We start from the raw sequence: 144,179 nt of genomic DNA, 5'->3' as shown, positions 1-144,179 counted from the left end.
GAAAGAATGTAGCTGGAACCTAATCAATTTTTGTATAAGTTATATAACTGCTGTTGCCCAGAATGTCAGAGGCACTACATAAGAACTCTCTATAAACCATGTGTGAGAAAGTAAATGAAGGCCACAAAGATGCCAGAAACTTTATTGCAGCATCTTTTTTTAATGCGCCACAACCTTACAAAATAAATCAGACATTGAACTAAAAACAATGGGAGATTAAATTGGGTGATGAAGTGTAGTGGGGAAAGGTTTGTATCCACTTTTTCCACATGGAAGGAGCTATTGTGGATTACAAATAAAATTCCACTGTGTGGCTGTTTCATTCTGAGTTTCATCTTTTCATGTTAAAACCACACACACACAATAAATAATGTAGAATTTTGTTTTTAAACTCTCAGTATTCAAATATTTGATTTGCCTGATATGGATCATTCATTTGCCAAACAATAAAAACACATGTCCTGTTATGTGCACCTTAGTTGGTTGATTGGTTGGTTAAATATGGGTGCAGATTTGGATCAACAGGATGGTCTTGCTTTGGATCTTTAATTTTTGATATTGATCCTGTTGATTTTGATCAAGTGCATGCAATCCTTGATTTAGAAACACTGATCCTGCTTTCTTTGAGGTTCCAACTAGGAATGCTGAAATCTGGATCAAAGGCCCAAGTGGACAGATAGACAAACAGCAATATAAAATGTTCAAAGATCAGTTGTCTGGATCAAAGATGAGGAAAAATGGCAATAGAAATACTATAAACAGGGCTGTTAGACATTGTCAGAGGTATACATTCTGAGTGTCCTAATTTTGTATGTGGTGCATTGGGACACTTGTGTGCAGATGAATGAAATGTGCACTGCATCTAGAGGCAAAATTTTCATAGACTATATATATATATATATGTGTGTGTGTGTGTGTGTGTGTGTGTGTGTGTGTGTATATATATATACATAAACACACACTGAACAAAGTTTACATGATGTCATCCATTGGTTCGGGTGTTTATTAAATCATATTTTTGGGGACTTCGCGGTGGTTCTCCTAACAATTTACTTTGGTGTGGAAAAATTATCAGCCGCTTATTTCCTAAACTAAAAGTGCTAACACTGTTAGCATTAAATAAGATGACAAGCATTTCCCTCAGCATGAATATTGCCACAGAGACATCTTTGATGATCTGTTTAGATGTTTCACTGCACAACAAGACATACAGTATTATCCCCGAGCCCGGGTTCATAAAGCAGTCTAATCTTGTTTAGTCTAATAAACTCACTTAGTTGACTAATTCTTTTACATTAGCCATTGGTTACCTGGCTGAAGTTTTTAGCCTGGTACAGAGGAGGCTAATCTTATTTTAGTCAACAAGACTTCAGTGTTTTACCTCACAAAATAGCAACTGTCATGTACAACCAATTAATGGAACACTCAAGGACACCCGTACATCACTCATATTCCTCCAAAAGGAGAGCTTTCTCCGCTTTTGGCCATGGTTGTAGCAGACGACTGTCATGTGATATCTTTGTGATAGTTCTCACGTTAGCCACCGGGCGTCGTTGTTACGCTGAGCAGCGTTGTGTTCATAAAAACACTTGATGGAAGTGTAGAACTGCTAGGCTAAGAGTTAAGAACGTTGTTCTGCAGTTCGTATGTGTCCGTAAATGTTGCTAAAGCCAGTTAACAAAACAAAGGCTGGATAGTTCATGACAATGACCAACCCAGAAATAAACAAAACATGCGCGCATTGGAGGCATTTCTTGACAACGGCACTCATGAGGCCGTTATGCCATGAAAATCGCTGACTAATGTAAGACGGCTAATTTACAACTTTAGCTGTAAATGTGAAACGGTGTTTAGACCGATAATGTTGGGTGACTAACCATAGTCAACTAAGTTTAGTAGACAAAGATTAGACTGCTTTATGAAACCAGCCCAGGTGTTTGTAATACAATACTCCAAATGGCCACAGCAATAACACAACGAGTAGCTGTATCAAGCTGACTCTGAGTTTTGGTCGAAGGTTACGAGAAGCGGAGTCTCTGGGCTTATCCCCTGTCACAAAGCAACCGCACCCACAATTATACAGAACTTTATGGATTAAAACATCTTAAACTAAGAAATTAAAAAAAAATTCACCCTCCGTACAGTTGTCATGGAGGTGGAAACTGTCAATAGAGACCAAAACCTTTTTTGTACCAGACTATAAACATGTTTATTTCTGCTCTACATTTAGACATTTTAAAATGGGTTTCTATGGGAATGTGCTCTGGTTTGGAGCCACCCTCAAGCAGCCAGTCAAGGAAGTGCGCTTCTGGGTTGAGGTCAAAATTTGGGCTTGACTTGAGTGTTGCCACTTGGGAATTTGTTGTTCGTTGTTTGACCCTGACATCAGTGTGTGTGTTTGTGTGAATGGATGAATGTGAGGCATCATTGGAAAGCACTCTGAGTGTCTGATGCTGATGGAAAAGCGCTATATAAATGCAGTCCATATACCATTGTCACAACATTCTCTTCTCCTCAATGAAGGGAGGCAACGTGTGATGTCACCCACGTAACAAAATTACCTCGACAATCCCAATAACAGAAAATCTTCACTACCGCCTCTGGTATCAAGATTTGGTAGACAAGGGGCTAAAACGCATCATTCGGAGGACATCTCCAGGCACCATTCAGGAAATGAATATGCCCGAATGTACAAACTAATTTACTGTGGCTTTAATTAAAGGTTATAGTGGCTTTAGATCAATGATAGTGCCAGAAAACAGGAAGGTTTGTCTTCATTTTTCTGACTGTCTTTGTTGCATGTGCCGCTGTGCTGTGGACTGAAGTAAACATGCAGAAATTAAATTTCCTACATTCAGAACTGGTTCGTCTTCATTCACTGTGTTTCGTTCAGCCAGAGGCAATTCTGAGTCAAAATCTGCTGCGTAGCATTACTGCTTTACTGCAACCTTTGCAGCATTTGCAGATACATCATGCAGCATAAGATGTGTGCCTGTTAGAGTCGGAAAGTGCACATGAACGGAGTGACAGCGCTGACTCAAACCAAGGTGGAGATGATTATCTGGAAGGAGAAGGCTGACAGCTGGCCTCAGATGGTCTGGGTTTTGTCGTTTAAAAAGGACACTGCTGACAGTTTGTGGGTGTGTGTGAAGGTCACATCATTTTGCATTTGAGTCTTACTAAGACCGACTGAAATCACACAACAAGAAAACCTGTCTCAGACAGATCCGTGTACATGCGTGCAACCACAGACACCTCTCTCAAGGCAGGTTTTCAAACTGTGAAACAGAATCAGACTTGCTGTTAAAACAGGATTTTGCGCCTGGAAGGATTTTGGCCAAATCCTGTAAATAGCTACAAATAAGTCCTTCAAATGTATACAACCCCTGGCAAAAATTATGGAATCACCGGCCTCGGAGGATGTTCATTCAGTTGTTTAATTTTGTAGAAAAAAAGCAGATCACAGACATGACACAAAAGTAAAGTCATTTCAAATGGCAACTTTCTGGCTTTAAGAAACACTATAAGAAATCAGGAAAAAAAAATAATTGTGGCAGTCAGTAACGGTTACTTTTTTAGACCAAGGAAAGGGAAAAAAATATGGAATCACTCAATTCTGAGGAAAAAATTATGGAATCATGAAAAACAAAAGAACGCTCCAACACATCACTAGTATTCTGTTGCACCACCTCTGGCTTTTATAACAGCTTGCAGTCTCTGAGGCATGGACTTAATGATTGACAAACAGTACTCTTCATCAGTCTGGCTCCAACTTTCTCTGACTGCTGTTGCCAGATCAGCTTTGCAGGTTGGAGCCTTGTCATGGACCATTTACTTCAACTTCCACCAAAGAGTTTCAGTTGGATTAAGATCTGGACTATTTGCAGGTCATGACATTGACCTATGTGTCTTTTTGCAAGGAATGTTTCACAGTTTTTGCTCTATGGCAAGATGCATTATCATCTTGAAAATTGATTTCATCATCCCCAAACATCCTTTCAATTGATGGGATAAGAAAAGTGTCCAAAATATCAATGTAAACTTGTGCATTTATTGATGATGTAATGACAGCCATCTCCCCAGTGGACATGCAGCCCCATATCATCAATGACTGTGGAAATTTACATGATCTCTTCAGGCAGTCATCTTTATAAATCTCATTGGAACGGCACCAAACAAAAGTTCAAGCATCATCACCTTGCCCAATGCAGATTGAAGATTCATCACTGAATATGACGTTCATCCAGTCATCCACAGTCCATGATTGCTTTTCCTTAGCCCATTGTAACCTTGTTTTCATCTGTTTAGGTGTTAATAATGGCTTTTGTTTAGCTTTTCTGTATGTAAATCCCATTTCCTTTAGGCGGTTTCTTACAGTTCGGTCACAGACGTTGACTCCAGTTTCCTCCCATTCATTCCTCATTTGTTTTGTTGTGCATTTTCAATTTTTGAGACATATTGCTTTAAGTTTTCTGTCTTGACGCTTTGATGTCTTCCATGGTCTACCAGTATGTTTGCCTTTAACAACCTTCCCATGTTGTTTGTATTTGGTCCAGAGTTTGGACACAGCTGACTGTGAACAACCAACATCTTTTGCAACATTGCGTGATGATTTACCCTCTTTTAAGAGTTTGATAATCCTCTCCTTTGTTTCAATTGACATCTCTCATGTTGAAGCCATGATTCATGTCAGTCCACTTGGTGCAACAGCTCTCCAAGGTGTGATCACTCCTTTTTAGATGCAGACTAACGAGCAGATCTGATTTGATGCAGGTGTTAGTTTTGGGGATGAAAATTTACAGGGTGATTCCATAATTTATTCCTCAGAATTGAATGAGTCCATATTTTTTTTCCCTCTGCTTGGTCTAAAAAAGTAACCGTTACTGACTGCCACAATTATTTTTTCCTGATTTCTTATAGTGTTTCTTAAAGTCAGAAAGTTGCCATTTGAAATGACTTTAGTTTTGTGTCATGTCTGTGATCTGCTTTTTTTCTACAAAATTAAACGACTGAATGAACATCCTCCGAGGCCGGTGATTCCATAATTTTTGCTAGGGGTTGTATTCAGAATGATCAAACTAATACATTAAGTGTAGAAGTAGTGACATTATTTCTGAGTGCCTGTCTTTTTTCTTCTAATTTTTACTCGAGGCCAAAATATGGCAATCAGGTATTGCGAAGACTTTGCATCCGTCTGTCTGTGCTCAGCATAAGTCCAATCCTGTTACTGACAGGGTCTTCAAATTCACAAGGAACATTCTTGGGATGCAGACCTTGGAAAAGTTCAAAAGTGAATAACGTTGACCTATATTAAGAGGGCAAAAGGTCACATTTTGTTTACTATTTTTATGCTCATATGGTTGAGGGTATTTCAGCACTGCATTATATATTTTTTCAGTTGGTTCAAATGGGAGTAGAGCATAAGCAGCTGTCTGAGACTGTTTCAGAGCTCTCCGCCTTCACGTTGAAGATGTTTGAGCTTTTCAGAAAGGTTCTCGTAACATCACCCCAGCACTGTGTGTTACTGTACATCTATGGGGGCAGATTGGACGGACTCTAAATGCTGCTTGTGATTTTTGTATTTTAATAATGCTATGCATGGAAGCTTGCTGGTAGTTGTATATTGTTGTATTTGAGCATCTATAGTTCTAATGGTCTATTTTGGTAATGTATGTGTTATGGATTAAGTTCACCTGATCTTCTCTGTGCCCGACATTGTGATTTCTAACTACACCCAAGGTGCACTGTAAAAAGTATATTAAGTAGTGTAAACTTGAAGTCTTAAAAAAGTTCTACTTACTTAAATATTTCAAGTTACATAAACTTGAAATATTTAAGTAAAAGATCATTTAAAACTTTGAGTTTATATTTGTTAATCTATTTAATTAATTTAAGTATTCATGTTTACAGTGTGTCTAAAAGTGTACCACGATTGTCTTACAAATTCAATTTTGATACATTCATGGTCCACTTCATTAGGTATACCTGTTGAAACTGCTCATTACAGAAAATGTTGACTCAGCAAATCACGTGGCAGAAACTCAGTGCATTTATGCATTGACACACGGGCGAGAAGACCTGATTAAGTTCAGGGTATCAGAATGGGGAATAAAAGTGATTTAAGTAACTGAAAGTACCATGGTTGTTGGTGAGTTTAAGGAATTCAGAAACTGTTGGTCTCTTGGAATTTTCACACGCAACCATCTCTGCAGTCTACAGAGAAATTCACAAAAAAGAACAAACATCCAGTGAACAGTGGTTCTCTCTAGGTAAATATAAATAAATAAAATACCTTGTTGATGACAGGGGTCAGAGAAGAGGTGCGCAGAAAAAAGTTATTTTGTTTATTATACACAACCATTTACATATCACATGATATTATACATATCAAATATCACAAATTCTAGATTTCACATGAAATCAAACAATTTTAGTCTGATGCAGTGCCCCACCTCACCGAGGAAGTCAGCCCCAGATCTACGTTCAGCTACTGTCCTGGCAGAGGGATTGGAGGTGCTTCTGAAGCGTAACATAGGATTGTTGCTTTCACTTTTTGATGGCCTGCCCTCTAGTGTGCTGCAGTAGTTGTATGCTGACGAAGGTGTAGTCCTTATGGAGTCTATCCACAGCTAGTCCAGAATGAGGGGTGGTGATGCCGATGAGCTGGCTGAAGTATTCCAGCCCTCGCATGCATTGTTCGTCCTATCTGCTCCCTCCATGATGACCTGATGCACACTCCAGATGGGGATGTCTAAACAAAAAATATTTAAAGCATTTTACTTACTTTAGTCACATACACCCAGTCCAGTAAATCACAGGGATGATGTGCAATCAAAAAACTGGAGATTGTGTGACTTCTTGACCTGAGGGCAGGCCTCATATACAAATGTATGACCCAATAGCATAGGGAGACTGAATAGGACAATGAGTATGTTAATGTGGTTGAACCAACAATATATATATATATATATATATATATATATATATATATATATATATATATATATATATATATATATATATATATAGGTTTATGGGGGAAAAAATTGTCTTACAGGTGTATACTGAAAAAACTAGGTGTGAACTGAAGTGTGGAAGGTGAGAACAACTAGAATATTAACTCATCAAATGTGTAAATTGAGGAGGAAAAACTGTCTTAACACAATATTTGTTATGTTTGTGATCTTAACATGTATCTTTTTTTCTTTTAATGTGAGCTTTTGTCTATTTTTTTTCATTAAGGGTGTGAGTTTTTGCCTTGTGAGCTGTTGTCATGGAATTCAGAGAAGAAAACCAAAACTGGTTTGAGCTAAGAGAAAGGCACCAGTAACTCAAACAGCCACTGGTTACAACCAAAATATGAAGATGTACATCTCTGAATGCATAACAAACAACAACAACAGCAGCAGAAGACCACACAGAGTGCCACTCCTGTCGCCTACAAATAAGAAACTGAGGCTACAGTGGGTACAGCCTCGGCAAAATTGAACAGTGGAAGACTGGACTCAGATGGTACGGTAAGAATGGACCGTCTTGCCTTGTATCAATAATTCAGTGTGGTGGCGGTGGTGTGGTGGAACAACAGTGTGATGCTATCGTGTCAATATGGACTAAAATCTCTGAGGAATTTTCCAGCACCCTTAATGAATCCATGCCTTGAATAATTCAGGCAGTTCTGGAGGGTGGGGGAGGGCAAAATCTGGTAATAGTCATCTGGGGATTGCATATGGACGGGGATTGCATATGGACTGAGGAATTTCCTACAGTGACACAAAAAAGGAAGATCGAAGGAAGGAAAATTAACTCACCGCATGCTTTTTTACATAAATGCCTTTGCTCTACAATATGTGGATAACAGAAGACTGAATAAATAAATGAGCGGACTCATTCATGTCCGGATTGATTTGTCACGCGGGTGGACAAGGCCGGATGGACAGTCGTATAAGTGTCTCTGTGTGGGAAAAGGAGTCAGGGTGCTGGCAGTGAGTCAAAGGGCAACAGAGGCTGTGAAGAGAACTGAGCCTCTTTTGTTTGGACCTGGCTATATGTCCAACTTCTGAAATGGTCTTTAGACATAGACCCGTTTCCTCCTCTGTGATCCCGGACCATTCCAGAGAGGAGGCCTTTGTTCCTGCCTGGCATAAAATCATTCACTTGGAAGCCTTGGCCGTGATAGGTTGCTGTCACACACCATCTCTGGACCAGATAACAGCACCCAGTACCACCAAGTTCTCTCTGCTGTTATTTCTGGACACCCTGACCCAGCTACCCATCTTCAGGGCTCCCAGGATAGAGAGAGAAGAGTGTGTTGGCTTTCTCAAATATGATGACTGTCTCCTTAATAATTTAGTGCAGCCACAGAGAGGCTTGGAACAGCCAAAGACAGAGACGCTTACTGAAACCTGTGGTACCTCCTAGCTGTAGAAACCCACTGACCTTGTGTTTTTCATTGTTTTTTTTATACCAAGTTATTCTTGAAAGAAGAATACAGTCTCACCAGGGAGAAGTGGCTTTCAAAGTTTGTCAGATTCCAGTACACCTACCACAACACATGAAAGTATAGTGAAGCTACCCTCAAGCAGTGTACATCATATTTTTCTGAAAGTAATGCAGAAAAAAACTTCAGGGTATACTTCGACATGTGGAGGAAAGATTTTTTAAGTTGTTGATTAGACTCTGGGCAGCATGTTGGCTTCGGGATAAGGTGAGAAGCTCGTCATCCGTGAGTAGAACCACTGCTCCTTTGTGTTGAGAGATGCCAGCTGAGGTGGTCCAGGCAACTGGTAAGGATGCCCCATAGGCACCTCCCTAGGGAGGTGTTCCAGGCACGTCCAACTGGAATTAGATCCCTGGGAAGACCCAGGACTAGGTGGTCCTTGCCTTCGAGCGCCTTGGGGCAACTGTTTGTTGTGATTTGGCGCTATACAAGAAAAAAGTTGATTGATTGATTGATAGGTGGAGAGATTATATCTCCACACTGGCTTGGGAACGCCTTTGTATCCACCAGTCAGAGGTAGTTAATGTGTCCCGGGAAAGGGATGTTTGGGGTCCCCAGATGAAGCTGTTGCACCCGTGACCCGGATAAGTGGTTGAAGATGAGATGAGATGAGATGAGATGAGATGTTGGATTAGGTTGTTTAGCACTGTAGTAGAGAAGCTTGAATCTTCGACTGGACTGGGTTGCTTGACGTGAGGACGTTTCGCTTCAAATCACCGAAGCTTCCTCAACTAAAATTCTTGCTCTGGTAGTCTGACTTCTGTCTTGACTCTTGTAGAGTGAAACGTCCTCACATCAAGCAACCCAGTCCAGTCCAGTCGAAGATTCAAGCTTCTCTACTATGGAAACCACCTGGACAACTGACAGCCTACACAGAAACGTTGTTTAGCACTGTTGCCTGACAGTGTTTGTGTAGGTTTGTTCACATGCTTCAGCTTCCTCCCACCTCCAAAGACATGCAGATTGGATGAGGTGGAGACTTTAAATTGGCTGTAGGTGTGAATGCATGTGTTTGTCTTTGTGTGTTGGCCCTGTGATAGACTGACGGTCTGCAAACCTGTCCCCAGTCTCTGGACCGACTCTCCCTATGGTTATACTTAAAAAAAAAAAGTAATCACTAAGATCACAGTTTTATATTCTCTTAACATCATGTTAGATTTGTTTTAGATTGATTTAGCTTTATTAGAATCTTTGCATTCTGTAAGTCTTCTGTTCAGATAGCTTTTATGGCTACTGTTGACTTGGTTTTAGATTAACGTTTTAGCTAGAGTTGTATCTTCTTAGCTTTTATTAATCAGTTAATTTTAGATTCATGTTTTAGATACAGTTGTAACTAGTGAGCTTTATATTCCATTCATTTTATGATTCTGTTAGCTTTTCAGGTAGCTAGGTATAATATTGGCTTTATACTCACTTATATTCAGGTACTTTTATATATTCAGTTAGTTTCAAGTATATCCTGGTATATAAAATTAGTTTTTTATTCTTTTAACATTATATTAAGTTTTATTGTTGTTGTGTGTTTTTTTTTTTTTTAAACCAGTTAGATTTATTGGCTTTGCATTCTATTAGTTTAACTATTCAGGTACCTCTTAAAATTAATATCAACTTATTGTCAGAGCTAGTGTTGTTAGCATTATTATTCAGTTACCTTAGTGATTTTGATAGCGTTGTAACCTGTTAGGTTTGTATTCTGCTAGTTTTAGAAACAGTTAGCTTTTCAGGTAGCTGTCACTTTAGCATTATACTCACTTATTTGCCCTATTGAGGTTTCAAGTCTCATAAATCTCGTAAAACATTGGCGAGTTCACCGCACTGTGAGATGTCAGTGAAACTGAGAAATGCATTAAGACGCTCTGATAAGGCTGCACTTTAACCGCTGTACACGGACAACAGCATTAACATCGTAACATAAAAGTCTTTGTATACTGTGCCTAAAACTCTCCTAAACAGATTATCTGGGTTTTTATATGTTGTTATTGTGTTTTTTTTTATGTAAACATGCAAAGAAGCTCAGGTTGTTTCTCCATTATTTCAAAGGAAATCGCTGTGAGCCGCGATCACTTCCTGTTCATGACGTTCTGGGGGGAAAGTGAAGTTTGCTCTTTAATGTCCTGTTTATTGTCCTTTACAGCACTGTTTGTCCAGTTTGTTCCAGAGTAATATATATGTCTGAAATTCGGTTTGCGTTTATGAAGTTCCACGCAGGTTAAACGTAGAAGACACATATTATCTGGAATATTTGTTTTAGCAATTTTCCAGGGGCTCATGCATGCAGTTTCTTGTGATGAAAAGCATAAAAAAAATTAAATTTTGGTAGTATAATGTTCGTTTGCAATTGCTGTATTGTGGATTTTCTATGTTGTTTAGACTGCAGTGACTCTCTGATGCGCAAGGCATTATGGGATATCTCAATAGGGCGAATACACTCAGGTAACTTTATATTCATTTAATTACTGGCTCAGTTAGTTTTCAGTTATATCCTGCGTTATGAAATATTAGGTTTATGTTCAGTTAGCTTCATGTTAGCTTTGGATTCAGTAATCTTTTCAGTTATCTCAATATTAATTTCATGGTGCTGTGATTTGCCTCACAGCAGGACAGTTTGGTTCTGGCACACATCCCTTCTCTGTGGAATTTGCATGTTTATTTCCTCCACTCCAGCCACTGTAAAAAGATTCATTCACTTTGAAACCACATGAGGGTGGAGACTGGTGTGGTATAGGAAAAACATAAATGAATAGGAATAAGAAATCTTATCTGATTACAAGTGTTCATTACACAACAAAATTTATATCAACAGCAAAATCAGCTGATGCCACTATCCCAATTGTCATGTAATTCAATGTCCTCGGCTTAAAAACAAATGCACCATCTGGACGGCTGTAAGAATCATTAGGAGGGGGAACATTGGAGACTTATCAAAGTAACTTCAGTTATGGCATGAATGGTGGAAAAAATAATTCAAATACAATCTGTGCATGGCTGTTGAGAAAAATAGCTGAGCTATTGTAAAATGGTGTGTGTGTGTGTGTGTGTGTGTGTCAGTTACATGTATTTTCTAAGTGCCTCAGTGGTGCAGTTCATTTTACTTTTGTACAGGGAGCATGCATACCCCGGACTAAAATATTAGCCAATCAAATTTAGTGCAATTATGCTCCTAAGGCTCAATCCAGTGTGCAAAGACAAGAACTGAAACAAAGCCAAGAAATGAAGCAGTAAATGAAACAAAGTATTATAGTAGATGGCCATGTTGCTGCAGATGAAGATATACGGTTGGTGTATAAAGTAGTTACAGAATAAATCAGTTCATAGTTTTTTTCTGAATCGTGTACCTGTCAGGGGGAAAGTGTTTCATGATTAACTTGCAGAGAGAATGATTTGGGTTTCATGTGTGGAAGGAGAATGTTGAAGCACTTGTTAAAGTCAATGCTTTTGTAAAATGTGTTATTTACAATGTGTAGAGCTGATAGCTCGGTGGATAAGAAGCTGGCAATGTGAATATGTAGACCATGGGTTCGAATCCTGCTTGTGCTTCTTCCTGTATATTCGTACTGTCAATTGTGTCGGCAGCACGGCCCAAGTAGAAGGTCACCCCTTTGAGTCTGGTCTGCTTCAGGTTTCTTCCTCAAATCATCAGAGGGAGTTTTTTCTTACCACTGTCGCCTGTGTGCTTGCTCTAGGGGTTAGTAAGGTTAGACCTTACTTGTGTGAAGTGCCTTGAGGCAACTTTGTTGTGATTTGGCGCTATATAAATGAAATAAATTAAATTGTGTTTCCTGTCTGTGTCCTTGGACAAGACATTTAATGTGCATCGTCTCAGTCTACCCACTTGTAAAATGTGTGCCAGCCTTGGCTGGGAAGTAAACTGTGATGGTTACTTGTCCAGGGGGAGCCATGAGCTGTGCTGCATGTGCCAAGGTAGCATCATAGGCATAGCCCGTAGTCTAATAATCATTTCTCAGTACTTATTTATGCTTTACGTATGAATAGACGTTCCCATGATGCACTGAGTGTTTCTTTCTCTTTTTGCTCTGTATACACCACTCTGCATTTAATCATTAGTGATTGATCTCTGCTCCCCTCCACAGCATGTCTTTTTCCTGGTTCTCTCCCTCAGCCCCAACCAGTCCCAGCAGAAGACTGCCCCTCCCTGAGCCTGGTTCTGCTGGAGGTTTCTTCCTGTTAAAAGGGAGTTTTTCCTTCCCACTGTCGCCAAGTGCTTGCTCACAGGGGGTCGTTTTGACCGTTGGGGTTTTTACGTAATTATTGTATGGCCTTGCCTTACAATATAAAGCACCTTGGGGCAACTGTTTGTTGTGATTTGGCGCTATATAAATAAAATTGATTGAATTGATTGAATACTACTTATTTAGAATTGTACCTATGGACTGAAAATGTCCTTTTGCTTTATTTTTAAAATTTATGAACTGTTTTGTCTTGAAAGAAATTGTGCAATGACTCATGGAATTGTTTGGGCCCTGAAGGATCCACTTGATTTATCCTTTGTTTGCATGGGTTAAGAAGGCTGCAGATGTTGGCCGCTTCATAAGCAACCTTTGAAATGGGACAGCGAAGTCCTGCCACTTATGATGTAAACAGTGGACAATAACAGCCTTAGAAGTGCGCAACCACTGAATTCTCCCTACATACCTCTGGGCCACCGTAGGGGAGACATAATTATTTGGGCTGGTTCTGCAATCAGTGAAAGGCTGTTGGGAAGCTGACGAACTGTACCAAGAGTGAAGTGGCCGCACAGAAAAGGACGCCCAAAGAGGAGCGACAACTGAGGTCCTTTAGTTTCCTCCAGTAACACATCACATCCAGGACATACACCACAGAGTCAACAGAAGCAAGCATTTGCATCAAGCAGAATCAACTGAGAGTGTGATCACATGTCCTTGTGCTGGTCAAAATTTATTTTACAGAACCTTTTGCATAGTTACATGTGGTCTTCTGTTACATATTTCTATTTGTTATTTTAATGGAAGATGATCTTTGGTCATAGCTAAGGAGGGCCTCTACATCACACAATGTACCTACCGACTCCGACAGTGGCAACGAGGAGTTTCCACCTTCTTCCTCCATGTCAAGCATGTCTCCAGGAGGCAGCCAGGCAGGCAAAGACCAGTCACCTTAAGGAGGTCATGCACAAATAGTTTGAGCCTAGTCAGGACATTGCCAAACAGGTGTGTTGTCTCACCTATTACTGAAAAAAGCTCCTATTAACCAAATTAGATCAATCAGAATTTAATTTATTGCCAAGTACGTAACTACTCACAAACAAGGAGTTTGATCTGGTGTCACTGGTGCATAAACAACAATAAAAGAAAAGGAAAAAAAAAACTTCTGTAAGAAGTAAAGGAGTCAAATCGATAAATGGGCAAAACTATGTTTACTGTCAAATAAATATGGTGGAAAGAAGCTGTTTTTGTGTCTTGAGGTTTTAGTCCTGATGGACCTCAGCCATCTACCAGAGGGGAGAGTAACAAAAAGTTTGTGTCCTGGGTGAGAGGAATCTGCCAATATCTTCCTTGCTCGCCTCAGGGCCCTGGAGGTGTATAGGTCCTGTAGGGATGGCAGATTGCAGTCGATCACCTTCTCTGAGGCATGGATAACACGCTGCAGTCTGCACCTGTCCTTAGCAGTGGCAGCAGCATACCAGACTGTGATGAAGGAGGAGATGATGGACTCAGTGATGGCACTGTAGAAGTGCACATTAGTTTTTGACAGGGTGAACTTCATTAGCTGCCGCAGAAAGTACATCCTCTGTTGTGCTCTCTTGGTGAGAGAGCTGACATTCAGCTCCCACATGACCTATCAGTGTAGGATGCCAACATGCTGCAATACATGTTACAACTGTATCCCTTTGACTGCAGTTGCACAGTCTCACTGGACCCATGGACACCAGGAAAGCTTTTGGCCACAACATGATACAGTGCATGCGAAAGATTACCAACAGCAGGTGGGATGACTTCATCAGACACCCTGCAGCTTCTGCATATGTACTCCAGACCTGTAGAGGAGCAGTCACAGCTACAGATCCAGGGTGCGCCCAGCAGTGGAGCCCGGGTTGGCACAACCAGCAGCAGCAACCTAAGCAACGGCAGCAGTGGCCACTCCCACAAAGGTTGCACAGCCCTCTTGCATCATAATACACATGCCTAGTACATTCTAGTATGTATGTGCTTATCAATATTAACTGTGATGATAGTCCTCCTGCATGTTTCAGTTAACCACACTGAGATGTGATGACATTGGAAACGTGCCAGTGCTGTCCTTCTTTTGAAACTTGCCCAGAAGGAGACAGATGCACCCACACCCCCTTCCACCATTCAGCAGAAGCAGGGCTTCAGTTTGAATTTGGACTGAGAGGGTTATCTGGCTTTTATTCTTTTTCAGTTTTGGACAGTGTTATAAACTGTATTATTCCTTTACAGTCATGTTTTATCTTATTTTCTATTGTGCATGGTAAAAGTACAGTGGTATTTTCAACTGCAAAACAGGAAGTTGGGACAAGCCAAATGACCCTAAACCTTGATGGCTCCAAACATCATATTGAATAGTTGGGCAGATACCAGAGAAATATTTTGTATAGTGCTAGAAGCACCAAATGTGGCATGACTAAACGCTGGATGTGGCTTCAACCCCAATGCACAGATCACATTGGAAGGTGCTAAATACAGTCTTTAATGACTTACGTGGCAAAAAGGTCAAATGTCGACACACAGATGGTCAGTCTAAAACTGGTGACAGTGTACGTAAGGGGGTCGACAAAAGAATAGTCAGGATGGCAGACAAGGTCCAAACACACAAGCAGCAATCAACAGGTAAAATGTCCAACGACAGCAGACTAAATCAAAACACACAGCAAAACAAGGTTTGACAGCAGAAGTCAAACCATAGAAAGCCTGCATGTGATGTCACCCATAGGTTTTCTGTAGAGACCCGGAACACATGTCTTCCATACTTCCTCAGGAGGCTCAGATCTTTCAGTGTCTGCAGAAAGATGTTGCAGATGTTTTATCACTCAGTGGTCTCCAGCGTCATCTTCGACGCTGTAGTGTGCTGAAGGCAGCTACATGAACAAACTCACCATCTCATCAGGACAGCTGGCTCTGTCCTTGGGGTGGAATTGGAGTCTGTGATGGAGGTGTTGGAGAGGAGGATGTTAAGAAAACAGCTCACCATCTGTGACAACACCTCCCACCCCCTGAATGCCACAATGATGTCCTGTCAGAGCACTTTCAGCAAAAGGCTGAGGCCACCGAGGTGCTCCACAGAATGCCATAGGAGGTCTTTCCTAACTGTGGCAATGTACTGACTGTATAACTCCTCCCCCTTCTGCAGGATGAAAACATAACGATCAGCATTTTTCAGTTACTCAGAGCTACAGCAGTGTTCAGAATAATAGCAGTGCTATGTGACTAAAAAGATTAATCCAGGTTTTGAGTATATTTTATATTTTTGAGTATATTGAGAATATTCCCAATTATGAATATTTTTAATTCATAATTGGGAATATTCTTAATTCATAATTGGGATTTGGCTGTTCAAGTGGAACTGTTAAAAAGTGTTTTTCACTGCTCAGCTGCAACACTACAGGCTACCTAGCCTCAAGGTCAATTGCCCACTGTTTACCTCCAGAGGAATTTATTCAGACCTTGGTGAGACTATTCGGCTCCATTCTTATCTCAACCCACAAAGACAATAACTGACTTACACATGGACTGAAGCATGCTCCAGTTTCTCCTTTTACCTCTCTTCCTGCCCCTCCCCCCGCGGCAGGCCCCCCGTTCTTCCCAAGCTGACAGGCGGCGCGACTTGACAGTTGCAGCAGCTACCAACACACTCACATTGCCTCAATTTGGAAAACGGACTGTTTCAAGTTTAGTGCACATAAACAATGTCAAATGTATGTGTTGTCCTAATTCTGATGTGTGCCATTATTATGGTAAACAAGTAATAATTGTAGATTAATTGCTGTTTGTATGTGGAATGTGAGCGCGGAAATCTTGTTGCTGTAATGATAATAAAAGCTATCTATCTATCTATATTTCTTATTGTTACATGGGAAACAAGGTACCAGTAGATTCTCACAAATCCAACAAGACCAATCATTCATGATATGCACACTCTCAAGGCTATGAAATTGGGCTATTAGTAAAAAAAAAAGTAGAAAAGGAGGTGTGAATCAGGTGTCCCCTATTTAAGGATGAAGCCAGCACCTGTTGAACATGCTTTTCTCTTTGAAAGCCTGAGGAAAATGGGACATTCAGGACATTGTTCAGAAGAACATCAGAGTTTGATTAAAAAGTTAATTGGAGAGGGGAAAACTTATACGCAGGTGCAAAAAATTATAGGCTGTTCATCTTCAATGATCTCCAATGCTTTAAAATGGACAAAAAACCAGAGACGCGTGGAAGAAAACGGAAAACAAATGGATAGAAGAATAACCAGAATGGGAAAGGCTCACCCATTGATCAGCTCCAGGATGATCAAAGACAGTCTGGAGTTACCTGTAAGTGCTGTGACAGAAGACGCCTGTGTGAAGCTAATTTATTTGCAAGAATCTCCCGCAAAGTCCCTCTGTTAAATAAAAGACGTGCAGAAGAGGTTACAGTTTTCCAAAGAACACATCAACTGGCCTAAAGAGAAATGGAGGAATATTTTGTGGACTGATGAGAGTAAAATTGTTCTTTTTGGGTCCAAGGGCCGCAGACAGTGTGTGAGAAGACCCCCAAACTCTGAATTCAAGCCACAGTTCACAGTGAAGACAGTGAAGCATGGTGGTGCAAGCATCATGATATGGGCATGTTTCTCCTACTATGGTGTTGGGCCTATATATCGCATACCAGGTATCATGGATCAGTTTGGATATGTCAGAATACTTGAAGAGGTCATGTTGCCTTATGCTGAAGAGGACATGCCCTTGAAATGGGTGTTTCAACAAGACAATGACCCTAAGCACACTAGTAAATGAGCAAAATCAGTTTCCTTCAGGATTAATAAAGTTCTTCTTATTCTTATGTCTGAACTATGTTGTGGGCGGCACCATGTTCACAACAGCTGAATGATGAACTCATTAATGCATAAAGGGGTGGAATGTGGGTGGCTCTGTGCATTACTAAAGAGGCCTGAACACTCCCCTCTGTTGAAGCTCATTTCCATGGAGCGGTCTGGGTCAGTACGTCACAGTATGATACAGTTTGGAAAGGTTAAGCGGGGCTTAGTTTGCATTTCCAGTACCAGCAGTACCCATTGTTTGGTAGGTGAAGCAGGTAGACGTCGACATGCACGTCATTGAGAGTGTTGTTGTGCAGCCCCGCCCTGTCCACATGAAAATAGGTTTTTATGTATATATAAAGTCTACGGTTTAGGTGTGCTTACGTAACTTTTGTATTGTATTGCATTGGCGTTTTGTCCACACGGAGTTGACACCATGTAAATTAACTTTTGTTTTTTGCCTCTGTGGATTATTAATGGGATTTACTGGTCATGAATAAATGGAGCGCTGTGATGCTTTCATCTTTTAAAGTAAGTGATTTTTTTTTGTTGTTGTTCTTGTTGGCAAAGTGCTGGCCTCTGGTTCAGGCTGAGACACACACCTGGAGCAGACAAACACAGAGGTACTGCTTTAAAAATGCTGCATTTATTCAATGATTTCCGCAAGAATTAAAGTATTTCCAGATGTCATCTTCCAAATCAAGGATGTCTTATGTAGATAGCATTTTTTGTCACGCTGTGATGATGAATCTGGTTGAAACAACACAACAGATAAGACTTTATATTTACTCTTTTAATATTTGAAACAGTACAAGTTGGAACTGTATGAATGGTCACATGTGGGCTTCCCTGAAAAGACATATAGGGTCTGTAGATTGTTGTATTCAATGGACAGCAATGGATTTGCCCCTCCTTTTTGCTACCGTTTCATTATTTAGGTAACCCAAGTGAAGGGTGCCAAAAAAGTGGTATGGTACAGGTCCGCTATTTTGGTACCCATCCCTAAATCTGAATGTAGAAACACACAAAATAGTGTTTTGTACTATGCTGTACCAACCCAGACCACTAAGTGGAAATGAGGGCTTAGAGTCCGAGCCACTTGACCTAGGTTCGGGTGTTTATCAGGTCATATTTTTGAGGGCTGTATAGTGGTTCTAATGGTTTACTTTGTTGTGGGCATTAAAAGTTATGAGCCAGGTATACGTATTCTCATTAATTGTGCATTAAGTAGTTCTAATGGGTGAAACTACCAAGAGCTGCTAAAAGTGCTAATGCCATAAGCATGCAACATTAAATCTGACGACAGTTTCAGTCAGAGTGAATACTGCAATGGACGTTTCACCATACACAAAGCCATATTACTCCAGCTGTTTGTAATAAAATACTTCAAAATGATACAGCAACAATGCAACAGAGAGTGGCTCAGTTAGAGACTACGAGAGGAGGAGCCGCTGGCTTCAGTCGGTGTCACTCAAAGTGACCACGCCCCCAAATTTACTGAAATTTATGGCTTAAAATGTCTTAAACGAAGAACTCAGAAAAAAATTCACCACCCGTACAGTGGTCATGGAGGAGGAAATTATCTACAGAGACCAAAACCATTCTTTGTATCACGCTGTAAACATGTTTATTTCTGCTCTAAAGTTGGGCATCTTAGCAAAGAGTTCTATAAGAAAGTGCTGTGTTTTGGAGCCAGCCTCAAGCAGCCAGTCAAAGTACTGCACTTCTGCATCACTTTCATTTCATGCAATGTGAGGTTGCTGTTTGAGTCAAAGACAAGAGAACTCTACATAAATTGTCAGGAAAGAGACAACAAAGCACAAACATTCAAACAAGGGACTAAGAGACAAACAGAGGTTTAAGTACACTGGGAGCTGATTGCAAATGGGAGACAGGTGAGGGCAATGACAGAGATGAGATGCAGCTGGGAAAGAGATGCAGGAAGAAAGCCACAAACACACACAATTGAAACAGGTGTCAAAATAAAACAGGGAGTGGGTCAAAGACACAGAGTTAATCAATACATAAATTCAAAGAAAACAAGTAGCTGAGTGGGCACAGGGAAATCATAAACAACTACACACAGGAAAGAAAAACTTGCAATTAAATAATAAAACCAAACTCAGGATAAACACTGGAGGAGAGGACAAGTTGAATGTGGGCCATGTTGAAAAATGCCTACCATCTTGGATTTTCAAGTGGCCAATCGTGAAATTGCATATAATCCTCTTTAGTGTCTTCAGACCACATCTGGTGTTTGTATCACCATGTGAAATATTTGATTGGGAAATTAGTTTTATCTACCGCACTATAACTGAGAACAGTGGTTGTAACATTCCTGGCTACGGACAGACACTGCATAAAGGGGTGGGTGGGGGTGGGGGGGTTGCATGTGCCAATGCGCATGCCTGGAAGGAGCCCTCTCGCAATGCATCATGGGATAGTCTACAGCCAGTGTTATGGATGTAAACAAAGAGGGATGCTGTACTTTTAAGCCAATTTTGGACCCAGATGTACCTGGAGCTGTTACTAACTCACCATTCAAGGCAGCAACAGTAGCTGAACTAAAAAGATGAAAATAAAGTGCAGAATTGCAAGTTTAAAAGGCAAGAAAAAGGATCTGATAGAGAGTTAAGTTCCAACTAACTTACTTCTACAAGTTCTTACCTTGTGAGAAATGGGGGTAAATTGCACATATTTACAATTTATATAAAAAAAATGTTCATAAAATGCTTAATATTTGGCCTTTTCTGTGGGGAAAAAACTGTTGGAATGGAGATAATCTTGTCTACGCATCTTTGAGATCATTTGGATCAGTAAGTGTGCGCTGCATCGTTTCTGTGCTGAGCCAAGCACACACATTTCTTGGTGGATGGAACTCCGAACCTCAGTGGAAAGACAGAGAGAATGAAAGGAAGAGAGAGAGTTGTTTCTGAATTAAAACGCGGCAGGAGAAAGCTGCTCTATGCAAAGGCAGGGTTCAGGAGGGGGGATTTACTAAGTTACGCATGAAATGGCAGCCGTGATTTTTTCTTCAAGTTTGGACAAAATTACTGTATTGATGGTTTTGATGGAAGTGACTTGACTGAGTGGAAACATTGCTGGGTAAAGTGTAAAGGTGCCTTAACACTTGCATGCATTTTGGCTCCGCACTCTCGCGCACTTTGTCGTGACAATGACACTCGCTGTGTTCCCAGCTGGACGCCGTGCTTTGGGCGCTGGACGCTGCGTATATAAAATAATTTTCTCTCAGAGTTTGCTGTTGAAAACACCAGTAATCGCTTCCAGAATCACAGAGGACTATTTCAGCTGCCGCTTTCTCTCTCTCTCTCTCTTTCTCTCTCTCCCTCTCTCTCTCTTGCACTCATGAGATGGGGGAACGCAGGAACTGTCTAAAAGGTAATTATTTAGAATATTTGTATTGTAATGTCTTGGTAAAACAGTTGCATGTTCATTCCTTCTTATGAGCTGCTGTAAAATTATGTTTATGATAGATTTAACATCTTGTTATAATCGTTCAGATGAGCTGCGCTGTGATGCAGTGTGCTGGCACAATCACTTGCACTTACACACAGTGTTTTTTAATTGTTTTCGCAATGTTCATGTGACGTTCACGTAAATAATGCGTGACAGAGATTTTGAACATTTCAAAATTTTCTTTGAGCACTTTCACAAAGCCGTGCATAGTTTACCACAGTTTACAACGGTTTGCGACAAGTTTACTCTCTGGCACGGCAGAGTATGCAAGTTGTGCAAGTGTCAAGGCGCCTTAAGACCAGATACCTCACGGAGGAGTCTAATTTCCACCCCTTGTTTTTGCTGCCTTATTCTTGCAGTCATTACGCAGCTGGTCTGCTCTGTGTCAGTCTGATCCCGTCAGATCTCAGAAGCTAAGCAGTGCAGGATCTGGTTAGTACTTGGATGGGAGACCTCTTTGGAACACCAGCGACTGTGTGTGTTTCTCCAGGTAACACTGAAGTTGCGTCAGGAAGGACATCCGGCATAAAACTTGTACCAAATACCAGTGCAGATCTGGCTGTATCTGCTGTGGTGACCCCAAACAAAAAAAAATGGGAGCAGCCGAATGGATGACAACAACAACATTCTTGCAGTCATTATCAAAAGTTAATGACCATATATAGGTGAGGATGGGAGCATAAATTGACTGGTAAATTGAGAGCCTCGCCTTCTGGCTCAGCTTCACCACGACAGTCCGGTATAGCACCTGTAAAATATCAGGTGCCACCCCAACCTGTCTCCAACTTACCCCCACTCATGAACAAAACCCCAAGATATTTAATCTCCTCCACCTGGGGCAATAACTCCCCTGACCCAGAAGGGACAATCCACCCTTTTCAGACAGAGGACCATGGCCTCAGATTTGAAGGTGGTGATTTTCATCCCAGTCGCTTCACACTTGGCCTCAAACCTGCTCAATGCACATCAGAAGTCACTGCCTGATGAAGCCAACAGAATCATCTGCAAAAAAACAGATGCAACTTTGATGTCACCAAACTGGACACCCTGTCCCTGACGAAGCCTTGAAATCCTGTTCGTGAATATCAAGAACAGGGTTGGTGACAAGGGGCGCCCCTGGTGGAGTCCAATACCCACTGGTAATAATAATCATAATAATAATAATTAATATTATTATTATGATTATTATTGTTATGTGTTCCTTGGCCAGGGTGGAGGTTAGTCATTAGTGGTTAGTGCACTTGATTTAAATGTGGAAGGTTCCTGGTTCAAACCCCACTAGACCACTAAACTATCACCTCCATTGAGACTTGAGACCAGAAGGTTCTTGGTTCAAATCCCAGCCTGACTGGAAAATCACTAAGGGCCCTTGGGCAAGGTCCTTCATCCCCTAGTTGCTCCCGGTGTGTAGTGAGCGCCTTGTATGGCAGCACCCTGACATCGGGGTGAATGTGAGGCAATATTGTGAAGCGCTTTGAGCGCCTGATGCAGATGGAAAAGCATTATATAAATGTAGTCCATTTATTTACCTGCCACATTTCTCCGTGTAATGTGGAGTTGCACCGGCATCTGGTGTACGATGTGCCAGTTTGCTGTGCAGATCCATCTTGGATTTGCTGTGGCAATCCTGAGTGCAAACAAGGGAGCAGCTGAAGGGACTTACTTTTTTGTGTTCTTTGCTTTGATAATTGTTGAGAAAAGACATTCATAGCCAATGATTCTTCTCACTGATGATGCAAATTCTGTCTATGTGCTTCCTGTCCATGGTGTGAACACAGAGACCTTTGATATTCATAACATGAATCAAGCCTGACCACAATCCATAACTGTCACCCACCCCCACATAATCCCATAACAATGAAGAAGATTTTAATGCAAAAGTAGGAAGTGTGATGGAGATTATCCACACCCAAAGGTGAAGACACTTAGCTGCCATTTACATGCTAATGATATGAGGGGAGGTGATGGGAATGGGGCCGGGGTTGGAGCTTGTGCTGTTTTGTGAGTCACTGATATTTTGGGGTCTCAGCCCAATATGCTGCTGTGCAGTACATGCAGCACATCCCTGTGGTGTTGGTCACCATCTGCTGGTCCTCATCTGGTCAAGCTGGCAGGTCCCTTACACAGTGCTTAATGAGATGTGGATACCCCTCCTCCATCCTCACCTCCTCCTCCTCTTCCTCCACCTTGCTCCATACACTCCAGTCCTCTTTTCAAGCACAAATTAGTCTGTCGTGCTTCCTTCTGCTGAGCTGCTAATGGGATGCACCTAGTAGTAGGTGCGATTATGATTCTCTGAGGTTCTGTATATCTGTTTGATTTCATTTTCAGCATCAGGTTGAACATTTTGGTAGCTGTAAGTTGCTGCTCTCAGACAGATTGTAACATGTTTTGAGCTTTATTGAAATTTTGTGCAATTGTAAACATATTTCAAAGCTGAAAGATCTTTATTTTTCTCCCATGTTCTGAGTGCTGTAGATCAATGCAGTGCCAAGTCGATTGCTTGAGCTCCAAAAAAAAGAAAAAGAATGAAAGAACCAGCTGACAGCTATATTCATAGACCAGCAGTTGCAGTGATTATTGACGAAAGTGTTGCTACGTATTCAATAACTCACTGTAGTTCACCAACTCCTCACGTTAACCTAAGATTAACTTAACTTAACCTTCACTTTAAACCTACCATTGACCTAATGCTAGCCTTAAATTTATAAAGATTTTTTTTTTTTTTTTGCAACAACTGAATACTACCCACCTAATTATACAAAAGAGAGAGAGATGAAGATATATATGTTATTTTGCTCGTAATTAGCTTTGCATGCTAACAATGCTAAAAGTTATCACATTTAATAGAATGCATGGTGTTCATTATTTTGGAAAGTAACAAATGTTTAGAAGTAGGTGCACCGTCCTGTTCTAATGAACAAGGTACTGTATGGACTGAATAAAGGCTATGGTGCGATATTGTTGCTATAATGTACTGAAGGGATTTATCATGATGCCAAACAAATGACAAAGTGTATGCTTATGTTTTGATGGGTGTTTAATTGATTTATTATGATTTTGAAATGATACAATATATGATTTAATTAAGGATTGTAATATGTGCTTATGATGAATTGTACTGACCATGTGTAACTGCTGATGTGTTGTTGACTTCCTATAGGTAAGCCCGGCATTGACCACTTTGAATAAAGACATTATTGATGCCAGCATGATGCTTATGCTATAATATGTTTAAAGATCTTATGTTTTGTTCAACTACACATAATCCTTTGGAAATGCTTTGTATGATTTATCATGTAATTGGAATAATGTTTCATTATTATTAATTGTTTAAATGTGTTATTGCTGTTGAATGAACTCTGATGTGACCTTTTTCTGCAGGATGGGCAGTAGTGGAAATGTTTCCCCAAGTAGGAACATTCACTACAGCCGCATCCGGGCAGATTTGTGACAAACCATCTGCACAAAAAGCAGAAATGGTTGCCTTAGCTGAAGCTCTAAAGCTAGCTAAGGGGGACAGAGTGACTATTTACACTGACTCAGCATTTGCTCATGGTATAGGTCACTATGATCTCTCCAGATGGTACAGAACTGATTTTCTGACCACTAGTGGACAACCAGTCAAACATTATGACATAGTGACACATCTGGCAGAGACACTGATGATGCCTGACCACGTAGCAGTGGTTGGTGAAGGACCAGGATCCTTTTGTTCATCAGGGAAATCATGAAGCTGATGCTGCAGCGAAGGCAGTTGCAGGATATCAGGGGGAGCTGATAATGTCTATGACAGGAGAAGACAGTGAAGTGGGATTGCCTTCTTTGACTAGAGAAGATGTGGTAAAATTGCAGGAAAAAGCAGGTGCATGGGAACACTCACTCTGGAATAGGTTTGCCAACTCTCTGAAAAACAAATAAGGGACACCTCACTGGCAGGGCTGACCGGCCCATGGAAATATAGACTGGAATGGACGTGCGCGCCTCTATCTATTAGCGTCACTCAGGACTGGAAGGCGCCATTACTAAGGGTGGAAATGTGCAGCTCATCAATAATAAACTGACCGCTTTTTTTGCACTAGCGTCACTATTAATGGATTTTAATAAATGTAGGCTTGTTTCAAAGCCCTTTGAAAGCTCTTTCCAATGCACCTATGCATGTGTGGGTGAAAAAAAAAACTTTTATGTAAAATGCAGAAATTTGGGGAAATTACGACAAACTGTGCTGCTTTTCTCGCTTTATTGTCACTATTTGTTAACAGATTTTAATAAAAGTAGGCTTGTTTTAAAGCCCTTTAATTGCTCTTTCTAATGAACCCATACATGTCTAGGTAGAAAAAAATGATTTATGTAAAGTGTGGAAAATTGTGGAAAATATTCCATTCTGTTCATTTACTGTGATTTTTTTTTCCTGTCATCATAATTCTCGATGGATTTTTATAAATGATGCTTGTAAGTTGTATTCATGCTAATTAAAAGGTCTAACAAACCCATACATGTCTGGATAAACAATCCTTATGTATTAAAATATAAATCTGAAGTATGCCTTGCCATTGTGCTCATTTATCTTGCTGCTTTTTCCACTGTAATATTACTGCTAGACTTTTAATGACAACAACATATATATGATTTTTACTAACATTTTATTACAAGTAGATATAAAGCCATTCAGAATTTATGACTTTTGACCCTCAGTCAGGGTAAAAAGTACCTCCTCCATCCCCTCCAACCACACTGTTCAAATTTAAATGTCTCCTGTGACCACCATGTACATATCATATTAAACAACAGCTGCAAGTATATATATATATATACACATAAATATATTTAAACATTTTTGTTTCCGCATGTGAACGCAGCTTAATGAAAAGAACTTATGACGTTGAGTTATAGTCTCAGTATATTGACATTAAATTGAGGCATAACGACTTTAAAATAGACATTTGTTTTACATAATTACATTAAGGCTCTTGTACAGTTCATTTTAGTATTGGAGAATTTGTTTTTGTGGTTTGTGCAGTTGATGGTGAAGCACTGGCTGCCTTTTTTTCTCCTAATATCGCTTCTGTTTAACAAGATCAAGGTCTCTCTCCACCCTCAGTAATGACGGCCGTGCAGCACGCCGCTAGTCACGTGACGTCCATTCCAGTCTGTATTTCCATGGACCGGCCAACTGACGATTGCCTTCACCCTTCCCCGCGTGCGTGTGCAACAATTTTTAACCATTTGACTATTGACTTGACCCTGAATTTAAGTAGATGCACACATGCATTTGTTATGATATGAACATGCGGAAAACAAATTATTATTTAGCAATTTATTTTTAGTGCAAAATAAATTTTCACTCACAATTTCAATATGAGCATCCTGTACTGCTTCAAAATATAAAAAAAATTCTTTAAAAATAAATCTTTCTCTGTCGTGTTATTGCTTAAGTTAAAAGTGTATAAATTAACAAAAAAAAAAAAAAAAAATCATCCAAAACAATGTAACAGTGAAAGTCTGAAAAAGTAAACAATACTTACAATACTTATAGCTGTTGTCAGGCACCTTTTCCACCCAGCCATTTTCCTTTTCCCATTTGCCCATGTACTTTTGCTTTCTTTTTTGTTTTGTTTTTTCGAGGTGTAACGACATTACAGACATTGCTGTTCGTAGGCGTGTCTGCGGTGCCAGTGTCGGTATCAGCAATGCTACTTTGTTATGGTCGTCCGACGACCGTCGTCGGCTCATGATTCTCGTCCGGGATCTTCTTGCAAGCAGATGTCCGTCAACCAATGAGATAAGAGTGATTCTGTATCGTCAACTCGTGTCTGTCGGCTCATTGGTGAAGAGCAGGAGAGAGGCTGGGATCATATTTACCGTAAGTTTCCATATAAAACGCCAGTCAATTCCATTGACATTTTACAGACTTTTTGATTCTCACAGAAATACGGGACAAACTGCGTCCCGTTTCAGGTCAATACGGAACGCACACTTTTATTTCCAAATAAGGGACGATTCCATTTTTCAAGGGACGATTGGCAACCCTACTCTGGAAGGACTATGGTGCCATAAAAAAGGAAGGTTTGTGGAGAGCAGTAGATGGGAGAGTAGTGCTACCGGCTGGTTTAGCACACCTTGTCATCTCAGGAGCACATGGACCTTCTCATCTGTTTAAAAGACAGACAGAGAAAATGATCAGTGAACATTGGTGGCACCCAAAGCTGAAAGCAATGATTGCAGAACACATTGAAACATGTGATACATGTCTGAAATTCAACCCAAGATCAGCTATGACTCCAACAATGGGATCATATCCAGTTCCCACAGCCCCATTTCAGGAAATTGTGATTAACTTTACTGATATGGGTCCAAACAACAGAGCTCAAGGGTACAGATACTTATTGGTAGTTGTGGATGCATTCACTAAGTGGGTTGAAGCAATTCCAGCAAAAAAAAGGAAGATGCAGCAACTATCTGCAAATTTTTGATCAATCAGTTCGTCCCAAGGCATGGGTTCCCAAAAATGAAGACTTGGCCAAAGTGGAACAAAGTTTGGGGATTAAACACAGATTTGGCTCAGTCTATCATCCACAGTCCCAAGGGCTGGTGGAAAGAGCAAACAGGACATTAAAAGAGAAGTTGGCCTAAATTTGCGCTGATTCTAATCTAAACTGGGTTCAGGCACTGCCAATAGCTTTAATGGCTATTAGAGCCTCAGTGAATAGCTCTACGGGGTTTACACCCTATGAGTTGTGCACTGGTCGTGCATTTCAGAATCCTGCTGCTATCGGCATAAGGGGGACGCCTCTTGATGTCAGTGAAATACAACATTCTACCTATTATTCATTGCTAACTGCATTGGTAGCATCGCTCTCCTTGCAGGTCCAGCAACGAGAAGGGGACCCTCCATTGGGACCAGTGGGGAGCAAAGTCAAACCAGGACAGTGGGTTTGGCTAAAGGTGGTGAAGCGTAAGTGGACAGAGCCCAGGTGGACAGGTCCATTTCAAGTAGTAAAGGCTAACTCGCATTCTGTACAGGTGGCAACTAAGGAAGATACTTGGTATCACCTGTCACAGTGTGCGCCAGCTCAGACTCCTGGAAGACATCTACAACAAGTCAGGCGTGACTTAAAGGAGTTAAATTTTGACAAGGAGGAGTTGCAGGAAGCTTCTCAATCAAGTGGGGGCAGTTGATAGAATTGTGACAATACCTCTTGATAGGGAACAACTAGAGCGAGATTTGGAGGATAGTCTTAGTGTCGGTCAATATAGTGGTGAGATTCATCTACTGATAGGATGAAAACTTTGGGCCTACTGCTTATAGTCACCTGTTGGGTAGGGGCAGATAAGATGCTGCAACAACAATGGTTAAAAAATAACGCATGGTACCAATTTACCAAATATACCGCTAAAGGCATGGATTTGGAAAACTGCGTATTATGCATGCCTTCTACATCCTCATTTGAATACGAAGGAATTCTGGATGAAGATAGGATAGCGGAGTGCATCACTTCTTTTCGCAAAACAGGTTCTAATGACACCAACAAGTCTCAGGGCATGGCGGAACGAGGGTTTCATATGATGTCTTTCACTCAATTCAAATTGAGAAGACACAGACTTGGGAGATCAATTTTTTGTGTGTGCATTCCATTGTCCCTTACTAGTGGCCTACAGTCATCATGCACAAGATCCCTTTTTTCAACTATGCTCTGAAAAAGTTCAGAATAAGCCTAAGGCACCAAAATTAATCAGAATAAGGAAAGATATACCAGTCACTTGTTATAAACACAGGGGGCATGCTAAGATTGCGGTGGGCCAATTCCAAGGTAATTGCTCAGTCACTTTGGATCTAATTGCCCTAACGGAGTGTACTAAGGAGACAGGGGAAAAAGAGGTCGTGCATTTTTATTCTGTGAATTATACTACGGTTCTGAGTGTTTATGATTGGAATTGTACTTCAAGGCTTTGTCTGATGGAATGGATAACTCAGATGTCCAGACCAACCCCTTATTCGTATTGGATCTGTGGGGGTGATACTCTCCTAATCATGCTGCCTAGGCATTGGACAGGCACCTGTGCTCATGTAATGTTAGTACGAAAGGCAGTAATAATTCATGACCCTCGAGTTTGGGAAGAAGGACCTAGTGTGTCCTACCACAGGTCCAAACGAGCAGTAGTCCCTAATGAACACCCTGGAGTATTTATAGACAGCATTGGAGTCCCCCAGGGCATCCCGTCACAATATTTGGCCCGTAATCCAATAGCGGCAGGATTTGAATCAATGTTCCCATTAGTGGCCATTAACAAGAATGTGGCCTGGATTAATTATATATATTACAATCAACAACGTTTTGTGAATTACACCATGGATGCCCTGGAGGGACTAGCTGAGCAACTGGCTGCAACATCCCTATCAGCTTGGCAGACCCGCATGGCGGTAGATATGTTGCTGGCAGAAAAAGGGGGTGTCTGTGCTATGTTTGGAGGTACCTGTTGCACTTTCATACCTAACAACACTGCCCTGGACGGATCAGTAACTAAAGCAATTAAAGGTCTCAAATCACTCAGTCATGAGTTAAAAGCTAATGCAGGAGTTGACATGTCAAAATGGGATTGGCTGAGATCAATTTTTGGGAATTGGACAGGGGTAATTATGTCTATTGTTACTACATTGGGATTAATTCTTTTGTTTATGGCAATTTGTGGGTGTTGTGTTTTACCATGCCTTTGTACCCTGATAACCAAATTCATTGACAAAGCAGTGTCAGGTCAATTGGTTCTAATGACTGATCAACAGGCCCTTCTGAAGGATGAGATTGATGTTGTGGTTGAAGTAGAAGCACTCTGAGGTACAAATGGTATGGACCACAGTTTAACTGTGGTCCAAAGGGGGAATTGACGATACGAGGTCTGTCCAAAAAGTATGGGACTTTTTTATTTTTTGCAAAAACCATATGGATTTGAATCACGTGTGATTGCATCAGCCAAACTTGAACCTTCGTGCGCATGCGTGAGTTTTTTCACGCCTGTCGGTTGCGTCATTCGCCTGTGAGCAGGCTTTGTGTGAGCAGTGGTCCACCCCTCTCGTCGGATTTTTATTGCGAATAAATGTCTGAACGATTTGGAGCTTTGCTGCATCAAATTTTTCCAGAAACTGTGAGAGACCTCCAGCTGGACACCATTCAGAAAATTTAGATGGCTTTCAGTGACGATTTTATGGGGATTACACAGATTAAGGAGTGCTCCAGCCGGTTTAAAGACCGCCCACAGCTGCTGAGAGCGCGCCGCGCTCTGAGCGCCGATCGACAGGCTCAAACCCCGCTGAAACAACCAGATCATTTCCAACGTGAAGGCTTTGTTGATCCGGGACGTCGTCTGACTTTCACAAAAAAGGCAGAAGGCGTGGACATCAGCACTTTTTCAGCACATTCTACTGTTACAGGAGTTTTTTTCATGGAAAGAGAAGCGGAGGATTGCACCACCGTGCCGCTCATGGCACGGGACAAAACCACCTCCGTGTTGGTCTCACAGGACGGCTTTCAGGTGGCTTTCAGACAGCTTCTGGTTGCTTTTCAGTCGTGTGAGTATCCGAGAAATTGTGCATGAGCTGGACATGCCCCAACATGTCCTGTGAGGCTTCATCATGGCGTTGCTTTGCGCCATGCGGCTCCGCCGCGACACGCGGAATTCCTCCGCTCCTCTTTCCATGAAAAAACTCCTGTAACAGTGGAATGTGCCGTTCATTTCTAAACTGGACACTGTCTTGATCCGGTATGTCGTCTGACTAGCACAGGAATTGCGGAAGATGTGGACATCAGCACTTTTTCGGCACATTGAGACAGACATGCGGAGGAATTCCGCGCGTCGTGGCGGAGCTGCATGGTGCAAAGCAACGCCGTGATGAAGCCTCACAGGACATGTTGGGGCATGTCCAGCTCATGCACAATTTCTCGGATACTCACACGACTGAAAAGCAACTGGAAGCTGTCTGAAAGCCCTGCTGTGACAAGTGACAAAGTGACAAAGTTTTTTTAATTCGGCACACAAAATATTCAAATAGAAAAAAATGAACAATTCCACAAACAAACACAGACAAAACTTGTGAGTCCGAAAGGGTGTGGGCTGAAGCAAAGCTTATTAGCGCCCACCCCTGCTAGTACAAGTCCAACAATTCTAATCAGTCATATTTACATAAATATAAATTCACTACTACATGTCGACACACAGACATACACATCAATATACTATTCACTTATAATTATATTTATATAGTACCAGATCATAAGAAAGTCGAATCAAGGCACTTTACGCCAGTAAGGACTAACCTTACCAACCCCCAGAGCAAGCACTAGGCAACTGTGGTGAGGAAAAACTCCCTATAGGGAAGAAACCTCAAGCAGACCAGGCTCTTGGGGGTGACCCTCTGCTTGGGCTGTGCCACATATACCTATATACATACGTATATACTTTACAAACATAAATATATACATACATATACACAGTCACTTATATACATATACATATACACCTACCCATATCTATATATCTACATACGCATATACATACCCACACATTCAAATATACAATAAGTCCCACTTATAAATTGAACATTCCATATAAATCAAATTATATTTGCTTCTTTATGATACTTAGACATAATGTTCTTTTTGAGTAGTTTCTTAAATCTCACTAAGGTACTACTCATTCTAACCTCTGTTGAACATTTGTTCCATTTCCTCACCCCAACCACAGACACACAAAAACCCTTTACATTTGTTCTTACTGGTGGTTTCATAAAAATTGCACAACCTCTTAAACTATATCTGGATTATATATATCTGGACATGTCTCGGTAAGGCTTGGTTTTTCGCTCGAAATAAAGTTTGAATTGTAATGTAATTGACCAAATCAATGAATTTTAATAAATTTAAAGACACAAACAGAGAATGAGTTGGTTCACGATATTGTTTATTGCAGATGATTCGTATGGCTCGTTTTTGCAAAAGGAATATTGGATTGGTATTTGATTTGTAAGTGTTTCCCCATGACTCAACACAATATGTCATATATGGTACCATCAGAGAATGATATAAAGTAAGTAACCCTTCTTGCGGCAGTAGGTCTTTGGCTTTATACAAAATGGCTATAGTTTTTTGACAATTTTGATTTCACATAATTTATATGTGGTTTCCAGCTAAGTTTATTATCAATTATAACACCTAAAAATTTATTCTCTGTTTTACTAACTCAATTTCCTTATTGTTTATAGTTACATTTTTACATTTGGGTGCCTGTTTATTTCCAAATATAATACATTTAGTTTTCCCAAGGTTGAGTGACAACTTATTAGCGTCAAATCAAACCTTAAATTTTTCCAGTTCTTTCTCCACTATGTCCAGAAGCTGTTCAAGATTTTCACCGCTACAGAACACAGTTGTATCATCCGCAAAAAGGACACATCTCAGTGAACTCGACACCCATCTTATATCATTTATATAGATTATAAACAACAAAGGACCCAGCACTGAGCCTTGCGGCACCCCACATGTGACATCCCTGAGTTCAGAATTTGTATTATTGAATTGAACATACTGAAATCTGCCTTGTAAATAACTAGCTATCCATTCATATGCCAGACCTCTGATTCCATATTTCTGCAGTTTACTTAATAGTATTCCATGGTTAATTGTGTCAAACGCTTTCTGTAAATAAAAAAAAAACACCTATTGTGTATTGTTTATTATCAATTGCAGTTGCTATACTTTCCACAAAGTCCATCAAAGCATGTGATGTAGTTCGAGACCTTCTGAATCCATATTGTTCTTCACAAATGATGTTATGCTTCAGTAAATAATCATTTAATCTTTTAGCAAATATTTTTTCCAAAATTTTGGAAAATTGTGGCAGGAGTGATATAGGTCTATAATTAGAAAATGTGTGTTTGTCACCAGTTTTAAACAGAGGAATTACTTTGGCTATTTTCATTTGAGAAGGAAATTTACCAGTACTTAGTGACATATTGCAAATATAATTGAACGGTTTTACTATACAATCAATAACTTTTTTTAATAAAGCCATATCCAAATTATTAAAATCAGTCGATTTCTTACTTTTTGAACCATGAACCAGATCAAGTATTTCCCTTTCATGAGTACCACCAATGAACATTGAAACAGATTTGTTAAACGTTGAATTATTTACCCAGAAGTTATTAGTTGATGAGTCAATCTTACTGGCAAGATTTTTACCCACATTAACTAAGTATTCATTAAAGTGTTCAGCAATAGACTCGTCGTTATCAATCGTGATGTAGTTGTTACTCTGAAAAAATGAAGGATAATCTCTAGTTACTCTATTCTTTTTTACTATTTCATTTAATATGTTCCATGTGTTTTGATGTTATTTCTATTTTTGACAAGTAACTCATTATAATGTTTTTTTTACTGAGTCTCATGATATTGATTAACTTATTCTTATATGTTTTATACTTACTTTCAGCTTCCTTAGTTCGTAGTTTTATGAATTGTTTATATAGTACGTTTTTCTTTTTACATGCCCTCTGAAGCCCCTTAGTTATCCATGGTTTGTTGCTATATTGATTTCTATATATTTTGTCAACAAATGGACAGTGTTTATTATACAAACTGGAAAAAATGGAAATGAAAGCATCATATGACCTGTCAACATCATCAACAAAAACATCCAACCAATTCTGACTTGATAAATCCTCCCTTAAATTATCAATTGTTTCAGGTGTTACTTTTCTACTCATGAATTTGATATTGCTTCGATACTTACAACAACCCTCCAATGCAAAGACTGAGAAAACTGGCAAGTGATCACTGATATCACTGACCAGTAGTCCCCCACTAAGATTACCGGATATGTTAGTTAAAATATTGTCAATGAGAGTTGTTGAGTCCATAGTTATTCTGCTAGGATGAATGATGGTTGGAAACAGTCCTAAACAGTACAAGGTGTTTATAAATGAGGTCATTTGTGGATGATTGTGAGGGTTTAAAAAATCTATATTGAAATCTCCACAGACAAATAAATGCTTATTTCTGTTGATTTTGTTGTACATTCCTAAGATAATGTCTTCAAAGGTGTCAATATTTGTCCCAGGAGCTCTGTAAATGCAACTAACAACTATGTTTTTGGAGTTTATAGATGTCATTTCTATGGTAACACATTCCATGATGTTGTCCACTGTAAATGACATGTTGTTAATGAGTTTACACTTATAATCTGACCTTACAAACAATGCAACACCTCCGCCCCTTCTCGTCTGCCTATTAACCAGGAACAATTCATAACCATCAAGATATACCAGATCTTTATTATCCTCATTTAACCATGTTTCTGAAATTGCAATAACTGAAAAACGTTTTTTGGATGTTTTCAAACAATCATTAATAGTGGACAGATTACGAGAAAGACTTCTGCTGTTGAAATGTATAATTGAAAAATTTTCATCATTGATTTTATAATTTTTGAATTGTTCTTCTGTAAAATATTTGCTGTGAGACCAACATGGAGGTGGTTTTGTCCCGCGCCATGAGCGGCACGGTGTCGCAATCCTCCGCTTCTCTTTCCATGAAAAAAAACTCCTGTAACAGTAGAATGTGTAGAAAAAGTGCTGATGTCCATGCCTTCTGCCTTTTTCAGACGACGTCCCGGATCAACAAAGCCTTCACGCTGGAAATGATCTGGTTGTTTCAGCGGGGTTTCAGCCTGTCGATCGGCGCTCGGAGCGTGCCACACTCTCAGACGCTGTGGGCGGTCTTTAAACCGGCTGGAGCACTCCTTAATCTGTGTAATCCCCATAAAATCGTCGCTGAAAGCCATCTAAATTTTCCGAATGGTGTCCACCTGGAGGTCTGTCACAGTTTCTGGAAAACATTGATGCAGCAAAGCTCCAAATCGTTCAGATATTTATTCGCAATAAAAATCCAACGAGACGGGTGGACCACTGCTCACACAAAGCGTGCTCACAGGCGAATGACGCAACCGACAGGCGTGAAAAAACTCATGCATGCGCACAAAGGTTCAAGCTTGGCTGATGCAATCACACGTAATTCAAATCCATATGGTTTTTGCAAAAAATAAAAAGGTCAGATACTTTTTGGACAGACCTCGTATATATGTTATTTTGCTCGTAATTAGCTTTGCATGCTAACAATGCTAAAAGTTATCACATTTAATATAATGCTTTGTGTTCATTATTTTGGAAAGTAACAAATGTTTAGAAGTAGGTGCACCGTCCTGTTCTAATGAACAAGGTACTGTATGGACTGAATAAAGGCTATGGTGTGATATTATTGCTATAATGTGCTGAAGGGATTTATCATGATGCCAAACAAATGACAAAGTGTATGCTTATGTTTTGATGGGTGTTGAATTGATTTATGATGATTTTGAAATGATACAATATATGGTTTAATTAAGGATTGTAATATGTGCTTATGATGAATTGTACTGACCATGTGTAACTGCTGATGTGTTGTTGACTTCCTATAGGTAAGCCCGGCATTGACCACTTTGAATAAAGACATTATTGATGCCAGCATGATGCTTATGCTATAATATGTTTAAAGATCTTATGTTTTGTTCACACATAATCCTTTAGAAATGCTTTGTATGATTTATCATGTAATTGGAATAATGTTTCATTATTATTAATTGTTTAAATGCGTTATTGCTGTTGAATGAACTCTGATGTGACCTTTTTCTGCTGACTCCCTGTGGAAATGTTTGATTCTCCTGACATATAGGAACTGAACCCTTCGTCTGTGCTGATATTAGAACTGTGGTTTCTCGCTGTCTGTACAATGGCACACTAAAATTGAAGACACCTCCATATATAGACTGTTGAACAGGTTTAAACTGGTTTTAGGATCAGATGTCCAGCCAGACATCTGACTCAGCAATCCGTTTGCCCCAGACATTCCCCCATGCCACTTCTCGAAGACCTTTCCCCCGCCAACTTCCCGAAGACCTCTCATGACCTCCTGGTCTCCCCCGGTTAACCAATCAGAAGACAATAACACCCCGACTGAACTGAATTGAACCAACCCTATAAAGACTGTGTGTTTCCAGCATTCGAGGTTCTTTGCTGAACACACAACCTGTTGGTATCGTTGTTGCGTAATAAAGTGTGTTGCATTGAACCCATCCTGCACTTGGTGAATGATAACCATCCTCTGATCTGTTCTGCTGTATTCTTCAATAAACCTTTTAAGGTCTGTATAATTGTAAATTGAATTCTGAGTTTTTTGTGTCTCTCACGATTCATGAACACGCAAGGAACACTTCCAGGTCCTTTTGGACGTGGGGAAGGGTGGTATCCTTAACAGAGAACAGCCTAAAATTATTAATATTAGTAGTAATAGTAATAGTTTTAGTATCATCATTATTATTATTGTTAACTTGTTTGGATGCTGTGTCTTCTGAAAAGACAGTTTACTTCCAAATCTTTTCACATAATGATGGAATCAAAAAGTACGTGCCTTGGGGGCCCTTCGTGAGTATGATCTTATGCAACAGTTCTAATGCAACATTTTCCCCCAAACTGAGGTTTTTATGGATGACAAGAAGCAGCCATTTAGATTCATGCAGAAAGCTTTTGTCCCATATCTTTCAGTCATGTCTGCTAGAAGCAGTCAGGGACTAGCACTGGCCTATTTCTGTCTCTCTATTCTGGGCATCCCTTTACAATGTATTAAAACGGCAAGAACAATGCATTTTTGATGGGTATTATTACAAAAAATCTCACGCATCTGTCAAACATGAAGGAAAGACGATGTTGACTACAATCACCACTCAACTACTTCAGAGTTTTATCATGTTTTTATATCTGTAGCTGTTCTGGAATACCAGTGAGTTTTGGATGTTTTAACTGATTGGACATGAGTGAAATTCTGCCGTGGGCATGTGTGTTGACAGTAATAGTGATTGTGCACTATTGTCCGAAGCTCCTTTTGATGAGTTCCACAAGCCATTTTAGCTCCTCTGACCTCTAGAGTGAGTAGGGGCCTCATGTGCAAATGTTGCGTACGCACAAAAATGTTGCATATGTGCTTTTTTCACATTATCATTATGCAGTATTGTGTGTAGAATTCTGAGGGGAAAAAATAATTGTATCCATTTTGGAATAGAACAGTCTTTATTGTCAAGGGGTACAACGAAATTGGGGGTGCTCCCGCAGAGCTACTGACAGCTGTAACAGGTAACATAAAACAAATGTGGAAAAAGTGAAGTACTGTGAATACTTTCCAGATGCACTGCATACGATTACTTGATTTAGCTGCAACCTTTCTGTTATTCCACATTCTGGCAATCTTATGTTATTCTGACTGGTTAGTATTCCCAAAGCAGATGATCACCTCACTGAGTCTGGTCTGCTTGAGGTTTCTTCCTGTATTCAGAACACATTGGGCCTCATTTATCAACATTGCGTAAAAACAGGTGCAGATCTGAGCGCATAATTGGTCTTACAACAAGACACACGTGTGATTTATGAAACATTCATATCTGACCAATCCCAACGTACGAATGATCGGCTCTTGATAAATGCGGCGGCTGAATTTAATCGTCATTAGCATGTTACACCCTTAAATATTCATGGTTCGGAAGCCTCGCCCACTGAGCTCAACATGGAGAGAAGAAGCACTGGGAAGAAGAAAAACTTTTCGGAGATGGAAATCGGCATCCTAACATCAGAGGTGGAGAAAAACAAACTTGTACTTTTTGGCAGTCTGAAAAGTGGAGTCAAAGGCGCTCATAAAAATGCCGTGTGGAAGAGTGTAACGGAGGCGGTCAACAGCGTTGCCACAGAGGAACAGACTCTGGCTGAGGTTTGAAGAATTCTTTGACTTAACCTATGCCTAATGATTTTGAATCAATCTTTTATGCACCCACAGTTAAAAGCTTATGCCTGCTAATTGATTAAGAATTGTTTGCATTGAGGTCAAGAAAAAGTGGTCCGATTTAAAGCTGGCCACCAAAAACATGTTGCAGCACTTAAGCACAGCATTAGGCATTTTAATGTGCAATGATTAGTTGTCATGTTTAGGCTATTTAGCATATGTATTTATTTTACAAAGGAAGCAGTATCATTAAAAACGTGGGCTTTTTTAAATTAATTGTGTTTAATCCATTTTAAGAATCCGTTTTAATCTGTTCTGAATATGTGGCTGCTTATGCTTGGATGACAGCTGAGGTTTGTTTCATAATTATTTTCAGACTCAGACAGATTTTGTAGTGCTACGCCGCAAATCCACAGACTCAGATTTGCGTACATGAGCTCAGACCACACGTGAGCTCTGTCGTGAGATTCGTCTTAGCCTTCCCTCACGTCCAAATTGATAAATACAGAAGGTTGCATAAAAATGGTTGAACACACGTTTTCTGCCGTACGTTCATTTGATAAATGAGGCCCATTGAGACTGTTTTTACTTACTATGGTCACAAATGTGCTTACACATGGGGTGGGTAAGATTCCATTCATCCATCCATTTTCTATACCCTCTTACTCCAGTTAAGGGTCACGGGGTGCTGGAGCCTATCCCAGGAGTCATAGGGCATGAGGCAGGGTACATCCTGGATAAGACGCCAGTCTATCACAGGGCCACATGTAGACTAACAGACACATTCACAACCACACACACAGCTTCAGTCCATTTAAAGTTTCCAGTTGTCTTTGGATGTGGGAGGAAGCCAGAGCAACTGGAGGGAACCCACACAAACACAGGGAGAACATGCAAACTCTACACAGAAAGGCCACAGATGGGAATCAATCCCACAACCTTCTTGCACTGAGGCAACAGTGCTAACCACTAATACAACCCCTGGCAAAAATTATGGAATCACCGGCCTCGGAGGATGTTCATTCAGTTGTTTAATTTTGTAGAAAAAAAGCAGATCACAGACATGACACAAAACTAAAGTCATTTCAAATGGCAACTTTCTGGCTTTAAGAAACACTATAAGAAATCAAGAAAAAAAGATTGTGGCAGTCAGTAACGGTTACTTTTTTAGACCAAGCAGAGGAAAAAAATATGGAATCACTCAATTCTGAGGAAAAAATTATGGAATCACCCTGTAAATTTTCATCCCCAAAACTAACACCTGCATCATATCAGATCTGCTCATTAGTCTGCATCTAAAAAGGAGTGAACACACCTTGGAGAGCTGTTGCACCAAGTGGACTGACATGAATCATGGCTCCAACACGAGAGATGTCAATTGAAACAAAGGAGAGGATTATCAAACTCTTAAAAGAGAGTAAATCATCACGCAATGTTGCAAAAGATGTTGGTTGTTCACAGTCAGCTGTGTCTAAACTCTGGACCAAATACAAACAACATGGGAAGGTTGTTAAAGGCAAACATACTGGTAGACCAAGGACGACATCAAAGCGTCAAGACAGAAAACTTAAAGCAATATGTCTCAAAAATCGAAAAATGTACAACAAAACTAATGAGGAATGAATGGGAGGAAACTGGAGTCAACCTCTGTGACCGAACTGTAAGAAACCGCCTAAAGGAAATGGGATTTACATACAGAAAAGCTAAACGAAAGGCATCATTAACACCTAAACAGAAAAAAACAAGGTTACAATGGGCTAAGGAAAAGCAATTGTGGACTGTGGATGACTGGATGAAAGTCATATTCAGTGATGAATCTCGAATCTGCATTGGGCAAGGTGATGATGCTGGAACTTTTGTTTGGTGCCTTTCCAATGAGATTTATAAAGATGACTGCCTGAAGAGAACATGTAAATTTCCACAGTCATTGATGATATGGGGCTGCATGTCAGGTAAAGGCACTGGGGAGATGGCTGTCATTACATCATCAATAAATGCACAAGTTTATGTTGATATTTTGGACAATTGAAAGGATGTTTGGGGATGATGAAATCATTTTTCAAGATGATAATGCATCTTGCCATAGAGCAAAAACTGCAAAAACATTCCTTGCAAAAGACACATAGGGTCAATGTCATGGCATAGGGTCAATGTCAATGAGCAGATCTGATTTGATGCAGGTGTTAATTTGGGGGATGAAAATTTACAGGGTGATTCCATAATTTTTTCCTCAGAATTGAGTGATTCCATATTTTTTTCCTCTGCTTGGTCTAAAAAAGTAACCGTTACTGACTGCCACAATCTTTTTTTCTTGATTTCTTATAGTGTTTCTTAAAGCCAGAAAGTTGCCATTTGAAATGACTTTAGTTTTGTGTCATGTCTGTGATCTGTTTTTTTTTTCTACAAAATTAAACAACTGAATGAACATCCTCTGAGGCCGGTGATTCCATACTTTTTGCCAGGGGTTGTATATTATATGAATTGAATTTTGAAGAAAACATTTATGCATGAGTCACATCCAAACAATTATTTAAATTAAATGAGGAGGAGGCAAATGGTACACTCATAAAACACCTTCCCCATTCAATCAACTGTGACCGGATAGAAAGATGTCAGGTGACAATAGATGCGTAAAGATGTCAAGTGACAACTGTTAGATAATATCTGTGCTAATTCTTTATTTTATGTTAGCTATCAACTATTTGTGTTATTTGTTTGGAAGTTCTGAGAAATATAAGTTAAGTTTTACTTTATCATGTGCCCAAGTCTCAGACATAGGGAGATCTCCCCCTGTTGGTGAGAGCCAGTAACATTAGAAATGTGAGACTAAACCGCACCCACTGTTAACACCCACATTGTTGTACAAGTTACTTCATGTGCCTTTCACAAGATGGACGCTGTCTGTGAAGGTCCCAGGCCTGGTTTCTAACGTAACCTTTAACCCCTTAACGCCCGAATTTATATAGCTGTATATAAAAAAATGTTTTGTGTGTGTTTTTGCCTTTAAGTAGATGGTAAATAATGTTGAGATTATTAATTTCACTTTTGCACAAAAACTAGATAGTAATATTGGGTATTCTGGTAATGACTTTATAATGTTATAATAATAATGATTTTGAAATTTGCGACAACAGGCATACAGGTCAATTTGGTAAGTTGCATATTTGAGTCAGAGATTGTAGCATATATGCGACGATGGGCGTTAAGGGGTTAATGAACTCAAAATGAGGAATACAATGGTTTGGTTTTTGGTAAGGGGCAGAATTTTACATAAAAGAACCAGTTAGAAATAACACAACGGATGCGTAAAAAGATACACATTGTCCCGATTCACATTCATCATCACAACGAGCATGAGTAAACACAGACAATGGATCCATATTTACAATACAGCTGCTAATACTGTCACTAAATGCTGAACTTACCATCCATTATGGAAATTTTGGCATTTCTGATCCATCATTGTACAGAGGGCAAAATTATCATAAAAATATGATAATTATCATACATCTGGCGATGGTGGTGATGCCACATATTCAGGATTCCTGACATTCAAAATAATGTCTTCTGTTGTGCAGCGTCAGAAAAACCAGGTACCAAACACAATCTTGTTAAACAATCACATCATCCCACTTGTAACGGTGGAATGGTATTTTTAGTGTTTCAAAATCAAAAGAAAAATCAGATTAAAATTATGGAAGAGAAGGATTTAAGAAAAGCAAAAGCTGAACTCATGACAGTGTCCATATTGACTCCTGTTGTGCATAACTTCACACAGACAAATTGTTTTTGACTGCAATCACAGAAGCAGTCGCGAAAAGTGTTTTTTTTTTTGTTTTTTTTTTGTTTTGTTTTTTTGGTTCCCAGTGGAAAAGGGAAGACAAGGCGAATGTGAGACGTCGTGTCGGTAAGTGTTAGCCTACACAGCTAACCAGAGTAGCTGCGTTCTCTCGCCTGCAAAACCGCTTCGACATGTTTGAGCTCCTGGTCATAAACAAACCACAACACTTGTCCACTTTCCCACCACATCGTCACTTTTTCTTTGCATTTTCACTTTGTTTGCGTATAATTTGCCTAAAAACTCAGCGAAAATGCCATGTTTTTACCTGGAAGTAGAGAAATTATGTCATATTTTACCCCTTAAGCGCCCGCCCTCAAACGAAACCGCACTGCTCAATTAGAACACATTTTATGAAACTAAACAGCCTTGTTTCATCGTGGCTGTGTCCAGAGTTTGCTGACATGTTAGATATATTTGTGTCTTTATACATTATTTGATTATTTTGTTTTCTTTGCTATTTGTTTTGGTATTACGTATTTACTTTACTTAACTGGTTGTATTCTTAGTTTGGTATATTTTTAGTCTGTTATTTGCCAAAACATGCATGTTGAATTGGGCAGAACCGGTTTTACCACTTAGAACAACAGATTCAAGGTACAATCTAAATTATAATATGTCCCGTTATTGCGCAGGTTATGAACAGGGGCTGGACCTCCCTCTAATGCCCACGGGGACCAATAAGGGAAGGATTTTGCAAAATAAGGTCCGCCTTTGTCACACCCATGTTGTGTTTTATAAAAACTGTTTTAGTCCTTTGTTCGAGGTTCTGAACAGATGGATCTCCTGTGAGAGAGAAGTTCTTCATAATCCAGGCCTGTTTTTTCACTGTGACTTTGAATAAATTAAAATTGAAAAATAGTTTGATTTTGTACTTTGTAAGGGACAGTATTACAATAAGAACCGGGTGAAATTAACAAACGTATTTTTGGCAGTATAGAAAATTTGTACGATAGTTTGTGTGTTGGTTGGATTTGGACTGAGCTCATGAGGTAGAAGCACTGCTTCAACATGGTCACTGAACTATTTCAACATCAAGTTCAAGGTGGAACAATGTAGTTTCCTTATCTTGGAGGTGCAGAGATCAAACATATCTGTTTGAAGTCCTTTTCTTTTTTCTTTCTTTCTTTAAGGCAAAGGTAATAAGTGGAACTGTTTGGGTGTCATCACTCTGCATTTGGATGCTGCAAATTACTGAGGATTCAGTTCAACTGTCTCCACATATAAGACTGTGTCACCCAAATAATTTATGCAACTAGAAGCACTCAGAGAGTGCAAACCTCCGCCATGGCCATGGGGTCACTGATGCCATAACATCTACACGCCGTGGAACCATTGAACCTAAAAAAGTCTAACAATGATGTTTGCTCAGTAGTAAAAAAAGTTTCATCTGCTGTGGCTGGATAGCATGTATCCTTAGCGCTTGGCATTTTATTGCAACTTGCACCTTTCCCAGAAGCTACTGTCATCTGAGCACTGATATTGATATTGCATGTGCTTATAGACAAAAACAAATAAGAGACCAAATTCAATTTATTATTCAACTAAACTGCAAATATATGAATTTTTTAACATTTATGAAACACTTCTCTAAACAAGGCCATAGGGTCACTGACCCTAAAGAGATTCCCTCCTTGGCACAGTGATCTATTCAACAATTCAGTGTTACAACCAGAACTATGATACATACACTTTTCTTTCCTTTATATTTGACATCCTTGACCATGAAAACATACCGCTAGAACTTGGAATCACTTTTATGTCTTTATTAGTTCAAAAGTTATTGTATAAAAACGATTTTTCGGTAATGGCGGTTTTCGTCTGGATCTAGTGTAACGGAGGCCAGCAGGTGTCGCTGTGCAGATGTAGTAAGTAAACCTCATTCCCAACAGCTCAAAAGGATTCTCTGGTCACAAGGCCAGAGCCCTGGGTTTTAGCCTTCTGGTTAGAGAGTCCGACTCCCATGCCAGAGCTCGTGAGTTCGCGTCCCGAGGGGAGCGAATGGGCGGAGTCATAACAACACAACGCAGAGTGCAGCCGCTACACTAGCTCCATAACATTTGAAGCTACATCAAATCTGATGACACCTTACTGAATCAGTACAGATTCAGCTACAATTTGGTATTAGCTGTGCATCTCTAGCTTCATTTGTCACCTACACTGACACATTTTCTATTTTTCCTATATTTTTGCATATTCTGGATCACCAGATCTGGAATCTCCGGAATTCAGCACTTCCTGTTTGAGTGTGAGCTTGCCACTGAGTTCCCGTGAGATTCCATGGGATCTCGTCTGTCAATCCAGGATGTGTTTGACATTTGAACATTTCCTGTTTTACTGTGGATTTGAAAACTGGCACTTCCTGTTTAGGACACCCTGTACCATGAGTGAGCTTCCCGCCGCTGCCTGACGCTTCGCTCATATAATATTACCAAGCTGTTATGTGTTAGCTGGGAACACACTCGGGTGTAGTTCAGACTGTATAGTGTGTGTGAGCTCATCCAAAATCAACAATTGTCAGGTTTTTTTAGATGATGAAAAAACTGCACTTTTGGACACCACACTTGTGTCGTATTCATGGTGCGATTTTTTTTAATCTTCCAACATACTGCCACTTAATTAAGACTAGGGCTGGGCAAGTTAATGCCTTATTATCGCATTAATTAATTAACGCTGACAATTTTGTATCGCACGTTAATGCAGTTGTTTCTTATTGTAAGAGTCTGTTGCTTACAGGCTTTTGTTTTGCAAGTCTGATGCCGACTGCTGCTGCAGACATGGAGAAGGGCATGGAACTTTTACATGGCCATTTTCATTTTAAAGTGCTTCCTGGCGGCGTAGTCGACAGAACAAAAGTTATTTGCAGCCACTGCAAAGCTGCATTTTCTCATCAGCGGAGTACGTCGCATCTTAAATATCACCTAAATGCAGCACACACACAGCTGATACCAGCAAATCATTCAATGAAACACACTGCGGTGCGTTAGATACAGAGTGTGGGAGAACTATTGATAAACAAAGGCAAGAGAAGCTTGCAAATGCGACAGCAAAATGGATTGCTACAGACTGCAGGCCGATTAGTGTTGTGGAGGACATTGGTCTGAGAGACATTCTGAGAATCGCAACAAATGACGGCACTTACAAGATTCCCTCACGGCGCACCATAAAGGCGAGGACTGCAAAAGCCACAACTTTACAGCATGCATCTGTTGTTGCTCTCACTGGGGACTACTGGACATCACTGAGTAACCATAATTTATTTTTATTTAACTGCAACTGCATAAACAAAATGCTGTTGTTAAGTGTTTACTTTTGTTCATATGGTAGAACATTTAAAATAAAATTGTGCTATACACTACTTTTGAATTCATTTTTGGATTTTGCGTATAACAATGCGATTAATTGCGATTAATCATGGAAATCATGCAATTAAAATTTTTAATCTTTGCCCAGCTCTAATTAATGTTGTGAAAGTGCAGTGACACGGACCCACAACAGGGGGCGCAAATGAACGGTCAATAGATGAGCCAAAAAGTAACAATTTAATGTTGTGAAGGTGCACAACGAATATACAGACAATCTCAGAATATGATTACAGTCAATCCACAAAGGTGACGTGTGGGCAGGCTTGAGGATAGAAGACGTCTGTCCTGAGAAGAGCCGGAACCACACGATTTCCGCCGCCACCGAACCTGGTGAATACTGGAGCCGCCAAGTCACGAATTCCCAGGTGATCACCGTCCCCAACTGTCGGATCTGGTACTGCTGGCGAAGAACAAAGACAGTCAAGTGTGGGTGTGTGTACACCCCGTAACAACAACGGTGGGAATGCCACCTCCACCTCTAACACAATATTCTGCAGAGTACCGCAGTGATTCCTCAGGGGAAAAGAGTGCCGTCCAGCACTCACTCAGCTTCCACAGACAGAGGGACCGGTACTCCTGCAAACACTCACAATATACAGATTATATTGTAAAACACAAACGGCTGAGTCTATTACCTCCAAAGAAGTACGATATCTCGGCGATGAGGTGGAGATGACGTCTGGGTTTTATGGAGTGCGATGATGAAGAATGAGTGACAGCTGTCAGGAATTAATGAGTGACAGCTGTCACTCCCGGCTGTGTCCGTGGCGGCAGCGCCCTTTCGTGCCTGAAACCCGCACTTCAGGCAGGGCGCCCTCTGGTGGTGGGCCAGCAGTACCTCCTCTTCTGGCGGCCCACACAACAGGACCCCCCCCTCAACGGGCGCCTCCTGGCGCCCGACCAGGCTTGTCCGGGTGTCGACGGTAGAAATCGGCCAGGAGGGCCGGATCCAGGATGAAGCTCCTCTTCACCCAGGAGCGTTCTTCGGGTCCATACCCCTCCCAGTCCACCAAATACTGGAACCCCCGGCCCATTCGACGGACGTCCAGGAGCCAGCACACTGTCCAAGCCGACTCCCCGCCGGACCGGGAGCACAGAGGGGTAAGGTGTGGTGAGGCTTGATTCTGGACACATGAAAGACCGGGTGGATCCGCAGTGAAGCCGGGAGACGGAGCTTCACTGCGGCAGGACTGAGGATTTTGAGGATCAATCAATCAATCAATCAACTTTTTTCTTATATAGCGCCAAATCACAACAAACAGTTGCCCCAAGGCGCTCCATATTGTAAGGCAAGGCCATACAATAATTATAAAAAACCCCAACGGTCAAAACGACCCCCTATGAGCAAGCACTTGGCAACAGTGGGAAGGAAAAACTCCCTTTTAACAGGAAGAAACCTCCAGCAGAACCAGGCTCAGGGAGGGGCAGTCTTCTGCTGAGACTGGTTGGGGCTGAGGGAAAAAAACAGGAAAAAGACATGCCGTGAAGGGGGGCAGAGATCGATCACTAATGATTAAATGCAGAGTGATGCATACGGAGCAAAAAGAGAAAGAAACAGTGCATCATGGGAACCCCCCCACAATCTACGTCTAAAGCAGCATAACCAAGGGATGGTCCAGGGTCACCCGATCCAGCCCTAACTATAAGCCTTAGCGAAAAGGAAAGTTTTAAGCCTAATCTTAAAAGTAGAGAGGGTATCTGTCTCCCTGATCTGAATTGGGAGCTGGTTCCACAGGAGAGGAGCCTGAAAGCTGAAGGCTCTGCCTCCCATTCTACTCTTACAAACCCTAGGAACTACAAGTAAGCCCGCAGTCTGAGAGCGAAGCGCTCTAATGGGGTAATATGGTACTATGAGGTCCCTAAGATAAGATGGGACCTGATTATTCAAAACCTTATAAGTAAGAAGAAGAATTTTAAATTCTATTCTAGAATTAACAGGAAGCCAATGAAGAGAGGCCAACACGGGTGAGATATGCTCTCTCCTGCTAGTCCCCGTCAGTACTCTAGCTGCAGCATTCTGAACCAACTGAAGGCTTTTTAGGGAACTTTTAGGACAACCTGATAATAATGAATTACAATAGTCCAGCCTAGAGGAAATAAATGCATGAATTAGTTTTTCAGCATCACTCTGAGACAAGACCTTTCTGATTTTAGAGATATTGCGTAAATGCAAAAAGGCAGTCCTACATATTTGTTTAATATGCGCTTTGAATGACATATCCTGATCAAAAATGACTCCAAGATTTCTCACAGTATTACTAGAGATCAGGGAAATGCCATCCAGAGTAACGATCTGGTTAGACACCATGCTTCTAAGATTTGTGGGGCCAAGTACAATAACTTCAGTTTTATCTGAGTTTAAAAGCAGGAAATTAGAGGTCATCCATGTCTTTATGTCTGTAAGACAATCCTGCAGTTTAGCTAATTGGTGTGTATCCCTCTGGCTTCATGGATAGATAAAGCTGGGTATCATCTGCGTAACAATGAAAATTTAAGCAATACCGTCTAATAATACTGCCTAAGGGAAGCATGTATAAAGTGAATAAAATTGGTCCTAGCACAGAACCTTGTGGAACTCCATAATTAACTTTAGTCCGTGAAGAAGATTCCCCATTTACATGAACAAACTGTAATCTATTAGACAAATATGATTCAAACCACCGCAGCGCAGTGCCTTTAATACCTATGACATGCTCTAATCTCTGTAATAAAATTTATGGTCAACAGTATCAAAAGCAGCACTGAGGTCCAACAGAACAAGCACAGAGATAAGTCCACTGTCCGAAGCCATAAGAAGATCATTTGTAACCTTCACTAATGCTGTTTCTGTACTATGATGAATTCTAAAACCTGACTGAAACTCTTCAAATAGACCATTCCTCTGCAGGTGATCAGTTAGCTGTTTTACAACTACCCTCTCAAGAATCTTTGAGAGAAAAGGAAGGTTGGAAATTGGCCTATAATTAGCTAAGATAGCTGGGTCAAGTGATGGCTTTTTAAGTAATGGTTTAATTACTGCCACCTTAAAGGCCTGTGGTACATAACCAACTAACAAAGATAGATTGATCATATTTAAGATTGAAGCATTAAATAATGGTAGGACTTCCTTGAGCAGCCTGGCAGGAATGGGGTCCAATAAACATGCCAATGGTTTGGACGAAGCAACCAATGACAATAACTCAGACAGAACAACCAGAGAGAAAGAGTCTAACCAAATACCAGCATCACTGAAAGCAGCCAAAGATAACGATACATCTTTGGGATGGTTATGAGTAATTTTTTCTCTAATAGTCAAAATTTTATTAGCAAAGAAAGTCATGAAGTCATTACTAGTTAAAGTTAATGGAATACTCAGCTCAATAGAGCTCTGACTCTTTGTCAGCTTAGCTACAGTGCTGAAAAGAAACCTGAGGTTATTCTTATTTTCTTCAATTAGTGATGAGTAGAAAGATGTCCTAGCTTTACGGAGGGCTTTTTTATAGAGCAACAAACTCTTTTTCCAGGCTAAGTGAAGATCTTCTAAATTAGTGAGACGCCATTTCCTCTCCAACTTACGGGTTATCTGCTTTAAGCTACGAGTTTGTGAGTTATACCACGGAGTCAGACACTTCTGATTTAAAGCTCTCTTTTTCAGAGGAGCTACAGCATCCAAAGTTGTCTTCAAAGAGGATGTAAAACTATTGACGAGATACTCTATCTCCCTTACAGAGTTTAGGTAGCTACTCTGCTCTGTGTTGGTATATGACATTAGAGAACATAATGAAGGAATCATATCCTTAAACCTAGTTACAGCGCTTTCTGAAAGACTTCTAGTGTAATGAAACTTATTCCCCACTGCAGGGTAGTCCATCAGGGTAAATGTAAATGTTATTAAAAAATGATCAGACAGAAGGGAGTTTTCAGGGAATACTGTTAAGTCTTCTATTTCCATACCATAAGTCAGAACAAGATCTAAGATATGATTAAAGTGGTGGGTGGACTCATTTACTTTTGAGCAAAGCCGATAGAGTCTAATAATAGATTAAATGCAGTGTTGAGGCTGTCATTCTCAGCATCTGTGTGGATATTAAAATCGCCCACTATAATTATCTTATCTGAGCTAAGCACTAAGTCAGACAAAAGGTCTGAAAATTCACAGAGAAACTCACAGTAACGACCAGGTGGACGATAGATAATAACAAATAAAACTGGTTTTTGGGACTTCCAATTTGGATGGACAAGACTAAGAGACAAGCTTTCAAATGAATTAAAGCTCTGTCTAGGTTTTTGATTAATTAATAAGCTGGAATGGAAGATTGCTGCTAATCCTCCGCCACGGCCCGTGCTACGAGCATTCTGACAGTTAGTGTGACTCGGGGGTGTTGACTCATTTAAACTAACATATTCATCCTGCTGTAACCAGGTTTCTGTTAGGCAGAATAAATCAATACGTTGATCAATTATTATATCATTTACCAACAGGGACTTAGAAGAGAGAGACCTAATGTTTAATAGACCACATTTAACTGTTTTAGTCTGTGGTGCAGTTGAAGGTGCTATATTATTTTTTCTTTTTGAATTTTTATGCTTAAATAGATTTTTGCTGGTTATTGGTGGTCTGGGAGGTAGGCACCGTCTCTACGGGGATGGGGCAACGAGGGGATGGCAGGGGGAGAGAAGCTGCAGAGAGGTGTATAAGACCACAGCTCTGCCTCCTGGTCCCAACGCTGGACAGTCACAGTTTGGAGGATCCAAGAAAATTGGCCAGATTTCTAGAAATGAGAGCTGCTCCATCTAAAGTGGGATGGATGCCGTCTCTCCTAACAAGACCAGGTTTTCCCCAGAAGCTTTGCCAATTATCAATGAAGCCCACCTCATTTTTTGGACACCACTCAGACAGCCAGCAATTCAAGGAGAACATGCGGCTAAACATGTCACTCCCGGTCTGATTGGGGAGGGGCCCAGAGAAAACAACAGAGTCCGACATTGTTTTTGCAAAGTTACACACCGATTTAATGTTAATTTTAGTAACCTCCGATTGGCGTAACCGAGTGTCATTACTGCCGACGTGAATTACAATCTTACCAAATTTACGCTTAGCCTTAGCCAGCAATTTCAAATGTCCTTCGATGTCGCCTGCTCTGGCCCCCGGAAGACAATTGACAATGGTTGCTGGTGTCGCTAACTTCACATTTCTCAAAACAGAGTCGCCAATAACTAGAGTTTGATCCTCGGCGAGTGTATCGTCGAGTGGGGAAAAATGGTTAGAGATGTGAACGGGTTGACGGTGTACACGGGGCTTCTGTTTAGGGCTACGCTTCCTCCTCACAGTCACCCAGTCAGCCTGCTTTCCCGACTGCCCGGGATCTGCCAGGGGGGAACTAGCGGCGGCTAAGCTACCTTGGTCCGCACCGACTACAGGGGCCTGGCTAGCTGTAGAATTTTCCACGGTGCGGAGCCGAGTCTCCAATTCGCCCAGCCTGGCCTCCAAAGCTACGAATAAGCTGCACTTATTACAAGTACCGTTACTGCTAAAGGAGGCCGAGGAATAACTAAACATTTCACACCCAGAGCAGAAAAGTGCGGGTGAGACAGGAGAAGCCGCCATGCTAAATCGGCTTAGAGCTAGTAGCTACGCAACCTAGCGGATTCCTAAAAACACACGAAGTGAATAATGTGTAAATAATTTAAAGGTGATTCAGCAGAAGGAGTGCCCCAATCAAGGCACCAAACAGGCCATGAAGCAGCACAGGCAACGCACGACAACAGCGAACGCACGACAACGGTGCTAAAATAAAATAAAAATCAACTAAACACGCTGTGGAGCAGCACAGATAACGCACGGCAACAGTGCTAAAAGAGAAAAAAATAAAATAAAATAAAAAAAATAAAAATGAAAGCGTTAGCAAGCTAGTTAGCTTGCCAACGCTGATGAAAGTTAGCTGATAAAAGTGCTCCGTCGCGATGTTTCGACCGTTAGAGGTCTTCCTTAGGCGTTGGAGCACAGTAAAAAAGTTTAAAAAAAAAGTAAAAAGGTAAAAAAGTCTTGAAAAAGACTGTTAATTCAAGTCCAAAGCAGCAGGTAGCAGTCTCTGTGTAAACAGTCCCAACAGAGAGCCAAAATTCTGATGCCAACACGTCAAGCACAGGATGCTTCAACAGGATGAAATGATTTTTTTCCTTCAACTTAGGGGAGTCCACTTGGAGGGGGATGTCCTTTGTGGACAGCCACACCTCCTGCCCGGGCTGGTAAGCAGGGGCCGGGGATCGCCGGTGGTCCGCATGGGTCTTCGCCCTCGTCCGGGCCTTCAACAAGGCAGAACGGGCGGAGCGCCACACCCGACGGCACTTCCGCAGGTGGGCCTGGACCGAGGGCACACCGACCTCTCCCTCCACCACGGGAAATAATGGGGGCTGATACCCCAAACACACCTCAAACGGGGAGAGACCGGTGGCAGAGGACACCTGGCTGTTATGTGCATACTCGATCCAGGCCAGATGTTTACTCCAGGCCGTCGGGTGTGCGGACGTTACACAACGCAGGGCTTGCTCCAATTCCTGATTGGCCCGTTCTGCCTGTCCATTGGTCTGCGGGTGATACCCGGACGAGAGGCTCACAGTGGCCCCCAGTTCCCAGCAGAAGCTCCTCCAGACGTGTGAGGAGAACTGGGGACCACGATCAGAGACGATGTCGATGGGTATCCCATGCAGACGGACGACGTGGTGGACCAGGAGGTCTGCTGTCTCCTGGGCTGTTGGGAGCTTCGGGAGGGCCACGAAGTGGGCTGCCTTGGAGAATCGGTCCACTATCGTGAAGATGGTGGTGTTGCCCTGGGACGGCGGGAGGCCCAAGATAAATCCAGGCCGATGTGGGACCAGGGGCGATGAGGCACAGGTAGCGGCTGGAGAAGTCCTTGGGACCTTTTATGGTCTGCCTTGCCCCTGGCACAGGTGGTGCAGGCCTGGATGTACTCCCGGACATCGGCCTCCATAGACGCCCACCAGAAGGGCTGCCGGACAACTGCCACGGTCCTTCGCACCCCTGGATGACAGGAGAGCTTGGAACCGTGACAGAAGTCCAAGACTGCAGCTCCGGCCTCTGGTGGGACGTACAAACGGTTCTTTGGACCTGTTCCTGGGTCCGGGCTCCGTGCCAGGGCCTCCCGGACGATCTTCTCCACGTCCCAGGTGAGGGTGGCCACGATAGTGGACTCAGGCAGGATGGGCTCCGGTGGATCTGACAGTGCAGTTTTGACCTCCTCTTCGTGTACCCGGGACAAGGCATCCGACCTCTGGTTCTTGGTCCCGGGGCGATAGGTGATCCGGAAGTCAAAACGCCCGAAGAACAGTGACCAGCGGGCTTGCCTGGGGTTCAGCCGCTTGGCGGTCTTGATATACTCCAGGTTCCGATGGTCAGTGAAAACCATGAACGGCACAGACGCTCCCTCCAACAGGTGTCTCCACTCCTTAAGAGCCTCTTTCACCGCAAGGAGTTCTCGATTGCCGACGTCATAGTTCCGTTCAGCCGGGGTCAACCTGCATGAAAAGTAGGCACACGGGTGAAGAACCTTATCAGTCTCTCCGCTCTGGGATAGTACGGCTCCTATCCCTGAGTCAGAGGTGTCCACTTCAACCACGAACTAGCGGCTAGGGTTGGGCTGCACCAAAACTGGTGCAGTAGAGAACCGTCGTTTCAACTCCTGAACGCGGCTTCGCACCGATCCGACCAGGTGAAGGGGACTTTTGGAGAGGTCAGGGCTGTCAGGGGGCAACTACCTGACTGTAGCCCTTAATGAACCTCCTGTAGAAATTAGCGAAGCCGAGGAACTGTTGCAGCTTCCTACGGCTTGTTGGTTGGGACCAATCTCTCACCGCCACAACCTTGGCCGGATCAGGGGCGACGGAGTTAGAGGAGATGATAAACCCCAGGAAGGACAAAGACGTGCAGTGAAACTCGCACTTCTCGCCCTTCACAAACAGTCGGTTCTCTAACAACCACTGCAGGACCTGACGTACATGCTGGACATGGGTCTCAGGATCCGGAGAAAAGATGAGAATATTGTCCAGATATACGAAGACGAATCGGTGCAGGAAGTCCCGCAAGACGTCGTTAACCAAGGCTTGGAACGTCGCGGGGGCATTGGTGAGGCCGAACGGCATGACCAGGTACTCAAAGTGACCTAACGGGGTGTTAAATGCCGTCTTCCATTCGTCTCCCTTCCGGATCCGAACCAGGTGATACGCATTTCTAAGATCCAGCTTAGTAAAGATTTTGGCTCCATGCAGGGGGGTGAACACGGAATCCAACAATGGCAACGGGTATCGGTTGCGAACCGTAATCTCATTCAGCCCCCTGTAATCAATGCATGGACGGAGTCCGCCATCTTTCTTGCCCACAAAAAAGAAACCTGCCCCCATCGGGGAGGTGGAGTTCCGGATCAGCCCGGCAGCTAATGAGTCCCGGATGTAGGTCTCCATTGATTCGCGCTCAGGTCGTGAGAGGTTGTACAGCCTGCTGGATGGGAACTCAGCGCCTGGAACCAAATCAATGGCACAATCGTACGGACGGTGTGGGGGAAGGGTGAGTGCCAGATCCTTGCTGAAGACGTCAGCAAGATCGTGGTACTCAACCAGCATTGCCGTCAGATTGGGAGGGACTTTGACCTCCTCCTTAGCCTGTAAACTGGGAGGAACCGAGGATCCTAAACACACCCGATGGCAGGTTTCGCTCCACTGAACCACCACCCCAGACGGCCAATCAATCCGGGGATTGTGCTTCAACATCCATGGGAAGCCCAAAATCACGCGGGAGGTAGAACGAGTTACAAAAAACTCAATCTCCTCCCGATGGTTTCCAGACACCACCAGAGTTACTGGTTGTGTCTTGTGTGTGATTAAAGGGAGGAGGGTGCCATCTAGTGCCAGCACCTGCAATGGCGAAGGAAGCGCCACCAGAGGGAGCCCTACCTCCCTTGCCCATCTGCTGTCTAGCAAATTCCCTTCTGACCCCGTGTCCACCAGTGCTGGGGCTTGAAAGGTTAAATCCCCGCTCAGGATTGTAACTGGGAGTCGTGTGGCAATCTGTGTGTGTCCCACGTGAATGTTTTGACCCCCCCTTAGCCCAGTCTCTGAGGGCGGTTGTTGTTGTGGCCGTTTGGGGCAGTTTTTCTGTGTGTGCTCCTTTGAGCTGCAGAGAAAACACTCCCCGCGGACCAGCCTCCTCATTTTGGCCCTGTGCGTTTCCCTAACAATGTCAGCAGGGGGAGCTGTTGCCCCACGGAGCGCTGCGGCTGTGGAGCGTGGGAAGGGCGGCCCCTTTTCGAACCCGGAAGGGAGAGGGACGGTGCGTATCCGGCCACGTCCTTCGCCTCGCTCCCGACGGCGTTCCTCCAACCGATTGTCTAACCGTATAACGAGATCGATAAGCCCATCTAAATCCCGCGGTTCCTCCTTAGCAACCAGATGCTCCTTCAGGACCGATGACAGTCCGTTTATGAAGGTGGCGCGGAGCGCAACGTTATTCCAGCCAGACCTCGCAGCCACGATGTGGAAGTCGACTGCATATTCGGCTGCGCACCGGCGCCCCTGTCGCATTGACAGCAGCATTGTTGAAGCGGTCTCTCCTCTGTTAGGGTGATCAAACACTGTTCTGAACTCCCCCACAAACCCAGTGTATGCTGATAACAACTGTGAGTTCTGTTCCCAGACCGCCGCAGCCCAGGCGCGTGCCTTACCCCGAAGCAGAGCAATCACATAAGCTATTTTACTAGCATCTGACGCGTACATGATGGGACGTTGTGCGAAGACGAGCGAACACTGCATGAGAAAGTCCGCGCACGTCTCCACACAACCTCCGTATGGCTCAGGAGGGCTTATGTATGCTTCAGGGGATGGTGGGAGGGGTTGTTGAACCACCACTGGAACGTTCATATCCTGCACAGGGTCGGCAGGAGGAGGAGCTGCAGCAGCGCCCTGAGCGCTCGCCGCCACCTGCGCGGAGAGCGCCTCCACCCTGCGGTTCAGGAGGATGTTTTGCTCGGTCATTTGATCCAACCGAGCCGTAAAGGCGGTGAGAATGTGCTGCAGCTCACCAATCACGCCTCCTGCAGACGCCTGCGCTCCCTGCTCTCCCATTGGTCGTTCAACAGCCGGGTGACGCCCCTCGGAGTCCATGACGCTGGCCGAGATATCCTGTTGTGAAAGTGTAGTGACACAAACCCACAACAGGGGGCGCAAATGAACGGTCAATAGATGAGCCAAAAAGTAACAATTTAATGTTGTGAAGGTGCACAACGAATATACAGACAATCTCAGAATATGATTACAGTCAATCCACAAAGGTGACGTGTGGGCAGGCTCGAGGATAGAAGACGTCTGTCCTGAGAAGAGCCGGAACCACACGATTTCCGCCGCCACCGAACCTGGTGAATACTGGAGCCGCCAAGTCCCGAATTCCCAGGTGATCACCGTCCCCGACTGTCGGATCTGGTACTGCTGGCGAAGAACAAAGACAGTCAAGTGTGGGTGTGTGTACACCCCGTAACAACAACGGTGGGAATGCCACCTCCACCTCTAACACAATATTCTGCAGAGTACCGCAGTGATTCCTCAGGGGAAAAGAGTGCCGTCCAGCACTCAATCAGCTTCCACAGACAGAGGGACTGGTACTCCTGCAAACACTCACAATATACAGATTATATTGTAAAACACAAACGGCTGAGTCTATTACCTCCAAAGAAGTACGATATCTCGGCGATGAGGTGGAGATGACGTCTGGGTTTTATGGAGTGCGATGATGAAGAATGAGTGACAGCTGTCAGGAATTAATGAGTGACAGCTGTCACTCCCGGCTGTGTCCATGGCGGCAGCGCCCTCTCGTGCCTGAAGCCCGCACTTCAGGCAGGGCGCCCTCTGGTGGTGGGCCAGCAGTACCTCCTCTTCTGGCGGCCCACACAACAATTAAGACACATCTGTGAGACAAATAAGATAAGATAAGAAAAGCCTTTATTCATCCCTCAATGGGGGAAATTTCAGTGTCACATCGCAGCATAGAACAGTAGGAGTAGACAGAAGGGCATGCAATAAAACAAACAAGTATCTCTTAAAAAACAAGAACTAAAAAAGCACTGAGTGCCAGGTAACGCTAAGGCTACCATTGTTCAGTTCAATGCTGCACTGCCGGGATGTTATACACTGTCGGGATGTAAAAGTGATCAAATAAGTGACTTCAGCATGAAATGTACGGTAAGTTACTCTGATATTTACACTATTGTCAGGTTAAAATATAGTAGGTAAAGTGACTTGAGTTTGCACCATGAGTTAAATTATTGCACCTAATAAATACGGCAGGTAATGACATGATTATTGTCCTGGTTGCTATGGTTACCACAGTGCTAGCATTGTTCATTGTACAGTCTGACAGCAGCCGGGAGAAACGATCTGCGGAATCTCTGTGAATGTGTTGGGATGCATCGTGAAAAACACCGTCTGGATGTGTTGCACAATATGTTGTCACAGGCGAGTTCACCCCTTTATATTGTTTTCCTATAGGAATCACGACTTGACAAGCAAGAATGGAAATTGCTTGTTCTTGGCAGAGGGGGGAATCATCAAGTCACTCTCAAGTCATGTATCAGCAAGTCCCAAGTCAAGTCTCAAGTCATAATGACCACCAATTGTTTGCAAGCTGACTTGAGACTTGACTTGGGACTTGCAGATTGATGACTTGAGAATGACTTGACAATGACTTCGTCCCACCTCTGGTTCTTGGTGAAAGAATGAAAAAAAAAAACCCTCCAAATTGGTCATGGCCGCCACCTTTAGCAAGCCATCTGATTTTCCTGGGGCTTTGTAAGCCTCAGTATATATCACAGTATAATTGCAGTGAGTGAATGAGTTCAGGCCCTCCAGGATTTTAACACAATAACTCATAAACAGTAACTGCTATTGTCTTGTAACTTGCCAAATTAAAAGGGCATATAATGAGGATAAATAACAAACCACTTTAATTCTTGGCAACAAAGCCAACTTAACTGTACAACACTGTGAGTCATTGTTCCTCAGCAAAGCTGCTCACATTCTTTTCACAAGAAGTGGCGAACAAGCTGAATCAGTGAGCAGCTATAAGCAACCGAAAGAGAATCCAGATCAAAGCACTTGCAGGAGAAAGTCACGCTCTGCATTTAAAAAAGACAGAGGGCTTTCAAATCTATTCTTGGGATGAAGGATGACAGTGATGGAGAGAAGTAATGCATATTTTACAGGCAGGGAGTGCTGACAAGCACTCCAGGTGACACTCTGGCGTTTATCTCAAACCCATCACCTGTGGCACTGGACCAAGGCAAACCCGTTTTTATCAGCTGCTGAGTGCTGAGCTCCCCTGTAAAGTGCATGTTGCCTGCATCGGGCCACTGGCAGGCACATTATCCTGCCAAGTTGACATAAATGGCTCTTCTGAGAATGAGCCCTCCTGCAGATGCTTGGCTCTGCATACCTCAGATTTGAGACAGTCTATATGGAGAAGATAAATGCCCATAATATAGTGCTGGTTTGCTGTAGGGAGCTGATAAGGAGTGTGGTGGAAATATCCACAATTACATAGCAGTATGAGAGATGGATTTGTCAAAAATCATCTCAAACCTGAGAACACGGACTCAGAGGTGAGCACTTTCTGTTCTGATCACATCGGTTTATGACACTTTGTGAAGATGAACCAGGTCGTTTTATCTTCTCAGTGATATTTTATTCAGAGTCTTATAATAACTTTCCTCTAATGCAATTATAAGTGGTTAAACAAAACCGTTCTTGAGAAAGCTAATGGCATTGACACATTGAATAGAAGGTACTGACGTCGTCTTTCTGCAGGTCGTGATTTGTTCTTTGCAAGGTCTTCTTCTGAAAAAGCCCTTGAACAAGGACACTTTAGATATTGAATGTTTCTGAATGAGGGCTTGTACGGATTATTAAATAGATCCATATCTTCAGCCCATCTGTCAGCAGTTTCTGCTAATTGGCATTTTGTCAAACACTTGATTTGTCTTATCTACTGCTATTTTATAGACACTTTAGATTTTTGATAAATGTATACAGTACTTGCAAATCAACATCTTTTTGACATCATTGTCACCGCAATATGTACACATTGTGAATATGAAGTGTTCTTCAAGCTTTCTTGGGTTATGGCTGAAATGGTTTATGCAATTAATCCCCGGGTTAGGACCAGTGTTGCCACAGTAACTTTGAAAAGTTACTTTATTAATTACTTTAAACAGTTACATTTTACAGTTACTTTATACAGTTACTTCATTAGCAGCTGCAGACAACACTGCAAAAACTGTCCCTCTCAAAATAAGCCCAATAATCACAAATATAGCCAAATTGTTTTGTATTAAGCAAAAAAATCTACCAAAGGGATAAGAAAAATTTACTTGGTTAGAATTCTCATAACTAGCAAAGTGTCTAGGCACTGAATAATCAAAATGTGCCTTAAAACTAGACAGAATTCTTATTTTAAGATTAGCTTCTGTCTTAAAATAAGAAAGACAATCTTGTTTCTTTGCTTGGATGATTTGAAATCCATTGTCTTTCCTTGTTAGTGGTTAAATACAGCTTAATATTAGCTGGAAAAACTTAACAAAAAGTGAGGTACATTTTCCCAAAATAAGACATTTTTTTTCTTATGTAAAAAATGCTTGACCAGATTATTTTTCTGTTTAGACAAAAATTAAGCCAAATTTTCTTTAAACAAGCCTTTTTCTCTTTTTTTACTTTTTTAGATATCAGTTTTTGCAGTAAACTTGGCAGCTACTGAATATAACTAATAAAGTAACTATTAATCTAACTTGGTTATTTTTAAGACTGAGTACTCAGCAAAGTAGTTACTGATTACTCAATCTTAAGAGTAACCAAGTTACCTTATTAGTTACATTACTTATTAGTTACAAGTTGTCGGCACTTCCTAATAAAGTAACTGCATAAATCTGCTAATGAAGTAACTGTATAAAGTACCTAAAAATTAACTAATAAAGTAACTTCTCAAAGTAACTGTGGCAACACTGGTTAGGATATTTGCATATATGCATTTGTGTCGCTACAATATACACAAATGTAAAGTGTATTGCATAAATTATACTCAAGTCTTTACTGATAGAAAAAACTTCATTAATACACAAAACAAGATCAAATCTGGCCTAGAGTTTCCCATGTGCCTTCTAACAAACTGCACCTGAAATTTCAGGACTTTTAAAGAAAATGTTTCATTAGTAATGCAACACAAAAAATACTGGACGCTCCACCGTTTCTTCAGTCACAACCATAGATGCCTGTAACTCATTCAGGGTTGTCTTGGGCATCTTGGTGGTTTCCCTCACTACTCTGCTTGCACAGTCCCTGGGTTTTTGAGAACTGCCTACTACAAACAGATTTACCATGCAGTACCATACTGTTTGAGTTTGAATTTCTTAATGAATGGTAGGAAGGAAGACCAAGAGATATTCAGTGACATGTTCATTTGTCCACTTATCTAATGAAAACTGACTGTAAAAAGTGATATTTTTATGAATAATAATACTCATATTTAGTTTGTTCCAATTACTTTTGGGTGCTGAAATTGGAGGGACTATGTGTAGAAACAGTCGAAATTGACAAATGTAACTATTTAGGAACACCTTACTTTGTTAAATCTTTTGAAGTAAAGCTAAAAGTCTAACACGGTAAGCACATTTTTTCTTACTTCAGTGTGTTAGTGTTCACACGCAAAATGACAGAAATGGTCAGTGTCCACATAGGTATGGACCCAACTATAGGTGTTTTCTGTCAAAGTCTTAACTGGCCTCCCTGCTCTTTCCAATCAGTTGTATCTTGCTGTAAACCTACTGTATTTACAGTTATGAAGTAAGTAATGTTTATTTGCACCTTTCAAGATAAAATCACAAAGTGCTTTACAGCAAAATAAATAAAATAGAAAGACAGAAATTAAAACAGCAGTAATATAAAACAAGGTAAAAGCAAATCTGTACAAGTGAGTCTTGAGCTTTTCTTTAAAAAGGCATCTTTTAACAGATGTACCTCCTCCAGAGTGTTATTGACTTGGCTAGAGATTGTGATGGCGATTTTCTTCACTAAGGCAAGAATTCTGCCAATTTGTTATTTACTTGAATTCCATGGTGTTCTGGGCCTTTGGGTGTTGCTTAGCTCACTGCTGCATTCCTTCTTTTTAAGAAGGTACCAAATTGTTGGATTGGCCACTCCTTACGTTTCTGTTATCTGTCTGAGAGGTTTATTTTCTTTGTTACCCCCCAATTATGACCTTTGTAACTTGGAGCTCATATTGAGGGTTGCAAGGAACAGCTTCCAAATACAAATTCAGAACCTGGAATGAACTCCAGACCTTTTCTTTGCTTATTTTGTCATGGAATAATGTGGGAACCGACCATATGTGGCCATGAACCTGCTTGTCAGTCAACTGTTCAGTTACTTACAGCTTCTGAAAAGCAAGGGATTGCACTATTACTGTTAAACCCTTCAATTATACCGATAGTCTACACTGCAACCACATTTTAATTGCTTCATTTCAGCTCCACTGTCGTCGTGTACAGAGACAAAATTACAAAACCTGTGTGAATGCCCAACAAAGGTACGTGTCTGACTGTATACTCCCCAAGGGGTACCAATTGTGCAAGCATTAAGTTTTTAGAGTGTATTGTTAATGTGTTAATGTCTTAATGACTGATGAGGTTTACATGAGAAAAATTAATCCAAACTCATTAATATGCAGTATAAAATCTCAGCAGTGCAGCTGCTCTCTAGGAAGTACCTTAAATCTCTAGATATTCACAAACAATAAAAACAGCTTCTTCCTAATATGAAAATATGCGCCTCAAACGATCTGAAATTCTAATCTAAATCCCCATAAAGTATGTACATATACACACATACAGTCTTTAGAGGACTGCCTGGTGTCAGTGAAAAATTTCTTATTTTTAAACTTGGACAAGACAGATGATGGTTCTTGATCCAGTGAGATATCGGCATCAATTTGACCAGTTAACACTTAACCTAGACTTGTGTCTCATACATCACACTGACAAAGTGAGGAACCTTGGGGTAATTTTTGATCCCACGTTCTCCGTTGACCTCCACATTACAGATATTACGAGGACTGCTTTCTTCTACCTGCAAAATATAGTGAAGATTCGTCCCATCCTGTCTATGGCTGATGCTGAGACCCTGACTTGTGCGTTTGTTTCCTCTACATTAGACTGCAATGCTCTATTTTCTGGTTTACTGCAGTCCAACATTGCAGGGGTGGTGGTCAAGTGGTTGGTGCACTTGGTTTCAGTGCGGAAGGTTTCCGGTTCAAATCCCACCCCTGCCACATTTCTCCATGTAATGGGGAGTTGCGCCAGGAAGGGCATCCGGCATAAAACCTGTGCCAATTCAACATGCAGATCCACCTTGCATTTGCTGTGGTGACCCCGAGTGAAAACAAGGGAGCAGCCGAAGGGACTTACTTACTTATTTACTGCAGTCCAACATTAGGGGTCTCCAATTGGTTCAAAACGCTGCTGCCAGACTTGTGACAAGAAGTAGAAAGTTTGACCACATTACACTCATTCTGGCATCTCTTCACTGGCTTCCTGTCTCTAGCAGGTCAGATTTTAAGGTTCTGCTATTAACCTATAAAATTATTCACGGACTAGCGCCTCCCTACTTAGCTGACCTAATTACGTCCTACGTACCGGCCTGCGTTTTACGTTTTCAGGGTGCAGGATTACTTTGTGTCCCTAGAGTGAGTAAGAAGTCTGTGGGTCACAGAGCTTTCTCTTATCATGCACCTGTTTTGTGGAATGATCTCCCTGCATCAATAAAACAGTCAGATTCTGAAGAGACTTTCAAGTCCAGACTTACAACGCATCTATTCTCCCTCTCATATGGCTAGCATACTGGCATGGTATGGTACTATGCTTCCTATCCCTTTAAAGTAATTTTATTTTCAATGGAACAGGTCTCAGCTTCAACTTGACTAAATCTGGGTCTGTTAGAGAAGCTTAGGGCTAGCAGCTGGCGACCATCTTTGTAATTTCTTTGTTTTCCTGTCAGTTTACTGCTGATGAATTATACCTTTTAGGTTTTCTGGCCGACTGATTCTGCTATTTTTCGCTCTGTCTGAGATTCAAACGATGTCACATGGGACAGGCCCACTGACGGCGTGAAGAATGCTGGATGACCCCTGCCTGTGGTGCTGACGCCTGCGTGGACTTCTCATCTTCTTCATATTATTATGTTGTTTGTTTTGCTGTTTTCTGTTTCTTCAGCTTTGTAAAACTTGGCAAAGCCTTGTAATTGTTACAATGGCCCAAGCAGAGGGTCACCCCTTTGAATTTGGTCTGCTTGAGGTTTCTTCCTCAATATCATCAGAGGGAGTTTTTCCTTACTACTGTCGCCTGTGTGCTTGCTCTAGGGGTTGGTAAGGTTGGACCTTACTTGTGTGAAGCACCTTGAAGGAGCTTTTGTTGTGATTTAGCGCTATATACAAAATAAATTAAACTACATGTGGCATAAATAAATAGATGAAAATACTGTGACATAAGGTCCCACATAGTATGTGCAGTATATAAGGGCAGGATAAATATTTGAACTACACACGGGTTTGTGTGCTCGTGCAGACACACAAACCCCATCTCAGGTTTTTACACGGACTTGCATCATCGTTTCTCTTTGAAGTTCCTCTCCGTGCACTGTTTTCTCTGCACTTCCACTCAACCACACTTTGTACACACACATGGTTGCACCGTCCTGCTCATCACAAAGCAGAACTGAGAACATACATTTATATGTACTAATTAGCATTTCATTCTCCTCTTCATTTTTCTCTGCCACACTAGCAGAGTACAAATAAAAAATCGATCGTCACAATGCGAATCAAGGGAAAAGCACAGAGAAATCAATCTGTATTTGAAGTCAAGGTGAGAAAGCCACTTGCGGCCTCTCATAAATTCAGACACTAGACAAAGTGTGACAGACTGTCTAGGACAGAAACCCAGAGGACACAGTAGGTCTCTCCCTCCATCAGATTGTATCACACCCCCTGCACAGGATTATGCGGATCAATAAACAAGTGTGGAGGTCAGGAGCTGAGGACATGACTCCTCAGTTCTAATTCTCATCAGGGCTTCAAATCAGAACTTTGTTGGCATTTTTTCACCCCCAAGCTGGATTGCTGGGAGCAGAATTTGTAAATTAATGTTCCAGGTTATGGATTCCCCATTAAAATGATCCTTCCTGAAACAGTTAGAATCAAATAAAAAACCACAATCATTCCCAAACTTAAGTAGTGCATTGCCCGTGGGGATCCACAGGCTCTAGATTAGGCAGTGTTTATAAAATAGGTAAATTTTTTCAAGTGTGGTAATAAATTATGCAAAGTTCCTACAGTGATTTTAACTGAAAGTGCAGCAAAGTAAAATGAGAAAATTTTGGGAATAATTGTATTAATTATTTGGCACATTTCCACTCAACAAAAATATAAACGCAACACTTTTGGTTTTGCTCCCATTTTGTATGAGATGAACTCAAAGATCTAAAACTTTTTCCACATACACAATATCACCATTTCCCTCAAATATTGTTCACAAACCAGTCTAAATCTGTGATGGTGAGCACTTCTCCTTTGCTGAGATAATCCATCCCACCTCACAGGTGTGCCGCATCAAGATACTGATTAGACACCATGATTAGTGCACAGGTGTGCCTTAGACTGTCCACAATAAAAGGCCACTCTGAAAGGTGCAGTTTTATCACACAGCACAATGCCACAGATGTCGCAAGATTTGAGGGAGCGTGCAATTGGCATGCTGACAGCAGGAATGTCAACCAGAGCTGTTGCTCGTGTATTGAATGTTCATTTCTCTACAATAAGCCGTCTCCAAAGTCGTTTCAGAGAATTTGGCAGTACATCCAACCAGCCTCACAACCGCAGACCACGTGTAACCACACCAGCCCAGGACCTCCACATCCAGCATGTTCACCTCCAAGATCGTCTAAGACCAGCCACTCGGACAGCTGCTGAAACAATCGGTTTGCATAACCAAAGAATTTCTGCACAAACTGTCAGAAACTGTCTCAGGGAAGCTCATCTGCATGCTCGTCGTCCTCATCGGGGTCTCAACCTGACTCCAGTTCGTCGTCGTAACCGACTTGAGTGGGCAAATGCTCACATTCGCTGGCGTTTGGCACGTTGGAGAGGTGTTCTCTTCACGGATGATGCGAAGGAGATGTGTTGCACTGCATGAGGCATATGGTGGTCACACCAGATACTGACTGGTATCCCCGCCCAATAAAACAAACTGCACCTTTCAGAGTGGCCTTTTATTGTGGGCAGTCTAAGGCACACCTGTGCACTAATCATGGTGTCTAATCAGCATCTTGATATGGCACACCTGTGAGGTGGGATGGATTATCTCAGCAAAGGAGAAGTGCTCACTATCACAGATTTCGACTGGTTTGTGAACAATATTTGAGGGAAATGGTGATATTGTGTATGTGGAAAAAGTTTTAGATCTTTGAGTTCATCTCATACAAAATGGGAGCAAAACCAAAAGTGTTGCATTTATATTTTTGTTGAGTATAGTTGATGCCGTGTTTTACAGCTGGCAAAGTTGAGATTTTTCATTTGTTCAGAGCTTGTCTGGCTACCAGGGATTGATTAAAGTTGATATCAACGTCCATTGGTCACTGTTGTTACCTAATATCCCTAATTTCTCCAAAAATATTAGCATTATGAACTTTCCGTTTTCACAGCGTTCATCTTTGTCCCAAAATACATAAGCATACGAAACGGAAAATGTCAGCTTTCCTCAGTTTCCCCGTGATCGAAGTTACACAAACGTACACAGAGGCCACTTGGCTTTTCATATACAGATGGTGTCATGGTTCTCTCCTGGTCATGTTTTTATTCTTGTTGTAGTGCATTAGTTTTTTTCCCCTAGATGGTACACTCAGAGCTGTTCCACACGTGCCACTTTTCTCCTCTCATCACGACCGCACACCTGCAGTGTATGAATGGCTGATGAGCAGTTGGCTATTTAAACTCAGACTTTCAGTTTACCTGTTGCCAGATACTTGAGGAGTTTCTTGCAGATCCTTCCAGAGACATCCTGTTCCTTACAGTTGATCCTCCTGGTGTTCCAGTCCCGCCTGGAGCTCTCCACATCTCCTGACCTTGACCTCGTCTTCAGCTGCTCCCACACACCTAGACATTGAAGCTTCCTGCAGCTTAAGTCAAGGTAACCTGGCCAGCTCTCTAATTCCCTTAATAGAGCAAACTGTCTTTCCTGGTGTTCCAGACACTATCTTGTGCGGCTCCCACGCTGCCCTGGTTCCTGGTTATCTGCTCAGCAACGTCACTTTGAAACTCTCCGGCTCTCCCCTCAGAGTGCGCGGCTCTGCTCCACTCCAGTTATGTTCCTTCATGTTATGGGATTCCGTTCTCACTCATTCCTCCCTGTGACTGCGCATGTTAACGAACTGTTCCAAGAACTCTTCCTAATGCTGCATTTACGCATAACGATGACAAGTCACGAATGCCACGAAGTATACATTCTTGGCCACTGATTACGAATGTGATTTGAGGCAAAGGCCGAAATATCAGGAACCATTACGCACGGTCAAGAATAATGTTATGCGCTATTGCGCGTAACAGCACATCGTTACATTTTGTCACGTTGTGAATGAGGTGACACCCACACACACACACCCATATTCATCCTACCATCAGCTGTCAGATCGCTCCAGTTTGCTCCTCAAAATCTAGATTAATCCACAGCAGAAGAACTTTGTGATTGCATGCTTAGTTGGGCTCTGTGCCATGGAGCGGCGCAGAGAGGAGGAAGAGACGGAGAAAGCCAGATGTGTGGCTTCACGCGGCTCTCGTCTCACTTGTTTTCCCAAACATCAGGCACAGTAGCAGCAGCAGGTGGAACACATAATTAACTGGTTATCACTGCGATGTGTACCACGTCTCTCGCCCTTTGACTGCTGGGATTAGCAGATGTACAAAATGAATGAGTGAATAAACTGGTTACCATTATTTCAAATAACTATTGCTGTTCTGCAACATTAAAAAATGTAAAAAAAAAAATTGTTTAATTTTGTTCCTCCAGCGATACATCATTATCACTAGAAACAGTATACGTATAGTGGTTTTCCCTTATGTTTCCTAATTCAGTTCAAAGCGTTGATTCTCATGCCTTAAATCCCTACATTGCTAAAATTGAGACATTTGCCCCCACCTTTAGAAAAAAAAGAAAAAAAAAGACCCTCTTCAGTTCTAACTTTTCCCTGTAAGCTGCTCACTTTCCTTGCACACTGATGTAGTGGTTTCCCTGTCAATGTGGTGCATAAGAGTGCAGGTTACAAACAGTGCAGGACTAAGTGAAGTAACATTCCTTGAGAAATTTTCAGTGGTGAAGTGTAACCACAGCTAAAATAACAACTCAGTTTGATCTCTCGTTTTATCTGTTGTCTTCAATCTCTGGTGAGGATTAGTCATTTGTCAGGTGGAGGAGGTTTAAAAGGATTTTAAACAAGAATGTTATACTGCCACTTGCTTTCATTTTGCACAAAATGTCCACACACACACTGCAAAGGAACAATGAAGAAGGCGGGGGTAACAAAAAATCACTTTAAATGATTTATTTATAACAAAATAATATAACAATTACAGGAACATAGGATATTGTGAACTGCAGTAATTGTTTTCAATGTCATTTGTAGGAGTGTCCCTGAATTAAAAAAAGAAACAACAATAACAACAAAAAAAATTGACAGATGCAGGATTTGTCAGCTCTTTAAAACACTAATTTTCCAAATTTGTTAAAGTGGATTTCTGACAAGAGGGACTTCTGTAAATTGATATAGTCATGCAAAAAAAAATTTTTTTTTTATTGTGTGTTGTTGTAGCATTAAATATTTGTGAAATGGTTTTTGTTATTTTATTAGCTCAGTTCTACGAGTATATATAATGTAAAAATTAAAAAATATTATATGCAGCACATCTTAAGAGAAATATTAACGGACTGTTCCACCACTTGAGTGCTTTTTTAATATCATCATGTTCATTACAACATCACAAGTTGTGTTAAAGGGGTCATATCTTAATATTTTAAATCAAGTAATATAGGCCACCAAGTTTCATAAGCACAATTCGGACAGGATTACTTTTATAAGGGGGGTGGAGTATGCAATTTTACCACAGCATGTCTGTAATTTTGAATAATATTTCAGATTTGGTTGATTTGATAAGAAAGTCTGGTATAAATGACTGAGATGAGAGTGGCCACTCAATCAACAGGCCTGGTGCAGAGGTGTCACTCCTCAAAAGACCGAAAAAAAAAAGAAAAAAAAAGAAGATGATCCATCTCTACAGTGATTTTCTATCACTAGTTTCTGTCAGGTTATCTGTCGACTTCACCGGCTTGACTTTTTGTGGATGTTTGAGCTTTTCATAGAGCTGCAAACTTCGTGCAGTGGCACAAGCTCAGTGTGCTAAAGCAGGTGATCCAAGTACCCCTCATACAAGGACAAAACAAGCATTTCTCATCTCACAGACTTTGTGGTTTTCCATCATGTTTGCTGTGCGCTCTGTCCACATGCCAAGCAAAGCAGGATCTAAAGACAGACAGTAAGGGAGCACACAGAGGTGAGGCGCTGACATGAACATGATCGCATGGCTCCATAGCTGTTATGTGTGAACAGACTGATACAGAAATCCAGTCCAAAGCATGGATGTTAAATGTTTTCTCCTGGCATGGTGATTGTCTTCCAAATGCTTCTTTAAGCACCGACACACTTGAGATAAATGGCGTAAAAATGCTTTTTCCGAGGCCATTGTTGACATTTCTAATTGCACAGGATTAATATAACCTGTGGTAATTTCTGTGGATCTTTTACAGAAGGTATATTTACGGAGACATGAACAACCTCTCAGTAAAAGTGACTCAAAAAGCACATTGGGACTGGATAAAAATCAGTGATGATCTCTAGTAATTAAACCATTACTTAAAAAGCCATCACTTGACCCAGCTATCTTAGCTAATTATAGGTCAATCTCCAACCTTCCTTTTCTCTCAAAAATTCTTGAAAGGGTAGTTGTAAAACAGCTAACTGATCATCTGCAGAGGAATGGTCTATTTGAAGAGTTTCAGTCAGGTTTTAGAATTCATCATAGTACAGAAACAGCATTAGTGAAGGTTACAAATGATCTTCTTATGGCATCAGACAGTGGACTCATCTCTGTGCTTGTTCTGTTAGACCTCAGTGCTGCTTTTGATACTGTTAACCATAAAATTTTATTACAGAGATTAGAGCATGCCATAGGTATTAAAGGCACTGCGCTGCGGTGGTTTGAATCATATTTATCTAATAGATTACAATTTGTTCATGTAAATGGGGAATCTTCTTCACAGACTAAGGTTAATTATGGAGTTCCACAAGGTTCTGTGCTAGGACCAATTTTATTCACTTTATACATGCTTCCCTTAGGCAGTATTATTAGACAGCATTGCTTAAATTTTCATTGTTACCCAGATGATACCCAGCTTTATCTATCCATGAAGCCAGAGGACACACACCAATTAGCTAAACTGCAGGAATGTCTTACAGACATAAAGACATGGATGACCTCTAATTTCCTGCTTTTAAACTCAGATAAAACTGAAGTTATTGTACTTGGCCCCACAAATCTTAGAAACATGGTGTCTAACCAGATCCTTACTCTGGATGGCATTACCCTGACCTCTAGTAATACTGTGAGAAATCTTGGAGTCATTTTTGATCAGGATATGTCATTCAATGCGCATATTAAACAAATATGTAGGACTGCTTTTTTGCATTTGTGCAATATCTCTAAAATTAGAAAGGTCTTGTCTCAGAGTGATGCTGAAAAACTAATTCATGCATTTATTTCCTCTAGGCTGGACTATTGTAATTCATTATTATCAGGTTGTCCTAAAAGTTCCCTGAAAAGCCTTCAGTTAATTCAAAATGCTGCAGCTAGAGTACTGACAGGGACTAGAAGGAGAGAGCATATCTCACCCATGTTGGCCTCTCTTCATTGGCTTCCTGTTAATTCTAGAATAGAATTTAAAATTCTTCTTCTTACTTATAAGGTTTTGAATAATCAGGTCCCATCTTATCTTAGGGACCTCATAGTACCATATCACCCCAATAGAGCACTTCGGCTTACTTGTAGTTCCTAGGGTTTGTAAGAGTAGAATGGGAGGCAGAGCCTTCAGCTTTCAGGCTCCTCTCCTGTGGAACCAGCTCCCAATTCGGATCAGGGAGACAGACACCCTCTCTACTTTTAAGATTAGGCTTAAAACTTTCCTTTTTGCTAAAGCTTATAGTTAGGGCCGGATCAGGTGACCCTGAACCATCCCTTAGTTATGCTGCTATAGACTTAGACTGCTGGGGGGTTCCCATGATGCACTGAGTGTTTCTTTCTCTTTTTGCTCTGTATGCACCACTCTGCATTTAATCATTAGTGATTGATCTCTGCTCCCCTCCACAGCATGTCTTTTTCCTGGTTCTCTCCCTCAGCCCCAACCAGTCCCAGCAGAAGACTGCCCCTCCCTGAGCCTGGTTCTGCTGGAGGTTTCTTCCTGTTAAAAGGGAGTTTTTCCTTCCCACTGTCGCCAAGTGCTTGCTCACAGGGGGTCATTTTGAACGTTGGGGTTTTTCCGTAATTATTGTATGGCCTTGCCTTACAATATAAAGCGCCTTGGGGCAACTGTTTGTTGTGATTTGGCGCTATATAAATAAAATTGATTTGATTTAGTAATTACTTTACCCCACTTCCCCGCATAAAATTAATTCTATCTGAAAAAGACTTCAAATTTAATTTTCATATTTTGCACAATACAACCCCTTTAAAAGTGACATTTTAGAGCCCATAGCATAAAATAATGCTGACGTGCATCTGTGGAGGTTCTCACTTGTTAAGGCCAGTACTTCTGCACTGCTGCACATCCACTGTTCACCTTTGCATTTCAATGACTACGTTTACATGCAGCCAATAGCCCTTTCATAACCCTTTCATAACCGGAATATTAGCAATAACCCGGTTGCGCACGGCCATGTAAACACCCGAAAAACCCCGAATATGCTCATATTCCGGTTTTTAAAAACCCGAATAAGACCCCTGGGTTACTCATTTTGTAACCCGAATATCAGGTCATATAAATGCGCATCGGGATATCCCCATAGAAAGGAACATTATTCTGTGTTCTGCGCATGTCCTATCCGCAAGGAATCTTGGTCTTTTGAGTACAGCAACTACTTGTATGCAGCGCGCGCAACCCACCGGAAACCACAGAAGCACAGGTAAACAGCGCATTGTTTTCTGCGTCCTTATCAGGTGGGCTGGTCGCAGCACCAGCAACGGCATCACCGCGATTGCCCCCTGGGCTTTTCATGTGTGTTGAAATTCTTTTGCATTTCTCAATATTTGTAAGCACCAATGTTGTCCATCTGCTCTGTTATTCTGTTGCGGTTAAAGTCTGTCATGTAACCGCAGAAGTAAACTCAACCAATCAGCTTCTTAAAAGCATGAAATAGGGACAACTATGGGTGAAATTACAGGGTGTACTGAAGGGTAAAAATAAAAATTTGGGGACTTCAAAACATTTATGTATCCTTCTTACCTTGAAATATTGGAATATATTCCCCATATTCATTTAGAAGAGTCTTGTAATATGATTTCAGACACCACAAAAGTGGACCATACTAATTCTTAACAATAGCTGAACATCTAGTCTGCCTGCCTCACTCCCATCATTGCAGTGGCTCATTTAATAGGGCAGCTCAGTCTCGTATAAACCCTGCATGATATCGTGGGATTTGACCACTTATGGGGACAATCTCTCTTCTTGTGCAATATATACAAAGCATAACTTCACAAGGAAAAATGGTATACTGTTTTCTTTTCAGCCGCAATCACCGAAGCAGTAAAAAGTGGGTTTTTTTCAGTTCCCATTGGCGAAGGGAAGACGGGACGAATGGGAGACATCGTGTCTGTAAGTTTTAGCTTACACAGCTAAACAGAGTAGCTGCTTTCTCTCACCTGCAAAACTGCCTCGACACGTTTGAGCTCCGTGTCATAAGCAAACCACAACACATGTCCACTTTCCCACCGCATTGTCACTTTTTCTTTGCATTTTCACTATGTTTGTGTGTAATTTCCCCCAAAACTCAGAGAAAATGCCATTTTTTTTGTCCCCCGGGAGTAGAGAAATTACATCATATGTGTCATATTTTACCCCTTTAGCGCCCACCCTCAAACAAGACTGCACTGCCCAATTATGCATTCTATATCTCTTGGAAGTTGAAGTTACAGGGGCGTTCCAGTTGAAGCTTCCTACCTATAACTGGGGAATTACGATCTTCAACAACTGGAACAGCACCATAAGTCTAAGGATACTGCAGCAGGCTAATGTAAGTAGCTACAGTGGGGTAAAAAAAAGTATTTATTCAGTCCCTTATTGTGCAAGTTCTCCTACTTAGAAAGATGAGCGAGGTCTGTAATTTTCATCATAGGTACACTTCAAGCGTCTACGGATGAATGCTAAGGTTAGCTACACTTTCTAATATTTGCCTTATGTTACAGTTGAACTATCAACCAGCTGAAGCTAACACTTACACATTAGCTAACTAATATTAGGTAAGGACTCCCACCACCTACGTTTTTTAATTACCCATAATTCTTTTCTCTGCTGAAGTGCAGCAATGCAGAAGTACACATGCCTCTCGCTTTTTTCCACCTTCCCATATTACCTGTATCATCAGAAGACATGTCAACCTTAAGCCAACAAAACCAATTAATAAAAACGCTTTGTTAGTATATAACTTTAGATATAAATGTTCAACAGAATACAGAATACACTGGGTGCTTCACTGCTCACACTCACTCTGTGTTCATTTCATGCTAATAAAGGCCAACGTAGGCCTCGTTTTTCTCATTGAGAACAAAGAAAGTGGTTGGTGCTCAGCTTAAATGTCTGATAAATGGTTTAGGAGGAAGAACATCCTTGGTCCTCACTGGTAGATACAGCATAAGAATGTGCTTCTGTATAATATTTGATTGTCAAACTGACCCACTGCTCTTGGTGGTGTCAGTAAAGTGCAGACAATTGTGGGCCGGTAATAATGTTTTAAATGCAGGTGTGAGTAATTAACAGGGTAAAAGGCTGATGTGCTTTAGGTAGACAGCTTGGACTTTTTACACTGAAGTGCTGGAGTTTCTAATATATGTAGGTGGAGTCTAACTACAGGAGAAGAAAGTGGGTCTTTTCGCCCACTCTAATGTTGTGTTAGAATAAATCTGACTGTCAGGTTGATGACTGGAAAACACTAAGAATGGCCTAACTGCTCATTACCATCAACAAAGCGGCTGACGTCACCTCTGATCATCCATAATTTAGCTCCAGTCCGATCCAACTGCAGAGGAAGGACACAGAAATCTCTATCTGAGCTGCATGTGGATTAATTGAGTATACGATATTTGTTAGTCATAAAAACCATGTTACAGGGGCGTGGTTGCTCAGTCATATGCTTGATGCCTTTGTGTTTTCTCTTTGTCCTTTGTAGTTTGGAGAAATTCATTCCATGCAGGGGATGTGGGCACTGAAGAGGCTGTGTGTGGGTGAAGACCAGCAGCAGCCGCCGACTGACTGCCTGCAGGAAAATAGGCTCCGAGTCAAACAAGCAAAGCCCCGCTGCAGCGTTACACAGGCTGGTTATCTTCTATTTGTTCATCTAAAATAAATCATAGTGAGTATTTTTTTTTCAGTAACAGGATTCTGCCCTGTAAAATCACTTCCTCACAAGCCGCTGCCTGTGTGAGAGTTACACAGTTGTTTCAATCTTTTCAATGATCTCTATCATAGATTTAGAGGGAGAGAGCAGAGAACAGTCGTCTTGATCCCAGAGGCTTATAGGACTGGAGTTTCCATCTGTGCTCAACCCGTCATCCTCCTCCTCTTCAGTCTCCTCCTCGCAGGACTCCACATAATGCAGACCCAGTGCATTTATTCCAGAGTCCTCAGAGCTTGAGGGAGACGAGCAGTGGTCCATTTTGGTTCCCTTGACTTTATCAATAGGACAGGGGTGTTTGTGCTCAGCATACACAGGCTGGGTGGGCTGTGCAGGTGCATGTTGGGTCGACTGCGCTGCTTTAACCGGTTGCCGAGGCTGCTGAGGATTCTGGGTGATTTGAGGTGCATGCGGCGTGGGGGTTGGGGTTGGGGGATGAGGCGGTTCAGGTACGGGAGGAGGTGGGCGCTGGACGTAGCACATCTTTCCGTTGATACGTTTGACGATGTAGTCATCTACAAACAGGTCTGCGATGACGCAGTACTTGGGCGACTCCAGGGGAGGAGGGGACTGGAAGCAGGGGGCGAGCTTGAGGAAACGTTCAGCCAAAGACATAGACAGGTCAATGGTGTTACTGTACTCTGCCCCAGCAGGTGGCACGGCTGTGCTGGGCAGCTGGCACACATTGGTCATGGGTTGATACACATACTTGCCTGAAGGAGACAAAAATAAAAGCATAAATTTTAAAAACACATTTCAGTTGGTACAAATTGGTATTGCTTAACAAGTAGCAGCCAGTAAAGAATGCTGTGCTAACTGCAGTGCGCCGTGAGGTGACTCGCTGCTGCACAAATTGGGAAGGAATTTGTACATAGCATATTTTTAATTATATAACACATAAAAAATCCTTGTCATTTATGTCACGTGATATTGATCATTCGTCCCATTTGCCATTTTGTACCATTGCGCGCTCACACTAGCAGCAATGGCGCTTAGCTTAAAAACAAACAGTGGCCAAACACAGTGCCCAGACTCGCTGGGTAACACACGGGAAGGCTGGATGCACTAAGGGGCTTGAAAGGGAGTTGGGGGTCCTGAGAAAGTAGTGCTTGCTAGAGGCAGAGCCCCACAGGCTCACAATCATTTCCACATAAATTCAGCATTATATCATAATAACAGACGGGGGATCGATCAGCGGTCCACAGCAGCACACCTGAGTCTGATATATATATATATATATATATATATATATATATATATATATATATATATATATATATATATATATATATATATGTGTGTGTGTGTGTGTGTGTGTTCATTTTTGGCAAGAAGCCCTCTTGTGAATGCGTAAAAAGACTGCTTCCAAATGTTCGCCTTTGTCTGCAGCCCGCTGGCTCCAAATGTGAGCTGTGCCGTGCAGCTCAGATGTATGTTTAACTGGGTTCCCTGGAGAGAGACAAACTACAGAAGATGACAAGTCTACGCATCACTTCCTCTCATTCTGTCCTTGTCTTTTGTTTTGCAGGCTGGGGGACCCAATCCATCAAAAGCTTTTCTCAGGCTGGAAAACTTCAAACACCTTAGAAGTAAGAAAGAAGCTTAGTTTTGCAATTCTGAATGGACAAAGTGAGATTTCAGTGTTCTAAAGAGATACATAATAAATGTGGGGGGATTTTTTTTTTTCTATACATAAATCACCTACGCGATCATTTTACAAGTTAATTTCTGATTTTCATGAGTTCTAACAAAAATTTAGATGCCCATTTCGTTATTAGACTGAGGGTCCACAAACGCCAAGCAATTAACAGTCAATGTCTGATGCTTGACGTTCACATACTTTGTACGCACTATTACGAGAAAGAAGCCAAAGCCAGTGGTGATAAAAAGGGAGGAAAGTAACCGTTTTCTGTTTAATGAGAGGAACTCAATAGTCCATAGACAAAATAAGGCAAGAGTTCAGGCAGACGAGGTAGCTGCAGAAAAAAGACGGCAAGAACTGAAGAAGATGGTGCACTGAGGAGGTGAGGGGGGTGGGGGCGGGTCTCACTTGATGCTGTCATCATCGTTTTCTATCAATTCAAATCACTGAATAATTTTCTGACAAATTTGATAGACAGATAGATAAAAAGTCCTCCACAGACGAGCACCTCCGTATCTTGCTGACATACTCAAACCTTATGCCCATGCTCTGCATTCTTGGGATGCAGGACTACTGTGTGTTTGAAAGGTTAAGAAAACGTCAGCAGGTCACAAAGCATTTTCTTATTGTGCACCTGTTTTATGGAATAGTCCATCTGTTGAGATAAAACAGTCTGATTGTGTGAAGTCATTCAAATCCAGATTAAAGTCCCATCTGTTCTGTATAGTTTATGACTAATATAGAGTTGATTGTATTAAATAATTTTAACTCTCCACCTATTATTTATGTTCTTACTGGTGGAGATGGACTCAGACTCACCACATCCAAATTCTGTGGAATGTTAGTGAAACATATGACTATGTTGTCAGTGATTACATTAGCTTCCTGCCTGTAATTTTGCTGTTGTAATATAGTGTTGTTGTACATTGTACATTCCAGCTGACTGATTTCTTCCTTGTTCTCTGACTGAGGGAACGTCTGATGAAGAGTCTATAGGTGACCACCATCGAATGATTTCACTGCAGACTGGCAAAGCCCAGGAGGACATGGTGGGCACTGGCAGACTACAATGTTGGGACTTGGAATCACAAATGGCATCAGAAGGACAATTGTGTTCCACTACATGGGCTCATGTTCTTTACTGTTTGACTGATGGACACGTATTTAATACGACCACTGGACTTTATAGGTTTATGCTTAAAGCTGCATCTTCTCTGACCTGCATATTTGACAAATCCTTATTGTGCTTTGTTTTTTTTTTTAATTATTATTTGTTATTGGTAGTATAGCCAGAGCAGATGGTCACCCCTCCTCTGCGGTCTGCTTGAGGCTTTTTCCTACAATCAAAGAATGACTAAAGGAATTTTTCCTTGCCATTGTTGCCAATGTGCTTGCTTTGGGGGTGGATAAGGTTAGACATTTCCTTTGTAAAGCATCATGGGGTGACATGTTGTGATTTGGAGCTATATAAATAAACTGAATGAAATTATAATTCCTGTTTAGAGCGCCTCAAATCAGAATCATTTTCTTATCCAAGGAATTCCAGCAATCTACTAGATGGTGGTGACATAGAGCTTTGCATTTTGGAAAGTGAACCACTGAACGCAGTAGTTTCATTTAGTGTTTAGAGATGCGTGGAATCATGAGGCACTTCCTGAACCAAGAGGTCCCCACAAACCAAAAGATGTTGTGAGTCAGAATCAATGGATTTTTTTTTTAAAGGTGTACCAGTAGAGGCAGCATGGTGGCTTAGTGGTTGGCACTGTTGCCTTACAGCAAGAAGGTCATGGGATCACTTCCCACCTGTGGCCTTTCTGTGTGGAGTTTGCATGTTCTTCCCATGTTTGTGTGAGTTCCCTCCAGGTGCTCCGGCTTCCTCCCACATCCAAAGGATATGCAGGTTAGGTGAACTGGAAACTTTCAATTAGCCATAGGTGTGTGCACGTGTTTGTCTGTCTATATATGACAGACTGGCGTCCTGTCCAGGGTGTACCCCGCCTCACACCCTATGACTGCTGGGATATGCTCCAGTCCCCCTGTAACCCTTAATTGGAGTAAGCGGGCATGGAAAATGGACACATATACCAGTAGATTCCAGCAGTTTGTTTCAAAGGTCTCACACGGAATCATTTTCTGAACCAAGGAATCATCACAATTAACTTGATGACCCCTCCCACACACACACACATATACAAATGGTGTTTCAAGTATTTTTAAACAAATACTGGGCCAAGTGCTTCAGTTCTTGTTTTGAGCATTTCAAACCACTGACTCGTTTTCCTTACATTAAAAATCCAAACGATTCATCACATGCTTCCCATCATAGTCTTTGAAGTACATCAAAAATGAATCTCCTTTGTTTCATTTATGGATCTGAGCATCTTGAAATGGCAAATTATTTCCTGAACCAAAGAATCTCCATAATCCAGTGGCTCAGTGGATCGACTCATGTTTGTCATTAACCACTGCTTCTTTTTATCTTACGCTTTTTAGTGCAGCAGATAACTGAAACAATCATTCAAATGGTGGTACACGCACCAAATTTGGTACAAATACTCCTTAGATGTTACTCTTTTGAAAAGACTATCCACTTGATTTTTCAACAGGCGGCCAAGATAGCAAGTAAGTAATGTTTATTTATATAGCACCTTTCACAGACAAGGAAAGTCACAAAGTGCTTCATAAAAGACACACACAGGTAAAAATTCTGAGAATAAAATACAATGTACATCACAATAAAATAGCTCTAAGACACACACAGTGGTCATAAAACTGCCCTCTCACTACTAAGGTTTGAATGCCTGGAGAAACAGATGGGTTTTAAGTTTGCTCTTAAAAACATCGACAGTGTCCAGCGAACGAAGAGACAAAGGGAGATCATTCCAGAGTCTCGGCGCAATGACCTGGAAAGAGCGATCTCCTCGGATCTTAAAGTGGGTACGAGGGACCCTCAGAAGGTTCTGATCCACTGACCTCAGGCTCCGAGCGGGAGCGTAGGGACATAACAGGTCTCTAATGTAGGGGGGAGCCTGACCATGCAAAGCTCTAAAAGTCAACACTAGGATCTTAAAATGGAAATGCAACAACACTGGGAGCCAATGAAGAGACTTTAAAATAGGAGAAATATGAGTCCTTCTGTTTGAGCGAGACAGCAGCCTTGCTGCAGAATTTTGGACCTGTTGCAGATGGTTGAGGTAAGCATTGGTTAATGAATAATTACACAGGGGTCAAGTTTACAAATGCTCCAGTCATATTGAAAAGTATACCACATTATTAATCTGATCATAAAGATTCCAAAAAGGTATAGTTTGGGCTATTTTTGACTGAATGTTATGAAGTTATGGGATAAAAACAGCAAAATGGTGACAAAGTTCAATTTCAGTTTGTACAGGAGGCCAAAGTTAAAGTTGCTCCAATTCTGGTAAAAAGTGATGCAAATTATTGGTTGAGTGAATAGAGTTTTAAAAAGGAATAGTTTGCACCATGTGTCATGCTTAGTTATCATGTTACTGGGTAACATGTCACATGTCATAGAATCCAATGGACATCAACATTGGACCGTTACTTTGGATAGTAAACATTCAACACAGTCAAAACTATTCCATTTATTAATTCTGGTCTTAAATGGCAGAGCGAAGCATCTATTGCTAAACTTCAAAACGTGGACTGTCTGCTTCCAGACATTCCTAATAGGTTTATTTGCTCATACATGCTGCTTATGTGAATACTTACTTAAAAGATTTGAGTCTTTTCATCCATACCAGCCGATCACTGCAGGAATTACAGCATTTTGTGTGGTTGCATATTTTTAAGGGATCAAAAGTAATCGGATCTTTGACAGATTGTGGCTCTGACTGATTTGTAATTCTTATTTATATTCTGTAGAAGCAAGCAGCACACTGACATACAGTCTCATTTTGCATATGTGCCAAACAAGAGGGTATCAAAGTCTGATATTCCTGCAATATACCACAAGTGAGGGAAAAATGTGTGAAGAAAGTTGGAAAGATGTGGAGCTAAATGTGGTTCTGTCTTTCTACTGTCTCCATAGTGACAGTAACCACTAGTCACTGTCAGTCACTGAACTCTGCAAACCCACTTCAGGTAATTTTGGAACACAGTCTACCCTTGTGTCTTGCTTGAGTCCTTGGATGGCAATGTCAGTGGTTTGTCCTACTATAGATGGGGAAATGTCCTCAAAAAGAAATCACATTTAAATTTTCCAAAAAGGGGCAAACTGCATAGTATAGTATAGTACTGTACAGTACAGTACCGTATATCCAGAAAGTATTCACAGCGCTTCACTTTTTCCACATTTCGTTATGTTACTGCCTTATTCCAAAATGGATGAAATTCATTTTTTCCTCAAACCTCTACACACAATACCCTATAATGACAATGTGAAATACATTTTTTGAATCTTTTGCAAATTTATTAAACATAAAAAACTAAAAAATCACATGTACATAAGTATTCACAGTCTTTGCCATGAAGCTCAAAATTGAGCTCAGGTACATCCTGTTTCCACTTATCATCCTTGAGATGTGTCTACAGCTTAACTGAAGTCCACCTGGGATAAATTCAGTTGATTGGACATGATTTGGAAAGGATTTGTCACTATATAAATGAAAATAAACTGAAATTGAAAATCATCCATAAATGGAAGAAGTTCAGATCTACCAGGACTCTTCCTACAGCTGCCCACCCATCTAAACTGAGCGATCGGGGAGAAGGGCCTTAGTCAGGGAGGTGACCAAGAACCCGATGATCACTCTGTCAGAGCTCTAGCATTCCTCTGTGGTGAGAGGAGAACCTTCCAGAAGAACAACCATCTCTGCAGCAATCCACTCATCAGGCCTGTATGGTAGAGTGACCAGATGGAAGCTGCTCTTTAGTAAAAGGCACATGGCAGTCCAACCGGAGTTTGCCAAAAGGCACCTGAAGGACTCTGACCATGAGGAACAAAATTCTCTGGTCTGATAAGACAAAGATTGAACTCTTTGGTGTGAATGCCAGGCATCTTGTTTGGAGGAAACCAGGCACCATCCCTACAGTGAAGCATGGTGGTGGCAGCATCATGCTGTGGGGATGTTTTTCAGCAGCAGGAACTGGGAGACGAGTCAGGATTGAGGGAAATATGAATGCAGTAATGTACAGAGACATCCTGGATCAAAACCTGCTGCAGAGCACTCTTGACCTCAGACTAGGGCGACTGTTCATCTTTCAGGAGGACAATGACCCCTAAGTACACAGTCAAGATATCAAAGGAGTAGCTTCAGGACAACTCTGTGAATGTCCTTGAGTGGTCCAGCCAGAGCCCAGACCTGAATCTGATTGAACATCTCTGGAGAGATCTGAAAATGGTTGTGCACCAACGCTCCGCATCCAACCTGATGGAGCTTGAGAGGTGCTGCAAAGAGGAATGGACAAAACTGCCCAAAGATAGGTGGGCCAAGCTTGTGGTTTCATATGCAAGATGACTTGAGGCTGTAATTGCTGCCAAACGTGCATCAAAAAAGTATTGAGCAAAGGGTGTGAATACTTATGTATGTGTGATTTCTTAGTTTTTATCTTTTTTAAAATTTGCACAAAAAAAAAAAAAAATCAAAAAACTTTTATCATGTTGTCATTATGGGGCTTGGGAGAAAAAAAATGAATGTCATCAATTTTGGAATATTGCTATAACAAAATGTTGAAAAAGTGAAGTGTTCTGAATACTTTCCAGAAGTACTGTATAGTATAGAATAATGTAAACTGTGATGCAATTTATTTCTAACCAAATTAGAATATGGAGATTTCTGTGATTTTAATATTAGAAAGGATTATGGTTCGTTGAGGTTAAATTTTGGCACTTTATGGTGAAAACTGACAAATTAATACAACAGAAAATTATACAAATTAAATATTTTTGTCTGTGCACACATCAGCCTAAACGTGTGCTCTGATTAAAGTGCAAATGTACACAGATCAGCCAAACTCAGGTCAGTGTTCACCTTCTAGTTTTTCATTGTAATAAACAAAGGGGTCAAATGCAAAACCCAGTATCTTTTTAAATGGAGAAAAATGCAGTTTTAAAGGAAAATGCAGCAGAAAATGTATGAATGAAGCGAAATGGTATACAGTATTCAAATTCTTTAACATTTTGCACACTGATATTTACCGAAGCATCCAAGTGCTGGTTTAAACTATGAATGTGTGGTTTAGGATTTACTGGGTTTTGCATCTGAATTCTTCAAATGCTATTTAGCATTTAAAGGGTCATTTCTAATTTTTTCTAGCATTTTTCTCTTATGTGTGGTTTGTCTGCTTTGGCTGTATGCACCTAAAGCCAGTTCTTTGTCAAATATTATCCTCTGTTGAGTTCACCCAGATTTTATCAATAATCTGTTTTTTTTCCCAAAGGATTGTTTGCCAATAAAGCATCTAGACGACTGCAGTGTCTAGCTGCCACCAGCTAATTTTTCAACTTTGCATATCATTACATGACACCAAAATATCAGCATTTTGATACATTTCTTGACACAAGGATAGAAAAATTGTACACAGAAGACAGTGTTTCACTATCTCATCTAGTTCCTGAGATATGGACGTTCATGTATTTTAGATAATAACCTCTGATTTGACATTGACCTTTGCACTATGGCCTTCCTGTTCTGTGCAAGTTTACTTGCCAAGTTTGATTGAAACTGGTCTTTGTGTTTAGAAGAGATCACCAAGGACAGACAAACAGATGGACATGGACATTACAATCGCCTCTTTCCACTTTGCAGCAAGGCTAATTGTAAGCATTGGGTTATTTTTGTTTGTTTGATTTCTGTTATTGTTGTGCTTTTTGTTGTTTGTTTGTTTACATTTTGGACTCTGTATTTAATTATAGCATTAATCATTAAACTAAAAAAAAGATTAAGATGAAGAAGAGACATATTCACCTTAATGTGGTCTACTCTGAAAGAAATGATCCAGATCATAGGGGTCCTCTAACTAAGCTCCTGTGATGTTTCAAAAAGGACAAGTGTCTCTCTTTAGATGTTGAGATGTGTTAAGAGGATATGAGATGTGACAGGAATAGGTTGTGAAGGCAAAGTGCCCATTTCAACACTGACTGTTGAATGTACTAATGGGACAGATGGACACAGCACGACATCTTAAGTTACCTGTAGCAGTATCTGTAGTTTGAGGGTTCATATCAGACCTTCAGAATAACACCTTCCACTGCACACCAATAATCAAACGAGAAACCCATTACAGAGGACGTACAGACATTAATTTGAGTTGGAGGACTTGGCTGAGGAAGAATAGATTGGATACGGTGCATCCAGAAAGTATTCACAGCGCTGCACTTTTTCCACATTTTGTTATGTTACAGCCTTATTCCAAAATGTAGGAAATTCTTTTTTTTTTTCCCCTGAAAATTCTACACACAATACCCCATAATGACAATGTGAAAAATGTTTTTTGAGATTTTTCCAGATTTATTAAAAATAAAAAACTAAGGAATCCCTCACTCAGTGGGGTTCCCCCGGAGGAGCTGGGGGAGGTGTGTGTGGATCGGGAGGTCTGGGCGGCTTTGCTTGAGCTGCTGTCCCCGCGACCCGACTCCGGATAAAGCGGAAGAAAATGGATGGATGGATGGATGGATGGATGGAATCCCTCACTCTTCAACCTCATCTTCAACATCTTCAACCACTTACTTCAATTGAGGGTCGTGGGGGGCTGAAGCCTATCCCAGCAGTCTTAGGGCATAAGGCAGGGCACACCCTGGACAGGATGCCAGCCTGTCACAGGACCTAAGGAATCACATGTGCATAAGTATTCACAGCCTTTTCCATGAATCTCAAAATTGAGGTCAGGTGCATCCTGTTTCCACTGATCATCCTTGAGATGTTCCTACAGCTTAATTGGAGTCCACCTGGGGTAAATTCAGTTGATTGACCATGATTTGGAAAGGCACACACCTGTCTACATATAAGGTCCCACGGTTGACGGTGCATGTCAGAGCACAAACCAAGCATGAAGTCAAAGGAATTGTCTACAGACTTCAAAATTATACACACAATACCCTATAATGACAATGTGAAAAAGTTTTTTGAGATTTTTGCAAATTTATTAAAGATAAAAAACTAAGGAATCCCTCACTCACTCATCTTCAAACATTTACTTCAATTGAGGGTTGTGGGGAGCTGGAGCCTATCCCAACAGTCATAGGGCATAAGGCAGGGCACACCCTGGACAGGATACCAGCCTGTCACAGGGCCTAAGGAAGTGGTGTCCAAACTATTCCAGAAAGGGCCGAGAGGGTACAGGTTTTCTCTGTAGCCACTGACTCCAGCAGGTGATTTCACTGATTAACATCACTTTGAGCAGGTGGGATGAGTTCATCAGTGAACAGTGAGTACAAAGATGGCCGATGGCTGGCTCGAAAGTTCGCGGAGATAACTTTTCAGCAAAAAAGTAAGTTTCTATCTCATATTAAAAAGTTATTTATATTTATTATTATTTTATTTATATTTAGAGATTTTCAAGTCCAGACTTTAGACGCACTTATTTTCCCTTTCATATGGCTAGCATACTGGTACAGTTTTGTTTTACGTTTTTACTCTTTTAATTCATTTATTAGAAATTGGAGCGGGCTGCGGCCTCAACTTTACCTAAATTCTGGGTCTTTTAGTGAAATTTAGTTCCTGTCCTGTTCCTGTCCTGTGCACCAACAGCATTTCTTGTATATTCGTCCGTGAATTGTTCTGTGAATTGTTCTGTAATTTATGCCTGTAGCATGGCCCAAGCAGAGGGTCACCTCTTTGAGTCTGGTCTGCTTGAGGTTTCTTCCTCAGAGGGAGTTTTTCCTTACCACTGTTGCTCTGGGGGTTGGTAAGGTTAGACCTTACCTGTGTGACGCGCTTTGAGGCAACTCTGTTGTGATTTGGCGCTATATAAATGAAAATAAATTGAACTAAAAAAATTATAATTTAGTAAAGCTTGGTCCCAGCCATCGTATACGACGGCGTCAGCCCCAGAGGGTTAAAGTGATGCAATGTGCGCTGGGCAACTTCTAATGTCAGCCTCTGCGGCTGTTCCAACTCTTTCTGATTGGAGTGATGAAATGCTAATGCTATGTTTCCGAAATGCTTGACCATCATTTTGCACAGCTTGTATACATAGTTGGTCATATCAAGCTCCTTCTTACACAGGACATTGTAGAAACCAAAGTGTACCCAAACACTTGTTTTTAATGTTGGCAGAGCGGGATGAACTTCCTGCATTTGTTGCTTCTCCATGCTAATGATGAATCAAGCTAATACGCTAATGTAGCAGAAACGCTTGTCTAGAGGCTGAGTGTGATGCGTGACAGCAACTCCACATTTAAGGCAGCGAGGAGAAACTGAAACAGAGACGTTATTTTAAAAATCAATTTTTGAAAGCTTTGAAACTGTAAGGATAAGAATTGTGATAAGAATCAATTCTTTTCACGGTGGAAATATTTTATACCATGTGAGGTACTTACATAGTAATCTTCTAAATTTAAAGTGGAAAATCTGTCTCATCTGCATGCTTTCTTTTTTACGGCGGCATCACTCTTTAAATTTCAGCTCTTGTGTCATTTTAATACACAGTGTGGCTGCGTGTTAAAAAGATGAGCTGGCAGAGCACAGCCATCGACACTCCAGCATGTAGGCAAGATGAATGAACACAGCTGTTATGCCATTTTATTGGCTCGTACCACAACCACTGAGTCATTATCAACCCCCTCAGTTAATGTATTTGATTTTTGTACATCTGATCCACATTCAGCAGCTTTTACATCCAGAATAAGCAGCAGGAAGAAGAAAAAACATGTACACCGGTTGAACAAAAGTGATGATTTGAGCAGATTCTTATGCTTGACAATAGCTGCTGCACCCATTTGGCTGCTAGATATGATCTGCTCGAACACTTCCGCTGTACTTTGTCTTTAAATCAGTTCAACAAAGGGGCTGGAGCCGAGCACACAGCATAAGTTTCAGGTTTCAGCATTGCAGAGAAGAGACGGCAAACCCAGCAGCATGAGAAACTCCTTTCCTGTTTCCTGTTACCCAAAGGCTAAATTTGTTCCACTGTGCTTACTTTATTTTCCTGTGCATGTCAGATATTCAGCCTCAGCTCTCGTATAAGCAGCAGAACAGTCCTGGTGATGTTTTCTTGCGGTTCTGCTTTTAATTAACTCATAAATTGTGATTTTAACCAATTATGAGCAGTCCAGGATCAGCTGACAGGGTCGTGACCCTTAAATATTTGCCCTGGACAGCGGCACGGTAAGACAGATGAGTCTACTGAGAAGCTCTGCTGTCTTGACAAGAAGATATCTCAGAAAGTAAAATTGGAGACGACAGAGTACAAGCGGACTAATGAGACCATTCAAGACTCATGAGCTTGTTGTCTTACTGAGTTATTCATCGCTTTGCTTCCTAATTGCAATTATTACGTTGTGCATCAGACAAGTAAAGAAAAAAACCACTGGTACCAGGTGGTTTCGGTACTGCAATGAGTAAAAACGTTCATCAGACATGATGTATTGGCGGTGACACAAAACACAGCTAATTACTGCTAATGAGAGCCTTGGACTGATAGCGTCACCAGCTGCGTGCACTGCTTCCTCCCACGTGCACTTCCACTTTCCATTTTCTCATCCAAAGACGTCAACAAAGCTCCGTTCTTGTTTTCACAGATATGCATACAAGAAGGTCACCGTTTGGAACCTTGTCCATATCCTGGAAAACTTCAGAGGGTCCTGAAGGGTGTCTGTGATTAACTGGGATATTCTACCATTATGTTGTGGTTTTGTGTTAATTGGTGGGTTTTTCAAGGTGTTTGAAAATGTATTTTTTCCATTGCAAACTTTGACATACTTTGCTTATCACTTGAATGGAGCTTGTAACATTGTTGTGCATGCTGTGATATCACCAGGAGTTTTTCCATAAGCACCAAGGTCAACCCAATCTCACCCCAGTTCGTGATGGCATCGCAAAAATTTAATTAATCTATTACTTTGTGATACCATCACAGAATGCGCCACATTTTCATGACTGTATCACAAAATGCGGGGTGATGCGGGGGGGTTCTGGGGGTTATGATTAGGGTTAGGGGAAGGGGTTAGAAATTGTCATGTGGGTAGTTTTGTCATGTGGGGATTCATGCATTTTATTATGTTCATGTTAAGGTTTTCTTGGTGTCTGGTTTGCTTGGTATTTTTCTGACTGCACTCTCTTGTCTGGCAGTTGGGTTCTGGGTGTGTCCTGTCTCTTTTGTTTGCCACGCCATCTTCCTGGTTGTGCTCCCAGACCTGTGTCTCATTTCACTAATCACTCTTGTTATTTAAACTCTCTGCTTGTCTCCATTCCTTTGCCAGTTCTTTGTTCCTTTGTGTCTTCATTCCAGCTCTTCTTCCATAGTTGTTGATCTCAGTTTTTGCCTTGTCATTTTCTGAACCTGTTGCCTGTTTTTGATCTCGACCTTGTCTTGTGTTTTTTTGAGCTTCTGATATATATGTAAAAACACAATATAAATGCAGTCCATTTACCATCCATACCATTTAGCATTTTGTTGTGGTTGTCAGAACAGATGGTCACCCATCTGTGCTTGGTCTGCTATTATTGTGAAGCGCCTTTGGGCGATCTGCATTGTGATTTAGCACAATACAAATAAACTGAACTGAATCGAGATCTACCATCCAGATCGATGTCATTATCCACAATTTAGTCAACACAAGGCTGACCTCTTCACCAAATTTCACTGAAATCTGTTCATGTCCTGTAGCGATAGCTTTCTAACTGACAGACAGACAGACAGACAAATGGCAACAAGATGTTCCTTGGTGGAGATAATAAGTATGAAGATGGTGCAACACTTTTGCAGCCACACTTGTGAACATTTCAGAACAGACAAGAGGGAGCAAGTTCACAATGTTTGCAACTGGCATAAGACTAAGTGGAATTTGCTGAGAAAAATAAAACGAACATGTCTCTAAGCAGAATCAATGAAGAGAATTTGTATTGTATTTTCAGCTACATCAGATATCTCAAATCATTTAGCTCTGTGGATGGAGGCAAGCATCTAAATCCTGTGCTTACGTGGCAAAGATTAGAGCGTGACTTCCGCGGTTACACACTATAAGCTCTGGATGCTTGTCTGTGCACTGGTCTGAGGATTTCAGGGCAGCCGAAGGGAAAATGAACAAGGACCGCAGAGAAGCAAACATCCTGTAAATCCAGTGCAGAGCTGAAGTGTCAGGCCAAGAAGGTTCAAATCAAACACACACGAATGGTGAAAATGGTGTGAACCTTTTTCTAAATTAAGATTTCAAAACATCTACCGCTGAGTGGAGCTTCATTCTCAATAAATGTGTGTGGATTTCAGGTTTAAAACACTTCTAAAATAGTGTGGAAAGAAAACAGGCTATTTGGATAAAACGAGCCAACTCCTACAGAAAATGACACAATGAGTGACTGTTTTGAAAGGTGTAAAATGTTCAGTGGACATTTGCTTTAGACAGTAATTCACATTTTTATGATGCTGGGAGCATGAAATTAAGCTTTTGCCAAGAAAAATGATTCAGTGTGTTTCAAATGCTCAAACCAGTAAATGAAACAAAGGCTTCAGAAATTCAGAAAAAAAAACCTCAAGATGATAAATGAAAAATTGATTCAGAAAATGTGTCACTCTTCCAAAAGGCTCAAATCCCAAAGGAACCAATAGCTTCAAACAACCCCTCAACGTTTTGAAATGCTGAAAAGACCAAATCAAACTGTTGCTTTAGAAAATGGTTCAGTGATTTGAAATGTCCAAAACATTGAATGAAACAAATGCTTCAGGGAATCATTCATGATTTGTAAACTCAGTGGATGAAAACTTGATTCCCAACATGCTCACAACTCTGGGATATCATCTAGCAAACAACGGGAATTCCTCAACTCAAAATATTTGTTTTGAGTTTGCAAAAAACTAAATGAAAGGTTCAAGAAATGAAGCAGTGTTTCAAAATGCTTATAAATCTAAATGACACACTTGTTTCAGAACATGATTCTCTCATTTCAAGAGATTTCTTCTTTTAAAAAGTACATCACTGTTTTGAAACACTCAGATCATGAAATGAAATATTTTCTTTCCCAAATGTTTCAATGATTCAAATTGCTTGAAAGAAATAAAAATAAATGAAACCACTGCTTCTGAAAATTATTTTCCATTTTAATCAAATGGAACAAATGTTTCATCTATTTAATATACTTGAAACACTGAACAAATTGCTTCAGGAAAAGATTGTTTCAAAATACAAAAAACACCATGACAGCAATAATAATGGACAGCCCACCCCCCCAATAAAAATCTATCTACCCCTCTGTCATACTGTCTGTGCGCTGATTTTCCAGTTGTTCTTTCTGGTTTTGAATCAATTTTGTGTGCAATATTTTTTCAGCAACATGAAATGTTTTTTCCAACATATGCTCTGTACATGTTTAATGTCTAAATACAGATTTTGGAAGGACACATAGGCTGGTACATTCACTGCCAGTAATATTTGAGCTGTAAAAATGTTAATGTTTAATGTGTCAGGATTCGCTAGCCACAGAACCATTAAAAATTATGATTGTCTGAATTAATGATTTGTTGACTGACACGCTCGGATTGCTCTGGATTGTCTTTTGTTATTAAAACAGATAAAGCAAGTTGTGTCAGATTTGCTTCTTGTCACCCACTGAGCACTTCACATTGTCAGTAGGAGACACTAAATGTCATGCTGTCATTAAAACCAGCTGGTGGAAGTATGCAATTTACTGCTTTTATGTCCATATATCAGTGATGTGTCCACTTTCAAAATACTGTGGGCGCATGACAGCAGGGACACATATACAAACATCACACTCGATATGAAGGAAAACTAGACATATTAGCGATATTACGAGGACTGCTTTCTTCCACCTGCAAAACATAGCAAAGCTTTGTCCCATCCTGTCTATGGCTGATGCTGAGACCCTGATTCATGTGTTTGTCTTTTCTAGATTAGACTACTGCAATGTTTTATTTTCTGGTTTACTGCAGTCTAGCATTAGGGTTCGGCAATTGGTTCAAAATGCTGCTCCAAGACTCTTGACAGGAAGCAGAAAGTTTGACCACATTACACCCATTCTGGCATCTCTTCATGTCCCTGTGAGATAAGATTTTAAGGTTCTGCTACTAGCCTATAAAACTGTTCACGGACTGGCACCTCCCTACCTAGCTGAACTAATTAAACCCTATGTACCGGCCAGGGCTTTGTGTTCTCAGGGTGCAGGGCTACTTTGTGTCCCTAGGGTGAATAAAAAGTCTGCTGGTCACAGAGCTTTTGTTGTGTGGGCCGCCAGAAGAGGAGGTACTGCTGGCCCACCACCAGAGGGCGCCCTGCCTGAAGTGCGGGCTTCAGGCACGAGAGGGCGCTGCCGCCACGGACACAGCCGGGGGTGACAGCTGTCACTCATTATCTCTTGACAGCTGTCACCCATCTACACTTCATCATCCCACTCCATAAAGACCGGACGTCATCTCCACCTCGTTGCCGAGATATCGTCTACCTTACTAGGTACTTTGTTCTCAGCCATTATTTTGTCTACCACAGTGTTTGCTTGTGATATTTTCGCAGTCGGTTTTGTGAGTGCTTGCAGCTGGAGGCTGGGTTTGGACTGACATCTTCACTCCAAACTTTTGATAAGTACACATACTACTGCACGTGCCAGCTTTTCTGTATGAGAGGTGGAGGTGGAATTTCCACCATTGTTTGTACTGGGTGTTCACACACCCACATCTGATTGTCTCTGCTCCTCGCCAGCAGTACCGGATCCGACACGTGGAGACGGTGGCCACCTGGGGTGTTCGGGATTTGGCGGCTCCAGTATTCTCCAGGTTCGGTGGCGGAGGAAATCGTGTGGTTCCGGTTCTTCTCAGGACAGACATCCTCTATCCTCGAGCCTGCCCACACATCACCCTTGTTAATTGGTTATTGTACACATTCGGTAATCTGCTGTGTTTGGTTGTGCTTTTCACAACAGTAAAGTGTTCATATTTGACTCTTTCACTGTCCGTTCATTTACGCCCCCTGTTGTGGGTCCGTGTCACTACACTTTCACAGCAGCTTTCTCTTATCATGCCCCTTTTCTGTGGAATGATCATTCTGTAGACACTTTCAAGTCCAGACTTAAGACGCACTTATTTCCCCTTTCATATACTGGCATCATATGGTACTATGCTTTCTACTCTTTTAAATTAATTTCATTAGGAAACGGAGTGGGCTGCAGCCTCAACTTTATCTAAAGTCTTTGTATTTCTTCTGTTTTTCTTGTTGCTTAATGCTGAAAAATTATACTGTATTTGTTGTCTTTTTGCCGCCTGAGAGCTCATGTGGGTAACGTGACATTTAGATCGACCGCTGTGTGTTATGATCGGATGGTCCGTTTCACCTGGGGTAGCCTGTCAATGTGGACGGCATGTTTTTATGTATGTCCACGTGAGGACAGCGAGCAGACACACACACGTCACAGTGGACAGTTGTTAGTTCATGTCCATCCAAATACGGTACGTGTTCTCCAGCTGGGACATCCAAAGCCAAAGATCTCCACACCTGCTGGTGTCCACAAATAGTTGTAGCAACAGGTGTACGAGGCGTTGGAGGCAACTACGATTTTACATGTTTTGCATACAATTCCTGCATCATGCGCACTTCATGCACAATTCGACCACATTCATACTATGTGTGAAGGGCCCCTTACCGCTGTTGCATGTGTGCTTGCTCTGGGGGTTGGTAAGGTTAAGCCCTGGTCCCACCAAATAATGAAGGATGAATAATGACCCATGCAGCATGTTTTTTTGGGGTTTTTTTTTTTTTTTTGCTACGAGAGGACTTATTCAACTATCGTGGGAGAATAGTGGCTCTGAGAGGCTCTTAGAGGAAGTATATTTGATGGTTCTTGGTCCAGCGAGGTATCGGCATCAATTTGATCAGCTAGCACTTAGCTTAGGTTCGTGTGTTATACATCATACGGATAAAGTGAGGAACCTTGGAATAATTTTTGATCCTACGTTGTCCTTTGATCTCCACATTAGAGACATTACGAGGACTGCTTTCTTCCATTTGCAAAATATAGCAAAGATTCGTCCCATCCTGTCTATGGCTGATGCTGAGACTTTGATTCATGCATTTGTCTCTTCTAGATTGGACTATTGTAATGCTCTATTTTCTGGCTTACCACAGTCCAGGATTAGGGGTCTTCAAATGGTTCAAAACGCTGCTGCCAGACTTTTGACAAAAAGCAGAAAGTTTGACCATATTACGCCCATTTTGGCGTCCCTGTACTGGCTTCCAGTTGCTGCAAGATCGGATTTTAAAGTACTGTTATTAGTTTATAAAATTGTTCATGGACTTGCACCTCCCTATCTGGCTGACCTGGTAAGCCCCTATGTACCAGCTCGGGCCCTGCGTTCTCAGGGTGCAGGACTTCTATGTGTTCCCAGGGTGAATAAAAAGTCTGCCGGTCACAGTCCTACCGTGCCCCAGCTCTGAGGAACGATCATCCGGCACACATTCGGCAGTCGGATACTTTGGAGACTTTTAAGTCACGTTTAAAGACTCATTTGTTTTCTTTGTTTTATCATTAGTTTTATGATGTGTTTTTATTCTTGTATTCTTTTATGGTCATCTTTTTATTGTGTTTTAAATTTTTAATTCAGTTTTTTTGTTGTTGTTGTTTTATGTTGTGTGAAGCACCTTGAGACAATTTCATCGTGAAATGGCGCTATATAAATTAATAAATTTGAAATTTGAGTATATTTGGTTAACGAGACTCATCTCTGAGCATGGCACTAATTTCAAGATGTTATTTAGCAACAACAGCGTGGGGAGGTTTGTGTGCGAGTTACTACGAGGACTAACAATCTTTATAGAGGCATGTTTGTGGTGAGAACGAGGCTGCGAAGCCCATTATTCAAGTGCCTGGCAGCTACGAGGACTGTTTTGGACAGGCTCAGCCCTCTTGCACACAATCCCACCTGCTTTGTCTGCTGGACGCTGTATATAAAATAATTATTTTGTAGCAGATTAATCATTTTCTGTCAGTTTGGATGTTGAAAACACCTCTAATCACTTCTGGACTCACAGAGAACCGTTTCATCTGGACCCTTTTAGTCCCCTCTCTCTCCTGCTCCATGAAGTGGAGAACGTATTTTGGAACAGCTTAAAAGGTAGCCTAACTATTTTTTTTATTGTAATAGCTTGGTAAAACAGTTGCATGTTCATTCCTTCTTCATGAGCTGCTGTAAAAGTATGTTCATGATAGATTTAACATCTTGTTACATCTTGCTGGATCAGATGAGCTGCGCTCTGTGCACACTGACGCAATGACTTGCACTCAAAAAGAGCATTTATGCAAAACGCCAGCTTGAAAAAGAGCGATTCTGCAATCAATAACACCCGAACACAAAGTTAAAAGTTGGATCACGGCAGATGGAAAGGAAGCCAGCAAGAAGGAGCACAGAGGCGACTGTCCAAGTACACAGAACAGCAGCGTGCGCAAAAGAGTGATTTTCCAATCAATAACGGATGAACACAAAGTTAAAAGTTGGATCACAGTGCCAAATGTGTGTTTAAAGCCGCGGAAGAAATGAAACCAGCGAGAACGAGAGCAGAAACGACTGTCCAAGAATACAGAACGTGCGCATGCAAAAGATTGATTTTGCAGACATTAACGGATGAACACAAAGTTAAAAGTTGGATCACGATGTCAAAATGCCTGTTAAGCAGGCGGAAGAAATAAATCCAGCGAGAGGAAGCGCTGAGATGACTATCCAGGAACCCGTGGTTCAGTTCTAGCCAGTCCGGTGCATTTAATGACTCTGTAAACAGCAGCCTGGTGCACGGCACACACCCGCCGGACTGTACTGGAGCATATATTTTTGGACTGTGTTTAAAAAATATGACATCTTGAATGGGTGCTGTGAATTGAAAACCCACACTTAAAGGGACCAAGTGTGGGAGGACTGGAGGTTTGGATCAAACCAATGCCTAAACATGCACCAATGTCACATTATCATGGCGCTACATTGATCATATGTGGCGACACGCGGCATTTGAGGCTGGAGGACCACTTATGACAGGTCAGTCGTGGCTCACTAGAGGCTGATACCTGGCACATGTGAGGTACTTAGAGGCACATAGAGGCTTCTTCATAACGGATACATAGAATAGATGAAAATGTGGATCATTCTTCAAATAATCACTGACACACCCATGCATGGCTCATTATACATGGCTTATTATTCTGTGGGACCAAGGCTTTAGATCTTACTTGTGTGAAGCGCCTTGAGGCAGCTTTGTTGTGATTTGGTGCTACGTAAATGAAATGAAAACTGAGCTCAAGATCACCCAGCTGACATCAATGTCATAAATTCTGTAATCATTAAGACTCTTCCACAACAGTTCGGCCTGCGCTTCTGTGAATAATGTAAGAATAAATCTTAAAGTAGACCTGCACTGAAATAAATGTGGTCAGATTTCAGAAAGAAATAGCTGATATGTATTTATAAGACCCTTGTGAATGCAGTAAAGTAAATCTGTAAGCCCAAATTTGTAATTCAGCGGAGAAATCTTCGTTTAAAAATGACAAATTTGCAGCTACAATTTAGCCCTCTGTGAAAACAGTTTGTACAGCCGTAACATTTCCATGACCCGCCTTCAGTCCGATCCCACATTGAAATTGATTTTATCTGTTAGTAATGTTACTTATACACATCCTGGTTTCAACATCCAAAAGTAAGCTGCAATGAATGTGAGATACAGATCTGTGTGCTCAGATCAGCAACGACATCAACAGCGGGCGCCGTTCTTCCTCTCCCGCTCTCTGCCTCCACTACGCTCGCTGTTTTAATGCGAAGCGGCCGGTACACCTGTTGCTGCAAGGACAGACTTCTTGCGGCAAAATCCACAGCACCGCACGTCTCAGCAATCGGAGCCCCAGAGCTCCATGGACGCTGAGAGAGGTTTATATATTTTTAATGACTGGGATTCTTTGCGGGTCTCGCCTCCATATCCTGCGATGGTACCGGAGGCGAAAGACAGATTTTCATTGCAACACCACTCAATCAAACGGGTGTATGAAAAAGTCCCCCAAAATAATTTTCAAGCACAAATAAAAGAAATGTGTACTCACCAAACGTGCCGCAAGACAATATGAAGTTTTAAAAAAAGTAGATCCTTCCGTATAAGACATAACAAACTGACGTAAATCGACAAATTACAAATGGCGTAATCAAAATTTTTTCTAAACCTGTGAGACACATCGAAGTGGACACGGTTCGAAAAATTAAGATGGTTTTCGGTGAAAATTTTAAGGGCTGATGAGAGATTTTGAGGTGATACTGTCGCTTTAAGGACTTCCCACGGAGCGAGACGTCGTGCAGCACTCCCAGGCGCCGTCGTCAGCCTGTTTCAAGCTGAAAACCTCCACATTTCAGGCTCTATTGATCCAGGACGTCGTGAGAGAACAGAGAAGTTTCAGAAGAAGTCGGTTTCAGCATTTTATCCGGATATTCCACTGTTAAAGGAGATTTTTTTAATGAAAGACGTGCGGGTGGATTGCAGCGTCGGCTCGCAGCCGCCGTGACGCTCCGCCACAGGAAAAACACCTCCGTTGGAAGCCTTAAGGACAAGTTGAAACATGTCCAGCTGTTAAACAATTTCTCATATACTCACTCCACTGAAAGCCATAAAAAGCCGCCTGGATTTTACAAATGGTTATCAACACGGAGGTGTTTTTCCTGTGCCACCGCACCGCGCCGGCTGCGTCCCGACGCGCGGACCCGTCCGCACGTCTTTCATTAAAAAAATCTCCTTTAACAGTGGAATATCCGGATAAAATGCTGAAACCGACTTCTTCTGAAACTTCTCTGTTCTCTCACAACGTCCTGGATCAATAGAGCCTGAAATGTGGAGGTTTTCAGCTTGAAACAGGCTGACGACGGCGCCTGGGAGTGCTGCACGACGTCTCGCTCCGTGGGAAGTCCTTAAAGCGACAGTATCACCTCAAAATCTCTCATCAGCCCTTAAAATTTTCACCGAAAACCAGCTTAATTTTTCAAACCGTGTCCACTTCGATGTGTCTCACAGGTTTAGAAAAAATTTTGATTAAACAAAGTGCCAGTCTCTCAGCAACTTCTCAGACAAAGGAATTCCGACGGGGCTGGACGACTCCTCCCACAAGGAGTGCTCACAGGCGAATGATGTCACCGACAGGCGTGGAAAAACTCACGCATGCGCACGAGGGTTCAAGCATGTCTGACGTAAAAACATATGAATGAAATCCATATAGTTTTTGAAAAAAATAAAAAGGACCTATACTTTATTGACAGCCCTCATATATATATATATATAGCTTACATCTGAATTAAAACCATAAGAATGTCTTCTTTTTATGTCTGTATTAGTTTTTCCTTTAGCATTTAATCTATCACATATTTTTTTTACAACTACTTCATTTATTTTTTGAGCTGATGTCAGAAATTTTAAATGGCCATTCCAGTTTTCTGAACCCATGACAAAAGCTTTAATCTACAACCCCTTCCAGCTCAAATTTTAGTGGACACAACTACAGCTGCCAGCCAAACACTAATGACACAGTTTTAGTTTTACTCACTCATCTTTAGGTGTTGTCATACAGTGAGACACATGCTTCCAAATAAGCGCAAAAGCAGAACAATATGCACAGACGTGGCCCTTCCCCTACTCCTTAAATGTGCAGCTTCCATGGTTTAGACTACATTAAATACTCATACAGGAATGTTTTGACGGATATAAAAACAGTCGATCTATCAGGATGACTATAAAAGGAGAATCAAAACTTGAACTTAATGGAGCACCACCCACTGATGGAATGTTCCTGGAAACACACTTATGGCCTGTTCCTAATTTTGTGTCACATGCTGTCAACATGATGCCAGAATCTGAGCTTCAGATCGTCTTCAAATACTCAGTGGGTGTACAGCAGAGGCGCAGACTGAAGCCTCTTTCATAACATGGCCACGATCACTCAGTGCAGCCTGCGCTCTCACCATCCGTGCGCATTTCTGACTTTAAAACAGAAAGAACAGCAACAAACTTACAGTGACACCAGCCCAAGTGGCAGCACCAGTGCAGCTTGAAGCACTTGCCGTGGCTGTGCGTGGCGCAGATGGACAGCCCGTCGCACGGCAGAAAGTCGGGTTTCCCAGCGCAGCTCTTCGCCAAAGCCTGCGCTTCGTCCAACTTCTCACTCTTCGGACACTTCTGTGCTCGCGAGGTGGCCATGCCAACATCTCCCGGATCGGAAAAACCCGCACGATCCTCCGCGTAAACTGCAACACACACACGCACAGTGATGGAGGGACGCAAAAGAACGTATCCGGTACCACACACGGTTCGGGCGCTCGGAGCCCCGGCGCAGGCTGACTCAAATAAAAGGTGGTAACATATCCGTGAAAACACGATCACTCAGTCAGCGCGGGGGGATGTTCATTTTCAAACGCCACCACGGTCGAGATCGGCTGATCTATCCATGTTCATCCTCCAGCTTCGCGTCGGGAAACTCCTCTGCGCGCCGCCGCGGCGCGTAACGGCAGCGCGTCTGAACTTCATCACACAGCGGGAGGAGTCCACAACACAAAGACAGCCTCTCTGCGCACCAAAAACAAAAAACAATCTCCAACCACAACCCCGAAAAACTCCAAGACACTGATCCCGGTGGACAATAACATTAATTCTGGATTTCACTGGAAAAAAATCACACAGTGGATGTGCGTAATGTCGAAATATTTCCCAAATACATAAATGGTTCTTCTGTATAAATTAAAATGCATTAAAATGCCGTGCATTAAAATGCCGTAAAAATGACTCAACAGAAATACTACAAAGGTTGACAGCCGCTAGAGGGCAGCACAACCCCTCACTGCTGGGCGCCAGTTTGTGTTGGGAATGAGCCATTTGATTTATATAAAACATTTTCATCATGTAGCTAAGCTGTCTCCCACAGCCAATCCGCAAGAATGACAAACCCGAGATACACGTGACAGGAAAGAATGTTTAACTCCTTTTTTAATGGATGAGTGTCCAAATCCTGGAATGCCAGCGTGACACGGCCGAAGGTGGGGGGGGGGGGGCTGCGAGGGGCCTCACACCATTCACTTTATATTTGAAAATCCACACAAAAAGATTTCAAAGTAATGCACCAAGTGATCTCTTAATTTGAAATGCAATTCTTTCACCAAAACATTAAATTTAGGCTTGCATCACAGATGTACCTTCTGGCAAATAGTAGCTGAACTTTCAGGTCTTCTTTTTAATAAAACCCTCCTCTGTACCACTTCATCATGAAGCTGTATAACTGAGAATACAAAATGCAAAACATGCACTATGTACAATTTTTACAATCACAACCACAGAAGTCTATAACTTCTTCCTGGTTGTCTGGGTGACTTGTTGGCTTTCCTCACTACTCTTCTTGCACAGTCACCCAGTTTTTGAGAACTGTCTACTCCACACAGATTTACCATAGAGTGCCATACTGTATTTCTACATAAGTGATGTAAATAAAGACATATTCAGTGAGTTGAAAATGTTCATGTATCCATCCCCTGACTTGTCTGAAGAAAACTGGCAATTAAACTGTTTATTTACAGGTATTCTAACAAAGGGCTTATTACTTATGCAGCCCATCATCTTGGCATTTAGATTTTTAATTAATTTATGTCAAGTTGTAGAGCTTTACTTTCAGTTTGAGTCTAAGATCATTTTAAAACTTTATATTGAGAAGCCTGATTTTTTTTTTTTTTTTTGTGTATTTGAAATGCTATAAACAAATGTGTGTGAAATACCAAGGGGCTGAATACTTTTGAAAGCCACTTTATGCCACGTGACATGGATTATTCGTACCATTTGTCATTGTGTTCTATTTACGTGCAATAGTGATACATAGTGTGCAATTTTGATACTATACGATTCATGCTATTGCACACCCCCAACCACCGTGCATGCTTACACTTTCGGTAAAGGTGCTTACCTTTAAAACAATCATGGCAGGAACTTATTGACGCTGCCTGTATTGCATCTCTCACCTCATGAAATATTCTTACCATTGCAGTCATAAACAGTCATTAATTGTAAACTTCTACAAAAAAAAAAAAACCTTTAGGAAATCACATCAATGACATTTTATTGGGTCAACATATGATAATGTACAGGTATTAGCTTACAAGGCATCATTAATCACATTTCACAAATTTATGCAGAATTAATTTGTACTGTAGCAGTCACAATCAATCATTCAATTAATGACAAAATTTGTACTGTAGCAGTCACATCTTTCAATTAATGACAAAACTATGGGTTTTTTTTTTTGGTCTGTCAGCATGGTTCATTACATTTTGCAGAATAACGTTTTCTGTCTTCAACCAAAATGCCTGTACTATAGTGTGACTCACGTCACATACATCATTTCAGTATATGTACACATTTTAATATACAGTACATACACTGAATGCACATCCTGTACAATACATTTATACTTTTTTGCATTGCACCAGGCCATTTTCCCCTTAAAAAATAACTTATGGGTTGAGCTTGATTTGTCAGATGTAGTATGAGGGGAGATGCTTTATTCCAACTCTTTTCACATTATAATAAAAAAAAACTGGAAAACCCATAAAAAAAGAAATCTTGTTATTAACTGCACCAGGGTGGGGGTCGGTAATGCAGCTGGAAAGAAAACGATTTTGCTCTAAAAAAAAAAAAAAAAAAATACAGGTGCAGTTTTTCAAGCATTTCTATAAAAGCTGGCTTCTTCTCATTTGACTGTAAAAAAAAAATTACAGTCTGAGAAGGAGAAATCATGCTTCAATCACACTGCTCATAAATCAGTCATGCAAGCTGTGGTGAGAGAAACAAAAAGGTTAACCACCGCTCTCTTATAGAGTGATCTGAATCATATATATGATCAATTTTCATCATCTACAGAATGACCCCAGCACCCTAAAGAGTCAGTTTAAATGTTGGTCAATGTTGCTTTACCAATTCATTAAGCTCATTTTTTTTCAATGAATGCAACTGAATATAAGAACCAAATAATAAATCCTGTCAAGCTTATGATGCTCAGCCTTTGGTTATAGTATTGTCAGAATTTTGGTCAACAGTCAGCTCGTGTTTGAGAACACACGAGGTGGTGTAACACGTCTAATACTCTAATATATTTCTAATATTCTGTCTACAACACGGCCGTATTACAATGCTAGTTCATAAACTGTGTCTCTAAAGTGAACAAAAACCACAAATAAAGCCATAAACCTCAGAAAGTGGACATTATTATCTCCTGCCAGGGAAGCATTCTTTTCAGCTCAGTTTATTTATCCAATTCAGTCCACTTCAGGTTTATTTCTAGGGCACTTTTGGTGGCCAAGCGGTTAAGTGTGCTTGTTTCCAGTGTGCAGTGTTCCCAGCTCAAACTCTACCCCTGGCCATTCTCCAAAGTAGAGTTGCAAATTTGTGCCAAATCCACCTCGGATATGCTGTGGTGATCCCAAGTGAAAACAAGGGAGATTCCGAAGGGAAGGACAGGGGAAATATGATCTCATTATTCACATTGATGGTTTTTATTATTATTATATCTTTATAATCTCAAACTGATGCTTGTGTCTTTTTTTAATTTGGTAGTGAAACAATACCACCCTGGGATAGCTTGGCATTCTGTCCAGGGTGTATCACACCTCTTGCCCTATGACTGCTGTGATAGGTTCCAGCAACCCCCCACCTCTGTCCCCCCACCCCATGACCCTTGACTGGAGAAAGCACATATATAGAAAATCAATGACAGTAACAGCCCTCACTCCTGCACTCTAATATGGTTATGGACTTTGGTAGATTTCAATACTCTCATTATCGAACTGTTTTGAGTTTGACTTTTCAGGTGTACTGAAGAAAGCGCCAAAATCAACATCACATAATAAATTAACTTTGTTAAAGTATGAGATCATCATTTGCAATGATTAGCAACAGGCTGAACTTGAATTTTTTGAGATTTAAAGATGACTGCGAAGTTTCTTGATGTCATCCCTCCACTTGTGGATCGGTGGGCTGCCACTGGCCACCAGCCTCCTGAGTAAGCTGCAGGGCTGCAGGTGTGGTACATCAGGGTGAGCCTTGTGGTAATAATCCAGCCTCTCTAGAACCTTAGCCAGACCCACCATGCTGGCATAGAACATAGGACCACCACGGTGTCTGGGCCAGCCATAACCAGATACATATATGACATCTATATCCTCAGGCCCTGAAGCTATTCCATCGTCCAGGATACGAAAACCTTCATTGATCATAGAAAAGAGGCAGCGCTCCACTACTTCTTGGTGGTCTATACGACGAGTCACCAGGCCATGTTGGGCACGATATTCCTCCAGAAATCTGTGCAGCCAAGGGTCCGGCTTGGCAACTCGACCACCGGGTTTGTCATACTGGTACCAGCCTTGGCCTGTTTTCTGACCAAACCTTCCCTTCTCACAAAGTAAATCACTCAAGGGGCTGTACCTTTGGCCTTGCCGGATTCTAGCTGGCTGCCCAGATGGTACTGCAGGGCCTGTCAGCCCTTCTTCCTTCCTAGTTTTCCAGCCCACATCCAGCCCAGAGAGGTCAGAAACTCTGAATATACCCATGCTAAAACCAAACTCCTCCAGTGCTCGATCTACCAACTCTGGCGTAGCACCCTCCTCTACCAGGAATAAAGACTGCCCCTTGTACGGCTTCAGCATGCGGTTTCCCACAAAGCCCCAGCAGTTGCCAACAGCCACACTTACTTTACCCATTTTCTTACCTAATTGCATGGCTGTGGCAATGACTCGTGGGGATGACCGTGGGCCATAGACCACCTCCAAAAGCTTCATGACATGGGCTGGGGCAAAGAAATGCATGCCTACAACCATCTCTGGGTTACGCGTTTGAGAGGCCAGTTGATCTATGTCTAGTGTCGAAGTATTGGTGCACAGCATAGCACTCGGTTTACATACAGCTGACAGCTGCTGGAAGACCTTCTTCTTTAAGGCCATGTCCTCAAACACAGCCTCGATAACCAGGTCGGCCTGTGCTGCAGCTTGGAGGTCCTGGCTGTAACTGACCAGGTTGAGTGCAGGAGCAACCCCGCGTCTCTGAGCTCCGCGCGTCAACATGCTCCACACCGTCTGCTTTGCTTCCATCATCTGCTTCTTCTGGGTCTCCACGGCAATGACAGGCAACCCTGTCTGAGCCAGGGCCACAGTTATGCCTCTCCCCATTGTTCCAAGACCTTAAAATGATTAAAAAAAAAAAAATAAAAAATAAAAAATCACAAGGTGACTCAAAGAAAATTTAATTCACAAGTAGTACTTAGAGTGGACACTGAAACAGAACTCCAAGCAGGCCCCATCTGGAAATGTTAACAATAAGATTGACCGTTTACAGGCTTTTGCCCTTTTTGTTGATCCACAGCAAAGTTTAATGATTTCCATGAGACCAAGTTTTAACAAAATTGTGAAAATTATTTCATTCACAACACAAACTATTTTCCAATTTAAAAATTATTTAAGAGGTTCCTGGCTCCACCCTGTTATGTAATTCAATCTAAAAATGTTCCCTGTCAAGAATAGAACTGTAACCATTATTAAATTTAATTGCAAATTATTTTGATAATCACTTTTGAGTCTTTTTAAAAGGGTAAATTCACTGAGTTCAGCTTTTTAAATGTGAATATTTTCTGGTTTCTTTACTCCTTTCTGACTGTAAACTGAATATTTTTGGGTCATGGACAAAACAAGACACTTGAACACATCAACCTGGAAACACTGATCATTAATTTTCATAAGTTTCTGACAGTTTATGGATGAAATAATTCATGGATTAATCAAGGAAATAACCATCAGATTAATTAATCATGAAAATAAACATATTTGCTTCTCTATTAAATATGTTTGGATTTTTTCCCCCTGTCTTTATATGTCTCTGGAAGAGGTAAAGTGGTGTGCAAGATTTTCTTCCATGAATGCCTTCTCAATTTTTTTGCACTTTATATATTGTGATTTTTCAAAATTTTGTCAAATATATGCTTTTTATGACAATATATTTGAATGCAATGTTGATAGGTATTGGTAGAGTTTATGGTTATAATTTACTGGTAAAAAAAAGATAATAAACTAATCAATTAATCAAACAAGAGTCATCAGGAGATGACATATCCCCCCTGGTCCCCACAAATCAATAATGCAAAGTGTTGGGAATCACCCAAGTACACGCTTATGCTAAATATGAATGAAATTGGTCAACTAGTTCTTGAGATATCATGCTAACAAGGGTAGGAACGGCAATATCTTGAATATGTTGCTGTGACCTTGAAATTGACCCCAATGTCAACGTAATCAACTGGTGTGGTTGGGGATCACTCTTACCAATGACAGCTGCTTTACGGACAGGCAAGGGCTCGCTTGAATCCCACCGGACTCCGTTGGGCAAACTCCACTTAGCAACAGCTCTCTCGGCAAAGAAAGCGTACTGCAGAGCACGGGCCTGGCCGGAGGTGAAGAGTGTGGCCATCAGCTCCTTCTCCCGCGCCATACCCTGAGTGTACGGCAGGGTGGCAGCTGCACGCACCGCCTGGACACACGCTACTGGCGCGATGGCACCATGGGCACTCTGACGCACTTTGTGAATTGCAGCTTCAAAAAAAGTTTCCAAATCTGAGACACCTGGGCACGGACAGGTGCTGAGACGACGGCCAGCCAGAGACTGCCCTGAACCAGAAAAAAAACAAAAACAACAGTGAAAGCTGTAGTCTCATTTGATTTTAACCATTCAAGTCTGAACAAGGAGTTTCTCCTGTAGCGATATATTTTATTCCTTAGGATTCAAATAAAAGATCCACAATCTTATATTAACAATATGATCAAAATTCGCCTGGTCTGGAAGCAATATAGGATTTTTCACAGACGTGGATTATTATACAGTTAAAGACTTTCTGTATCTTCACCATAAAAGACATGGGGAGTTATTCTGACCCTCAAACAGCAAACGTGGTGAGCATCAGTAACACAGAGCCAAAGACAGGCAACAACATTCAATTGCAACTGAAAATGCTGCGAAAACGCCCAGAAAAACATAAACCATAAAGTTGAAGCAGTAGGACCACGATGGAGACAGTTGGTAAACAGTCATGTCAAGTCAGGTCAGAAAGCATGCAGCGGAAATGCCCTGGGTCCCGGATGGCAACCACACAACCAGACGTCCGAGCCATGCCCCAAAAACATAGGCAAGCAGAAATCTCTTTGGGAATTCCAACAAACATTTTGCTGGATATTTGCTGGACAGGTAAGACAACACTGACACTGGTCTGCAGTATCAGTTATCAATACCAACAGTTACAGCATTTTGACTCACTTTACCCAAATGAGTCAAGAGGAGATAGTTTTATTAGACATCAAATATATGTATTTCCCAGTAGGAACTCAGAAATTACAACTTCCCGGTTTGCACTGAATGTAGAGTAAACTTCAGACCTTGCACATTAGCACTCTTTGGCCACTTACTGAGAGGAGGAGAAGCTTAATCGGTATGTAATTGCTTTTTTTTGGTGTGCTCATCCACTCAGCCGCTGTGTGAGCACAGCACAGTGACAGACTATTTCCAAGATAATCAAAGCCTCACGACTCAACAATTTGGTTGCGGGCACAAGAACTGATATATTCCAGGGAGGAAAATTGAATTCCTGTGATTCCCGGGGGGAGCTGCGAGTGACAGCACAAATTCAGAGAAATTTTTTACAGGTGAGACGACATGAGTGGCTTTAATATTAGACCTGAGAAAGTCAAAAGACTTTCTGTCTGCAGTGATTTAAGATGCGGACAACCAGAGCAAAGAGGATGGCCACTCTGCTAAAACCTTGGTAAAAGCATCTTAATTCCCTCTGCTATCTCCGTTGACGTGATTACATGAGACAGCAGTCGCAATCCTTCACAGCTCCACTGAATTACACTCAGCCATGGGTCTCGGCCAGGAACTGGGTCACTGTGGCAAAGCTTAAAGAGCCAGTCGCAACATCAGATCCGTGCCCGCCGCTTTGCCCAATAACAAACACGTTTGTGTAATACAGCTGTGTCGGCTTCAATGCATCGAGAAGGACGTGTGCACAGTGTGTGAGCTTTCAGGTCCAGTACATCCAACTCTGACAGAGTCATAGTATTCTGTACTGCACTGTGGCGTGATCTCAATGTACTTTAGGGCTGCAGCAGTTAATGTGTAAATGGTTGAGCTGTGTCGATGGATTTGTTGTGCAGCGAGTGGGAGGCCTGGTTTTCCCGACAGATGCAGCAGGCAGATGCTGCACCTACTGGGGTATGAAAGTTAATCTCATCAACAGCAAGTGTCTTGAATACATGTGTGTTAATATGAAAGCCCCCCCCCTGCTAACATATCAATGTGTGAAGTTTATTGTTTCAGACCGGCTTTATATTTTGTATCTGTAGGAGTGAAACTATAAAATTTCCTCTGCACCGCCTGACTCACCAGCTACGCATCTCAATGACACACACACACACACACACACACACACACACAAAAATCCACACTTTATTTGTAAATGCAGCCACTCATTTCACATTCCTGTCAAACACCCCCGCTAATCAACTCCAGTCTGAAGTATTCATTAAAATCTCAAATTCTTCCTCCTGAAAAATCTCCATCTTGTATGCTGCCGGCCTCTGTGTCTGACTCACTCCAAAGCCTCGGCTTTACAAGCAACACTTTATCTCCCACTCAAAAGGGATGCTGGCAAGGTTGTGCAGAGAGAAAGAAAAAAAGAAAGGAGAAAAAAAAAAAAAAACATGTACGAGTTCTCATTTGATTCTAAATGTTGTTTTATGTGCAGTCCCAAAGACCTTCTGTTGGATCAGTAACATTTTGAACATTTGGAGCTGAAATAATTTACAAAAATCACAGTTGACATTAAACAACAGATGAATTCTACAAATTATAGCCCTTCACACAATCTGAAGCACTGCAGATATGGAACGAAACTGCCAAACTAAATTTTGTGTTACTGTGAAAAAGAGATCTTAAAACAAGAACACAGTTTGTAGTTGGCTTAAAATATATACTTTTTTTTTAAAAAGTCACTATTGAGGAGTAAATAATTACATATTACGTAATTAAATTACAAAATAAATGTAATTGTAATCCATTACATTTTCTATTTATTATTTCAATTAAGGGCCATGGGGCTGCTGGAGCCAATCCCAGGACACCAGTCTATCGCAGGGCCACATACAGACAAACAGTCACACTCCCACTAAGCCACCGTGCTGCCATAATCCATGAGTTACTGAGGAAAAAAAAAAAAGTGTAATTAAATTGGAGTTACCAATTAAAATATTGGTGAATACATTTGGATATAATCAAAAAATAAATAAATCTAATCTTGAAAATATTCATATAAGGCCTGTGTTGCTTTTCATCATTGCTCTGCAGTACAGTAATGGCATATTTCTGAACGAGTCATCAAATTTGATTGGACTTTATTGTGAATTAGCACCACATCCTGTCTGCTAAGCATCGTCTGTGTCACTAGATTTAGACCATTTTTACCCGAGGCCATCAAATATATATATATATATATAGGGTATTGTGAAGGCTTTTCATCCGTCCGTCCGTCTGTCTATGCTCAGCATAAGTCCAGTTCTATTACTGCCAGGGTCTTCAAATTCACAGGGAACATTCTTGGGACACAGACCTTGGACAAGTTCAAAGATGGCTAACCTGGACCTATTACTAAGAGGTTAAAATGTCACATTCTGCTGCTATTTTTAAAGATATGATCTTGCAGACGTTAGCGTGATGATCTTGCAAACGCTAGCCTGGTGAAGTCACTTCCTGGTGTCGCTAACTGCTAACTTCACTTTGTTTTTGGCTAGAAATAACACCTTTCTCAGTATTATGTAAACGCTGGGGAGAAATAAACACTTCTAACACTGAAAATGCTGTTTTTGTAACATGATAACACCTCTGGAAGGATTTACAAAACATTTAGCAGATGTTGGAGGGATGACTGATAGCTAGCTGCAAAACTGTTTCATTTGTGTGTAAATATAACCTTTGTCATATCTTATGTAAAAGCTAGCGAGACATAAACGCTTCAAAAAAGAAAATACTGTTTTTGGAACCTAATAATGCCTCTGGAGTGATTTATAAGACATATCTAAAAGTTAACCTTCTATGGAGTTAAAAATGTCTCAATACCTGCAAATGCACAGAGGGCAATCTACAAATATTCCTTTATTTGCACAACTTCCACTCTTGTCACGTAAACACACACGCAACATAAATATTGTTTTTGATGATTGATTGATAGAGGGGCTTTAATGAACAATGAATATGTACAAATTGTATGTAAGACAATAGGATCTTAATAAATAATTAAGCAACTGTAAATTTTAAAGAACACAGTGCTCATACAGCAGAGGGTATTTTAGCATTGCGTTATATTTTACCTTTCATAGCGATTAAAATTGCTATCTAGAGACATGCATCAAATCACATGACTTTTATTCCACGCAAATGGGTCAGTTTTGTAAGAACTGGATTGTTTGGAATATTGTTGACAGAAAAGAGGGAGAAACTTGGAGACACAGGAGAGGAACAAATGTTCTCTGAAGGTAACAGTGGTGGATGTAGGATTTTTCCAAGTCGGGGTATATGCAGGGACCACATTTTACCCAGGGGGCTATGTTTATGGCCAACATCAAAGCACAATGCCCTGTTCAGTAAGGTGTATGCATTCCACTAGTCATTCTTTCAGTGTTGGCCACACTTTCAGATTTGAGGAAAGTCAAAGTCAAAACAATAGTCCAATAGCCCTACTGTTCCAATAGTCTTCCCAACATGTCTTGGTCAACCAAGAAACAGACATTTTGCCTGGAGGCCTATTTTGTCAATAAATCAGCATAATTTGGAAAGAACATTACTTACTTTTATGCAAAGTGACCAAGATAACTGAAACTTTGAGGAATGATCGAACACAGACTGAAGTTTAACAATTGTTAAGAGTTCTGTATTTTTTTGGGGGGGGCGGGGGGCAGCCTGTAATTTAAACTGTTACATTACTTATTAAATTTTAACAGCGTAACTTGTAATCGGTAATATATTACATTTCAAAAGCAACTTTCCCAACACTGCATATTGTGTATATCACGTAAGGGTACCGCATAAGGAATCTATTTCATAGATTTGACACTATCATGTATTGTTATTGAGTTATGTTCACAAGATAAATAACTACATTGTTGTTAATATGCATGTTTTTACACATAATTCTCCCAAACTGTAATCGGCATATCTACCCTTCAGATATGAACTGTTTCACATGTATTGTTATTGATCCTTATCTTGACGTTCTATGGCTTATAAACTAAAATAGTGGTTTGCAACCACATTCCTCCTGGACAAGGCAAGCTCAGCTGAGAGATGAAATATGAGGGCTGTCCATAAAGTATAGGTCCTTTTTATTTTTTTCAAAAACTATATGGATTTCATTCATATGTTTTTACGTCAGACATGCTTGAACCCTCGTGCGCATGCGTGAGTTTTTCCACGCCTGTCTGTGACGTCATTCGCCTGTGAGCACTCCTTGTGGGAGGAGTCGTCCAGCCCCTCGTCGGAATTCCTTTGTCTGAGAAGTTGCTGAGAGACTGGCGCTTTGTTTGATCAAAATTTTTTCTAAACCTGTGAGACACATCGAAGTGGACATGGTTCGAAAAATTAAGCTGGTCTTCAGTGAAAATTTTAACAGCTGATGAGAGATTTTGAGGTGATTCTGTCGCTTTAAGGACTTTTCACGGTGCGAGACGTCTCGCAGCGCTCTCAGGCGGCGTCATCAGCCTTTTTCAAGCTTAAAACCTCCACATTTCAGGCTCTGTTGATCCAGGACGTCGTGAGAGAACAGAGACGTTTCAGAAGAAGTCGGTTTCAGCATTTTATCCGGATATTCCACTGTTAAAGGAGATTTTTTTAATGAAAGACGTGTGGGCGGATTGCAGCGTCGGCTCGCAGCCGCCGCGACGCTCCGCCACAGGAAAAACACCTCTGTTGGAAGACTTGAGGAAAAGTTGGAACATGTCCAGCTGTTAAACAATTTCTCATATACTCACTCCACTGAAAGCCATCAAAAGCCGCCTGGATTTTACAAATGGTTATCAACACGGAGGTGTTTTTCCTGTGCCGCCGCGCCGCGTCGGCTGCGTCCCGACGCGCGGACCCGTCCACACGTCTTTCATTAAAAAAAATCTCCTTTAACAGTGGAATATCCGGATAAAATGCTGAAACCGACTTCTTCTGAAACTTCTCTGTTCTCTCACGACGTCCTGGATCAATAGAGCCTGAAATGTGGAGGTTTTAAGCTTGAAACAGGCTGATGACGCTGCCTGAGAGCGCTGAGCGACGTCTCGCACCGTGAAAAGTCCTTAAAGCGACAGAATCACCTCAAAATCTCTCATCAGCTGTTAAAATTTTCACTGAAAACCAGCTTAATTTTTCGAACCATGTCCACTTCGATGTGTCTCACAGGTTTAGAAAAAATTTTGATCAAACAAAGCGCCAGTCTCTCAGCAACTTCTCAGACAAAGGAATTCCGACGAGGGGCTGGACGACTCCTCCCACAAGGAGTGCTCACAGGCTAATGACGTCACCGACAGGCATGGAAAAACTCACGCATGCGCACAAGGGTGCAAGCATGTCTGACGTAAAAACATATGAATGAAATCCATATAGTTTTTGAAAAAAATAAAAAGGACCTATACTTTACGGACAGCCCTCGTATGTGCATTTAAGTGGATTCCTAAGGACCAGTGTTGGGAACCACTTTTCTAAACCACATACTGTAAGTGTTAAGTACATTTGGGATGAACCAACTCCTGTCTCCTATTTATGTGGTATGTATTCTGAGCACAATGTAAAGAGCAGCGTGCAAAGGGGTTGTATTTAGTTACTTAATTAGTCATGCACATGTTTTGGACATAACATGACAAACAATCAGATTGTCATCTATCATTCCCTTTAAGAGGGTATTTTAGCATTGCGTTATATTTGACCTTTCGTAGTGATTAAAAATACTATCTAGAGACTAGCATCAAATTTCGTGACTTTTATTCCATGCAAATGGGTCAGGTTTGTAAAAATGGGATTGTTTGGAATATTGTTGACTGAAAAGAGGGGGTAACTGGGAGACGCATCTATCATTCCCTTTAAGAGGCGGAATAAGGTGTACACTGGAATACTGCTATGTTGACAGCAGTCTAAAGACCCTGAGAAAATCAGTGAGCAACTTTGTGGTGAGTTAATAGATCTGGGTGCAATTCACAAAAGTATGCAAGCGGAGAGCAGCCACCCAAGCTACCTGAGGTGAAGCTATAACATAACATTTTGTAGTTTTCCCACTAGTATTACCTTTTATTTCATTTAATTGTTCTTTACAATTCAGTTTCATAGTGTATACAAGCAGAGTATATGCATGTCATGTAACGTGTATCTGAATAATGCACAATATTATTGTTGACCTCCCTGAGTCAGGAAACAAAATGGATCAGCAGCATTGGAGTAACCTCTCCAGGCACAAGCCTGGACTAAGCTTATGGAGATCCTGGGATGCCCAGTTGATAGAATCCCCTCTCTGCAGTTGTGCATAATATGAAAGCAGACCAACACTTCTGGCCTTAGTTTGGCTGCGGGACCTACCACAAGGAAGTGAAAAATAGGCCAACCACTTTAGCGGATCCATTCATAGTTTTCTAAAGGTGCCCTGACACTTGCACGATTTTGATCTACGCACTTGCACACACATCGTCATGATGATCCCACCTGCTGTGTTCCCAGCTGGATGCTGTGCTTTGTTCCACTGGCTGCCATGCACTGTGCACTGGATGCTGCGTATATAAAATAATTACTTCATAGCGGATTAATGATTTTCTCTTTGAGTTGGCTGTTGAAAACTGCTCTAATCGCTTCCGGAATCACAGTGGACAACTCCAGCAGCAGCTCTTCTCACGCGTGCGTGCACTGAACAAGATGGAGAAAGCATTTGGCACTGTCTAAAGAGGTCATTATTTGTCATGTCTACATTGTAATAGCTTGGTAAAACAGATGCATGTTCTTTCCTTCTTGTGTGCAGCTATAAAAGTATGTTATGATAGATTTAACATCTCGTTTTAATCGCTCAGATGAGCTGCGCTCTGATGCGGTGTGCTGACGCAATCACTCACACTGTTCACTTCTTTACTCGACTTGACGAGCTACGCGCACCATCTCACGCACCATCAAGTATCAACGTGCATCAACACATAGTGTTGGCAATTAGACTGCGCAACGTTCACAGCCATTTCACGTTTGTTTCACGACTTTGATGCGTGAGATTTTCTGAGCATTTCAAAAGTCTCTTTGCGCACTTGCACGCTGCGGCACACATATCACGTTCTGTCTACACCGGTTCACAGAGAGTTTACTCACCAGTACGACAATGTGTACAGGTGCATGAATCAAAGTCGTGCAAATGTCAGGGGGCCTTAATTATAGATGGCCATTGTTTTGCAAAATAGCTCATCCATACTTTAGCAGGTCTTGTTTGTTTGTTTTTTCCTGCTGGGTGTCTAACCATCCTCCTTACTGGAGGAATCCAGTGGGGAAGCCAGTCTGACACAGGTAGCACTGCCTACATGACACCAATAGCAGGCAGTGCCTGACCTGTCATTAACTGCAACATATTACAAGCAGGAAAAGTCTGCACTCAACTTTAGACCAGGTTTTTGTTATTCTATGGCGCAATCACTTTCTGCTGCCTCACAACAGCAATGCTCCAAATCTGACCATGACCACACTTTGAGACCAACACACCCATGGCTGGAAAGAAGAAGATCAGCAATGAGTGTGAAAAACAACTGCACCTGTTGGAAACTAGCAATGACACTTTACTTGAGTGCTGCTTTGCGACAGGTACAAGATACAGCTCACTGTGTTTACAAATGTTTCTGCAATTGTGCCAAATGAGTAATTCAGGGAGAATCAGATGATCTGAGAGAGTGTCAGCTATGTCAAGGCTGACAATGTGGCACATTCCTCTGCGCATGATCTGGCATGCAGGTGTTGAGGACCCAGTGGCTGGAGAAGGTCAACAGAACATTACATTTCACCTGGCTGCTTCATACTGATGGTTACTGTCAAGATTATAGGATGGATCGTTGTCTGCCTGGGTGGTTGACGTTCTGGACCTGGGGTGGTATGCTCCCATACTTGATTTGTCCACACACAGGCCAACCCGATCTCAAGCCAGTTCGTGATGGGATCATGAAAAGTGATCTATTAGTTTGTGATACCATCACAAAATGTGTTACATTATGGTGATGGTATCACAAAATTATTTTGTGATGGTATCACGAATATGGGGCAAAGCATGGGTGTTATGGTCAGTGTTAAAAATGGTTAGTGTTACACAGGCATGCACTCATACATGATGATATAATATTCATAATGGCCCCTTCACACACAGTGCGGAGTATGGACTGCGTTTGGACAAAAACGGCGAAACAGTTCAAAATTGGAGCATGAAACATTGTGCCGACAGGCACGCATGCACGAACCCGGTGCAAGAGTTTGTGCATGTGCTGGTGTTTTTCGAGCAGGAACAGTGCCAGGTGCAGCACATGGTGCCACTTATGTGGAATAAATAAAAACCAGTCGGTACATGTAGAACCACATCGCGCCGCTTATGTGAAATAATAATAAAAAAATTTAAAAAAACACACCACCCAGGATGCAAACCGTGCATTTCAAAACCTCTGATCTGCAGTCAGAGACTTTACCACTGAGCTACAGAGACATTCTTTGAAAGCTGCAGGAAGCTGCCTCATATCAGGAAGGACATGGAAGTATTACAAAAAAAAATTAAATCCCACACCTTATAAAAACACCGCATTTATCAAACGAGCAATACAAATATGATCCGTCTGTTCCTATGGTGATGACCCATTGTCACTGACATACAGTCATGAAATGACATGAATGAGAAGCAGTGTGCTCTGATCATGTTCACATCTACTGGTCAGGTGCGTCCAGTCGGCCGCGTGCGTGTTCTTCCCGACACGCATGTGTTGTGGACGGCACGCCACAGCACAGACACCGCGTCATGTGAAACAGAGCTCACGTGGGTGATGTGACGGTCAGATCGCCCGCTGCGTGGTCCATTTCAACCTGAGGGTCTATCAGTGTCCGCTCCGTGCACATGCGCTTGCTTCAGCTTGTCGCCACCACGGCAATATGTTTTTATTTATGTCCACATAAATACAACAATCAGACACACGCACCTCACAGTGGACAGTTGTTTGTCCATAACTGTCCAAACACAGTAGGTGTTGTGTAGCTGGAATGTCCAGAATGACAGATCACCACATCACCACAGCTGCTTCTGTTGGAAGCCACGCCTCCTGTGAGTGGAGCACACATACACCCCACGTGTCTGTGTGTGTGTTTGCAAAGTCACACTCGTGGGGAACTTAGACAAATTTCACAGCAGTACAACAGCGATTGTCTGCAGTCTGTTCTCGTGCCAAGAGCGCGACTGGCCACACATTTTCTAAATGCCACGCGAACGGTGGTAGGTGTTCGTGTGTGTCACCTGGACTTTGGCCAACACCTGCCGAGAGAGGGTGCGATGGGTTTGCACACTGTCTTTCAGGCACTTGTATGCGCAAATAGTTGTAGCAACAACTGTACAAGGCGTTGGAGACAGGGACGACATTACACGGTTTGCATACGATTCCTGCGTCATGCACACTAAGTGTGCACTTCGTCCAAAGTTCGCACTATGTGTGAAGGGGCCCTAATGATGGGACATAATAAAAAGCAGCTTTTTTAAAAAAAACAAATTTAGGTTGCACTTAAACTGCTTGTTTGGCATTTTTTTCCCCATTTTTGTTGTCTGCAACAATCATGTACCAGGCCATACACCAACAAAGAAAGCAAGTTTACATTAAGAGTATGATTATTATCACAAAATGAGGTTCATGCCTTTGACAAATGAACAGTTTATTTAATAAAAATATTAATAATCTAACGTTTGATTGTGGTTGGAATGGGAATGTTGGGAAAATTATCATTTCATTTTCTGTTGATTACAACATTTTCACTCCAAAATTCTTGGCTGTCCAAAAAAAATTGTGCAACACAAACAAGTTGTGCTCACAGCAAAATACATGCTTCTTAATGCAACCTTGTAATGCTCTCTCACACAAACACACAAAGAAATGTTGGCGAATGTGTACCGTATTATATAAAACGTGGCTGTTGTCGCTACCTTCTACACAGAAAAGTCGCGGCACCATGATAGACATAAAGCATGAAAGAGGGAATAAGTGCACTTATCCTGAGAGCATAATGACTTCAATGATCCATAATTGGGTTTATAATTATATTTCCAGGTGTCTGTTAGTATTACCAACTGGTGAGATATGGCAGTCTGACAATCGGCACAGCGGCTCCATCAGGCTGATCTGTGAGTGCAAAGCTAACCTCGTCAAAGTAAATGATGGGCCAGGGACTGTTATTAATATTCTAAGAATGTTTGTCCCTTTTCGTCCTTCTGAATAATAGAGTAAAAGAAGCAAAGACATCAGAGCACATCTGACAGAGCCATGAAACATTTATGGCTTCTGTGGTAGAGGATCTGCCTGCCGTTTTCCCCTTTGCCTTCCACAACCAACACATCGACAGGTCTTGATGCTGTACTCGCCTGAAATAACTGGTCTAGGAGGAATTTCACCGCAGCCTTTCAACATAAAAGCTAATGTTTAACCTGCTGAAGAAATATTGAATGCATCCTCTGTTTCTCCTCACCAACAACACTCAGGGCAAACTTCAAAGCTGTGTCCACAGTGTTTTGATCAGTAACCTGATCCACGATTCCGAGTTTCAGCGCCTCTGCAGCGGTCACATGGCGACCTGTCGGACACATCAAAGGAGTCACGGGGTGCAGGTGAGTGACATGCAACACTATCAAAATATTCTCAATACCAAGAAGAACAGCTTGCCTGAGAACAAGAAGCTAATGCAAAAATAAATACATACTGCCCCCTACTGGTCATACACATAAATTATCAATCTAAAAAGTAGAGTGAGCTGCATTGCTGCATGCATACTACAGCAATAATTTTAATGCTTTTCCACAATCTGCTTCTGCATTTACACAGTCTGGATTGGCTCCAAAAACACAGCTGAAGTTATCCCGTCTGTGTTACCTGTGGTGATGAGATCTAAGGCAGCTGGGACCCCGATGAGCCGGGGCAGACGCTGGGAGCCCCCAGCAGCTGGTAGCAGGCCCAAAGTCACCTCTGGAAGCCCCAATCGTGCCTAAAAGGACATGTGTTTGCATGTCATTTCTGCCAATGGGGAGCACTGCGCTCACAACAATCCAAAAATAAATGAAAGGCAGCGGAGTAGTGATGACCCTGCATAACAGCTGTTGTGTCTTAGGACTATAGTGGCATCATCATCATGACATCACTTATATCTCCAATGACAAATAACTGGCCGATAGGTATAAGCTTTGGACCAAGTCTCTAACCCTATCGGTTGTGGAGACAGCCAAGAAAATGTGTTTTTCAGAAAATTATGATGTCATTTCATTCCATCTTTGTGAAGTAACCATAACATCAATCACACCTTTTCACTACAAATTATTTACTGAATGATATAACCTTGACAACTTGTCTGTAGCGCTACTGACTGTGAAGTCATGCTGGAAAATGTGTTTTGCTTTGTTTTGTGGGGATGGCACAATACCACTTTTGCAATGTCCGATACCAAACAGAATAAAAACTGTTGTGAAACACATTTGTCTGTATGCACATTGGTAACCTAGCTATCTAACAAAACTTAACTCAAAGTGTGGAACAAACATTCTACTCACCTAATGAAAAATATCCATAGCCCTCAACATGACTCATATGTGCAATACAAGAGTCTGATCAGATCGGATTCTGTTTTTCTAAATTCCTAATATCGGATCAAGACATTTTCCTCAATATCGGACTGATAATCTCAATATCAGACTCCTAGCTGTTTGGACTGTATTTGTAATGACCTTGACATTCGACCAATCTGTTCTAAAAGTATGTGGAGACACTCACCCAAGGAATATTCCGACCAGGTTTACTGAAAATCTACTCACCTGTTACCATGTTATTTTGTACACAGACATACGAGTGATTAGAATATCCTGGGCTACCGCTACTGTGCAGGGAACTAAATCAGAGCCATGGTGTTGAAGTTGCTGACACAACATCAATCAGTTTCACTTCAATGGCAATGAACTGTTATTCCAGTACAGAATGCCAGAAAGTGAATGTACACCGCAGGAGGGTGCACAACCTGCTGCCCAACTCTGCAGATTAGAAAGTTCAGAGGCAAAACTGATACTTTGTGATCCAGCCTGCAGAAATATTACTTTTTCCCCGAACAGTTTTATCACATTCGACCCACATAATCAATGTCAAATACAGCTACATTTTCTCTGAAACTAACACTTTAATATCTTGGCAGAGTTGTGTTTGCAATGAGGGTTCATGCGAGGACAATTTAATCACTGGTCACTATGTAACATGTACGGCAGCAGTGCGGCTCAACAGACAGTACGAGACTTCACACAGTGAAGTGAGTGATATTTGAACAGAGTGCACTTACCTGGTTGTGTGCGATACGATAATGACAGCCAAGCGCTAACTCAAGGCCACCGCCTAAAGCAACTCCCTCGACGGCAGCCACCACCGGCTTCTCTCCAGCCTCCAATGCATGTATTATCTCGATTATTGAAGGCCCAGACATTACCTTTCCAAACTCCCTGATATCTGCACCTGTTGTAACACAAAGTCACGTTAAATGGTTGCGTCTGAACATCATGTTCCCTAGATTCCCCCAAAATAGCTCCTTAAATGATGGGTGCTAAACAGTGACATTCATGTCCAATTTTACTTGAAGACAGTAATATCCTGCATTCCTCCAGATGAAACTACTGTTAGATTTAAGGCATAAGATAAACAAGCTGATGATAACATGATGGCATTAACCTCTGAGGTCTGACACACATTAGCCACAGAAGAGAAGAAGTGCATGCAGCAAACCATGTTTCAGTAGCTCATGGATTGTAGTTCCTGAGATATGGTTGTTAGCCTAACACATTGGTCTGTTTGCCTGTCTGAGCCAATATTTCCACAACAGAAAGCGCAATTACAATCAATCATGGTGGATAAACTCTTCTCACAATACAAGCTTCTATTTCAAAGGTCAAAAGCAAATCAGAGGTCATCATCAAAAATACATTAATGGCCTTATCTCAGGAAGCACATGAGACACTCAAATGGGCTGTTTCACAGTCAGTGTACGCAAGTATGTGTCACTGGCACCAAAATATCAAAGTGGTTACTTTGGTCATATTATTCATCCATATGTAACTGAGGACTGGGGTAATTAAATGCCCAAAGTTTCAGACTTGTCAGATGTTTGTATATATTGACATAAAATCAACTTTGAGATCACTTTTTTTTTTGTAATCCCAAGACGACAAGTTTGAAAGATTTAAAAAAAAAAAAAAACTTTGGAAGTGCAAGTGAACACAACACAGGTTGGTTCTTGCAATGTTTGTAAATGTAATATACAGACAAATTGTGACTAATATGCGATTTACGACTTTTGATTATGCGGATGGCTGTGTTTTGGGTTTTATTTATTTATTTTATTTATTGTGCATTTGTTTTGTGTAATGAAGCAGGGGTGGTGGCCAAGTGGTTAATGCACTTGATTTCAGTGCAGAAGGTTCCCGGTTCGAATCCCACTCCTACCACATTTCTCCATAATTCTCGTAATGTGGAGTTGCGTCAGGAAGGGCATCCACCGTAAAATTTGTGCCAATTCAACATGCAGATCCACCTTGGATTTGCTGTGGCGACCCCCGAGTACAAAAACAAAGGAGCAGTCGAAGGGACTTACTTTTTGTTTTGTGTATTGCTTGTGAACACAACACAGAGCTGGGCCTTGATGGTTTATAAATATAATATAAACTGTGATGATTAATACTGTGATTTACTGCTTTAGTAAAAATTATGGCCACGTTTGGGGGTTTATTTATTTATTTGTTAGTTTGTTTGTTTATTTATTTATTTGTTTTCCAGTGGCTTCCAGTTGCTGCAAGATCAGATTTTAAAGTACTGTTATTCATTTATAAAATTGTTCATGGACTTGCACCTCCCTATCTGACTGACCTGGTAAGCCCCTATGTACCAGCTCAGGCCCTGCGTTCTCAAGGTGCAGGACTTCTGTGTGTTCCCAGGGTGAATAAAAAGTCTGCCGGTCACAGAGCTTTCTCCTACCGTGCTCCAGCTCTGTGGAACGATCTCCTGGCACACATTCAGCAGTCTGATGTGGAGACTTTTAAGTCACGTTTAAAGACTCATTTGTTTTCCCTGTTTTATCATTAGTGTTATGATGTGTCTTTATTCTTGTATTATTTTATGGTCGTCTTTTTATTGTGTTTTAAATTTTTAATTCAGTTTTTTTGTTGTTGTTTTATGTTGTGTAAAGCGCCTTGAGACGATTTCATTGTGAACTGGCGCTATATAAATTAATAAATTTGAATTTGAAATTTGAATTTGTTTATTTCCTGTGTTTGTTATGCGTTTTATTTATCCATCTAAACTGAATTGGTTAAGAAGGTCTTCTTAACTAATTCGCTCCAATGTCATCACTCAGAATAAACGTTAGACGTTCATAAGATCGCAGGTGTCCGGAGACCAGCAACCACTCACCAGACACAAAATCAACTTTGAAATAATTTTTTGTTGCAATCCCGAAGAGGACTTTTTTTTTACAAAGATAATTGTTGTGTAAATTTTATAGACTAATATGAGTGCAATCTACCCATATATGCTATCTACTAAAAACAGTTGATGGTAAGTACGTACTCAGGGTATACAACTGCTATTGTGTTTCTGCATTCTAAAATAGTGATGGACTATAAGCATTTCTGGAGAGGACAGTTTTTGAGAGACAGAGAGTTACAGCCCAACATTAAAGACATTTGAGTGAATTAGGTACACATCCTTTTGTGGCATCACAGACAGTGATTACCTCTTTCAAACAAAAAATTATTATTCACATAACAATGATGCTTGAGTTTGAAATGCACTTTATTTCCAGAGAGGACATTTTTGACAGACATTTTATTTTTGAACTCCTATTTCAAGTCGTTTCCCCACTGGGCAATGATCCTGAGAGTTAGATTGTTATACAGTAGGCTTTTATAGGAAAACGAGTCTATTTAGTGGTTACCTACTAAATACGTACATAGTTCTGGCAGCCCATCAAAATTAGGCATCATGGAAATGATACAGATATTTTGGTAAAAATTGATGATTATAACGGCTTCTTCCCACTCTGTGGTGAGGCCAGGTGAAAACACAAATCCCTCTTAGAACTGAGTGCATACTGACGACTTTTACATCACAAATCCACAATGAAAAAGGAAGGTTATGTCTCTTCTGACATCAGAAGATAAATAAAAAATGAATAACATCCATACCGCCACAGAATTTTCCATTCTGGCCACAGATGACGACGGCTTTCACATCTGAGTCACTGATTGCTCTCTTCACTGCGTCAACAATCTCCCGTCTCACCGCCGCACTATAACACGTCACAAACACATTCTCTGAAAATGTTACACTTCACACTTTTATTCAGACTTGTGACCTTTCAAGCTCAGTAAAATGCTGTAAAAATGCTTCATTATAACCACTTTTCATTGAAGCCCATTTCTGAAATTCAGGAATGACCCTGATGACAAATAACTCATGCCACTGGATAAAAAGAGACTTCTGACACACTTTTAGATATTGTAGTGTCATCGTAGTCTCCCTAATACCCCCATCACACGAGAGGCAGAATGAGCCAGAATCACGTCCGAATGACAATTCGACCCGCATTCGGGGAGTGCAAAGAAATGTCGGATAGCATTCTCAGAGCAGTCTAAACAGTCAGACGCAGTCAAGGTGGAACCACTAACGAATGGCAGGGATGTTCTGTATGTTTCCGCCACATTGAACCGTGGTCGAATGTCCCGAATGTGCCTGAACGCACCACGAGGACGCCTCAAGTGCTGCATGAAACTGCAATTGGACCGCAACTGACCCAATCGGACAATCTGGCAGCTGTCCAGGTACACTTACTGTGTTCCACCTACGTTTGTCCTGCATTCGGAGGCTCATGCGCACGGCACATGCATGAATCAGTCAGGAGGGTTGGAGTGCAGTCTGGGTATTTGAATGGCTGTCCTTTGCAATTCTTATTCCCTCCCAGATGTGTTTTATTTTTATTTTTTTTACATTCTGCCTGATTAGGCTTGGCTCGTGCTCATTCGTGCTAAGTGTGATGGGGCTAGAAGTAACCGTTTGTTTGACACAAAATCATTCTAACTGTACTCAAGAATCCTCTGAAGGGACTAGTAGCAAAGACATCCAGTTGTTGTCTTAGGTCACCAGTTAATGTCCAAGTCTCACAACCATACAATAAGACAAGAAGGAGCAGGAGGGCACCAAAGACTTGGACCTTCTTTCTCCTGCAAAGATAATCAGCATCACCAAACCCCTTTGTCCAGTAACTTCATGACTCCGTAAGATCTTCTCAGATGTCTCTCAACCTCAAAGGCCAATGACCCTGATACATGAATAAGATAACGTGATAACATGAACACTGTCACAATAACGTTGACATCGCTGCCTGATTAATCCACTCTGCAGGAGCTGCATTCTACATGGTCAAAGGCTGCTGGAAACTATTTGGTTTTATGTTTTGATGCCATTTTTAAAAAAAATGCTGTAACGTTGTACAAACGGATTGAAGTATAACCAAAGAGAAGAAGAAATAATTAACTCTCCCTGGGACGTAAGGCTCTTCTCTGAAGTTTGATTGGTGCCGTTTGGTAGCAGGATCACTCAAAACAATAGTAATTAAACTGTGAAAATGTTCTAAATTTTGGTACATAAAAAAAGGATCACTTGAGAAACTTTAAAACTTGAGGAAAAGTTAAGGTGTGTTACCTTAAATTTGAGTCTGAGAGGAAGCAACCAGACTAAAAGTGATCTCCTACTTTTATTTTTTTCACCATAAAAAGGTGAGTGTTCTTTTCATGGTGGCTGATGTCCCATTTCAATCTGATGCCTCGAACGCTTTCTACAGTTCCAAAGTTGTGATCAGGAGGTTTTGTTGAACCTTTGGAATGAAAGTCATGGTTGGTAATTTGGGCATCCTTCCTCAGTGATGTGAAGTCTGTATGGTCCCAAAGTTCTAAACCTGCTGGCATGACTTTGGACTGTTTTGAGGCGCCTCCTGTGGAGGACCTTGACTTGAGGATATGCATGACCTCCACAAGCCTTGGTTTAATTCTTTACATTTTTCCCAAAGGAGGCACTACAGATTCTTCAGTTGAGTCCTTAAATACAGCCACATGTTCCCCAATTAACCTATAATTACACCAATTACTCAATCAAAAGCTTTTGCAAGGAATCCTATCAATTTCCATGCTGTTTATACAGGCATTTATCTTGTGATCTAATGGAAATATCTGACAAAGCAAATAAAAAGCTAAAATAAATCTATCTTGTAACTATGAAACATACTTGCATGTACTACTTTTTGGTAAGGGTATGTTCAAGTAAAGTAGACATTATAACGTATTTTTTTCAATTGGAGTGCGTGGAATATCTAACTTTTGCCTTTGATAGAGCGACTGCAAGTGAAACGAATGCAAAGCGGAGGTTTTTGTTTTTAATGTTAAAACGTGGACATCATGAACTTAAAGTTCCAGAGAAGCTGTTTTTTCTCACCTGAGTGCGTTGACTGGCGGATTTTGCAGCGTTATCAACCCAACAGAGCCAGAAACACGACGAAACTGAGCCATGGCGTCGATCCAATACCGCAAATGATCGCCACTATGCTTTGGAACATAAAAATGCTCTGGAAGTGAACTTTGTCACTCTGCTCGCTGTGTGCTTCACCTCCGACACACTACTTCTCCCGTTTCAGACTCGCCCCCAATTCCTTAATCCATATTCTGATTGGGCGGCTCTGCAATCACTGAAGTCACTGTCCGCCATATTGTCTCACCCAAAACACGGCCTGTGCGCATGGTGACAGTACAGCTATTTTGTTTTTATTCACTTTATTGTAGTACGTATTGTCCTATAAAATTGTTTTTATTGTGTGTTTAAAGTATGCATAGTGTGCGCAAAATTCAACTATAACAGAGCGAACAACTTAAAAATTTGTTGCTGATTCATGTGATATAATACCGTAGCTGTCACAGTCAGTGTGCCTTGCCTATACCCTCATTTGTAGGACTCCAGTCTAGTACTCAAACTCGCGTCCATCTTGAGTCCTGGTTTTCAGGACTCGTGACTTGACTTGGAATTGAACTCAGACTCAACTACTGATCACATTCAGGCTTGGGCGTTGGATCCAAGGATTTTCTTTCATAAAACTTGGATCTGAATGCTGGAGACTCAAAACTCAACTCGGACTCAAGGTTTTGTGACTTGAGTACAATACCTCCTGTGCCACAGCATGGCATGTAGGCAGTAAACAATTTAAACACTGTTGATCTGAATGTGATAAGCATCCTTTTGGTTATATAATACAATAATACAAACTTGTGGTTACTGAGTAAATCAAATCAATTTTATTTATATAGCGCCGAATCACAACAAACAGTTGCCCCAAGGCGATTTATATTGCAAGGCAAAAGCCATACAATAATTACAGAAAAACCCCAACGGTCAAAACGACCCCCTATGAGCAAACACTTGGCGACAGTGGGAAGGAAAAACTCCCTTTTAACAGGAAGAAACCTCTAGCAGAACCAGGCTCAGGGAGGGGCAGTCTTCTGCTGGGACTGGTTGGGGCTGAGGGAGAGAATCAGGAAAAAGACATGCTGTGGAGGGGAGCAGAGAACAATCACTAATGATTAAAAGCAGAGCGGTGCATACAGAGCAAAAAGAGGTGAATAAAAAGAAACACTGGGTGCATCATGGGAACCCCCCCAGCAGTCTAAGTCTATAGCAGCATAACTAAGGGATGGTTCAGTAATTGAAGACCAAATCTGCTGTCTCTCCTCAGTGAATGTTGAGATACAGCAAAGCGTGATTTCATCAGGGTCAAAGCTCAAAACATATGTTCTTTGCTCATGTTCAGTAAAAATATTCATTTCTATCAAATAAAAAAATTTAAGGCCATAATTTGCTCTTTAGCCTGATTGGTAGTTTATTTGTTTGTCATTGTTTGTCATTGACATTGTAAGACTAGAGTTACTAAGTCCACCGTGATAAAGCATCCTTTTGGTTATATAATACAATAAAATCATATTTCTTCTTTTTCTGCATATCTTGATTGTGATTTTATCTAAATGCAGATCGTTCATAACTCGTCATGTCGTGTTTTGTTCTACTGTAGCTGGAATTTACATTGATCTTATGCATATTTTGTTAATATAGGTGTGGTGGACGTGCAGAAGGAAAGGCATCCGGAGTAAAACATCATGCACAACCACATCAGATCTGCTGTGGAGACCCCGAGTGGAACAAGGGAGAAGCCAAAGGGACTTATGACATGCACATTTTAATATGTAGAGCATATGCTGTATGTGTATATACAAATACTTCTTATGATTTGGTACTGTATTGAGTAACTGAACTGAATTGAGACTTTACCCAACTGAATTGGGTAAAGTCTCATGACTTGGCAAACTATATTAAGCAATTAAAATATATGTTGTTATTTAAGTCACATTTGATCGTCAAGCTTTACTCTTGAGTGAGACAATATGGCGAATCATATACTTCCGGTGACCGACCAATCAAGTGTTTCGAGATCAGTGTGCCTCCAACACAAAAGTCGATTAAAACAGGGAGACAAAAAGGTGAATGAATTGTGTTGACTACTCACAGATAACCATGTCGGTCAAAAGCACAGAGCCCATATTAGGCTAAAATACAAAAGTCATTTTCTGTGTTTTAATTTTCTACTGGTGGTCAACAACAACAACTTGTAACATCATCGCCCCCTCCTGGACTGGACCTGGCAGAACCTTTTTGATGGTAAAGAGGACTCACTCATCTCGTCTCCAGGCAATTTAAAATGCTCACTGATCAGTTTTAAATTTTAAATGAACAATAAAATCATCCATGTAGGAAAGCCTAATGAATCATTTCATTGTAAAAATGTAAGAAAGTGTTTGTATTTGAATTCATGATTAGGGATAAAAGTGGGTTTTTAAAAAATGGCTTAATGCTGTTTTTTTTTAGCCAGATCCAAATTTGTTGTGATGCTAATTCTCACATTCGATTGTTATGAGGAGTACATAACTCATGTAGTTTTTGCTTGTTTGTTTCTTTTAGGTTTGTATGTAACCTTCTTGTTTTGTCACGGCAGATCCAATAGGATAGAATATGCCTTTATTAACATTGTAGGGGGGGCATCGAAATTGGGGGTGCTCCCAGACAGCTACTGTACACCACAAAAGAAACAAGATATCTTACATACCACAAAAAAAATGTTTAAATATGAAATATGTACTGTATACACACACACACACACACACACACATATATATATATATATATATATATACAGTTTGCCTGCTAGTGTGGGACTTTGTCAACCTGTAGCATCTCCTGGAGGACAACCGTTCAGACAAGGTGTGAGAGGTCTCCTGTGATGACCTTGGTTCTCCAAAGGCAGCAAGATGTGGCAATGTTTCCCAGGCTTGACAGAGGGCAGCCGATTAATGCAACGCCTTTCTGTCCTCGACTAGTACACCCTCCGCAATGAGTGATCAAAGCCAGAACCAGCCTTGTGTCTAGATTGTTCTTCTTGAGGACACACAGGAAGTGTAGCCACTGCTACATGGTCCCGGTGCACCCCTCACAACTCTGTAAATTTGGTATCATTACAAAGATGAGGATGAGAAATGTGGCAGGGGTGGGGTTTGAACCGGGAACCTTACACACTGAACTCAAGTGCACTAACCACTTGCCCACCACCCCTGCACATTCTAAGCTTTCTAATGATAACAAATTTATAAGGTTATTTATATGTGGCCAGGTGTGGGTGCACGCACGACCATGCTGGCCCATGGACTACTATCCATGTAAAACTACAGTCACAGTCACAGTCTCTCCCATCACAATCACTAAAAGTTAAAAATCATTCAGTCATTAGTCCTGAAATCATATTGCAGCATGCACCTACAGTATAAATGCAACACATTTTTATTCATCAATCTTACTATATTTTGCAATATGATGAATGTCTTTATACTATGTTTACTCTTAGAAATTTCACTCAAGAAAACTAAATAGTTTTTAGCTCACCAGAAAATGGAAATATGTTGTGCAAAATGTCTTAAATATTTACTTATGAACTTGCAAAGCAAGTTATACTTATTACCATAACACGATCATGACGCCTAAGAGCAGAAGTAAAATTTATGTTGGACTAATTCGATGTCAAAGGGGATACTTTGATTAAAATGGTTTATACACTCATTACATGAAGTTCCAGTTAAATACCAACAGTGTGTAATTGTTTTATAGGGATTGCTTTAATTTTATCAGGAGCAAAAAGTCTGCTACATTTCCTCCAAATATTCAGAATGATATTTTTGAAAGTTTACACTTGTGTTACAATTTTGGATTTTGCTTTAATAGAAGTGACCACAGTCCAAATATGAGTCTTCATACAGAGACAGAGCTGAGGAGGCCGAAACAACACCAACACTAACCCCGGCAGACCCACCGTCGTGGCCTGCCCTGGAGCCGCCGTTGGAGGTGCAGATCCACTATCGGCCTCTTCAGCCACATGAACACCCCAAACCACATCGAAACAAATCTCATATAGAAAGGTCCAAAGCAGCTGGACACCTGAAAGAAGCATCAACTTCACACCACCAAAAATAACACAAGCTCCATTGCAAAGCTTTACCAGGAATTGCTCGACACAAGCTTCAAAGCTTCATTTGCCAAGACGAAAAGTCTGAATTAATGATTAAAATGATGGTCAAACAGTTCAGATGTGCATTAGGAAAAAGTTAATTTGTGTGAAACACAAACTTGTGGTTACTGAGTAACTGAAGACCAAATCTGCTGTCTCTCCTCAGTGAATGTTGAGATACAGCAAAGAGTGATTTAATCAGGGTCAAAGGACAAAACATATGTTCTTTTCTCATGTTCAGTAAAAATATTCATTTATATCAAATAAAAAATTGAGGTTGCGGACTAGTTTAAGGCCATAATTTGCTCTTTAGCCTGATTGGTAGTTTGTTATTTGTTTGTCATTGTTTGTTTGTCACTGCTATTGTAACACTAGAGTTACAAAGTTCAGTGTATGAATAAATAAATAATATCATCAATACATGTATTTCTTTTTCTTACAAATTTCAAATTCATAAATGGTAAATGGTAAATGGACTGCATTTATATAGCGCTTTTCCATCTGTATCAGACGCTCAAAGCGCTTTACAATAATGCCTCACATTCACCCCGATGTCAGGGTGCTGCCATAATAAATTCATCATTTTTAATTAGTCCGTTGTATAAATAAAAAGAGACTTGATTTCAAGTTTTCAACATAACGATTCGGGGTTGCACTCCGTTCCAATAGGTGGCGGTAGTTAATAGTTTCATTATTTTTCCACCGCGATAAAAGCGCCAAGGAGACTCGCGAAGAAGCCCAAGCACACTTTGCGTTTCGGTGGTTATTGTTAGCATAGCGTCTGATTTTGGTTGAACACGTTTTCATAAAAAAAAAAAAAAATAATAAAAATGAGTGATAATGAAAAGCGATACGGCGAGCGGGTACGTAATAGATTTATCTCTGGTTTAAAATAAAACTTTTCTGTCATTGTAATGTAACAAACGAATTTGTGTTACCTCAGCGTTTTTTTTTTTGTTTTTTTTTTTTGCTAACTTTAGCTTGCTCCAGTTTCCTGTTGAAAGCAGTTACTGGATTAACATTTAAGATTCAAACATGATTTAATCGCATGTCTTTTCATTCACTGAAAACAAATGATTGTAAAAGTACGGGTTTGTGCTTCTCTGGCTCACTTTTCATTATTAGCAAAAACTGGCTAGCTTGCTTTAATGTTTGCTAGGCCCAGCGCCTGATGTGTGTGTGCGCGCACACACCTAATGCTTACAGACTTGTAGAACTGAAGAGATACTCTGCATTCAAAACATGATCATATACTATAAACGTTAATGTGTTATTGGGTAACCAGTAATACTTAATTTTCTTATGTTATTTATAAAGCTAACGTGCATTTCACATTGTACGAGTTTCTAATTTAAAATCATTGTAATTAATCATACAAAGGCATTCTAAATTTTCTTACTCTGGACTGGGCAACTTGTACTTCAATAAGCAGAAACCAAGATCATATTGGTCCTCGTGAGAATTTACTTAACCAAAAGAAATGGCATCAAGATTCTTTGCATTTACTTGCATATTTAGTTTAGATGTGTCTGCAAAACTGACTTAATGTTGCATTTTGCTGAAATATGTCTGTGCAGGGCAGGTGGTTTTGTGGTTATGTAATTACGAATCTAACGATCAGGGTAGATTCCAGGTGTAAATGTGCAGGAACTTCAAACACACCAGGTGCAGATCTGTGACATGTTCCGTCCTACACCACCTTGTAGGCCTGAGGATGGTGGCTGCTGTATCACTGTGTTACTTTACTAAGCCATATATATTAATTTATAATAAAACTGTCAAAAGGGGTAATAGATATAAGTGGAAAGATGATTAAATATATCAGAGCAGTAAATTGATCAGTCCATGTGAACATTGCACAGATCGCTGTTGCTGCGTTCATTTACCGTTGGAAATTACAGGACTTTTTTTGTTGTTTCACACTCAGCAGTTGCTTGTGGCAGGAGTGTGTTTTTAATTTTATTTTTGGTAAAGTGATTCATTGTATCCACACAAAAGATTAATTCTTGCCTATTTAAGGTGCCTGAGCCCAGTGAAGCTGGCCCCCCCACCCACATAAAAAAATCCAAGCAAATAGGCTGTAATTTCCAACGGTATGTGAATGCAGCAGCGATTTGCGCAGTGTTTGAAAGGTCTGATCAATTTACTGCTCTGATGATGTATTCGATCATCTTTCCACTTATATTTATTACCCCTTTTGACAGTTTTGTGTTATAAATTAATATTTATGGCTTAGTAACATAATACAGTGATAGAGCAGCCACCACGGCACACCAGCGTTTGTTTTGTTTTGTTTTTATCCCAGGCCTCCAGCACACTCCCGCAATATTTTCGGCTCCTGCGCGTCCTACTCCTTTCAGTCCAGCCGACGGTGTATGTGTATCAGAAACATACTGTCTTGCTCCTGGTTTTTCCAGAAATTTTTTCTCTTGATTTTTGTGCTTCAGCAGTGGGGAAGAGCGCTATGTAGTTACATAAAATTAAGTTAGTTGAATGATGTAATGTCGTTCTTTGTTCTACTGTAATTTGAAAACAAGGATTAGTCCAGGTTGAATGACATGTATCAAAGACTGGTGGTGTGTTTTAGTTGTTGGCTAGGCTGGTTTTGTTTGTTTGTTTTTGTTTGTGTTTTTTTAAACCTTTTTCTAAAAAAAAAAAAAAGGTCATGATTTTTTAATTAAAAAATAAAAGAATAGTTAATAGTTATAAAATAATATTTAATCATGGAACATGTTTAGCTGTTTAGGATTTATGTTTTTTCTTTCTTTTTTTAGTTTTGTTTAATAATAAATATGCAAGTCCATGCAAATAGCTGGTGCATCTTGAAGTCACGCTGAAGCCCAGATTATTGGGAAATCTTACGTCTTGTTAGGTACATTCACCATCAGTAGTTTTGGCAGACACTGTAATGCCCTAGAACCCTTTGCCCTTAAGTTTATTATAGTGCAAGATGATATATAACAGGAGAGCATAATATGCTTATTAGAGAAAAACATTTTTAATTATGTGGTCATGTGAATGTGCTGTTGTCTTGTGAATGTGTAAATATAAGAAAGTATTAACCTTCTTTACTGTCAAAAAGGCTTTCATAATTTGTTGAAAATTTTCACTTTTCTTTTGATGGAACAAGTGATTCTATGTTTCAAAATATATGGACATAACCAGAATGTGTAAACATGATGATGATATTCAGAAATGTAGATTTTATATGTCGATTTGGTAATCGGCCAATAATTTTCTCAACATTTATTAAATCAGAAGTGTGTATGTGTGTGTGTGTGTGTGTATATATATATACACACACACACACTCCATGTTACAAATGGTCAGTGGGGCATTACAGAATAAGCAGAACTACTACACTGGAACTATACATACAATTAACATGTGAGTTGTTATATGTGGTTTGAAATTTTCCTTTGCATGTCATAAGACATTAAAAATGGAATGAATGAGGGTGCAGTTTTAATTGTAGTCATATTCTTCCATCCTTTTCTTTTTCATAAAGGTAAAGGTTGGACCAAGAAAATGCGGAAGGAGTCTCATGTCCACTTAATTTTGAATAAAATGAAGCTCAGATGCGTGAAGCTGAATTTGAGAATGCATGCTAAAACATGAGGAGGGAAGAAGTGTGGGCAATGTGTGAGAAGGGGGAAGTAAGAAGAATAAGACATTTGAAGAAAGAAGAAATAATGTGAAGTAATGAAGTTACAGAAATGAAGTTAAGGAAGTAATCTGGATAAGGTCACAGCGCTAAGTAACTCTCTGGTCTGTTCATCCAATATGTGTGCATGTTTTTTAACTGAACATAATGCATTTAAAGAATTCACATTTTTAATCTGACAATTTTCTGTACATATTGACTATTTATTCTGTTATGACACTATGCAGTCAGACACGCAAGTATTTGGACTGTGACATTTTTTGTAGCTTTGGCTTTGTACGACGCCATAGTGAAAATCAAATGAAGCAATCAAGATGGTCTTGTAGTGTGTACTTTTAACTTTAATGTGGGCCTTCTAAAAACTTTGGAATTCTTAATGTGATCTGCGTAATGGGTTGGTCGGATAGCGACTTCAGTCGACGACTGCACAGTGCATGAATCAGGGCTGCTCATTTGCAACCCACAGGTCATGTTTTGTCTGGCCTCCTTTTGTGTGGACATGCTTTTGAAGTGTGTCTAGACTTAAAAGTTGAAGAAAAAAGTGATTGCACGTGCACCCTTGGATCAGTCAGTGATGACTGGGGTGGGGAGGTTAGTGATGCTGAAACTTAGTGATCCTAATTATAGGACAGTTTAATTTACAATGGGACAATTGTCGAACATTATGACAAGTTTATAATATTAATTTTACTATAGAAAGCTGTACTTTGTCTTGTTTTTTGTGTAATTTATTTATTTACCAGTGTCAAAGGCATATTTGCCTCAGTAGTCGAGCTTGCAACCTTGAGAGCATTTTTTAATTATTATATAACTTCTTCATTCAGCTGCTCTCGTTACGGGTCGCCATAGCAGATCAGTCGTTTCCATTGCACCGTGTCCTCTGTATCTTCCTCTGGCACACCAGTCACCTGCATGTCCTCCCTCCCCACATCTGTAAATCTCCTGTTTGGCCTCCCTCTTCTCTTCCTGCCTGGTAGCTCCATCTTCAGCATCCTTCTCCCTATATATCCTGGGCTCCTCCTCTGCACATGTCCAAACCATCTCAATCTCACCTCTCTGACTTTGTCTCCAAACTGTCCCACTTGAGCTGTCCCTCTATGTTTGTTTCTAATTCTGTCCCTTCTGGTGACTCTCAAAAAGGATCGCAACATCTTTAGCTCTGCCACCTCCAGCTCTGCCTCCTGCCTTTTTGTTAGTGCCACCGTCTCTAAACCATGCAACATAGCTGCTGGTCTCACTACTGTTTTGTGGACTTTTCTCTTGCAGATAATCTTTAGTCACAGATCACTCCTGCTACCTTTCTCCACCCTGCCTGTACTATTCTTCACCTCTCTATCACACTCTCCATTACAAATTTTCATTTCAAGGAAAAAGACGGAACAACTGGACCAGCGCCACATCAAATTTTACCAGAAACTGAGTGACAGCCAGGTGGAAACCATTCGGAAGATTCAGACGGCTTTCGTTGACGATCCTATGGGCATCGCACAGATTAAGGAGCGGTACAACCGGTTTAAAGCACAACGGTGGAGAGCGAGTCACGCTCCGGTCGGCCATCACCATGCTGAAATGACCAGATCATTTCCAAAGTGAAGGCTGTGGTGATGCGGGACTGTTGTGTGACTATCTGAGAAATTGCGGAAGAGGTGGACATCAGCACTTTTTCGGTACATTCCACTGTGACAGAAGATTTGGCCGTGAAAAGAGTGGAGGTGAAATTCATGCTGCTGCTAACGGCGGAGCAAACGCGCCTCCGTGTTGAAGTCTCACAGGACATGCTGTGACATGCCCACCTCTTCCACAATTTCTCGGATAGTCACACGACTGAAAAGTCACCGAAAGCCGTCTGAATCATCTGAATGGTTTCCACCTGGCTGTCGCCCAGTTTCTGACAAAATTTGATGCGCCGCTGCTCCAGTCGTTCCGTCTTTTTCCTTGAAATCAAAATCCGCCGAGCGCACTACACATGTCCTCACACAAAGGCTGCTTACCAGAAAATGATGCGATCGACAGGCGTGAAAAAGTTCACGCATGCGCACGAAGGTTCAAGGTTTGCTCATGCAAGCACACGTGATTCAAATCCATCAGGTTTTTGCGAAAAAATAAAAAGGTCTGATACTTTTCTAACAGACCTCATACTTTTCATATTAAAGAATACCCAACAACTAGGATCACTCGGCTTCAGCAGCACTAACCCCCACAGTGCCAAAAGTATAGTCTCAAACAATATACATGGGTATAGGCAAAATTTAATGTGCTTATTTGTCAGAATCCCTACCACCCCCCAAAGTAAACACTGACAGATCTCAGGGTGGATGTGTGCACTGTTTCTTCAAAGTTTAAATCAAAACACCCTGGAAAAGCATGTGCACACAAAAAGAGACTGGGCTCATCACTTTAATAGCTGGTCTTCTTTAGACAGTTCAGGGGATGGACACATGACTATTTCCAAGTTAGTAAATACGAGGGCTGTCAATAAAGTAACGGTCCTTTTTATTTTTTTCAAAAACTATATGGATTTCATTCATATGTTTTTACGTCAGACATGCTTGAACCCTCGTGCGCATGCGTGAGTTTTTCCACGCCTGTCGGTGACGTCATTCGCCTGTGAGCATTCCTTGTGGGAGGAGTCGTCCAGCCCCTCGTCGGAATTCCTTTGTCTGAGAAGTTGCTGAGAGACTGGCGCGTTGTTTGATCAAAATTTTTTCTAAACCTGTGAGACACATCGAAGTGGACACGGTTCGAAAAATTAAGCTGGTTTTCAGTGAAAATTTTAACGGCTGATGAGAGATTTTGAGGTGATTCTGTCGCTTTAAGGACTTCCCACGGTGCGAGACGTCGCTCAGCGCTCTCAGCCGCCGTCGTCAGCCTGTTCAAGCTGAAAACCTCCACATTTCAGGCTCTGTTGATCCAGGACGTCGTGAGAGAACAGAGAAGTTTCAGAAGAAGTCGGTTTCAGCATTTTATCCGGATATTCCACTGTTAAAGGAGATTTTTTTAATGAAAGACGTGCGGACGGGTCCGCGCGTCGGGACGCAGCCGACGCGGTGCGGCGGCACAGGAAAAACACCTCCGTGTTGATAACCATTTGTAAAATCCAGGCGGCTTTTGATGGCTTTCAGTGGAGTGAGTATATGAGAAATTGTTTAACAGGCAGGACATGTTCCAACTTGTCCTTAAGGCTTTCAACAGAGGTGTTTTTCCTGTGGCGGAGCGTCGCGGCGGCTGCGTCCCGACGCGCGGACCTGTCCGCATGTCTTTCATTAAAAAAATCTCCTTTAACAGTGGAATATCCGGATAAAATGCTGAAACCGACTTCTTCTGAAACCTCTCTGTTCTCTCACGACGTCCTGGATCAATAGAACCTGAAATGTGGAGGTTTTCAGCTTGAACAGGCTGACGACAGCGGCTGAGAGCGCTGCACGATGTCTCGCACCGTGGGAAGTCCTTAAAGCGACAGAATCACCTCAAAATCTCTCATCAGCCGTTAAAATTTTCACTGAAAACCAGCTTAATTTTTCGAACCATGTCCACTTCGATGTGTCTCACAGGTTTAGAAAAAATTTTGATCAAACAACGCGCCAGTCTCTCAGCAACTTCTCAGACAAAGGAATTCCGACGAGGGGCTGGACGACTCCTCCCACAAGGAGTGCTCACAGGCGAATGACGTCACCGACAGGCGTGGAAAAACTCACGCATGCGCACGAGGGTTCAAGCATGTCTGACGTAAAAACATATGAATGAAATCCATATAGTTTTTGAAAAAAATAAAAAGGACCGTTACTTTATTGACAGCCCACGTATGTCTTCGGTGTTATTTACATCAATCATTAAGACAAACAAACTGCATGATCTGTCTGGAGTAGGCAGTTTTCAAAAATTGAGTGATGTGCAAGAAGGCAAATAGTGATCAAAACCACCCAGGCAATTGTGATGGATTTACACACGTCTGTGGCTGCGATTGGATTGACTCTATACAATGCAAGTTTTGTGTGTTGCACAAGCAGTCACGGCTTTATAGTAGGGTGGAATGGGGGAGGGTTTTCGTACAAGAAAATAATACATCGAGGCCTGAGTCTCTCATATACCTTCTGGCACAGTCTCACTGAAATTTGAGGGGTTTTTTGTTGTTGTTGTTTTGTTTTGGTTTTGTTTTTTGAGGAAAGTCCTCCTCTGTACCACTTCATCATGAGGCTTTGTAACTGGTAATGCAACAGGCAAAAGTTCTCTTGTCAGGGCAGCTTTACTCCTGGCTGATTAAGCTAACACCCCTAATGCGGTGCTCACCTGGTCACGTTTGGTGCAGAGTCCTTCTGATCAGCCACACGGCTCAGCAACATTCAAGAAAATAATTTTTCTGTTGTTGAGCACCCATCTATCCCCAACCTGGACATCTTAGTCATACTCCCAAATCCTTGACTTGGAAGAGCCTGGGGGGGTGCATCTTGTGTTGTAATTTATGACAATCTTGGGTTTGCAAAACGTTTTCTCTGATTGATGTATAAGTTGAACACAAGAGTTGTGCTACCCATGAACCGGGCCGCCCCAAGCCAAGTACCAATCGAGCTATGGCAGCTGGAAATCCATCAGAGCTCATGAAAAATTAGAATATGTTCAAAACCAGTTCGAGGTTGGCCGGCATTTCCAAATAAAAGCCAACTCATCCCACTGAGCCACCTCACCTGGAAAAAACATTTGTGTATAAAAATGGCTAAATTGTTAGTAATATTCAAGTGAAACTCCTTGAATTAAAGCTAAACATTTACACTACAAGCACATCTTAATTGATTCATTTAAACCCTGCTATGGTGGTGTACATTGGCAATAATGCAAAAAAATTGTCACTGTCCATATACTTAATGTGCCTGACAATATATTCTTAATCTGTAATGCATTATTTTCTACATTAAATTTTTTATTTTATTGCATTCAATTCTGAAGGCAAATGTCTGTTCAGTGATGCTGATAATACGTGTGCTGGTGTGTGTGGTTCGTTCAGGAGTCTCGCTCTGCATCGAGGAGCGCTACTCCACGGGCATCAGGGAAGTCGGGAAGCCGCTCCCCGGCCCGCTCGCGTGGGCATTCAAAAGAAGGAGCCCGGCGTTCTCGCTCTAAATCTCGGTCTCGGTCCAGGTCTAAATCTAGGTAAGTGACTTTAGGTGTAAAGATAAATGAATTAATCAAAGGAATTTAAAAAAGTAAAAATATTGTCTTATGCTGCGTTTACACATAGGCAAGATGCATTACGAATGTCATATTTGCATAATTCTTGGCACATTCCTGACATTCTTAATGTGATTTAACACACCTGAATAGGTTTCTGAATAGTGTGTTGGTGCGTGATATTCGTGGAGTATGTTTTTGGCTGTCAAAAAATCTTCCACGAATGTCACGCACCACCCTCATTTTGCCTCATATCGTGGAGGTCGCAACTGAGAGTGTTGATCCGTCTTGGGGTGATTCTTAGACTACGGGCACCTATGTCCTTTGATCATATTGTATGAAAAACAGAAAAAAATCACCCCTTGATGAGTGGTGTTCCTTAATAGAGCGTGACAGCGTTCTTTTCTGACGTGCGCACAATTAAACCCTGCTGCGCCACATTCAGTTTCATTGCTGCAGTATGTTGAAGGACAGTGACGCTAAGTCAGCTAAGAGTTTCATTCCAATGCTCATCATCACGCTCCTGCAGGTGTTCCACCTGCTGCTGCGCCTGATGTTTGGGAAAGAGAACGAGACAAGAGCTGCATGGAGCCACACATCTGGCTCAGTCTCCTCCTGCTCTCTGCGCCACTCTGGCACAGAGCCCAACAAAGCATGCAGTCACAAAGTTCTTCTGCTGTGGAGCAAACTGGAGCAATCTGAATTGTTCAGCAGCTGATGGATGAATATGGGGGTGTGTGTGGAGACAATTCACCTCATTCACAACATGACAGAACTTAGCGCGCAACAACGCAGAAACTTATTCTTGACCATGCGCAATGGTTCCTGATAATTCTCCAGCAACACGTGCCATTAATCGTAAGGCGTGGTAACAGGTTGCAGCAGTTCCTGCGGACACCTGACACGTCTGCCTCAAATCATCACATTCGTGATCAGCGGCCAAGACTGTATACTTCGTGACTTGTCGTCGTTATGTGTAAACGCACATTAAACTAGAAGCTGAATTGGTGGAAAAAAGAAAAAAAGTTTCCACTTGGCCACTTGGTAGACTGAGCTTGGAGATGCTCTCTGTCTGAAGCAGTTGCATGAACTTGGAACGATCATATAACTTATGTAAACTGTGAATTGTTGTCTTTTCCCACCCTGCCATACAGGTCCCATTCACACCGTGGCTCACGCAGGCACCACAGCCGCTCTCGGTCCCGTTCTAGGTCCCATCATCGTCGTTCTCGCAGCAGATCCTACAGTGGAGAACGTCGGCACCGAAGTTATAGCCGTTCACCCATGTCAAATCGCCGAAGGCACGTTGGCAACCGTGTAGGTATTCGGTGACCCCAACTGACACAGTTGTGCTGCAGTGTGTTTAAAAAAAATAACCTGTGTTGTGTGTTTTTGTATATTTAATAGAAAATAAATTGAAATAGAATTGCTTAAACTATTAAAGTTAATATAAAAAGTTTTTCCAAATCTCAGTAACTTTTTCATTAAGTTTCATCAATTGCTTGTGCTTGTAGGCTAATCCTGACCCAAACTGCTGCCTGGGTGTTTTTGGCCTCAGCTTATACACCACAGAGAGGGATCTGAGGGATGTCTTCAATAAATATGGCCCCCTGGCAGATGTCTGTATCGTGTATGACCAGCAGTCAAGGCGTTCCAGAGGTTTTGCTTTCGTTTACTTTGAGAATGTGGATGATGCTAATGAGGTATGAGCATGACAATCAATCTGGAGAGGTCTGTTTGTGGAAAAAAGTGGCCTGAATTTTCAAAATTACCATCTCTGTTCACTGTCAGGCAAAGGAGAGGGCCAACGGCATGGAACTGGATGGCCGTCGAATCAGGGTGGACTTCTCCATCACCAAAAGAGCTCACACACCAACACCTGGTATCTACATGGGCCGTCCCACATAGTAAGTTATCTGAACAACTGAGTATTTATGAAGACTATTTTATTGGGGGGAGAGTTTTAGATTTTTTTGTTTCAGGCAAACACCAGTGCTTTTTTTTTTTTTTTTAAGACAAGTTACTTATTTAATAGTAATTGGACCGCACTTTGTATGACTTGCAAAGTTGAAATGCTTCAACTGATATTGTATGTGTTTATTTGGCTTGGGGGGGTGAATAGGCGGTGGTTTCAATACATGTATTAACATTGTTCAATGTATTACATGTCAGTACGACATGAACATCAGAATCTTCCAGTTGTGCTCAAATAAAAAAAAAGACATCTTAATGCACTTTATATGTAGAGAAGTTCTAGATCAGGGGTAGGCAACCTGTTCCAGAAAGAGCCATGAGGGTGCAGGTTTTCTTTGCAGCCACTGACTCCACCAGGTGATTTCACTGATTAACTGATTCCATCTGCTCAAAGTGATATTAATCAGTAAAATCACCTGGTGGAGTCAGTGGCTGCAAAGAAAACCTGCACCCTCATGGCTCTTTCTGGAACAGGTTGCCTACCCCTGTTCTAGATCATATGCCGTACTATAAAACTTACAGATCTAACAGTTTCTCAAGAGCCAAGAAGACTGTGGGGCAAGGAAAATATAACTTATACTGAACAGGTTTGCTGTTATGAATAGGGGAGACGATGGTATAGTGGTTAAGGGATTGGGCTTGAGACCAGAAGATCCTCAGTTCAAATCCCAGCCTGACTGGAAAATCACTAAGGGCCCTTGGGCAAGGTCTTTAATCCCCCAGTTGCTCCCGGTGTGTAGTGAGTGCCTTGTATGGTAGCACCCTCACATCGGGGTGAATGTGAGGCATTATTTATAAAGCACTTTGAGCGTCTGATGCAGATGGAAAAGCGCTATATAAATGCAGTCTATTTACCATTTATTTATGAATATATTGCTTCGATAACCAATCCAGCACCTGTTTTAAAGAAGCGAGAAGTCCAGGATTACGCCATGTCATCAACAATTTAATCCATCTAACCTCCTTGCATGAAGACTAGGCCACAGGAGGAGCTGGAAGTGTGGTAAATTGGATGTTGACCAAAATCATATAGGAGGGGTCTTTAAGTGGATGGGTTAGTGCTGATCTGATGATCTCAAGCTCATCTGGGGACATTATTTAATTCAGTAGTATTAATTTATCAGAATTGCAGGATGACTCTTTGGAAATGTATAGAAAACACTTACCCTAAGCAAAGGGCCCTACTAGATTTGGAGCAAGAGGTGGCAAACAGTAAGAAAATGTCCAGTGTTAATAATTTAGTCAGGTTATTGCACAAACCTATCAGATGCAGAAAATTAAATGTATTTGAATGAATTATGACCTGTGTTCAAACTCTAGGCTGAAAGGTGGTGTTGACATTAATATTTTATGGATCCTTTTCTCAATAAATATAGGTCAGGGGTGGTGGCCAAGTGGTTAATGCGCTTGGTTTCAGTTCAGAAGGTTCAAATCCCACCCCTGCCACATTTCTCCATGTAATGTGGAGTTGCGTCAGGAAGGGCATCCGGCGTAAAACTTGTGCCAATTCAACATGCAGATCCACCTTGGGTTTGCTGTGGCGACCTCGAGTGCAAACAAGGGAGCAGCTGAAGGGACTTACTTTTCTCAATAAATATGAAAATGATTATTTTACAGAAAATCAAAGCAAAATACATTGTCTGTTTTGTCTAATATTGTAGTGGTGGTGGTGGTGGAGGTCCAAGCGGCCCACGGCGCTATTCTCGTGACTACGACCGCGGTTATGATCGTGGATATGACCGAGGTGGCTACGATCGCTATGACGATAGAGACTACTACAGGTCATACAGGTGACTTGCTTGGTGAACAAGCAGAAATTAAGAAATCTCTACATGTTGAGTTCTCACTTTGACTTATCTAGTGAAGTTGGGGTGAGGAAAATGGAATAAAGAACTTTTTTTGTCATCTTCCTTCTTTCCAGAAGGCGGTCTCCTTCACCATACTACAGAGGGACTTACAGGTCTCGCTCCAGATCACGATCCTATTCTCCCCGTATGTCCTTCCCATAAAATTGATAATATGTAACTTTTATTGATGCACTGTACTGGGTGAAGTGTTCTTTGTTTGCGTAATTACTTCTTTTCTTTTCTTTTTTCCCCCTCTCCCCTCTAGGTCGTTATTGAACATCGTTAAGGAGCAAGAGCTTTCCCAAGCACAATATGAAAATTTTTGAGTGTGACTTAAAAATTAGTTGATTATTTTGAAGGAAGTTCTAAAGTTCAGTTCTTGACCAGTGTGTCTAATTGTAGACTGAGATGATTTATAAAAGGTGTTGCTGGAAGCACTGGAGCTGTTACATTGTGCTTCTCATTTTAAATGTGTGAGCAGTGTATACTGTACATGTTCAGTTTTTTTTTATATACGGTGTGATTGTGGAAGTTAATTTTTGAACAAATTAAAAGACTTCAATCTTCCCTTCATTTTGATAACGTCTCATTTAAGCAGAGCACTTATGTGATCTTTGAGGTGTATGATATGAAGCTGTTGTCCAAACTTCTAAAATGATTCAATATAAAACACAATCCAAGCTGCTGCTTATAGTTTATGTTTTTTTTTTTTCCCCATGTATTTTTTTGTGCAGTCCTAATACTATCCCAAATTTGAAAAAGTTGGGACAAGGCCAATTTAAACAAAAAGATGCATTCTTACATTTGTGTTGGTTTGTGTTGCATTGCAGACAATTTGGAAAAGATAACTCATGTTTTCAACATAATACACAGCCATTCTTGCATTTCAGATCTGCAACACATCATAAAAGAAATGTTGTGACAGGACAGTTTAGGGCTAAAATACGGTATAAATAATAGCAGGTGTGGTGGCTAAGTGGTTAGTTCCTTCTGTTTCAAAGTGGAAGGTTTCTTGTTCAAAATCCCACCCTGTTACCTTTCTCCATGTAATACAGAGTTGTCAGGAAGGGCATCTGGTGTAAAACATGCCAAATCAACATCTAGATCCACATTGGATCTGCTGTGGCGACCTTGAGTGAAAACAAGGGAGCAGCTGAAGAGATTTACTTAATGAGGTATAAATAAATATTTCAAACAAGTGAATGTAAACATGATTTTTTTAAGGTATCCATGAACAGGGGAATCTTTGAGAAAGATGGGCAGAGGATCTTATTTTCTCAGCAAATGGGACAAAATTGATATGCTTTAAAACAAGGTTCTTCAAAAGAACTGGAAGGAATTTGCATTTCAGTGTGTAAAGAGCAAGGGTACAGTCTGAGCTGACCAGCTGTGAATGTTGATCCCTTTGATGGCACTGCATCAGTAACAGTCATTCATCAATAGCTGATAAAACCACATGGGCAAAAAAAAAAAATATAGGAAACCTTTTTTTTTTCTTCTTCCAAGCACTAAAATACAGAATTGCACCCACAAAAGTCACTTAAAGTTTTACTTTGCAGAAGCCTTATGTTATCTTTGTCCAGAAGGTTCATTGATTCCATTGATTGGACACACAGTGGAAATGTATATTGTGATCTGATAGACCAACCAGTCTGTTATTGGGGCAATCTCCAAAAGTCTGCATCTGTCATGATATGGGCTTGTCAGTGCCCTTGGCAGAAGTACACACTTGTCTGATGGCAGTATTAATGTAGAAAATTGCACAAGAGCAACATATGCTGCCTTCAAGATAACTTCTTTAGCAGTGCCCCTGCATTTTTCAACGTAATGCAAAACTGCTTACTTTTTACATTCTGCATACATGATGAAGGCATGGCTGCAGAAGAGGATGCAAGTGCCACACTAGCTTGCCAGCTGTCCTGACCTCTACCACATGGAGAATTTTGAAACTGAATGCAATGATGACCCCATACTGTTGCATACCACGTGTTTACAGGAAGAATGGGAAGTGCTGTTAGTACGAATGGTAACATCAAGTGGTAAACGCTTTAACGTCATTATTTTTAATGTGTTGCAGGTTTTAAATGCACCATGTCGATGTCCATGAGTTGTAAGTGCAATGCTGGATTTCAGTGAAACTTCACCCAGTGCTAGCTCACCATGTCAAAATGTGCAAGAAGAAAATAATTCAGACATCTTGAAGTGCAGATTAGAATTTTTTAAGTGATGCATCACGATACTGGCACCATAATTTCAACTCTGAAAACAATTTATGGATTTCAATGAAATCTCACACAATGCTAGCACATCACATAAAAATGTGCATCATGGAATTTCTTGCAAACTCTTCAAGGAAAGACGATTTTTTTTTTTTTTTTTTTTTTTTTTTATTCATACATCATACTGTGGAGGTGGTGAGTGTGCTAAGTTGTAGCAGGAAGGGCTTCCGGCATAAAACTCGTTCAAAATCAACATGCAGATCCTTCTTGGATCTGCTGTGGCGACCCCAAGTGGGGGCAAAGGGGAGAACCCAAAGGGACTTCCAAAGCAACTTTATTGATTTTAAACAGTTTCCTGGTCAGTCTGATGGCTGGTGTATTGAATATTATATTTTGATGGAATAACGAAGAACGTTTCAATGCAGATTCCCTCAACTACTTGGAGTTGGATGTTTTATGAATTATCAATGGATCGGTGAATAGTATATAGAGTTTGTGTATATCAATGCAGCCATTCAAATGGACACTCTGTACCAGCAGGACTTCACACTGATCCTTAGAGTACCTTTGGACCCATCCAAGGGACATCATCGAAGGTACAGAATTCATACATGATCTGCATGTATAAATGGAAGGTGGTATTTGGGAGACTGGTAGGCATCAGTTTGTCCATGAGATAAAGTAAAGTTATGGCACCTTGAAGAACTGAGACGTGGTGATCCAGGGGTGGCTATGCAGTTCTGCAAACAGCCAAAGGAAGCACTGACAACTGGTCCTACGGGGAGCTGTTCTTACAGAAGAATAACCAATTTATCAACTTATTCAACATCCTCATCAGTGAATAAGTCATATATAGAGGTGGCATTGTGACTTAGCACTGTTACTTCACAGCAAGAAGATCATGGGATCGCTTCCCACCTGTAGTGGGTTTGCTTGGGTTCCCCCCGGGGTGCTCTGGCTTCCTCCCACTTCCAACGCTATGAAGGGTAAGTGAATTGGGAACTTTAAATTGACTGTCTGTGTGTGTGAGAGAGAGAATGAGTTCGTCGATGTGGCCCTGTGATAGAATGTCATCCTGTCCAGGGTATACCTGCCCCTTACCCTATGATTGCTGGGATAAGCTCCATCTCCACACCCCCATGACCCTAATTGGAGTAAGCAGGTATAGTGAATGAATAAATGAAGTTCAAGTCAGACTCTGAGGTGTTGGTGCTTATTTCTGGAGTCCTTAGTAGTTGAGAGTCTACAACTCCCCCCAGATGCCAGTCCAACTCAGGTCACTTCACCAACAAAGGCTCACATACAGCTGGGTGGACTGACAGTGTAGATTAAGGCCCAGTCTCAGTACCATTCTTTGGCCCTACCACATCAAACTTTGGCTTGCACATTCATGTGCAAAGATTGAGTATTGGGATTGGACCAACAGATGAGGACAAAGTTATTAGCTCCTTATGAAATTTAATATTTTCATTAAATTGTTCCCAAGTGCTTTTTTTAACAGAGCAAGAATTTTTCGTCACAGCATTTTTGAACATCCTAGTTTTATTTTGGATGCTTACATTATTTTACTTTGCATACAGAGACAAAGTTATTTCACAAAAAACAAAAACTCCCAGGGTCAAAATTATTAGCCCCCTTAAGAACTGACCTTTCTTTTTAAACCACAGTACAAACCCGTGTTGTGCAATGATGTGCTTTGACTTTGTAAAAGCTTGTAAAATCTAGTTAAAACTGAAGGTTATCTTCCAATGTAAAAAAAAAAAAAAAGAAAGAAACAGCATAAAAACTTCAGTAAGGGTTTGAGCTGTCACTTGAGAAAGCATTAAAAAAATCAGCTTAAAAAAAAGAATTGTTGATGCTCACAAAGCAGGAGAAGGAGTTATCACAGCAACTCCAAGTGTCAAGAACTGGAGTGAGAAGTATCAAGAAATTCAAAAAGAGCCACAAAGTACAGAACAAGCCTGGTAGGGGTAGGAAGAGAAAGAGTTCAAAGACTCTGGAAAAAAAATCTAGTGAGAGATGTTTAAAGACCACAGAACAACTGCCAAGACACGAGTGAATGACTTAGCCAAGTCGGAATAGTCTCAAAGAAGACAGTCAGTAGAGCCGTGGACAGGAATGGACTGCAAGGTTGTAAACCAAGAAAAACTCCACTTCTGCAGAAGAGACACCTTTAGGTCAGACTTAAGTATGATAAGGACAATCTGGAGAAAGGTTATGCACATTGGAGGTGTGTCCTTTGGACAGATGAGATGAAACTAGAGCTCTTTGGCCAGAGAGACGTTGCTTATGTTTGGAGAAAGGAGGGAGAGACGTATAACCCAAAGAACACCGTCCTCACACTTAAACACTGCTGTGGGGGTATTATGCTGTGGGGATACTTCAGTGTGTCTGGAAGTGGGAATCTCCTCAAGGTGGAAGGAAACATGAAGAAAGACGTGCAGATTTTGAATGAAAACCTCAGAACTGGGTCTAAGTCATCACTTTGTCTTCCAACACAACAATGACCCAAAACATACAGTGAAGAACGACCTCCAGAAGACCAAAGTAAACATTACTGACGGGCCTGCACAAAGCCCTGATTTGAATCCCATTGAAGATCTGTGCGGTGAACTGGTGACCAAGGTCCCTGCCAGAAGACCATCAAATTCACCAAAGAATAGGCTGGGATTCCTCAGGAGACATGTCTGAGACAAACTGCAACAAATGACTGCAGGCTGTTATCCAGCAAAAAGGACACACAACTGATTAACATCCGTGGGGCTAATAATTTTTGCCATGGTAGTTTTTGGTTTTTGTGAAATAACTTTGTCTCTGTGTGCAAAGTAAAATAATGAAAGCATTCAAAATGAAACTAGGATGTTTAGAAATGCTGTGTTAAAAATTCCTTGCTCTTAAAATATAACACAAGGCTTCTTAAAGAAAAATTAACAGGTCTGTGAGAGCCAGAATTCTTGTTGGTTGATAGGGGATCAAATACTTATTTGCAGCAGTAACATACAAATAAATTATTAAAAAAAATCATACATTGTGATTTCTGGATTTTGATTTTTTTTTTTTTTTAGATTATGTCTCTCACAGTAGACATGCACCTAAGATGAAAATTTCAGACCCCTCCATGATTTCTAAGTGGGAGAACTTGCAAAATCGCAGGGTGTTCAAATACTTATTTTCCTCACTATATATTTTAACAAGATGGCGGCTTAGTGGTTAGCACTGTTGCCTCACAGCGAGAAGGTCATGGGTTCAATTCCCGCCTGTGGCCTTTCTGTGTGGAGTTGCATGTTCTCCCCGTGTTTGCGTGGGTTTCCTCCGGGTGCTCCGGTTTCCTCCCACATCCAATGGCATGCGGGTTAGGTGGATTGGAATCTTTAAATTGTCCGTAGGTGTGCGAGTGGGTGTGAATGTGTTTGTCTGTTTGTGGCCCTGTGACAGATCCTGTCCTGGGTGTACCACGCCTTGTGTTCTATGACTGCTGGGATAGGCTCCAGCCCCCTGCGACCCTTAATTGGATGAAGCGGTTCAAGATGCGTGTGTGTGTGTGTGTGTGCGTGTGTGTGTGTATATACTCTAACAAGATTGAAAAAAAAAGTTCCAACTAGCTTGGCTTGTCGGGCATGTGGGGTTCCCCTTTCATTAGTGCACTGGACGCAAGAGCGAAAAGTCTTGAGTCACAGAAATGTGTTATTTTGTTAAACTATTTTAGACTGGTTTATGATGCTTCCCAACATGCTTAAACCTATTTCCCAAACAATCTCTTAGAACCAAATCCAGTTCAAAATAAAACAGTTTGCAAAACATTCTGACATCATCACATTTGATGTTTGAATACTTTAGAAAGGAGTTAGTTCTTGTATGTTGCAGTAGGAAATGGTGAAACCAGTAAAAAAAAAAAACACGAGTTCAGCCAACATGTCACACAGCTGGCGTACCTTTGGCCCTTTTGCTTCTATCTTGAAAGGGGGTTTAACAAAAGTGTGCATGTATGTTTTTGTAAATAGTACGCTGTGTTCCACAAACATGGCATCCCCTCCAAGGTCACTTTCTTTTCTGCCTCCCCACTTCTTCCTCGTTGCATGATCTGCTGACATTCTAACCTCCATCTGCATCCAAAATGAAAAGTGCATTGGAAATGAATTCTGTCCCTAAATATTCTGCATAGAGTATTGAGGATTTTAAATCATGCATTTAACAACAGTAAGTGTGGGACTGCAGTAAGCAGGTGTTCTCTTAGCAAAAAGTGTTCACACTGTGCGTGAAGCTGCACGCCGGGTGGCAGCAACGTTCCAGGGCACATATCACTCAAGTGAGGCGCTGCGACAGGCTCCTCCTCCTGTAGGTGGAAGGCCACACCCCCATGCATGAGGTCTGACTCTGCAGCTAGCCCAGTTTAACGCTTCTTTTTTTTTTGTGCTCCTTTTCGTGGTGACCGTATTACTAACCACAGATTAATTTACTTTTCGTGATGCCATCACGAATTGGCGTGAGATTGGGTTGGACTCTGCAAGCAGCCATGCAGCTTAGGAAGCACATTTTGGCTTTTGTGTCATTGTCGTCTGTACTACAAACGTTCAAGTGGCTTGAAGATAATTAGGGGTTGCTTTATAGCTTTTGTTTTTGCAGTAAAAAGGACAGAAAT

The 144,179-nt window shown here is 41.3% G+C and overlaps 3 protein-coding genes across 7 annotated transcripts; 1 reads left to right on the top strand and 2 right to left on the bottom strand.

Annotated features, from left to right (window-relative positions):
* Positions 1-71,828: 71,828 nt before the first annotated feature.
* Positions 71,829-96,179, bottom strand: zgc:162707 (UPF0524 protein C3orf70 homolog B). Its single transcript, XM_034186200.1, has 2 exons — positions 95,675-96,179; positions 71,829-73,595 (listed from the first exon to the last, which is right to left on the bottom strand). The coding sequence occupies exons 1-2, from the start codon at positions 95,856-95,858 to the stop codon at positions 72,916-72,918; spliced, it is 864 nt and encodes a 287-aa protein (XP_034042091.1). The 5' UTR covers positions 95,859-96,179; the 3' UTR covers positions 71,829-72,915.
* A 3,017-nt stretch (positions 96,180-99,196) lies between these two features.
* On the bottom strand, positions 99,197-120,691 carry ehhadh (enoyl-CoA, hydratase/3-hydroxyacyl CoA dehydrogenase). The gene is made up of 7 exons (XM_034186547.1): positions 120,515-120,691; positions 118,213-118,316; positions 115,323-115,492; positions 113,879-113,990; positions 113,478-113,582; positions 102,005-102,346; positions 99,197-100,869 (listed from the first exon to the last, which is right to left on the bottom strand). Exons 1-7 carry the CDS (start codon positions 120,586-120,588, stop codon positions 99,617-99,619), a joined length of 2,160 nt encoding a protein of 719 aa, XP_034042438.1. The 5' UTR covers positions 120,589-120,691; the 3' UTR covers positions 99,197-99,616.
* A 4,702-nt stretch (positions 120,692-125,393) lies between these two features.
* Positions 125,394-137,802, top strand: tra2b (transformer 2 beta homolog). 5 transcript variants are annotated; one of them, XM_034186341.1, is made up of 8 exons: positions 125,394-125,536; positions 133,337-133,482; positions 134,655-134,817; positions 135,015-135,203; positions 135,292-135,407; positions 137,139-137,264; positions 137,396-137,466; positions 137,587-137,802. In XM_034186341.1, exons 1-8 carry the CDS (start codon positions 125,504-125,506, stop codon positions 137,595-137,597), a joined length of 855 nt encoding a protein of 284 aa, XP_034042232.1. In that variant the 5' UTR covers positions 125,394-125,503; the 3' UTR covers positions 137,598-137,802. The 5 variants fall into 5 exon arrangements, with proteins under 5 accessions (XP_034042232.1, XP_034042235.1, XP_034042234.1 ...); XM_034186344.1 differs by having other exon boundaries at positions 137,136-137,255; positions 137,399-137,466; XM_034186343.1 differs by having other exon boundaries at positions 137,136-137,255.
* The last annotated feature ends 6,377 nt before the right edge of the window (positions 137,803-144,179 follow it).

Source organism: Thalassophryne amazonica, chromosome 14, assembly GCF_902500255.1.
Source record: "Thalassophryne amazonica chromosome 14, fThaAma1.1, whole genome shotgun sequence".
In the NCBI taxonomy this organism is placed as follows: Eukaryota; Metazoa; Chordata; class Actinopteri; order Batrachoidiformes; family Batrachoididae; genus Thalassophryne; species Thalassophryne amazonica.
Note: the sequence above shows the minus strand (reverse complement) of the source record. Positions and strands in the feature narration are given on the sequence as shown.

Coding starts and splice junctions, on each gene's coding strand:
- zgc:162707 (XM_034186200.1), bottom strand. CDS start 95,858: ATGGCCACCTCGCGAGCACAGAAGTGTCCGAAGAGTGAGAAGTTGGAC. Junction 73,596..95,674: donor CCACTTGGGCTGGTGTCACT/GTAAGTTTGTTG, acceptor TGTCTCCTTCAG/GCAAGTATGTGTATCAACCC.
- ehhadh (XM_034186547.1), bottom strand. CDS start 120,588: ATGGCTCAGTTTCGTCGTGTTTCTGGCTCTGTTGGGTTGATAACGCTG. Junction 118,317..120,514: donor CCGCCAGTCAACGCACTCAG/GTGAGAAAAAAC, acceptor GACGTGTTATAG/TGCGGCGGTGAGACGGGAGA. Junction 100,870..102,004: donor CCGTAAAGCAGCTGTCATTG/GTAAGAGTGATC, acceptor AATCATTTTAAG/GTCTTGGAACAATGGGGAGA.
- tra2b (XM_034186340.1), top strand. CDS start 125,504: ATGAGTGATAATGAAAAGCGATACGGCGAGCGG. Junction 133,483..134,654: donor CGGTCCAGGTCTAAATCTAG/GTAAGTGACTTT, acceptor CCTGCCATACAG/GTCCCATTCACACCGTGGCT. Junction 135,408..137,135: donor TACATGGGCCGTCCCACATA/GTAAGTTATCTG, acceptor CTAATATTGTAG/TGGTGGTGGTGGTGGAGGTC.